Source organism: Pinus tabuliformis, chromosome 6 (assembly GCF_031772625.1).
Source record: "Pinus tabuliformis cultivar Carrire ecotype Pingquan chromosome 6, CPIR1, whole genome shotgun sequence".
Classification (NCBI taxonomy): Eukaryota; Viridiplantae; Streptophyta; class Pinopsida; order Pinales; family Pinaceae; genus Pinus; species Pinus tabuliformis.
Genome location: NC_142292.1, coordinates 500,794,389 through 500,938,567, shown reverse-complemented (window position 1 = coordinate 500,938,567; position 144,179 = coordinate 500,794,389).

The window sequence follows — 144,179 nt, the reverse complement described above, 5'->3', positions numbered from 1 at the left end:
TTCGTGCTCCAGAAACAAACTTGGTTCGAAACAATTCAACTGGTCTGCGGACCAAACGAGCTTGCATACGGCCGTGTACTCTGGCTTCTTACTCTAAGGCAGCCAACTGTGCTGGCTGATATGTGGTTTCTCCTTCACTTTTCTGAGGACGTGGCTAGGGTTGTTCAGGCAACTGCGGTTGTTTCTCTAGCTTCTTGGGCGCGTAGTGGTTTAGGCCCTCTGGAAAAACTTATTCGCGATAACTTATTGTTCACAGTGTGGCTTAGTAACCTGCAGTTGCAGGTTCCTATCTCCTTAGAGCATCTAAGCTTCCTATCTCCTTAGAGCACCTAGCTTATTTCCTTAGATCTTTTGGCTTGATCTTAGTTTTGATATTAAATTGTTGGAAAGACAGATAAGAATAAAACATTAAATTTGATACACAGGAACTGCTGTTCTTCTATTTATCAACTAAATTTTATTATTACAATAAACCTGATAAGACTTATTTAAACTTCTTTTCCTAGTTACTTACTCAAGATAGCTTTACATATAAATGTATATTAAAATCTATTTTACTCTAAAATATCTAAAATATGGGTTAACTCCACTTGACTTTGTTAACTGACTTTCTAAATTTAAGTCACTCTTACATGCTAAAATAATTACAATTTCCAACCAATAGGCCTTGACAAAGGTTCATTCATGAAATTTGTTGAAGATTTTTGTTGCCAAGAAAGACAATTATTCATTGAAAATTTTAGGGGCTAATATTAGAGGCGGACTAATTTTCTATGATTTTTCCAAAAAATATTCTCCAATTTCCATTTTTTCTAAAAATGATTCAGTCAAATTTTCTAATATAAAATTATTTTCTGTTAAAATTCACTAACATTTATATAGATACTACATATAAAATCATCCTAAATTTGAATAATTTTATAAATGTATCAATAAACATCTGATGTTTTGAAACTCAACATAATTTTCTATCCTTCAAATTTTCATGCAAATTGTTTTAAAGCTGAGGAAGATGCTCATGCACGGTGCCCAAGTAGAAAAACAAGCACGAGTCGTGTAAGGCATCGTGCGAAGGAAGCGTGCACATGGACGAGTCGCGTGGAGACATCGCGCGAAGGCATTGACGAGAGATGGGACATGGGCATGACGGGACTGCCCAAACGAAGAGGGCACTCAACTAGCTGAAGGCGTGGACACCCACCGAAAGACGAGGATGCCCGCCGATGAGCAAGCACGCCAAGCTGCCCCATTCGTAGAATGTGTTAATTACTCGTAGTTTCATATAGTTTATGATAAATTGGGTAGAATCTAATTTTTAAAAGTGTTACTCAGAAGGTCTTAGTCATGTATTTGTGAGTAAAATTATATGCGGTTATTATTAGCGTTCTAAAGATCTATGCAATTTAAGTAATTTGAATCCAAGAACCACAACTACTGAGTTATTGTGTGGTTTTATGGTTTTATTATGAGTTATTAATGTGTTTCACTGTTTTTTAAGTAGTTTGGTATTTTCCCGTCTTTCATAGTTGTATCACAGCCAGAAAAAAATATGTTTGGAAAGATCTCTCGTTTTATTATCTAATATTATGTTATTCTGTGGTTCTGTTGTTGGTTATTCAGTGTGTTTAATTGTTATAAAAATCTGGTTATAGAGTAGTCAGGGAAGTGAGTTACTGGGAAGATGGTGGGAGATAATTACTCCCAGTGATTTTTAGTCAGATTAGGGCAGTTTACATAGGGTATAAAATTTAAGAGTGTCCGAGTTAAAATTAGCAAATCTATTTTTAGCTGTTTTGAATCTATTTAATCATATATCTTCAAACAATTAAATTGATTAAAATTACTAAACAGTAGCTCATAATATATTCAAAATAATATCAGAGGGAAGGAGTATAGCGTAGCCAAAGGAACTATGCATACTTAGAGCGATATTCTTGAAGACTCAAGCCAAAGGATTTTGAAAAGCAAGTAGCTGGTTTTGGATTTGTAAACCCACGCCCATTAGAAAAAAAGATCTTGCCGCTGTTCACCGCAGTTTGAACTGCTGTATTAGCGGAAAAACCGAGATATAAGAGAGAGTAGAAAGAAAAGACTCTAGATCGAAGGTTTCAGAGTCACCGCTGCTGCCTTACTTTGTTCGCCACATCCGCCACTACAAGCCCAGCAATCGATTTTTTTAGTTTTTTTTCACAAGCCCCCAAAATTAGAGGAAAAGGACCACACCCCTAGAGAGTCCAGCGAAGTCTATTTAACGTAGCTACGAGCCATTGAACGAAGCAGCGAGTTGCTGTAATTGCACAATCCACGGGTTTGTAGGTCTTTCGAAATTCAAGAATACGATAAATTAGGTAAATATACAAAGAATCCACAAAGTCCATGTTCTAAAGGTTTTGAGAAGATATTCCATGAATAAGTTCACGTATAATTAAAGGCCCACTTCAAGTGGATGACTGTTGAAAAGATCATTTATGCATTATATTACTATGAATGATACGCATAAAATTTTGTTTGAGGCATTTTTTAAAGGACCTTTTTGACCATATATATATATATGTAAGTTAAGATATCAAAAAATATATTATTGTTTTTGGAAAGGTTTTCGATTTTATTATATTACTATGAATGATACGCATAAAATTTTGTTTGAGGCATTTTTTAAAGGACCTTTTTGACCATATATATATATAAGTCAAGATGTCAAAAAATATATTATTGATTTTGGAAAGGTTTTCGATTTTATCATATATGCAGGGTGGTTGATTTATGGAATGGGCGAAAGAAATTGTCATTTGAAAGAAAAAAATAATGTTTAATAATTGAGTTTTTTTTGGCATGGATTTATTTAGTAGTCTTTTTAATGGTAACCAAGTTATGAATGGATGAATTATGAGATATTGTTTTGCATGGGTTTGATGAGTTCTAGGATATTGTTCTATATCTATTTTAAGTTAGATAGTGTATGGGGTTATGATACAAAATCAAAGAGATCAACTTATAATCATCAGGAAGAATAATGAGTAATGCAACAACATTGTTTCTTATTCAACAAAGGTTGCATGATAGCATTATTCCTAAGATTGCAGCACTAACTATTTCATTACAAGCTTGAACATTCTAGAAATGACATATAGTGAAAAGGAAAGCAAAACTGATGATCACTAAGCTTAGTCATAGAGTGTTGCAATTGATGAAGAGAAGGATCTTGCAGAAGTAGAAGGTATACAACACATGGAGAATACAATTGTCCTAAACAATACATTTGAAGAAAATATGGAAGAAAATATTATTCTATACAAGATATAAAATATCAACATGATGTCCAAAGTGAAGGCTACTGTGAAGATACACCTGGTGATAATGAAATTGAAAGCACCTTTGCAGCAACAATGACAAGTGATACGAGCATAATGAAACTTAACATTTTTTGAAGAGTGGCTTGCACAACACAAGTATGATGAAGAATAAAGTGACCATGGAAATGTGTCATAATTGTAACAGAAGAAGAAACAAAAAAAAAATGAAGGCACCCATAGAGGTTTTGAAATTTCTGCAACAAATGAAAAGAACAGGAAAGAAAACAAAGATATTGTTTTTTATCTTATAAATGTTGAAAGAAAAGTTCAATTTGCAAAAACTAAGGTACAAGTGCATGTGAAAGAAGAACATGATAACATGTCAAAAAAAATGACAATGACAAATGAATAAATATTGAAGAAAGTAAAGGAAATAAAACTGAAGAACAAGGAACAATTATGCACAATACAATTTTCGAAAAGAAAAAAAAACTTGTACAGAGTAGTAATAATAACAAATAGTGATTGTAATTAGAGAAGTGTTGGAGATAATTATTTCCCATCAGTCTTAGTCAACTTATAATTTCAAACAGTTTACCTAAATTCTATTCTTAACACATTTATTCGTGTTATTCTTACTTGATTTGAGTTTATTCAATCATATCACTTATCACTTCTAGTAATTGTATCTATTAAATTTGATTTGAGTTTATTTAATCAGATGACTTCTACTAATTAAATCTCTTAAATTTGGAATTCATATCCGATTGTGTTTTTTACTCCTCTATGCATCTCTAAACCTAATCAAGTTTAGGTTTGCATGCAAATACTTCCATTTGCGCTTTCAATTAATCTGGGAGCCTCAAACAAATATTTTTTTGGACAAGTCTCATGCTAAAAAGAAAGAAACGCCCAATGACCATGCTATAGAAAATCCTACATGCCACTTGCTTGGGATTTTATCACAGCGACGGTTGCTTCTAAGCAAGTGTCAAATTGAAAAGAAGTTGGAACCTATCAATATTATGTTCTCTGCTTTGTCTAACTATTAGGGCTAGATCCGATAGAATAATGTTGAATATCTTGTTTGGTTGGACATTTCTCTTGAACGAGAATAAAACTTTTGAAATAATGTTGCTTGCTTGGGAGACAGAACCACCGCATATGAGAATCGTTTTAGAAACCATTAACCAAAGTTAAATTTTGGGAATCAAATTCAGTGTCGGTCCAACGTACAATTCCGTTAAATGCACCACTTAGATAGCTTGAAATTTCTCGGTTGAACAGGGCTGTAACCTTAAATCGGTTAGTTTGTCCATCTATAAATCTTCGAAAACGGTATCCACACCAATGTATCTATTTAAGTTACCATATCAGTCTCCTGGCCTCTGTCTTGTCAACACTTCTGGCAAACAGTGTACGGATAGCTTAGAATGTAATGCGATCTCTGTTCAATAAAACAAAACTCACTCCACTTCGAATGAATCTAGCCCACAAAGTAATCATGTAAAAAGCAAAATTCACTCACAAATCAGAATAGATTTCATTCAATCCCTCTGTTTAAAGCTTGAATAACACGATAAGGTAGTCTATAAGAGAAGCGATGTATCCAGATTTCTCACAGAGAAGCGTCTGTAAATTTCCATTGGTGGATTTGAGAATTCTTCTCTGTTTTTGTAGTCGTGACTATTTCTTCGAATTTCGTTTTCGTGAAGGATTCACTTACCGAAATGCAAATACAGATTTCCATCAAAGAATGCAGTATGTGTGGAGATTTGGGCATAGAGGAAGAACTTTTTCAGTGCCAACGATGTTTATATCGCCTTCAACACAGGTTCGATTTACTGAGTCATATCGCATTTTAATATCCTTCTATACCGGTAATATGCCTGTGTTTCTACATCTGTCAACAACCCTAACAATATAGATTAAAATGTTCTTTCAGAATAACAGTTGATTATTGACTGTCTATTTCCACAATAGACGAGACTAGTTTTTGTGCAAAATCAGAATCTGTGTTTGTGCTACTTCCAGATATTGCAGCAAATTGTATGGAGATGGAGACTTGAACGGGCTGATCTGCGACTGGTGCCTGCATGAACAAGAAAGCAGCAACAAGAAAGATCCAAACAGGAGGCAGATCAGGACTCTACAATATATTTCAAGAGAGCAACCAACCGATGTAAAACCCAGTCCAGACAATGTAAAAAGCAAAGGCGGAAGCTCAACTCACAACGTTGAAAATGTAAATGAAGCCCTAGCGGGAGCAATAAACAACAATAAAAATCCACCACAACATTCTACACAAACGAAGGAAATGGTCGGAGGGAAAGAAAAGATTGTGAAACAGCGGTATAGGTACAAGTCTCTTTCCAAGATCGCGTGAGTAGCTTTGCGTAGCTAATCTCTCAACTCAACATCAGATTATGCATTTTTGTTTTAGTTATACATAATCAGTAAAAGTCTTCAAGCAATCGAACAAAGATACGAATTATAGATACTGGTTCAGTACTAAATTATACCGGTTGTAATTGTGTATGGAGTATGTGATTTTGTCTAATGTAATAAAAAACTGTTATATTAAAGATGTTTTAGAATTTTACGAGAAATGAGTAATGTTGAATGTCGTAAATTGGAATGATAATTTTTAAAAATAAATAATTTTATTAGTTTCAACAAGATGGTTGCTAAAAGAGTGATTCTTCTCCTTACAATCCCTTAACTCATATACAATATTTGAATTATGTTTTTAATTAAAAAGAAGGAATTGGTACAAGGGCTTAAATTTTACTAGTTTTGGACAAGCCCCTAAGTTTAAATGGTTTTGGACACTTTTGGTGTTGATAATCTCACTACAAGTTTGATGAGTAAAAGAGTTTTTTTGGGCACCTTTGAATGACGGTAAAGGGCATCATGGACATATTTGCCATGCTCAAATTTGATGCACCATGGACCTTAGTAACCTGCACTAGTTAAATGCATTATTAAAAAGTTTGCAAGGGAGCTTGGTGAGGAAAGGAAAAAGAGGGTTGGTATAGATGATCATGTTTGTAGACATGCACTGTGCATGTTGGATAAGATTGGAAAAGAGAGTTTCCCTATCATAAGTGCTTAGATTACATGTGAGCCAAATGAATTGCGTAGCCCATATTTGGGAGTTATAACGGATGGTAGAGGTGTCTTTAGGCACAAGCATCCACGAAGCATAATTGTGGGATGCACTCACTAGCCACACATCTATTTGAGCCCACTTGGACACACTTGGGTGTATTTGGATGTACTTAGGCATTGTCGGACGAATTTGGGTAGATGGGTGCACTACCAAGCTCACTTGGGCACATTGTTCGATGGAATTGTTTAGGGTTATGAACAAAAGGATGAATTGCATTGGTTGAGTGAGAAGAAGAAGAATATGGGACTTGGAAGAAGTAGGCTAGGGATCACTTTAATGGTTTGATTGTGCAAGTCTGTTGGGTAGTAGATAGAAAGATATATTAAATTAGATTCATTGTAAATCTATAATAGAGTTCTAAGTAGGAGGCTACAAATCTCCCTTTTGTAATTTTGGGACATTATTCATATAATAAAGTTAATTCATTTACCTAAGGTGTTTCCCATACATTTACGTTGTGGACTCTCTGTGATTGTTGGATCTTATTATTCCTTGATTTGTTTGTGTTAACTAAGTGTTAAAGTATTGTTGTGGTGATTTAAAAGTTGCAATTGGATGTATTCTCACTATTGAATTATCTTGGTCAAGTAGGACTTAGTTGTATTTAACAGATTGTAGCTTATGGAAAAGTTATTAGAATACCTTATATCACGAGGAACAATGATTTAGATTGGATCATTATATTTTTTGTCACATATCTTGATTCCTTTAGAGTGGAAAATTTTGGATTAAGTAGCTTGCATGATCATTTTAATGGTGATTCCAAGTTTAGAAAATTTGGTTCTAAAACCTTCTTGAGCTATTTTGAGTCACCACACAATATTTGATCCAAATTGGATACTTAAACTCTCTTAAAGTTACCCATACTCTATAAAGAAACTCATGTCGAAGTTCAAAGTCTTGTAGATATCGAGCTTATCAGAAATAACCTCTGAATAATGGTAATTTGCAGCTAGCACGGAGCAACGAGGACCTTCAGTCAAAGCACTTGACCATTGGCCCATGGAGACTGTGCATGGCACAAAGATGGTAGTTGAGAGGCACAAACCTAGAAACGGAGGCTATTTCTGATTTGCAATAATCGTGCATCGCTAGGAAAAACCACAAAAGCCCCAAGCACATGGTCACAAGGAAGACCGGGAAACCGTGGGAAAAAGTGTTAAAACTACAGGCGGGTCCTGTGCTCCAAAACCGGTAGAATATCAGAGGCATTTTGGGCGGTAAGCGGGTTTGTCAGACGACCCAGCAATTCCATACATTGAATGACGCATGTTTGGCGGATGAGAGAGAAAACCGCTCTCATCGTGGGCTAACGTTCGAGCAAGTCAACCATGCGATAAGAGCGATAATCGTAGGATCTGGAGGCCTCAGATCTAGTGGCAGAGATTGAACCCAATGGGAGGCCGGATTTGGAGGGAGAAATAAGCTACGACACATAAAGATTTGAAGTCCGATGTGGACAATGAGTTGGCAGAGATTCGTATTTCATGAGTGTTCTTAGAGTAAATGGAAATAATGGCTGTTTCAGAAGATCGAGTGTTTCCAGTGAACCTAACACTTATCCTTTACGGAATAAGTGGCCACCTCCCTGTGAGGTGTGATGCAGTGATTGTAACAACCAAAAGAAGGGATTCAAATCAACAGAGGTAGAGAACGAGAGAGCTGAAAGTGGAAATGAATAGTCAGGAAGTAGATGGATTAAAGCCACAAACTGACAGAGATAGAGGAGACTGACAGAAGAAGAGAGGAGAGCGAACAATGAGAAAAAGTTTAATGCGCAGAGAGTCTTTGGAGTCACCCAGAGGTCGAGCGAAAATCCAGAGAGCTCAATTGACAACAACATATTGTTGTTGAAGTTGCTTGGAGGTCAAGCGACTCACAAAGGCATGCAAAGGCCGAGAGAAAGAGCTTAGAGAAAACAAAGCAGAGAGCCAAAGCCAAGAGCTAGAGTGAGTGCCAGAAGCGAGAGTTGAGAGCCGGAACCAGAGCCAAAGCCAAAGAGCCAGAGCAAGAGCCAGAGCCAGAGCTAGAGCAAGAGCCAGAGCCAGAGCCAGATCTAGAGCCAGAGCCAGATCCAGATCTAGAGCCAAGAGCCAGATCTAGAAATCCGAAGAGCTCAAAGAGCCAAGGGATAAGATGGTGTTCTGAGCCCAATGTTCCTATGTAAAACATTGGAGTTGAGTGTGGAACTTGTAAATAACTATTGCCATAATCCCAGAGAGCCTAATCGAGTTGATTAGAGCTCAAGGAGACGTAGCCCAAGATATCACGGTGAACTCCATATTATATTGTTGGCTTATGTGTTTGTTTTTACTACTGCTTTAACTACTGTTATATGAATTTATATATCAGTTTAACTACCTTCCCATATCAGCACAAACAACAGATTTTAAAGTAAATAAACAGCAGAAAATAAATACAAGCATACACCCATATTTTCAAGCATTTCTTATTTCTGCATTGGTTAATCATTAAGACTTGGGAAAATTCAAAGCTTTGGAAGTGGGAGAGGTTCTTGTAAGTTAGACAAGAAGCCTAAGAGCCCCATTTTTAGATCAGGTGGTATCAGAGCTTAAGATTGATTAACCCCACCTTCAAAGAAGGTTGTATCAGAATGCTTGATTGACAGGGCAAAGTTTGCTTGTCCAAAAGGTGTTTGGGCAATCATGGATTGATTGTCTGATTAATTGTATTCTTGTTTGCAGATTGACTATTGTTTGAGTTTACAGAGGCGAAGGGAAAGCTATTGATAGCTCAGTCCAAGAAGGACAAGAAGAAAGAAGGGCTGAAGGCATTGTTCCATCCCAAAGGACCTCAAAGCAACCCTTGAAGCACAAGAGGTTTGTTGCAAAAGGTTGCTTGAGTAAGCTCTTTATTAATCTTGTTTGAAGTTCTTTTGTTCATTTGCACAATGACAAATTCTACAAGTGAGTCCTCAAATTCTTCTTTCTTCACAAGTTCCTTTGATGGAGACATGAAGCAAGACTTGTCCACCATGATGGATATGGTGAGAGAAATGTATGAGGATGGAAGGAAGAGCAGCATACTTAGAGAGCAATTGAATTCCATGGAGGAAGAGAAGTGGTTGCTTTCTTGAAAATTGCAGGAAATGGAGAGGCAACTTCATATTGCAAGTATGAGCCTGAAAAGTATGCATGAGTTGGAGTCACAACACATTGTTGCAAAAGAAGCCTTGGCCAAGTATTAGCTTGAAGAAGAGGTAAAACATTCCTATTTGTCTTCAAATTCTTCTAAGAATTCTTATGTTGGTTCTTTTGAAAAACATACTAGAGGCATAGGTTCCAAGCTAATTTCTAAGATGGTCTATGAAGGAAAAGCATTGGGTAAACATGCACGAGGTATTGTTGAGAAAATAATGGTTAAGGAAAGGCCTAAGTATTTGGGTCTTGGCTATGGACAGTCTTATGGAGAGAGTTCCAAAGCTGCCATGAAGTCCATTGAAACAATTCCCAAAAGGAGTTTCATTGTAGGTCCTCTACCTCAGAAGTGCGAGGATTGTATTCAGGAGGAATGCAATAGCTCAAAACATCATTCGCGTGATGCAGGTGTTCAGAAGCACATACTTGAACCAGAGGGTTGTGGAAACTCTGATAGCCTTGAAGAACGTGATAGTGTTCCAAAGGGAGCTACTTCTTCATTTGTCTCACCTCCTCATGAAGGAAATAAAGGTGATAGATGAACTGCATGCATGAGCATGAGATGCATGTAATGTTGGCTTGGGAGAAGCTCACTTGGTCTCCAAAATGGAGATAATGATGAAGTATTTCATCTTTTGGAAAAGAGTCCTAAAGGTATTTTTCCTACATGCTTGACTTGAAGGGTCATTTGTTGTAAAGGCATGTTTTATTGTTAATCATTTGTATGCAAATGTAAGACATGGAAGGGTTAACAAGATGTGAAATCTGTTTCTTTGTTGAAGCAGGAATTAGCCCATGCAGCTGTTGTCTGTAAACCTGTTGTTGTTAATAGTTTTTGTTGGCATCTTTTCAAACAGGTACAAATGAAAGTTTTGTGGAGCAGATGTACTTCACATTTATTTGAGCCACCTTGGATCAAGGATCAAGGCAAAGAAGTTCAAACTACCTTCTGTAAACTTCACAGCAGGTGTTCTACATGAAGTCAAGGAGGAAAACAACTCTTCCCAAGATGACCAACCCATCTAAGAAGGGAAGTGGTTAAAGATTGTGGTTCAGAGGCATTATGCAAAGGCAAGTGTAGGGAGGCTGAAAGAAGAGGGTGTTGTTACTCTCATTACTGCTCAGATCAGTATATCAGTCTGTTGGTGGACCAAAAGTTCTTTCAGTGGGAAGGTGTGATCTGAATTGGATCTTTAAACTCTCTTAAAGTTACCCATACTCTAAAAAGAAACTCATGTTGAAGTTCAAAGTCTTGTAGATATCGAGCTTATCAGAAATAACCTCTGAATAATGGTAATTTGTAGCTAGCACAGAGAAACGAGGACCTTTAGTCAAAGCGCTTGACCGTTTCCCCATGGAGACTGTGCATGGTGCAAAGATGGCAGTTGGGAGGCTCAAACCCAAAAACGGAGGTTGTTTCTGATGCATGATTAGCGCAAAGCACTAAATGTGCATCGCTAGGCAAAACCCCTTGAGAAGGAAAAGCCCCAAGTGCACAGTCACAAGGGAGACTGGGAAACCATGGGAAAAAGCGCTAAAATGACAAGTGAGTCCCGCAATCCAAAACTGACAGAATATCGAAGGCGCTTCGGGCGGTAAGCGGGTTTGTTAGATGACCCAATGATTCCATACGTTGAATGATGCGTGCCCAGTGGATGAGAGAGAAAACCACTCTCATCGCAGGCTCATGTTCGAGCAAGTCAACCGCATGATAAGAGCGATAACCATAGGACCTTGAGGCCCCAGATCTAACGGCAGAGATTGCACCCAATGGGAGACCAGATTTGGAGGGAGAAATAAGCTACGACACATAAATATTTGAATTCTAACGTGGACGATAAGTTGGCATAGATTCGTATTTCGTAGGCATTCTTGGAGTAAATGGAAATAATGGCCGTTTCAAACGATCGAGTGTTTCCGGTGAACCTAACACTTATCCGTTATGGAATAGGTGGCCACTTCCTTGTGAGGTGTGATGCAGTGACTGTAACAACCAAAATAAGGGATTCAAATGGACAGAGGCAGGGAATGAGAGAATTGAAAGAGGAAATGAATAATCATGAAGCAGATGGCTTAAAGCCAAAAACTGAGAGAGATAGAGGAGACTGGCAGAAGAAGAGAGGAGAGCGAACAACGAGAAAAGGCTGAATACGTAGAGAGTCTTTGGAGCCACTCGGGGGTTGAGTGAAAATCCAGAGAGCTCAATTGGCAACAACGTATTTTTGTTCAAGTTGCTTGGAGGTCGAGCGACTCACAGAGGCATGCAAAGGACAAGAGAAAGAGCTTAGAGAAGCCAGTGCAAAGAGCCAAAGCCAAGAGCCATTGTGAGCACCAGAAGCAAGAGCTGAGAGCCGGAACCAAAGCCAGAGCCAGAGTCAGAGCCAAGAGCTAGAGCAAGAGCTAGAGCCAGAGCCAAGAGATAGAGCTAGAAAGCCGAAGAGCTCAAAGAGCCAAGTATGGTCTTCTGAGCCCAATGTTGTTGTGTAAAAGATTGGAGTTGAGTGTGGAACTTGTAAAAGAACTGTTTCCATAATCCCAAAGAGCCTAACCAAATTGATTAGAGCTCAAGGAGACGTAGCCCAAGATATCAGGGTGAACTCCATATTATATTGTTGGCTTATGTGTTTGTTTTTACTACTTCTTTAACTATTGTTATATGCATTTATATATCAGTTTAAGTACCTTCCCATATCAGCACAAATAGCAAATTTTAAAGTAAATAATCAGCTAAAAACAAATACAAGCATACACCCATATTTTCAAGCATTTCTTATTTCCGCATTGGTTAATCATTAAGACTTGGGAAAATTTAAAGCTTTGGAAGTGGGAGAGGTTCTTGTAAGTTAGACAAGAAACCTAAGAAAGTATAATTTGTACAACACCCTCTAGATTTATTCTACAATCATAGATATTTCCAATGGTGCAAGAATCCTGTCAATTAGAGTTTGTATGAAAAAAATATGCCTCAAACAATTTGACCTACCATGTTGATCAACATGGTATAAGTGGATGACATGTTAACCACCATTACTTATGCAAATGGGGCTAGTTACATGTGTATTTTAAAAAAGACTCTAGAAGGTCCAAACTCATAACTCTAGTTGAGTGTTGAGGTTGTCAAATCTTAACCGTAATTGGATATCAAACTACATTAAAAATCAAGCCACTAGGAGGAGAAGAGGTTCCATCCTATACTATTATATTTTCTTCCATAGTTTAGTAGAGTAACTAGGAGTGGAAAGTTTTGTGGCCACCTTATAGGCTACAAGACTCAAGTAACTCCATAGTGAGTATCTTTTCCTCTGTATTTAGATATTTCCGTACCAAAGAAAATTGAATAGGAAACCTTACTTGGTGTGTTTTGACCCGTAGAGTTTTCCCAATGCAAAATTTGTCTATTGTAGATGTTGTATGTATTTATTGCTATTCTATATTTCTAACATTTCATCTAATTTATTAATTTAAGCATAAAAAATAATGAATAAATAAATCATATTACAAGGGTAAACCTGTATTGGGTAAGAATGAAAATCGATGCTTCAATCCTTAAACCTAGGCCCATATTCAAGATATGTTAAGCCGAAATTTTTTGATTATAGTTTTGTTAAATTAATAGTAATCCAACATTTTTTTGACTATCACATATGCGAAAAAATATCGAATTTTGGATTATAATTATTCTTAACATTGTGCAAGACATGCTTTAGGCTTCTTTGATTCTTAGGTCTTCATCTCTATTTAGATTATCATTGCTTACCTCAATTCCTAGGGTCTTCCAATCCTATCTTTCCCATTGTGATCCATGTTGGTGATGATTTTGGTATCTTTGATGCATATGTGGTGTCCTTTCTCTAATGAATGTATGGCTAAATATGATCTCTTTATTCAATTGTGTCTAATGTATGCACAATGTTTTCAGAGTCTTATTCAAATTGATATTCTAGTTTCATCAATGTATTTCTAACCACAATAGTAGGGAAAGGAATATAATGCTTTCTAATTACTTGGTTCTATAACATCCTTTTCCTGAACCCATATGGTACTTGGAGGGGAGAATGATACCTTAATATTATCTTTCTTTAGAATTTTTGTAATTCTCTTGCCCTTAAATTATGGGAGGTTTATATTTCTACCTTACTCATTATCATTGTCCTTTATACTTGGTCCTTTCCTTGCCAATTTTATGACAACCCTATTGAATTAATTTCTATGATATCCATTCATTTTGAACACATCTTCTAGGAATTCTAGTTCTTGTTCAATGTGCTCATCATTTGATCTTGTGACTTGTTGTTGGGAAAAGTATCCATTTCGAAATGCCCCTATCCCACTCTAAGGTGTGATAGTGCCTTAGCAACAAACAAGGAAACTTATTTGAGTATTCTTCTTTATGAAATGTAAATGAGGAGAAAGGATCTAACTAACCTGTGTCTTTCGCTAGTTTGTTGATCCAATCGCTCCTCTCTTCATTAATTCCCAGCTCCCAGCTCTCTCACTGGCCCAGCTTCACCGAATCCCTGCAAAATCACAAGAGAGAGAAACTACACGAAGATATAGATATACATTCATAAAAAGCTCAGGATCAGATTAAGCTAAACATGCAAATATAACAAAACATCATTGATACACAACATGTAGGAGAAACTCAAATAGTTTATTGATATGATAATAAAGTCCAAGAGGAGATACAACCAAGTGAGTCCCGATCCAGCATCTACCTCCCAGCAAAGGAATCCCTTCCTCTCCTCCAACAAAGCATAAATCACCCAATGTACTAATCTCAATCTCAAACCAACAACAATTCTCTGCAAAATACAAAATTCCAGCCTTCAGAACCTCTGGGTGAGAGATCCATATATAGATGTAAGTAGAGAGGATGAGTCAGCTTATGTTTTGACCTGTGGCTTCTCTCTGTCAGTTCTTGCTTCCACTTGGAGGTTGAGAACCTCTTACTCATCACTAGTCGAATTCATTGAGGCAAGTGTCATTGAGGAAGATTCTGGAAGCTTCCAGGGTCTTTCCACCTCGTTGAATGAGCTTGCCATTTGTCACTTCCCACTCAGCGTACCCTGGTAGTGCTTCCACCTGCGTTGCAGTGCACCTAGCCAGTGTAACCTCTGCATTTCAGCGCAGACAGCTAGTGGAGCCTCTGAATTGATCCTAAATTGATTGTTTCTGAGTTGTTTTTGGTGGAGAACTTCTGGGAGAAGCTGTCATTGGTTGACCTTGTTCCTTTAGGGGTAGGAACAACTCATTTAGGGACTTTGGATCCCTTGGATTATGGACATTTCATGCTCAATGCTGTAAGGCACAAAAATGTCTATAACAGTTGCCCCCTAAAGTATGAGGCCGTTTGTCGGGTGAAATGCTTTATTAGGAGGATCCGAAGTTCTTCCAATGCTGGGAGGAGACCTGTAATAAGATACAATACAATACATTATTTTTCATACTGCTTTCATGATCTAGCTGAGGCGGGCATTCCCATGCTCAGCTTTATAAATTCATTTTTCTGTACATAGAATAGACAATCGTCTGATGGTAGACTAATGATTTTGATGAAATCATCATCCTTTTGGTAGGATGATTATCTGTTGCAATGTTGTACATGTCAATGTCTTTATTTTTCCTGAATATATATCGCAGCCCGGATGGATGAAACTAGATCCGAGGTCTTCAATCTCGTCCAATCTTCACTCTAAGTACAAGTCGATCCATGTGAGAAATGTTCTAAAGTCGAACATGGAAAGACATCGCTTGATTACCAGTCAATGATGTAAACTGTTAACATGCGCGAGAGGAATCACCGATAATGATAATGATCCTCAAGGTACTGTAGTACAATTCACGTGGTGTGAATAAAGGACTTGGCGTCGAACACCACGCAAAATATTTCAGTCAAAGGTCATGGATGTATACCTGTCGCCGGAAGTGAGAAACTTGCCATTGAGGCATGCAAGCTTCAAAGTACTGAAGGGGGTGTTCCTAGATCAACTTCTTGGATAATGAGCTGATGTCGACAAGAAGTGATCCGTCAAAGGAGGGCCTTAATGTATCCCACATCAGTGACACGGAACGGAGCAAATGATTTTGATGGAGGTGAAAACGATCTGATGATATATGGTTCAAGGTGGCGGTCATGAAAGAATGAAGGATAATGTATGGTAGTGGATGGGACACGGTTGACTTCTCTGGATGACTTCTCTTGAACATATCAGCGACACTTGTGTGATGGATCGGTAGCATTTACCCCAAAGGTGGATGGTATGGCGAGACCATGGCGATGTGACCGGTGAATGAAACAACCCAACCCGACTCAGGCACGGAGTGGAAGTGTCATGTTCAAGAGCGACTTGCTACCAATAAAGTTCTTTGAGTTTCTTCCCAATTTTTCCCCAGTCATTGCTGACCAGTACCTCTTTATTTTTGTCAAGCTTGAGGAGGATAACATATGCTTGTTCTATAATTTGCCCTTCGGGAAAACCCATCGCTATGTTTTAACGAGCCTAGCGATAGTGAAACTCGTTCTCGTCTAAAGACAAGTTTGTCGCTATTAATGTTTTTTAACGAGTTTAACGACAAAGATAACTCGGTCCCTTTTCATTTTTAGAGAGTCTAAAAAGGTACGTAAAGATAACTCCAAAGGTCCTTTTTCGTCATCTAATCCCTTAAGTCCGAAAAAGTATAAAACAATACAGAAGGGATGAATTTTCGATAGTTTTAACGAGCTGAACAAAACAAGCGCTCGATCTTTTTGTGCAATAATCCCTCAGGTCCAAAAAGATTAAAATCTAGAGGAGGGATAGCTCTTCCGGTCGCTTTAACGAGCTGGAAGGCCAAAACTCGGCAATCTTTTCATATTTTACGAGTTAGATGAAAAGAGCTTAAAGAAGACTCGTCTTTTGAGGAACGAGTGATAAAACGTGTAGCAGCTGATTCCAGGTAAGGGTTGCAATTTTCCAATCACGGCAGTGTCACAAGGATGGCTAGTGAAATCACTCTTCGCAGCTGTTCCTCAAAATGGGTAAACAATCAAATGGAGGTGAATGATCAGCCAATGGAAAAGTGGAGGTGACGGTGCAAACGCGACCAAGGCTTTAATGGCTGATAAATTTACATTCACGGTGGTTATTTACCGGAGGATAGTTCATTTTTTAACAAGCTTAAACGCGGATTGAAACACTTGCTTGGTCTTATGTTTATTTTTTAACGAGCATGAACTATGTGCTAAAACTGCTCGATTTTATGTTTATTTTTTAACGAGCATGAACTCTGCGCTAAAACTGCTCGATACGAGCTTGAACCCTGCAGTAACACTTCTCGTGGCAGGTTTGCATGCCCCCAGCATAATAATGCAAATCAAGGTGCATGCCCCCCAAGCTTCATTGCATTCAACTTGTTGGTTGGAATGAAGGTTTACCTTTGAGACTTGGAAAGAGGATTTGTTTCATTTTTTAATGAGGTTGACACAGTAAAATAACTATCCTCATGACTCCTTGTTTCATTTTTTAACGAGGTCGACACGAGATAAGAACCATCCTCGGAGTCCAAATCCATTAGATATAGAAGGTTTCATATTCCACGGTGGCCACTTCCGCCAGATTACTCGGAGGCGGTAGGGAAAAAGTACCCATTAAGGTAGGGTCTTTTAGGAGACCTACTCCAATATTTTGGAGCGAATGATTGCTTCCATGGATCATTGGAATGCTTCCCATAACTTGTGAACTGTTGGGGAGAAATGTTTGTTGGTCGACGATTGTAATTCCTCCTTGGAAGGGAAATGCAATCTTCCTGAAGTAGGTCGACACAACTGCCGCCATGGCATATATCCAGGGTCTTCCCAATAGGATGTTGTAATCAAGGTTTCCGTCGATTACTTCAACATCAATTTCTACTGTTTTCCCTCCTAGTTCAATTTGCAGGTTACTTAAAATCCCGTATGGAGTGTATGATTGTCCATCAAATGCTTTTAACGTCGTTGACGATCTCAAAAAGGGTGGTGAGCCTAAATTTTTCCAGCAACTCATCGACATAATACATGTAGATGCCCCCTCATCAATAATTGTTCGATGAACAGTTTTGTTGAGGGCTTTCACTTGAATAAGGAAAGCTAGTTGAGCTGGTGACTGAGGGTCATATCCTTTATGATCAAAGGCCACAAGATTGGAATCCATTGGGCCAATCCCACCTATTGCTGATAATAAAGCTTGCTCTTGGGAGGGGCAATTTTGCGATACCTCAAGTGTCGACATAGCGGACGGCGATTGGGCCAGCTCCTCTACTATATTATAATTCTGTGCTACTTTGGCACGAGGATTAAATGTCGATTTGTGTACTACTCCCTTTGGCGACTTTATCATTGGTTCAGGAATGATGGGTGGCACAACTTCAGTCAAAGTTGTCGTCGAACTACTAGGTTGTTCATTAGCCTTGTTATTAGACAGCTGTGGATTCCCGTAATCTTTATTCCTTGTCAAAGCATCATTTTGCTGCTTTGAGACAGACAACATAAGGACTTGGGATCGGGAAGTATTTTGATTAGCAACCAGTTTGGTTCCCGGGTTTGGAAACAGATCAGTCAATACTGCTGAGGGTTTTGAACTCTTAAAGAGTTTCTTAACTTCAGCTATATGTGGACAATCTCTCGTCCAATGATCCTCATCGCATATATGACACCCCGCAGGGGGTTTCCTTTTTCTCCCTTTCTTTTTCTTCTTGCCCCCCGGTTGCTTCAGTTGTTTGCCCTTGTCGGTCGACACGACATTTACTTCCGAGGCAAGAAGTTCCTCATTTTCATTTTGACTGGAAATCTTACGGGCTTTTTTAGATGTAGCCTTTGTCGATTTCGTGTCTGTCGCGCCAATCACGCCATCGCCGGCGTGAGAGTCATTGTTTGATTTAGGAGGAGGAGGAATTGAGAATTCTGGTCTAGGGGCGTCAGGTATTTTGTCGTAGAGCGTGCCAGACTGAGTATAGACCAAGTCCAGATATTGCGCATGAGCGATGACTTGCTCTTTCGTTACGACTCCCCCCTTTGCCACATATTCCGTGATTGTAGGAAGTAAGGATTTAATAAACCATTCAGCTAAAAGCTGATCGGGAACGTACGTTTTCACCATCCTACGACGACGTCGCCACTCATGTATATGATCAGATATGTGAATGGCCGTCGTCTGTTTGAAGTTGGTTAGGAGTTCCGTTCCCGTTTCATACCTTATCGGTAATTGAAAATGGGTTAAGAAAGTCGTGGCTAAGGTACTGAAGTTGTCGAACGAAGCTCTAGGCAATTCAATATACCATTTTTCCACTGGACCCATTAACGTCCTCTGAAAAAGGTGAAGCCTTATCGAATCATCGTTTAGGGTGTTTGATGAACACCATAGATGAAATGTCATCACGTGATTCGATGGATCTTCACCTGGATTTCCATTAAATTTAGGAATATCTGACAGAAGTTTATGCGGAATCGCTGGCCACCAAGGGGCATAAGCAATTGGATCATTCGTCAGCCGGTTTAGATCTGGTAATTCTAGAGTTGCTACAAAGGGCAACTGTTGATTCAGGTTAGGCGAAGCATACCCAGGATAAGATGGAATCGCCTGAGCAGTGGGTCTTTGCATACCAGCATAATGCTGGCAACTTTGACAAGGTTGATGGGCATAACCACTATAATATGGTTGCCCATTACTTACAAAGACTTGTTGCTCAGGTCCTTGATATGATTGCTGGAATGGCGGTTGTTGAGATTGAACCAGCCCTGGTTGTTGGACCATTTGCTGTTGTCCAATACTGGATGATTGACCAAGATGAGGAGTCATAGTACTTGTTTGAGCCTGAGTCGCTCCAGATAAGGAGTCACTAACCTGAGGTTGTGATTGAGTCGTTGAGACAAGAGGCTGTTGTATTGCAACCTGAGAAACTTGGGGTTGGCATACAACAGGTAGCGCTTGTACTTGTGACGCAGTCACCATAGCAGGTATAGTGGGAATATTCGACACAGGGTGGACTGGTTGCGTTGAATATACAACCCCTGGTTGCTGAGGCAGTATTGGTACCCAACCGCTGGATGTAATTCCAGTTTGACCTGAACTTTGTTGTAAACTCTCATATGGTTGTTCTCTGGGAGGGAACAATGAAAAGGCATACTGCCCTCCATATGGTGGCAATCCAGTACTTAAAGGGTAGGTTGGCCTTTGAAGACACATTGGATCAATTTTTTGAGTTTCAACATAAGAAATACCAGATGATAATCCGGATGAAGAAATAGGAACTAACCATTTCGTTGAAGTAGTCCCTGGTGGGACCCTAGCTTGTTGTTGATAACTTGCCGGGACAAATGGTATACCATTGAACATCGTTGGAGTAGCAGTAGGAGGCTGTGCCACTGCTGTGTCGGATGACACAGTCCTAGATGTCGACGGTTGTTCAGACATATCTAGTCTATCCAAAAGATTTCTTAGCGATTCTACAAGAACTTGTGATGAAGGGAGACTAACTTCGAAGATCAATGAGGAAAAGGTGATGATTATTCCGTTTAAAATAAATTTTAGACGCTTTGACACAACTTGTTTTTTCAATTTTAAAGAGTCGAGAAAAAACAAAAGATGACTCTAGTCGCCTTCGATTTTTAATGAGCCTGAAGTGATAAGTGCTTAGATGGACCTTTTCCGTTAAGGAGTCTGAAAAGGAACGAAAGGGACTGCCCTGGAGATCTAGGTAGAGGGTGTGCCAAACCAATCGCAAAACCGCAGAATACTTTTTAAGGTACGGGCGGTCAATCTTCCCGAATGCTGTGTTCAGTGCATTGGGATCAGTAGGGCGTCCGACACGGCTTCCTATGGATAAAGGTTTTATGCCTATAGGGGTCTCCCAATATATACTCGACGGTACGTGGGAGCACAATCCGTACTGGCACTTATCGTCTCTCAGGAGGAATCACCCAACCATCAGTGAGGCAACAGTTACCAAGTTTTACGACGCTGGAACACGTCTCTAGCCTAGACCTCTATGTTGTGCGTTAAGTTACAAAGCATTGTTAAGTTCATTCAATTTATTTTAGGTTGATCTTTCTTAGAAGTTTGCCTTTTTGGATCACCACGAGATGTAGATACAATTCCTAAATGCAGTCTAAAGATGATAAGCAAGCTTTTATCTCTTTTCAACAATGAAAATCCTAGCTACAAGGGGAAAAGAAAGACACAATCTTTTCTCAAAGAGCATAGAGCACACTGTAAATGCACTTTTCCTAAATCAACACATACAAACTGTCAAAATGCAAATGCACATATGCATGTATTTGTTTTCACTTTCTTAATATTGATGCCTAAAAAGAAAGCTGTTGTACAAATTTGAATTCGATTTCAAGTGAAAAACACAATCAAAAAGACGATTACGACACTTTATGATTTACTTGTTTCGACACTAGAAATGCATAAATTCAAACCAAAAGACAAAAGTAAAAGCGTAATCAGCTGTGAACAGCAAACAAACTCACTCCTAAGATCAAAACGACACTTACGACAGGTCTAGATCTAAGGGCGACAGTATGACTAGTTTACTTTTGTGATGGGAAACTGCCAATGATGTAACAAATACACAAAGAAAAAATACAGTTTCTTTATACAACCGAGGTGGAATTGAGGCAAAGAAAAGGGGTTTTAGATAGGTACACTGACTGATAACAGGCTGCAAAAAACAGAGATAAAACTGAGCAAAAGGAAGCAGGGAACCACAACTGCACAAGGCAAAGACTGATCAGCGCACCCTCAGCACAGAGAAACTGAACTTCAGCGTAGGTAGCCTTCACGGGACCTGCGTTGAAATGCAGAACCTCTTCACAGAGTCTGCGCTGAAGCAGAAACGAGAGTTGTTTCTGGGTTCTGGGTCACAGTTTGCAGTTTAATCTACAGTTTTTGGCCGGATAAAAGCTATCAATTAGGTACAATTAGGAGGATGATTTAAAGGAGGACTAAGATCTATCACAAAGGGCTGTTAGAGCACTTGTGGATCAGCTGTTCAGATCATAAACAGGCCCAGCGAATGCACTAGAGCAGCAGATCTCTACTTTGCATTTGAAAATGGCAAATGCAGTTCGATTCGGCACTCTTGAGTTTATGAGATGAACAACAATAGAAACACAAATAAACTAACAAGATACAGTCCCCAGTGGAGTCGCCAATTTGTTATTGGGAAAAGTATCCAATTCGGAATGCCCCTATCCCACTCTAAGGTGTGATAGTGCCTTAGCAACAAACAAGGAAACTTATTTGAGTATTCTTCTTTATGAAATGTAAATGAGGAGAAAGGATCTAACTAACCTGTGTCTTTCGCTAGTTTGTTGATCCAATCGCTCCTCTCTTCAGTAATTCCCAGCTCCCAGCTCTCTCACTGGCCCAGTTTCACCGAATCCTTGCAAAATCACAAGAGAGAGAAACTACACGAAGATATAGATATACATTCATAAAAAGCTCAGGATCAGATTAAGCTAAACATGCAAATATAACAAAACATCATTGATACACAGCATGTAGGAGAAACTCAAATAGTTTATTGATATGATAATAAAGTCCAAGAGGAGATACAACCAAGTGAGTCCCGATCCAACATCTACCTCCCAGCAAAGGAATCCCTTCCTCTCCTCCAACAAAGCATAAATCACCCAATGTACTAATCTCAATCTCAAACCAACAGCAATTCTCTGCAAAATACAAAATTCCAGCCTTCAGAACCTCTGGGTGAGAGATCCATATATAGATGTAAGCAGAGAGGATGAGTCAGCTTATGTTTTGACTTGTGGCTTCTCTCTGTCAGTTCTTGCTTCCACTTGGAGGTTGAGAACCTCTTACTCATCACTAGTCGAATTCATTGAGGCAAGTGTCATTGAGGAAGATTCTGGAAGCTTCCCGGGTCTTTCCACCTCGTTGAATGAGCTTTCCATTTGTCACTTCCCGCTCAGCGCACCCTGGTAGTGCTTCCACCTGTGTTGCAGTGCACCTAGCCAGTGTAACCTCTGCATTTCAACGTAGACAGCTAGTGGAGCCTTTGAATTGATCCTGAATTGACTGTTTCTGAGTTGTTTTTGGTGGAGAACTTCTGGGAGAAGCTGTCATTGGTTGACCTTGTTCCTTTAGGGGTAGGAACAACTCATTTAGGGACTTTGGATCCCTTGGATTATAGACATTTCATGCTCAATGCTGTAAGGCACAAAAATGTCTATAACATGACTACTTTTGTAACTACTATGTTCATAACCCAATATTTTTGCATCAGGTGGTGGTGAGGGTTTACATGAAGCTAATGGTTTCTATTAGTTATTTTCTAGTAAACTAAGTGCATTAATGATCCATTATTATTTTTTATTGTGAAGAATTCTAAAAATGGTTTATATATTATTAGATCCAATCTTGTGGTTTTGAACAATTCATGATTCCTACTGTTATGGATGCAATTCTTAATAGTATCAAAGCAAGGTATAAATTTTACATCTCTATACTTCTTAAGAAAAGATAAATCTATCAATTTTGAACCATTTTGATCCTTGTTATTTCAAAAAATGTATTTTAGCAAGTTCCTCTCTTCCATGGAGGGAAATAATATGGTTGTTCATTTTTCACAACAAAAAAAAATAGATAATAAAGGAAAACCTGCATTAAGTAAGAATGGAAATGAATGTCTTTTATCCCTAAATATGTGACCATATTTAGAAGATGATAAGCTCAACCTTTATGGATTATCCTTTTGTTAAATTAATAGTAATCCAATGTGGTGTTGACCATCAAATATGTTGTTAACCTATCAAAATTTGGTTGATTAGAATATCATTATGTTGACTAGATATAAGTTTGGTAAAAATAGGATTTGTAAACTAACATAGCTAATCGTAGTTGCATAAGTTAATTTCATAATAATGGATGTAGTCAAAAAACTTGGATTGGAGGTTTACGATCACCCTATCCCATATCCATTGGGATGGATAAATAAGGATACAAAGATCAAGGTAACAAAACATTGAAAGATTAAATTTTGTTGTAAGTGCTAATTATAATTATTAAGTTAAATTGGATGTAATACCACTTTATGTATGTGGAGTAATGGTGGGAATTACCTACATGCATGTGAGGTATGAAATAATCATGTAAATATGCAAATAGTACTATGTCATCAAGGATGGGAAGTCCTCTATCATTAAAGAACATGAAAGAAAATCAAATGTCTCACTAGTAAGTGCCAACCAAGCCAAGATATTGGTTAGATTTAGTGAGAAATATGTTTCACTTTTATTGAGAGAAAGTTAGTTTAGTGCTGAGTCAATAAGAGAAACTTTATTTATGGAGGGGTGTAGTAAAGAGAAGAAACATCAATTTGAAGATTTATTTTAGGCATATAGAGACGTCTTCCAAAACCCTAAAGGGATTCTACCCAATGTTAGGGTCCTATAATTTTTATAGGATTGCTTGATTATAGCTGATCATTATTATGTTTGATATTTGTAAATAATATTTCATCCTGCAAATTATTTCCAAAGCGACACCAAGTATTAGGATTTGAGGAGATTTTTTTGCACGATAATGTTCTAATCAAATCAGACTGTAGGTGTTATCGTCAAAAAGTTCTTAGAAGCAACTTTCCAACAGTATATCCTGCACCCAAATCCGACTCCTAGATTGAAAGATAGGCCATAATGAAGTTTGGACTTCAAAAGCAGATAAAGGCCTAGGAACTATTTCTGCTATAGTTTAGATTATATTTTCATCTATCCTTTGTAAAAATATTTTCCCCCTTATGAATATGCAATATGATATTTAACCCTAGCCGGGACCCACATAAGCATCACCCCATTTCCACATTTCCATTATCCGATTATGCCATTTTATGTCTATTTCCATAAGCTCTAGCCTTAATTCACTAATATTCCAACTCTAGCCTTAACCCATTAATATTCCAACTCTAGCCATATTCCATATTATTTCATTAGTTATACTCCATTTGATACATTTAACTCTAGCCATTTGCCCATATCATTAAATGTACCACAATGGCTTTTATAATACGTTGCATTGTAATGTATTTCAACATAATACATTATATCTAAACCCCTCTATATATTATAACATGAACCTAACCCTTAGGCCACGTGTGCCAATCCTCATAGGTAATCAAAATAACATTTAGAATCAGCCCTAAGCCACCAACTACGTGTTATCACATATCGCACCATCACACAGTTAGTGCGCCCATTCCCATGTATCATCTGCGATTGCGATAATACTCCCACTGCTAATTACGATAAGGTCTGGACATTGGATAAATCCCTCCGTTGATGAAGTCCCTACCAATTGCCCCTACCGATTGTGATATCGCAATCGGTGATCGCACCAATTTTAAGTCCCTCCCCCATAAGGTCCTCCTCCCAGTTGTGATTTCGATACAATACACGACCCCCTTTTTGGACATGATAGGATTATCAATTGGATTTTGAAAAGCTTTAGGACCGAGTTTGTGGTTAAGTCTCGCCGGGTGTAATATTTTATATGTTGCGACTTAATGGGCTATCGGGTCTGGTCCATTGGCAAAGCACTATGGAACAAGGTAAAAGTCTCGCTCCCCAATTGTGATAAGCCCTCCGAACATGATAAGTTATATGGTAAATTTAATGGGTTCTCAGCTCCACCCATGGTTAAATTATTCACACCTTACGTCTCCCCGATCATGACCCCGTTTTAATCTAATGACTCTTAATCCTTTTCAGGCCCCACCCATTATATTTTTGTTTAATGGCGAGGGGGGGTCTGAAAAGCAGTTTTCCCCATTGTTGCATGTCCCTCTTTCATGATTTCACACACCCCCCATCTCAAAACTGTTAACCACTTACACCCCCTCTGAAAACTACTCAACCCTCACTCCTTTCCGACCTAATCCCATTGTCGCTTACTGTTCCATTTCCCAACCTCCATTTGTGCAACTGTATAAATCACTGTCCCAATTGTATTATTTTCCCCAAATCCCCAGTTTCCACATGGCCCCTCCATGTGAATTCATTCATAATCCAAAAGAATCGCCCCCTTTGTGTCAGATATATTATGATTAAATGTTATTTCCCAAATTTCCCAATAGTCTATAAATGGATAAATTAATGTAAAAGGGGAAATTATTAAATTAAAATAAAAATAGAAGCAACAAAAGGACAAAGGACAACATCACATATTCATCACAATAGTCATCAAACAGAATGCAATGAAAAGTGGGAAAACATAGCACATCTTCCAGCAAGACAAACATTGTCACTCATTTAAAGGCCTACTCACTACCAGAATGCTCAGAAACAACATCAACACTCAGCCGACTGATATTTTTTAAATAGTCTAGTCTATTTTTATACTTTTGTTATAAAATATTGAATTCTATTTTAAGATATTTGAATAGATATCCGTAACAAATCTTGATATTTTAAATCAAGATATTTTGTAATAAATTTATATAAATACTTCATCATTTTAATTAATAGAGGTTGGTTTTTATATAGAAGAACACTATTGTACATTATTGAAGCATCATCAAATTTACTAGTAATACAGAATGCTCTTCTACGGGATTCTTGTGTCAAGTTGCTGGTGAAGTGTCTGTATCATTCTATGTGTTTATATTTCTCTGTTTATCACACATATTTGTTTCTTAATCTGAATTATTCAATAGATAATTGAAGGACATAATTTGTTTAAACCTACACTCTGCTCCTCGCTATGAATAATTTCCATGTTTTCTATTGAACTTTAAATATAGAATTCAGGTAATAATGCTCTATATGTAAAGTGAATCTTAACATGTTCTTCCCCATATCATAAAATAAAAGAATCCAATCAGTTTGGCTACCCTGCCCTATGAGATCTATCTGTAAACACTGAAATCAATTCGTACTTTATGAAACAGACTCCATAACCCAATAGTAATCTAATGATCAACCAACCTTTCAAATACAAATCTAACGTTAAACTTCATAACTAGACTAATATTCAATACAATAGAGTTAAATCTTACAAAGAGAGCCCTCTCTGAAGCTGGCAGGGCTGGATGCCAGCTTCCAAAGTAGGTTTGTGGTTACCTTTGTGATTTTCTTCTACAACCTCAGAAAATTATAGAGTGCTAACACCCAAGAAGGAATTGGAGCAGGAAATCCAATTATTGATAATATATCCATGTGAAATATTGGGATATATAGACAAATCATTTTGGAGGTAAATGAAGTGAAGAAGCAGTTGTTGCATCTTTCGGAGTGATGTGACCATGCATCTCACCTTGTTGGTGACCCATCATAATTGTACCAAATAAGGATTAAAGTTGGATAATGTGAGTTTAAGCAAGAGTAGGATTAAAAATCGATACCCTCTTCCAAGGATTGATGATCTATTAGATCAATTGTCGCATACAAAATACTTTACTAAGTTGGATTTGAAATCAATATTCCACTAGGTTTGTGTCAAGGAAGAAGATACTTGAAATACCACATTCAAAACTAATCTAGGTTTGTATCAATGGTTGTTCATTCCATTTTGATTATGTAATACATAGCTATGTTTATGACACTAAAAATGATGTATTATGCCCATATCTAGGTTAATTTGTTATATTCTTTTTAGATGATATACTAGTTTACATTGATACCTAGGAGAGGCATAAACCACACTTGATGTAGGTGCTAGATATTTTGAGGAAGCACCAACTATTGAAAAACCTAAAGAAATGTGAGTTTTACCAGTAATATTTGGTGTATTTTGGGTATGTGATTGGTGGAGAGGAGCATAGGCTAGATATTGGAAATATGGAGGGCATCATAAAGTGGTTGGATCCTACAAATGTCTATGAAGTTAAGTGATTTAGGGGAGCAACAGAACGCTTGCTGAAGTTCATAGCTTCAATTTTAACAATAGTTGCATAGCTTGACATAATAGTGATTGGAAAGAGTTCATAGTGGGAGAAGAATCAGGAAAAGGCTTTTGATCAACTCAAAATAAAAATTAGTCAAGCATCGATTCTCACATTACCAAACTTGTAGAAACCCTTCAAGTAAAGAGATGCAAGTGTATATGTTGTGGGAGTAGTCTTGATGTAAGGAGAAAGGTTTGCATCTTGTCATTATGAAGTATTACATGGGGAAATTCTAGACTACCCTACTTATGACAAGCAGTTCTATTTATTGGTACAGTTTATCAAAAAGTGGAAACGTTGTCTTATGGTGAAGGAGACCATCATCCACATAGATCACTAGATACCTATAGGACCAAAATAAGCCATAGTTTATGAGACACTACATGTGAATGGGGTTCTTGCAATAGTTTCATATAGTCATCAAGTACAAGAATGGTATCATAAAAAGGTTGGGAAACATGCTTGCAGGGCCACCCAAATAAAAAATTACAACTTTTAGAACTTTTATATAGATGGAGCCTTTGGCAAATGATTCATATAAAGAGGCATACAAACAATATGAGGACTTCAAGTAGGTGCTTCAATAGCTATAGTGCTAGAGTCATGTAGAAAATGATGATGAAAAGTTGACTATCATCTCCTTAATGGGTTACTCTACAACTCAGGAAAGCTTTGAGTTCCTAAATGTGAGAAAATGTAACTTATCAGAGAGGTTCACATCTCCTAATTTATAGGGAATTTGGTTTTATGAATATAGATGCCAATGTAGACAGGTGTATTTATTGGTCTAGAATGCAATTACATGTAGTATAATACATTACAAAATGTGTGCTCCATTGTACTAACAAGCCTAGTAATAGGTGGCATCATAGCTACAAATAAGATTATTTTGAAAGTAAAAGAGAGTGTTGGTATAAACAACGACGAGTTTAGAATAATGACACATTTGTTGTAATTCATCTCATTACAGCTATCATTCAAGCTATAGATATTCACTTTTGTCCTATAATTTTGTAAATAGGTTACAACATATGTGAGAGTGACTTTTTCAGTTTTGACCATATCATCAATAGAAGAGAGAATTACAGTATTAAGTAACTGTAATAAATTGTTAGTTTGATCCATTGTATCAATAATCTAACCTTAGAAAATGAAGGGTGTCAAGTTCTATTGAAAATGCACTCATTTTCAATGCAATTCAATAAGAAAATTTATAAAGTCACTATTTTCAAGTAATCATTGTGTTGGATTTAAATGTAATAAAATTCTACTCTATGCAATGCATGAACAAGAATAAAGAATCAAATTTTAGAAAATGTCAAGGTGAATTTGTTATTATACCAAACTGTCAGTAGGTTTTTGAAGAAGTGGCAACTAAAGAGGCACTTCAAAAATATGTAGCTAACAAACAATGCTTGATGAGAAAACGAGGATTTGTTATTGGTACCTCAAAAGCAAGTTGAAAATAAGTCAACATAATTCTAACTATAAGGTGAATCAAATGTGTGACAATATAGTAAAATTCAATGTATATGACACTCAATGGAGAAAAAATAAGTCATTGCCATATGAGGAATTGTCCCTTTTTACCATCGAAAAGGTAGAGAATAAAGTTTCAGAGATGGATATGGAGCATCTTATATCTATTAAAATGCAAATAACTAAGAAGGTAGATAATAATATAGTGGGTTTATTCAAGGTAGATAATCCAAAGTTTGCTACTAGCGGTTCTCCTCTTTCATGACAATTTTCATGGGCATCTATTTAATCACTGGCAATTATGTGGAGAAGAAAGGATGGTGTACTCATCTTAGAGATAAAGCATGTACATGTTGAAGGAAGCCACGAGTGTGAGTTCATGATTCATGAATAATTTGCATATACCTCATACCTCCTTTACCATTAAATCATTACTTTTATCATCACTCCAATTTTCAGAGCATTATCATTCTTCAGTTATGCATTGATTAGGTGAGCAATGCTTGAGTAACAAGTTGGTGAATAAATTGTGGAAACTTCCTACATTTTATTTCATTGATTTGTTTAAGCGACTCATGAAACAATGCATCCATTCATGTTCTAATCATAGTGTCAATTTGATAGTGTCAAAAATAGTGTATGCATTCGTATGTTGAATTCTAAATTCTAGAATAAGCTCAAGATATTATGCATCTCATATTGAATATGATGGAGTTATCTAAAAGGAAACCTTGCATTTAAAAAAGAGAAGATTTTGATCATTTATTTTTTATCAAGACCACCATGAACCAGTTTTACTCTCAATAGTAGAATTAGGTTGGTGAGGTTATCTTACTTGTTATCTCGTCATGCCCCAAATAAGTAGTGGATTTCAATGCATCACAAAATAAAAAGCATTCGCCTTAGGGAAGATGATAGAGAGTTACCTCTATTAATAGGTTTCATCAAGTAGTAGGGATCTTGGGAAGAAACTAGTCTTCTAGTCAAAAAAAATTTCTGAAAGAAGATGGTCAATCATGTCCTTTTTCTTATACATGCTCCCAAAACTAGAAAATATACTCTTGTTCTTGGTATCTTTCAAGAGCTTGTAAGTAAAGTTACTTTATTTCCACTAATATGGTTCACCATTCAACAAACTTTGGATGAGTTCAAACCCTATTAATTTCTCATCATACACACTAGGGATACACATGTAAATAAAAGGTCACAAATGGCTATGTTGGGCATGATTTCCCATGAAGATCACCTAGGATTCTAAAGGGGGACCAAAAAACTTGTGGCTCCTTTATGGCTCTAAATACTAGTAGGAAACATAAGATGAAGAGATAATCATGAGAAGAATTTATCAATAAAATTATATAGATAAACATATAATCCTTTGTTTCACATTCCACTCTTTGACTTCCAATGATTATTCAAGTTCACTTGTGACTTTTCATCTTCCCCCAAAGTGAATAATACAAACTAATGATAATCCCTAAAGATTAGGTTTACAACTGTGCAAATAGGAAATCAATTAATGTACTAGGGAAGTAGGAAATGTGCATAAAATCTTTGTGCAGATAGGACATCAATTAATGTTAATAATTTAATAGATTGTAGTGTGCATAATGATGGCTTACCATATTTTTAATAAGAACTGAAATATAGTTTATATTATGAAAAAATGTCGAGAATATTATCAATCAATATAAGTACAAAGGTTCATGAGTCCATATAACATATATCCAAATTATTGCAAAAAAAAAATTCGCTGGCTAGAAGTGGCAAAAGCTAGCCAATTGATAGACAATGTGATTTAAAAAGACTAATAATATCAATTTACAATAAGTTTATAAGATCCATAAAAATTTGAAAAACATTAACAATCTAGGAGGGAGATAAATGTCATTGCTTTTAGTTGTCCCTATAGGCTCAACAATGACAGGGTCCTACACTAGGTCATTTAAGTCCAATATGCCAGGCTTTACTTCTTCCTCATCTTGTCTTGTAGCCAAAAAACAATTAGTGACAAAGGGAACCTCTAGATTTCCTTGAATCAACTTCATGAAGTAGATGGTTTCACACTATACTTCTAGTTTTCTAATTTTCCTATTATGTCAAACCATGATGTCCAAAATGATGTCCCTATGCTCTATGTCACGCTTGATGATGCAGCTAATGAGAAAAGGAAATAATGGGGGGCCTTGTTTCATCATTTTCATTGTCCTAATAGCACATAGGGTTCCTAATATTCACTCTTGTTCCGATGGGCACACTTTGGGGTTGAAAACAAGTAGAGGAGAGTAAACCATACGAGAAGAAAATATAGAGATGGGAAGGAAGAAACCACACAAATATTCAAGAGGGAAGGCTAGAGGGTGCCCCCATACAAACCCTTGATCCCCAAGCCAAACTCGAGAACAAGTCACTTCTATGATAGGAGGCCTCCGGAGCATGGAAACCATCTAAGAGATCAAGGAGGCCTACCCTCATATTATTGATTGTGCTCAAAGAGGAAAACCATTGAAGACTAAATGAATAAATATACACATACATATGGAAAATTAAAAGAACAAAGGAATCACAATAAAACTAAAGTGGTGGAATACCTAAGTCTTAAGGGAGAACAAACAAAATAGTAGGGCTCCAACCATCTCCACATCTAGCACTTTTCACCTAAAATATTGATAACCCGAATGAAAATGAACCAAATATACCCCTGATTAATGAAATAAACACCACCATTAACTTCCACTTGCATCATATCCTTACCCTATCAATCGTGTGATGCAAGGTTGATTGATTCAAAATTACAACATGTGTTTGAGGTAGGTATGTGATAATGAATCTACCACATGAGGTTGAAATGTATAACTTTCAACTCATATTGTTCAATGTGAGTAAGTTGATACATAAATAAGAATTTGAAATAAGGAGGTGGACCATACATCATCAAGGGACTAGTTGTGGGCTAACCTTTCCATTGTGGTTAATAGATCCCTCCTTTTCCTTAATTTCATAACTACTGAAATAATAAAACTTCTTATTTTTCTCTCAAGAAACATGAAAATAAATTCCTCCTATATGAATTGCAACAAATGTTAGATTGTAGAAAAAATTATGCTTGTTCATTAATTTATAATGTTAGTGTCTAACACCATATGTTTGATAACCTTCAATAAATCCACATCTATTAATAGTTTAAGAATGTGTAGGGAGGTTGTAATCCAGACTACTTGGAGGAGAGTATATGCTTCTACAAGTTCATTTTATAAAATTCATAAACTCCATGGATAAGTACACTTGAAGGTCCCCTTCGGTATTTGAGAGCCCCATCCACACCTACTACACTTAAACATGGTTTAATTATTTTTGTCAAATACCAGAAAATAAATTACAATATGAATTGTGTTGCTGGAAATATTTGGTTAGCTAAAATATTTATAAGTAATAATAACTATGATTCCAATTTTGAGAAATGTTTTTGGGAGGTCCAACCATATAATTTTCTCATTGAAATTTCTAACGTTTTCAGATTTTTGTAATTACAATTTGCAGCGGAATAATAATAATTCCCAAAAGTGCCTATATTTACAAATTTCAATTTTCAATGCTTTGTAATTTGAAGAATTGCAAGTTCCAATCCAAGGTTAAGTGGCTAGATTATAATTGGCTCTGAAATTTTAAAAATGCCGAGGCACAATTAAGTGGAGCTACAAATTTTGCATGCTTTAAGTATCTATTCTTACTTTTTTTCTTAATTTATGCAAAAGTATTGGATGAGTTGACAATAGACTTCTTAGGTATATTTTCAATGGTTTAAAAATTCCAAGACTACAATTTGCAATAAAGTAATAATAATGCCTAAAGGTGTTTATGTTTTCGAGTTACAGTTTCCAACCATCAATGGTTTAAAAATTCCAAGACTACAATTTGCAATAAAGTAATAATAATGCCTAAAGGTGTTTATGTTTTCGAGTTACAGTTTCCAACCATCTGAAATGTGAAGGATGAGAATTCCGGGTTAGGTGATTACATTGCAATCCGGTTCTAAAATTTAAATTATAGTTTCCAATGCAAGGTTAAGTGTCTAAATTACGATTTATACTTAAATATATATATGTTTGCCTTTTAAATTGATTTTTGGCACACTAAACATATATGCTTACCTTTTAACTTGATTTATGGCACACAAAACATTATTTTCTTCATAATAACAAAAATTAAAACACTGAAGTATGAAAAGTGCATGAAATATTTGTGTAGTCAGAATATTGGGAACTATTAACATGTTAAGGCATTGAAACATGAATAAAGATGGTTTGCTTTTCCTTGTCAAATATGGTAAATGTGATTACATAAAAGAATTTCCTTAAAGGAAGGATTTAGTTGGATGATTTTTATTTATTAAAAAAAAAATTATTGGTTAATATTATTATTCTTATTATTATTTTTTATAAAAATAAATAATATTTGTTAGAAGTTTTAGGTATTTAGGATTTTTTTAAGACAAATATGGTTTAATGTGTTTTTACGTAAAAACATGTTTCTTAATATGCATTTTTAATCGTCAAGAGGTTTACTCAATGAACTTGTGTGAAATAAATTGATGTGACAATTTATATTTGTATAAGTACTAATGGCTATATTGATCCATATATTAACAATGAATTGGTCCATGATCTTTGTTTTAAATAGAATGGGGTAATTTCTTGAATATCAATTGTGATAAACTATTATGTAAAATACTTTTGTTTTGCATTTATATATGACATCAAGTGATCATGTTGGCTAGGGTTAATGACTAATTCCCACTTTGAGGGTTTTAACCATAAAAAATGTTGGTGTGTTCATCTCTAATCTATTTTTGTGAGAAGTCACATAATATGTTTGAGCTAGGTTGAAATGGCTGCTTTTATTCAACATGGTACCAAACCATATGAACACTCCTATTGTTGATTGAGATATTAAATTGTGTTAATACATTCATCAAATTGTTTATATATTCTTCTATTTATATGCATTTATGGGCTGAGTAGTCTATTCAATTACATCCAAAGCATTTCCTTCAATTCAAGACATATATACTTTCACCAAAAAATATTCTTTTTGTTAGAGTTAAAGGATAAATTATTTTTACATTTTATGTATGTTCTTTGGAATGCACTTTGTTTGATATTGACAAATCAAAATTGGAGTGGACAATTTTTCTTTCTTGCAAATGTTCTTGGCTATGTGATTTATGTTAGCTTGAACAATAAAATATAGAGAGAGTTTTCATTTTTAGGGAAGGAAAACCAATATCTAACCTTATCGTTACAAATGTTTGATTTTTTTTTTCATTTGTTATTTTGAGTATAGATACATTGAAGTTTATTGCAAGCAAAAACAAGGGTTTTGGGGATAATAATTTATTGCAAGGAAAAAGTAACAAGAAAAATAACCTCTTCCATAACATGTTCTCTATATTTTTCATTAGTTCACATAGTTGAAATCCACTTCATTAAATGAAAGGACTTGAGTTCAAATCATTCTCTTCGTTAACTTACATTTTGAAAAAGTTCATTCAACTTTGAACTATTACATAACTTTATCATAAAATGTTTGTCACTTTAATTATAAAAAACGAATCACTATAAATTAACATTATTATTATTATTTTTCCTTTTTTTTTTCAAATTTTGTTAGAACAATTTGATCTTGAGGATTCAATTCCATAAGGTGGACAAAGTTTGAAACTCCCATTAGTTAGGAGGAGAAACCAACGTAAACACAATCATGATAAAGGGTGGTGTGACCTAAGATAGGTGAAATCGCTTAGTGATTTGGGTGGCTTAAATGCCACTAATTCATGGTTTCTTAGACCATAAACTGGTCTTGCAGGTCATGGACATATTAGAAAATGAAAAAAAGAATGTTATTGTTCCTTTTTAAGTTACTTTTTGCATAAAACTTTAATTTGCAAAGAAACTTCACTATAAAAATGATTCTCACTTATTTCATAAAAAATTATCACTTCATATAATTTAACTTATTTATAGAAGTGAGCTTATAGGAAAATTTAAAGCAGGGAAAAAAATACTCACCAACCCTATTGTGCATTCACCACCACATGACCATCCTCTACCTACCCCATGGCCTTTTTCTTACCTTTTATGCCTTTTTTAAAAAGGGTATCACTTTGACATGCGCATTTTTTTAACGTTGATTTTATTTTAACCCTTATTTTTTTTAATTGTTTTCCATCTAAACAACCAATTTCTTCTTTTGAAACCATATTACTTACATATTTTAATATGATTAATCCAATTCATATTTTACTTATCAATACAAAATGCTCCACATGGAAATATTATATGAAGGATGTGCTACAAAGTAAAATACTATATTGGATTACCATGACATGTTTTTATTGATGTTATAAAGAAAGACAAATGGGCTAATAAAAATGATAAAACACATGGATTAATCAGGATTTTCATATCTAATTTTCACAATTTCAATTTCAAGGTATCGATAACCATGTAACCACTCCTCCCACATTTACACAAGTTCACAAGCTCGCCAAGGTAAACATGAGACGAGTGTCACTATGACTTGACCTGACCTCCTAGGTCTAGTTAAGGAAGAGGGGCCGACAAACTTACATCCTATAGGGACTACATATCACCCAAGAGCTAAAGAAACACTCCAAGTGGTCAATCCCTAAGCTAGAACCTTGTGTCACTGACCTAGACCCACAATCACACCCTTAACACTCCTTCCATGTGGTTATGAACCTCAATCCACCCTCACAAGCCTTGCTCCATGCGATTATGACTCAAGGTCTCCAGTTCTATGCCCGCGATCTTGAGATCTGAGCCACTTTTCTAGGCTAGTTTGTAGACCACTACTCGAAACTTCCTGTAACTTTCTAGAATCATATTTCTCATAAAGAAAATTCTAATCATTCAAACTTGAAGGAAGAACTTGACCTAAATTGCATAGAACACACTATAAATTTCGTCAAACACATGGAAAACATGTAAGCTACAGGTCGTGAATGCATATATGATCATAAGAGCTCGAGATTCATCTGAGAATTGCCAAGACGGCCTTATGTCCTCTCCGCATAGCTGTAACAACAATTATTAGTCCATATATTCATCAACCATTAGATAACTAAACAAATCATGAAGTAAACCATAGGTAACATACATCATGTAACCAACTAATAACTAGCAAAGATGTTGGACACCTAATCCTCAATGGGTTAGTGTGGAAGCCGAATGGACAAAAGGAGTCCAAGAGACCTTGGGATGTGAAACCCAATGGTCACAACAATGTACTATAAATGTATATTAACTGTTAATAAAAATTGTATTGTCATGTTTTATCCTTCACATTATTCTTGCTGCCCATGTGTGTTTAACATGGTATCAGAGCAGGTGATTGCTGGTCCTGCTCCAATTTGAGCCACTTGTTTTGTGGTCTCTATATATATGTCAGTTCTGCCTTTTTCCTAATCAGAATTGAGCAGAATTGTCACCTTATAAAGCGTTTTACTGTGTGCAGACCTGCCAGTTCTGCCCATTACCTGTAACGCTCCATTAATTCATTGTCTACCAAAAATCTACTGCCTCTCCTACCTGACCTCTGGTACTGTACACGCTACTGCACCTGACTCTGGCTATTTTAAGACTCTCTATACCTGCACTCTCTGTCTGACATCACCTGCGCTCTCATTGTCTGCTATACCTGCGCTCTCTGTACCTGCGCTCTCATTATCTGACATTACTTGCATACCTTGTGTTTCAATCACATCGCTTGGGTTTGGCTTTCCATTGACATCGCTTGGATTTTCATTTCCTTTTACCTGCAATATTGAATGCTGCCTCTCTGCGTGTCTTCTGTGCATAATTTTCTACACCCTGGGCTCTCTGCCATAATAATTTTCTGCATCCTCTCTGCGCCTTTCAGAAATTCCAACACTGACATTTCTATTACCCTTGCTAGACCTGCACTCTGTGCATTCTCCCATGCAATAACACTCATATTCTGCATTTTCTAAATGTTGTCCTCTCTATCTACTGCGCAGTCTTCCTGCCTAAATTCAAAAAGCGTTGAGAGAGGGATGACTTCAGCACTGGAATATTTTCTGAAGAAGTTTCAGTGGAATATTGTTTGAACAGTTGATTTGTGCACTGCTCCTGCTTTGTAAGAAACACAGCTCAGACTTTACTGTCTGCTGGACTAACCTCTGTGATACGCAGTTTGAGCCAGTGACATGCCGTCCATTGCCTAGGTTCTTCATCTTGTATATATACCCCCATGACTTGTCATGTAATAGTTCCCGTCTTACCACGTGATCTCATTTGTAACAGCGCTAGCCTTACCGTTGCAGCAAGTCTCAGGACTTCACCCTGAATATATACTCTTGGTATATACTAAGTCAACGCTGGAAACAAATGTAGTGATATAAACTTTCTGGAGGTAGTTTCATTTGAAGAGATAATGCGTGTTTTTTTGGTAGGTTGTTTCCTTCAAGCGGTTCATTTTGGTCATAGGAATCAAATATTTCATCTTTGATGCAAGCAGTGGTATATATTTGTTAGTAAGTCTATTGAACTTTTGAGGGCTGTATTGATAATGTGTTGTAGTGATTCTCGTTCCCTGGAGTGTTGCCTCTGATGTAAAATTTGCAGTGAAAAAGTGGCATATATGCAATAGTATGGTGAATACAGTGTTTTAACAATTTCTGCTGGATTGTGGTACTAGACAGTGTATGCTCTGCATTTGTTAGAAGACTTCTTGGTATTATATGGTATGTATGTTGTGCTATATTGATCGATGAATGTTTTCTTTGGGAGTTGAACTGTTTTGAAGGGCTGCGCTGTCATGAAAACCTATTCCTAAAAGTCCGATATATGCCACCTTTGTTGAAGCCGTGGAATAGTTTGCATTATATACACATCATTTGAAGCATTGAAAAGTATGAATTGTGCATTGGAATGTGCATATGCCTGAATGGTACGTTAAAATCAAGTTTTGTATGCCTTTGCGCAGAAAAATAATATACGTTGCAGGCCGATATATTATTAAAATCAAATGTTTTTAAGAAAAAAAATTGAAATCTTCATAGTCTTCATGTGAGAATCAATTATTTTTACAACGGAATCCCATGCATGTGCGGGGAGGTAGATATCATATGGAGAGATTCGAACTGTTGTACAACATATTCTTGGACCCACACATATGAATCAACAGGATCTTTAAATTGTAGGGATCACTGTTGACCAGGGAAAGAATCGAGAGCTTCAACTCGGTCAATTCTTCCTGAGGGTCCTCAAGTCCAGCCTTCGTGGGTGTTCTGCTGCTGAAGACATTAAACTGCCACAGTCATTTCCAGATTTGATGTTGGGCATACTGTAAACTCTTATTTGTAAGTTCAGAAATCAGTAGAGATGCATGGCTAGTATCTTCTGTGTTGTTTCCAGTGAGTAAATTACTCCCAGTGAGTGATGTAATGTGCTCAGCGGTGATCTAATTTAATGGTGAAATCATTGAATATATCATATTGTTGATTGAGAGGTTTCTGGAGGCATTATACTCTCACTGTGCATCTCAATTTGGAGTAAAACTCAATAAATATATTTACAGTTGTCTGTTATCTTTGTTTAACTAAACTCCTCACTAAAAAATCCCATCAAACTCAGAAAAACTTACAGCTATTTTGGAACTTTTCCAAGAGGAATTTCACAGTAAGCCAAGGAGCCATTGATCATATGTTCCAGAATTAATAGTAGACTTATCATTTCAAAGGGGTCGAGTAGCACTTGTTAGTGGTGCCAACTCTAGACAAAGAGGAGCCTATTTCAAGAGGTTGAGTTGGTTGTAGCTTATCCAAAGAGGAAAAGTTGGTTTGAAAGCATCTTCAAATCAAGTTCTATCAATTGGTGTTCTAGGTGTCAAGAGAAGACAGAATTCAGAAAATAGGGCCATTGTTATATGCATACTTTCGATTTTGACACTTCCTTGGGACCACGCCTATGGATACCTGTAGCAGCTTATCTTAAAGGAGCTGAGTTGGTTTTAGAGACATTTGCAGATCAGTCATAGTTGCTTGTTGTGTGTTGAGGATGAATTTCCGGGAACAAACTTATCCTTATTACTGTGCAAACTCGCGATTGTTCTAGGTTCCTTTATCAATACAACACTTCTTTGCTTTGCTTCCTTGATTCATTTGCTGCACATTTATAAAGGATATTGCTGTGTACTGTGAGTGGGTGTTACTTTTTTTGCATTGAGTTCATAGTTGTGATCAATGTAATTTTGACAATGAACAAAATAGCCAAAATTGGTGAAGTATTGGAGTTCTTAAAAAATATGATACATTCCTCGGTTCATGGTACAGTAAGAATAAGCAAAGCTTCTCTTGTTTACATTAGAACCTGTTTGCATAATGTACAAGAGAATATTGAGTTTTTACAGCTTGAGACAAAGCTACAGCAGGAAGAATTACAGCAGTGGAGTCATCATTCTGAACCTATTTCTATTCAGAAGATTGAAACAGACTCCCATAAACAGCAAGAGAATAATGTTACAGTTCATTCAGATTTAGTACCCCATAAAGCAGTAGTTGTACATGTAGATGCAGAAACTCAGTCTGCAATTCCCAAGCCCATCATCAGACCTTGGTAACAGCTTGTCCACAGCAAGGACAGAACCGTTCTTGGATATGACAAGGACTTGACCTTTCATATTCCAGACTACTCAAAACCCATTCAGTTTCAGAGTGCTGGATCCATTCATGACAGTTCGGCTTCAGCTGTTCTAGACTCTGCCCCTCTTCCATAACAACAACAACAATGGATTGTGAAATTTCAACACTGTGACCGAGTTGGCCATCTGAAAGATCATTGTTTTGATCTTCATCCATGTAAGAACTGTCATAAAACCAGTCATTCTTCAAACATATGCTTCAAAAACAAACGCCCTGCAAGAACGAAGATTCATCTTGGATGGATCGCTTCTTGGCAATGGGCATCAACAACCAAGAAGATATTCCAAACGCATGTTAGAACTTGTTCCAGAGTATTAAACAATCTTGCAGTTGAGTTTTCTCCATCATCTCACCTTGTATCTGACAGGGGGGGAAATGATGGTCATCTACAAGCTTCAAAGTCACATCAAGCGAGCCTGAGCCACAACCTGCCACACCAGTTTCAGAGTTGTAGCCAGAGACAAATATGCCCCTGAGCATGCCTTCAGTTGGTAATCTGGGACACTTCCTCTAGGAGAAGACTTCAGCTTCTTGCCAGTTTTGGAAGAATTCTAGGAAAAAAATTGAGAACACTTCCTGTAGTAGAAGACTTCATCTTCCCGCCAGTTTTGGAAGAGTTCCAGGAATTGCATTAAGCATTCCAGAGTTGTTGGTCATCCTTAAACCATCACAAGTTGAGACTTCCCTTTTCAGGTTGAAGTTTTCTCCTTTATGCGGGGTGAGACCTCCCTTTTATGGTTGAAGGTTTCCCTCTTCAAATCAATAGGAGCACTTCCTCTAGCAGAAGACTTCAGCTTCTTGCCAATTTTGGAAGAGTTCCGGGAACTGCACTAAGCGTTCCAGTGTTGGTGGTCATCCTTAAACCACCGCCCTTTATACCAACATTTCAGAGAGCACATTCAGCCTAGTGCTGCCATGCATTTTTGCACATTTTTTATTATAGCTCTCTTCTTGGACTCATACATAACCCTTCGGATTAAGGGGGGGAATGTTGGACACCTAATCCTCAATGGGTTAGTGTGGAAGCTGAATGGACAAAAGGAGTCCAAGAGACCTTTGGATGTGAAACCCAACGGTCACAACAATGTACTATAAATGTATATCAGTTGTTAATAAAAATTGTATTTTCATGTTTTATCCTTCACATTATTCTTGTTGCCCATGTGTGTTTAGCATATAAACCACGACAATTTATCCATAATATCACCAACATAACTAATACAAGTATACATGAATCATAGTAGAAGAATAAATCTTATAAATATATAAAAATACGAACCAAGTTAGGTACTTCCACATACCACTTGACCACAGATTGGGCTGAACGAAATATCTCTTTCAACCAATCACACCCACACCATATTCTAAGCGTGAGTGTGGGATATCATAGAATAAGCCAAGACAAAGTTGGACCATCACTTCTAGAGGCCAAACCACCTCAACTCTCATCCATAGGGATTCCACCTCTATGGTCAGACATCATTAACACCAACTAGATTGGTCTCTACCCAAGCTATCAAGGACTTAAAGAACTAGTAATGATGAACCACATTAGCTGGCTCGAAACGCGTCGAAAAATAACTCTCATGTGATGGATGCTAAAGACATTTCTCAAAATAATTCTTCTCACAAAAGCCTACATTCAGATAAATAGTAACTCAATTCATAGACTTCCAGGGCTAAAACGCGTTTGTCCAACCCAAGTCCAGGGTCTAGTAATTAACCCACCAAGGGCTCTAGAGCATTTTTCCCAACATAGGCACCATAACTAGGATCTCAACCCAAGTTGTTCCAGGGCTTCCATAGTGTATTTTCCAACCCACAACCATAAGGAACCTGAGAACCAATAAAAAATCATGTCGAAAAACCCACAAAACCATGGCTATCTAGGAAATAGCAAGGAATGACTAAAAGGACTTCCACTCTAGGAAAATCTCCATGCCAATGACAACACATAACTAGAAAATCGCATGCATATACCATGCATCCATAAATAGGCAAGGAAATCACACATGAAACTTGTTACTTGCCAAACAATCCATATGTAGTTGTTGATCCAATTGTTTCGTTGCATTTTCTTACATTCATCTTCCTTGTTTCTCTAATCCAAGTGAATGCCCAAGTGCTCCAAGAATTATCTAAGATTTCTCTAAGTGTGTAAGAGTGAGAAAATGAGAGAATAAAATGAGAGCTCTAAAAATGAACTGACAAAAGCCTTATAAACTGATCCTTAGAATCCTTTTCATCATTGAGGCCTTTGTTTTCTTCATTTTCCTTCGTTTTTCCTCTGATTTCCTTAGCATGCAAGTCTATGTCTCTTCAACTTCCTTTTCTCTGATTTCCTTTATTTCATAAATAAAATGCCAATTATTTCCACTTTTCCTTTACCAATGCCTTAGCCAATTTCCATATCAAGTAATTAATCACAAGTGATACCCATCGTTATGTTTTACCCAACATTCAACTTGGAATATGTGTCCCATGACCTTGGTCTTATATTTTTTTACATGGAAAATCAACCAAGGGTTGCTACAAACACCTCCCCTTTAGGGGAACATTGTCTTTGATGTTCTATAACACTTATGACGAGAAAACCACTGAAAAAAAAAAAACATAGTGCCTATGGAGCTTTATAACACACATAATTGCAGTATTTACAATAAGGAATTGTTGAAAACCATGACCAACATACTCTTTACTAGAGCTTTATAACACAACTCGTTACATTATTTATAATAAAAACTGCATATACTTATGCACATTTGCTTCAACCATCAAATAATTATACTATCTATGGAGCTTTATAAGCATAACTCGATACAATATTTACAATAATACACACATATATACATATGCACATTTTCTCTAACCAACAATTAAAAGGCTATGGTGCCCACATCCATAACAAGGGAAACCAAAGAATCATGCCTCCACCCTCAAATGCAATACCGTGATTCACCTACTTCCTAGTAATTCTAGAGTCCACTGCCAAAGTAAAACCTACATCCAATTTGCAGTGCTACGATCCTTGTGCTACTTGTTCCCCATGTGAACAATTATCGACTCATTATTCCAGGGCACACTCCCAATGTGTTTCTGATTCCATTTGGAAACATTAATGACCAAAACAAATTCATTCCCTAAACTTTCATTTTCTGCTACATAGTCCCTTGGGAAATCCAGTCACCCCCTTCCATGCAGTCACATAGCTTCCAAGTTCCATTGACATCCCCTTCTCTACTATACAGTCCCTTGGGTGATCCACCCCTTGGAAATGTTTCCTCAAATTAGAAGGTCTAAAAACCAAGGCATATCCTTGCCTCAAAACCATCATACTAGTCATAACATGTTCATGGAAATTAATGAACACTATTGGGTACCAGTGTCCCATAATGACCCTGGTCCTGAATGCTTTACCATCAAAATGTTTCATCTCCCAATTCCTTTCATTGTTGTTTCTAACACTCTTGTGGCCAATTCCAACCACCGAAATGGAGAATTTTCAAACACCCAAACCAGGGCCCTTTCCATGCTTTCTTGTACTAAGCAAATAATTGCCATTAGATTCCAAAGAAATTAAAATAAATTCAAATCATACCTCATTGGTAGCTCGTCAATAAGGAATACATGCATTTCTATTTACTTCCTATCACAACAATTCAAACTCGTGCCTTGATCAAATCATCATGTATAAACATATCACATTTGGTTAGCTCAAACATAACCTTCATAAATTAGAATTATAGGTCACATGTCACCATCATAAATCAGAGTCATAGATCACATGCATAAGTAAAATTGAAATAAAATATTGATATTTATCCTTCGAATAATTCTTTTCTTCTGCCTTTGTTCTTTATCCTTTCAATACACACTGAATTGGTTGCCAAACCTGGCAAGCACCGAGTGCTTTTTCTTGTCTCCAATCATATACACATACAAATAGTGTGCATCACACGTATACACTGACACATGGTGTACCACACCATACATACACGTGTATCCAATCAACAACACAACACATACACCTACACCCAATGTACAACAAAATACATATATGTACACAAAGTACAATACAAAAAATGCACATGTCACGATACAAAAACTACACCATACACATAAAACAATACCGCATGTACACAACACAACATGTATTGCATGTACACTATAGCACATGTACAACATGTACATAGCACCACATGTACAACATGCACACAAAACCACATGTACACAACACCACATGTATAACATGCACACAACACAACATGTACACAACACTGCATGTACAACGTGCACACAACACCTCATGTACACAACACCACATGTACAACATGTACACCACCTACACAACATGTACACAACACCACGTGTACGACATGTACACAACACCACTTGCATAACATTTATACAACACCACGTGTACGAAGCACCAAATGTACAACATGTACACAACACCTCATATACACATCACCACATGTACAACATGTACACAACACCATAGGTACAACATGTACACAACAACACATGTACAACATGTACACAACACCACATGTACAAAATGTACACAACATTTGTACTGAACATATGGAGACCACACCATCTCTACTAAGGAAAATTTATTCTAGTGTCTTTCCCATGACTTACTGCGTGCATCCACAATCCAAATTCTAAATATGTGGTTTTTCCACTTATCTGCGCTTGTCCCAGTATGTCGCAGATCACACTTCTTTCATTCCACTAATGTATCCTTCAGCGTAGTCTGTCCATAACATAAACATAGGCATAATTATGAGCACATAATATCGAATCATATCCACATGATACTAACCTCATAGGTTTGTCAGGGATACTCTTCCCACTTGATTCCTCATAAATCCATGAACCTCTTCATGTCATTCACCTGCATAAGCAATAATTCCTCCAAAAGCATAATCCCTGACAACCCTGTTAGACAACAACATACATATATACATGTATACATTGATAGACATTAGCATAATCATGATCAAAATATAATTACCATATATTATAAAGTCAAGTTTAGGATAAATCCCTTTATCCATGCACAACATTGAGAACAATAGTTCCCAACATACCTAAGGCATCTAATGCCTCAAATACATTTACTTTACATTTCCTACCACCTTTCTTGTGACTGTCCTGCCATCATCCATTTACCCCAATGGACCCAAACAACTCAACTGATTATCATATTCTTGCCTTTAACTTCCCTTATACATGCACCAGGCTGCATCAAGGTCTTACATTACCTATTGGGTTTCATTTAACAACCCCACCTCCCCTAAGCTCCATTAACTTTCCTTTTTCCCCAACCAATTCCCAGCACCCTCAAAACATAAAAGGAAATAACAAGAAACACACAGTAAGAAAACCATGGAAACCTAATAGAAATACACCACCACAAACATAGTGGAATGACCATGCACCAAACACAAACAAAACTGAAAATAAAATGCAAACAAATCACAAAATACCAAAAGCACAAGACTCTTAATGGACACCGTGACTCAATCCCCATAGGTTCCCAATGCTTCCAAGGGAAAGCTCAACGCGAGCCTTTTTCAAGATTTCACAGAAATCTCTTTTTCCATGTAATCTCCTGCATCATACTGGCATAAACACACAACTATTGATGCATAAATAAACATAAAAATATACCAGTTACTATGCCTTATTGTACCTAGCACACTACATTGTAACTAAACATATACATATATCATCTCTTAGGGGATTCCAATTCCTTAACAAATCTAGCCATAACTAGACTCTAGATATTATACCTATCAAATACCTGTTCATGAATATAGCACATATCCACATAATGTCTGACAAAATCAAGGTTAAGAAGATTTCTTGCATTCATGTAAAACACTCATTCATTTGGAATTGTCATTTCCAAACACATCCAAAGGAATTATCACCCAATTACTTTATTTTACCCTTTCTCATTGTTGTAATGGAGTCTTATTTGGTGCTATCACATTACCCAGCTGATAAGTATATCAAAAAATCAATTGTTACCTTATCATGCTAATACCAAGCCTGTTTCCCTGCAACTGTTCACACATATGAGTGACATGTTTCAAAGATCAATACATCGTGTCTATTAATTTGAAATCAACTTTACCAAGACTAACAACCATGTCATAATCATCTCACAGTCATTAGTCATAATAATACAAGTAGCACCCAATCGCACTCAAGTACATATCAGTTGTCTCAATAAATATTGTGTTAGCACAACCATCTTAAAACAAGATCGTCCCTTCATGCAATCTTGTAGACACATACATATATATGGAAATAACCAAACATTCAAACAACCTGTAGACATAACCCTTTACTATCCATGGTCTACACTAAGGTAGAAGGAGCAAATAATATAATGGACCAATATCCAAGGCTATACTAAACGTAACCATATGTGCCAAAACTTGATTTTCATTTCTCATGCATTTTGTACTTCAAAAAATAGCACAAAATCATGCCACTTTTCCATTCCATACATTTCACGTTAGGCCTGTAAGGGAAGTCATGTGGATTGTAGTCCACTACTCTACTCTTCATCCTTGATCTTCTATTTGCTACAAACATACCATGTTAAATAAAAAAATAGAAGACATAATCAAATTGATACCTCAAAGTATCTCAAGGCTAGCTATCACATCTGCACAAGTCAATCCATATTAGTATGACACAATATCACAAGTATATCAACTCATACCGAAATATGATAACCATAACCATCTGTACAGGACAATCCATATTAACACAATACATGTAACAACAAGGTCTTAGCTGTAATGACCATAATCATCATGTGTATGACCACAATGCATATAACAACATGTTAACTACCATGCCTGAATAATTGAAGCATGTCCATATGACCACATTGATTAACTAGCTTCTATCATGCATGTAACCACAACAAAAATAGAATGGAAAACATGCATATAAACAAAATCCATGTACAACCATTAACTATCATACCTGCATGCCCAACATACAAACTTGTATAACAATATTCTCTTACCTTGAGGTCTATTGTTGCAACCTCACACTGATAATCGACACCTCCTGCCCCATCTTAGCTAACATATCAACATTGTAACATAATGACAACATCATAATGACACAAACTGCATAATGACCACCATGATGCATGTCTTACAAACTATGCATGCATAACCATATACATGTATGCCATATAGTCCAAGTATTTGAACTTGGAAGCTTCGATGCCACCCTATGGTATCAGGTATCACTCAAAGATAATGGAAATCTGCTTTGATACCACCATGTGGTATCAAATATCACCTAAATAGAATGAAACCCACTTTGATACCACCATGCGGTATTAGATATCACCCAAAGAGAATGGAACCCACTCTAATACTACCATGTGGTATCAGATATCACCCAAAGAGAACACAATCCACTACGATACCACCTTGTAATCACCCCTCCCACATTTACCCAAATTCACAAGCTTACTAGGTAAACATGAGATGAGTGTCACTATGACTTGAACCGACCTCCTAGGTCTAGTTAAGGAAGTGTGGCCTACAAGCTAACCATAAACGAATATCATATAGGGACTAGAAATCACCCAAGAGTGGAAGAAACACCCAAAGAAGTCAATCCCTAAGCTAAAACTTTGTTTCATTGACCTAGACCCACAACCACACCCTTAACCCATACCCCAGATCTCCAGTTCTATGCTTGTGGTCCCCGGATCTGAACCACATTTCTAGACTAGTCTCCATAACACTGCCGAGAACTTCTTGTAACTTTCTAGAATCATATTTCTGATAACAATAATGCTAATCATTCAAACATGAAGGCATAACTTGACCTAGACTGCCTAGAACACACTAGACATTTCATTAAACACATGGCTAACATGTAAGCTACAGGTCATGAATGCATATCTAATCATAAGATCTTGAGATTCATAGGAGAATCTACAAGAAGGCCCTATAACCTATCCACATAGCTGCGAAAACACTTATTAGTCTGTATATTCATCAATGATTAGATAACTAAACAAATCATGGCATAAGCCCTAGATAATAAACATCATGTAACTAGCAAATAACCAATAAATATCCAACATAGAAACCGTGACAACTCATCCATAATATCACCAACATAACTAATACAAGTATACACGAATCACAGTAGAAGAATAAATCTTATTAATATGTGAAAATACCAACCAAGTCAGTGATGTCCACATACCACCCGATCATAGATTGGGATAAACCAAATCTATCTTTAAACCAATCACCTCCACACCATATTCCAAGCATGAATGTGGGATCTCATGGAATAAGCCGAGACAAAACCAAACTAGGGCTTGTAGAGGCCAAAGCACCTCAACCCTCAATCACAGTGATTCCACCTCTATGGTTTAACATCACTAACACCAATCAGATTGGTCTCTACCCAAGTTGTCCAGGAATCCATGAACTAGTAACTCAACCCACAACCTTCGAAGGCCCCATTGCATTTTTCCATCCCAGCTCCAAGGATTAGTAACTCAACCCACCAAGGGCTCTAGAGCATTTTTCCTAACCTAAGATCTAGAAGTAGTAACTCAACCCAAGTTGTTCCATGGATTCCTATAACCTCCCCTCCCAAATTCCGAAACCACCTTAAGGAAATGGATTTCACAAAAGAGACCATACTGACCTTCCTTTGGAGCTACAGAACCCCATGAGATAAATAACCACTTTAGGTGCCCAGGCCTTGAGCTAGACGGCTTTTGTGCTTTCTCACTAGCCTAGACTCCTAGATGTATGAATAACACTACACAAATTTGATTGTAGGCCTCCAGTCAGATGCGCAAGCCTAAAAGGTGGTGAATGAAATCTTATTTTCCTTGTTCTGTGCTTGCAACCACAGAATCTGAGGCACCTTTTCAAGGATAGACTCCAGATCACTACCCATAACTTGATGAAACTTTCCAAAATAATAAGTGACACAAGGACAAAGTCTCTAACATAAAACTTGATCAATAACTTGACCTAACTGGGCCTAACCATAACAATGGTTTCATAAAACATATGGTGAACATTTAATATACAAGTCATGAATGCATATCCAAACATAGGGGTTTGATACTTATCTAAGAATCACCAAGAAGATCTAACGACTTCTCATAATAGCTACAATAGCATCTGTTCGACCATGCATTCAGTAACCATTAATTTACCAATCAAAACATTTTAAGAGCCATAACTAGAATTTGTCATGAAACCATGTTTATAACCAACATATAACCATAATAATAGAAATGATTGAACAACTATCAAAGCCACATCATAACAAGTAAATTTACTCATAGAATACAAGAGAAAAAGAGCTCTCTTTAACATATGAAAATAAAACCAAGTTAAGGATTTCCATGTACCACTTAACCCCTTGCCATATTCCAATCATGAATGTGGGACTCACATAAAAAAAACTAGGGCTTCCTCAAGCTTTACTGCATATCCTGCCATTACCGATCAAGGGATTTCTAGGGATGAAACCCTCACCTATATAACCAAGCTTTACCACAATCCCGCCATTACGAGTCATGGGATTCTTAGGCTAAACAATAAACATACACTACCATGATTTACCAAAATATTGACAAAACTGGTAAAGGGATCACTAGGCCTTAAACAATATTGGATGCCTCCAGATTTCTTCACTAATAACTTGAGGAATATTTCCATCTAGACCCTCAATATTCACTACATATCCTGCCATTATCAGTCAAGGGATTTCTAATCCTTTGGGAATTTTCCTGAGACTACCTCACCCAGGTCCAAAACCATCTTGTAATCTAAAGCTCAACTACATGATAGAACCCCATCACACCATGGCTATCTGAAAATGGAGACATAATCTTCAAACCATTGTCACACCTGACAAATCCCATTGAAATTACAACAAGAGAACCATATAGACATGCATGTACCATGCATTCCAAAACTAATAAGGAAATCATACATGCAACTTGATACCCGCAAGTAATCGCATTGTAGCTTCTTTCCAATTATTCCTTTATTTACGCTTGGTTCTTTTTTTTTCTTTTCCTTCCTTTGCCTTCCTTTCTCTAATGCTAGAGTGCTCCAAGAATTCTCTAGGTGTGAAATAGTATGAGAGAATAGAGAGACCTCCAAGCTAAAACTAACAAAAGTATATGAACTAATCCTTATAAGCCTTTTTATCTTTGAGGCCTCTATTTTCTTCTTTTTCATCTTTTCTTCCTTCAATTTCCCTCTCATGTAAATCCACGATGTTCATCCCTCTTTTCTCCTATTTTCCTTTATTTCATAAATAAAATGACAATTACTACCACTTTTCCTTTGCCTGTGCCTTTTCCAATTTCCCCTTAGCCATAAAAAACTAAAATGAACACCCACTAGGATTATTTGTCCAAAATTCAGATTGGAATACATGTCCCGTGACCTTAGCCTTATTTTTCTTTTATTAACCTTATTAAATGAACTTTTAACTCGAGTCTGTTACACTTCTAGATTTTGTTCCAACCCACGGCCATAAGGAACCTGAGCACCAATCAGAAAAACAAGTGGAAAAACCCACAACACCATGGCTATCCAGGAAATGGAAATGCAAGGCTAAAACCATTATCACTCTAGGAAAATATCCATTCCAATGATAATACATAACTAGAAAATCACATGCATATGCCATGCATTCATAAATAAACAAGGAAATCACACATGTAACCTGTTTCCTGCCAAAAATTTAGTTGTAGCTAATAATCCAACTGTTTCCTTGCACTTTCCCGCTTTCCTTTGCCTTCTTTCTCCAATCCAAGTGAATGCCCAAGTGCTCCAAGAATTCTCCAAGATTTCTCTAAGATTGTAAGAGTGAGAGAATGAGAGAATGAAATGAGAGCTCCAAAACTAAACTAAAAAAAGCTAGCAACTGATCGTGAGAAGAATTTTTATCATTGAGGCCTCTATTTTCTTCATTTCCCTTCATTTTTCCTCTAATTTCCTTAGCATTAAAATATGTGTCCCTTCACATTCCTTTTCTCCTATTTTCCTTTATTTCATAAATAGAATTCCAATTATTACCACTTTTCCTTTGTTAATGCATTTGCCAATTTCCATAGCCATTAGTTAATCACAAGTGATACCCATAACTATGTTTTACTCAACATTCAACTTGGAATACGTATCCCATGACCTTGGTCTTATTTTATTTTTAACATGGAAAATCAACTAGGGGTTGTTATAGCCCCCTCAAAGTGGCTTATTATATAGTCATTCATCTATCTTTTTTTATATTTCTGTCTTATTTTGATCTAGATACATAACAAAAACATTAATTTCACTAGATAATAACTGAATTACCATAATATTGATTGAATCTAGATGTTATGTCACTAAGTCTCCATCATTCATCCTCATATTATACATCTTCTTTGGTAGGAAAAAATGTTCGCTATGGACTTAGACTAATGCAAAGCCTTCCCACAAAGCCTTCGTTGTATCTTCCCCTAAAAAAGTTAGGAATAATGAAACTAAGAGACATAATCTCATTGTTTATTTTCATTTTCTTCCAACTTGGTCCAATCTTCTATTGAAATACCTATTGGTGTAGTACCTAGATCCACAATGATTCACTAATCTTTTTCTACCAATAAATATTCCATTTTGAGCATCCACAACTCAAAAAAATTCCCATTGAATTTCTTGATCTCTATATTTGAACTTTTCTCCATTACCTTTTCACCACAAGGACCAATTTCAGAGATCTCCCATGGAACATGGTTTACCATAACCCCAACCCAAACCCTTTAGCTAGAAAGGTGTCCCTTGAAGCTAAAATTGTTCTTATACTAGACGTAGTTTTTAATCTTGTGAAATTAATTGTTGTAAATATATATTCTTAATTAATAAAACATGCAATGCTAAACACAAACATTAACAGAAATATGTTATCCTAGAAATCCGAAACCAAGAAATCCAACAAGAGTTTTTTTTCAATATATGTTCTTCTAGTTAGTATTACAATACATATATATCCTACAACATCCTCGATTTGACAATAGATTTACCCTATATTAGAATAGATACATAGTTCCTTAACAAAACAAAAAACAAAACCATGGGAAAAAAAACAATGCACCACAAAACCACTTTTACCTAAAAGTTGTGTGCTAAAACCTAACAAAACGAATGCAAAAATTGCCCTTTTTTTGTGGGGAGCGGGGGGTGTGTGTGTGAGCTACTACCACCGCTATGAATCCCCATAATACACATCACACATTTTTATATTGCATGGTAACAATCATACAAAGTGTATAACACATACCCAATATGGATAAAGTAAGAATACATGGGCAAAAAACATGTTTCTAAAACATTAAAAAATGTCTGCATGTCTTTAGTAGACCCTTTTTTTTTTCTAAGCTATTAAATCTTTGATTAATCAAAATAAAAGATACATCCATATTTTTCCTTGCCATGGTCTTCTAGTGGGGGCTCCATATTAGTGACAAAATAATATCTTTTTAGACCCAAAAAAATAATAATATACTCTAAAACTATCAATAACACTATTGATCCAACTATAGACATGATAATGAGTACTAAACCTAATATAAAAATGGGAAAAAAGGCCTATAGAGGAATATAACATCTTGTAGCTCACATGCTTCCGATAATAATCCAAAGGATGGAAATATTAATTGAAGCTCCAAGATGGCATGGACATCCTCTATTTGGGTCAACACATCAACATTAGTATTTATGTTGCAACCATGCATTATTTCACAAGCTGTTTGATTAATAGAATTTTAAAATAATTTTCTTGAGCCCTGGAATGGATGGGGACTCTACCAATGCCACTTCCATATGAGCTACAACTATAAGGGATGCAGTCACGGGGAATATTCAACTAAGTTGGAGGAGACAAAACACACCAATAATATGTGACCTATTGAGACCAAAGATGAGTCAAACACCCAGAACCGGTGCATGCTCCATAATTTGAGAATGGAAAGGGCTACGCAAAATCCAACACAAAGAAGGAGATCCTGGGAGGGAGACACCATAAATTCAAGGGCCAAATGATCCCCTCACAAGTAAATAAGTAGGAATACTTTGATAACTTTAGCGGACTTAGAACATATGCTAGAGAAAAATTATCCCAGATAAGATCACCCTGCACAATATTGAAATCACTAAGGAGTGCTTGAGACATGAACATTAACATAAACCAAGTGAAACAGTTACCGAAAAATAGATGAAAGAATATTGTTTGGGACATAATTACCATAGTAGTCTATATCTTGTAAGAAAACCACCTATGTCGAGCAATGACGGGTTGCTTACATTTTTCTTTATTGAAGGAAGTATAATAATTCTTTTATTTCTATGTTAAATTATCTATGAATGTAACACGGTTAAATATTGCTTTCATAAAGCCAATGAATCTATTTTAATTTAGAACTACTTCTGAATTACCTTCATAATCCAAACTTTTCATAACCCGAGGGAGGTTTTGGATACCACAAATTTCGTCAAAGATTCAAAGATCTAATATTTGAACAATTGATATTTTAATTAAAAAACCTCACCTTCTAGTTTCTTATTTATGTCTTTAAGGTTCTTAATTTCCTCAAAATATGATATGAGCTACCTTTGTAAATATATATTTTCATCCAGATCTTCTAACTCAAAAGAGAAGCTACTAGATTGACAATCAGTGTCTATTTTACTTACAAATTCTTCAATAACTTGTTCACTTGATGAGTCTATGGATTTGTTTGTAGACACATGAGATATTATATCTTCTTCTCTACCAAAGGTGCACCCATTATATTCTAGAGCAATGTCTAGATATAGACTACTTTCGAAGTAGTTCCTTATTCACTACTACTAGATGAACAACTCTCTCTTTCATCAAAAGTTGCAATTGAGTAGCAAGACGATAAATTGCCTATTGCTATACAATAACAACATAAAAAAAACTTGTGGATTTCATCTCCTTGATATTCTTTGAATGTTTATTAACAACTTGGTTGTATTCGAGATAAATGGGCTACAAATTATTCCATATCTCCTTTGCAGTCTTACAACATATAATTTTTTGAAGATATAACATAGAAAACACTTTCATGTTTGCCTATTTATCTATCTGATTATAGTCATTGTCAATTACTCCATTCTCTATAGATAACCATTTGTTGAAGTCAAGATCTTCTAGGTAGATTCTCATTCTTACCTTCCAAGTTGTATAATTTGACCCATTTATATCTCAAACTCCATTTGAGGTAATCCTATCTGAATTTTCCATGATCCCTGGTCTTTCTTTCGGCTATTAGACCAATCCCATAGAAACTGGCTCTGTATTAATTGTTAGAAACCATGACATTACTGAGAGGGGGGGTTAATCAATAGTGTAACCAAACTATACAACTATTTCCAAATTAAACTTTTCAAACTTTTTGACAACCATTCATGTAAGCAACATCATAAATTAGTCATGTGAAACAACATAATCATCAACACACACATATGAAAATGTAAAGAAATCAAACTTGTTCTTTATTCCTTTAGCAAACACAAGCTAAAACTTGTTATTTCATCAATTCCCTACAAGCTTCTACTTGTAGTTTTCTTAGGCTGCCACCTAAAGGAAGTTACCATTATTCAATTTATCAACTACCATTAAAAGGAGCTACTACCCCTAGTTTTATCATCTACCACTAAAAATAAGATCCCACTCCGTAATTTATCAGCTACTACTAAAAGGAGCTACTACCCTTGATTTATTAGTTTCTACTGAAAGTAACTACTACCCCTAAGTGTTTACCAATCACTACTGGAAGGAGCTACAAGCACTAAAACGCAAGTTATAACCTACTAGCCATGATGATCCATCTTTCATACAATTTTCAAACTCATATCAACAAGACTTTTCTTGCTTCAATCATAAGTTCCCTTACTGATATACCTCAACGCCTTCGTTTCCTGGATAAACTCTTTTATTTCTCTCCTAAAACACCTCAGCTACCTCAAATCAATAATATCACCATTAAAACACCTTCATTGCTTTCAACATTGGCCTCTGATTCACCACTAAATCCCCTCAGAAGTTGATCTAGGTGGATGTTGCTGACCACCTGCTTGTTCCACTTGGACCCCCACCACTGTCTCTTTCATTTTTCAGTTTCCTTAATTGTAGCACAATTTACTATTTTTGGCAGTTTTTGGGTCTTGAACTTCCGCAGCCGTTTTGAGGCCCTAACGACGTTATTTTGGGAAAACTAAGGCAAACATGAGCCTTTGTTTGATTTTTTCAATTCTAAAGTTGTATTCCTTGGATAAATCTTTCTATCGAGGTACTGTGTGCGTCAAACAAAGATCGTATGCGAAAGTTACAACCCTCACGAGTTGATGTACAAATTTATCCAGATATGTCCCATAGTTTTGGAACTCCATCTCCTAGGGTTAGGTTTTTGGAAGTTTAGGGTTTTTTGTTATTTCTCAATAATAAATAGGCCTTTGATCCTCATTGTAACACATGCCAGAGGGATGTAGCTGCCACATCTCTTCTCAGAGATAAGATACCATCGCCCGAGCTAGTTTATATCCATTCTATTTGTAAGCTTATTTCAGTATTTGATATTAATGAAATGAAGTGTTATTTCTGTTGCATCTCTGTATTTATGGTTATATCTGTAATTTGTTGCATTACCATTTAAGTATGGATCAGTGGTATCAGAGCAGTGTTCTCTTTCTCGGTTTTTCTTTGCATGTGCCCAACGAGGTCGGGATATAAGGAGTTAGGGCTCCAATTGGTTGAACCTTTGCAAGACCAACCTCGCAAACCTCGACTACCTCCCATGGAAAAAGTGAAGAAATATGAGGGGGTAGGAGATCCTTTCAAAATCTTGCTCAAAGAATTGCTCAAGTTACAAAGGAATGCGATGACAAACAACTTTTCCCAGATCCTTCAGCGGCTACCCAAATGTGACACATCTCGTTCCAATAGTCACTCTGGAAGAACCACACCCTTCAAGGTAAAAGTTAACTTTGAAATCCACATATTTGAAGGTCACATAGATGCAAATGTCGTAGATAAATGGTTAAAAATGCTAGAAGGATATTTTTATGTTCGTGATATTTTTCTAGCCAGGAAAATATTACTTTTGCACTTCTCAAAGTTGCCCCCCACGTTAAGGACTGGTGGGAAACCTATCGTGAGAAGGAGGAATAAAGTACACCGTCACTATTTTTAGTCGCATTCCACTTGGAATTTGTTCCCCGATGCCATCAAGGAGCAGTAAAAACCTGTCAGGAGCTATGAGGATAAATACATAAAGTGGACCATGATGTGACAGGGAAGGGACCAAGACATGTGAGAGTTTACCAATTTTTTCCATACCCTTGGCACGAAGTTGGGTATCAAGGATTCTGAGCGGAATTTGGTACGCAAGTACCGTGACTATTTACATAGATACATCGAAGATGAGATGGAGTTCATGGACATCTCCTCTCTTGACATAGCGTACTGATATGATACCATGATTGAGCAGAAGTTTAAAAATAAAAAGTCAAACTTTGGATTTGCAAATCCAAATCAAGGGAAAGGCACCCCCAAATAATAGGTAAAAGCAAAAAGTTAAGGCATGGTGACCCAGGACAACCCACCAAATCTCCAAGAAAAGAATAACACCACAAAGACAAAGAGGGACACGAGAAAGTGATGTGAGTTCCATAAGAACTCCACCCATAACACAAGTGAGGGTCAAGCCAAGCAGCCACTAGTGGCTGAGATGAAGGCTTACGAATCAAACACATGTTCTAATTATGAGTCTAAACCTGACAAAGGGAATGAGAAAGGGAAGTAGATCATTGACGCGAAGCCCAGTTTGGCTGTGGACACCAACAAAATCCAAAAGATTGAGCCTGAAGATCCAAAGGAGGGGGAACACTTATTCCATTCATAGATGTGGGTGAAGGGTTCTCTGTTGTAGTTCATTATCGATAGCAAGAGCCAAAAGAACCTAATTTTAGTAGAGGTCGTGAAGCGGTTGGGCCTATCGACTACAACACATACAAAACCGTACACAAGATCTCCACGTTAGCTAGTAGTGTTGCCTTACCTTCAACATCAAGCCTTAGGTACTGTGTGATGTTGCTCCGATTGAAGTTTGTGATGTATTATTAGGAAAACCATACTTGTGGAAGTGGCATGTTGTATATGAGTCTAGACCTTACTCTGTTATTATGTATTTGGGTAATAAGTCGTACTCGATACAACCCCACCTACCGCCATCTCTTTGATGTTTGCTAAGAAATGAAGTAAGATCATCTCCTAGAATACGGATTTTTTTCTTTCTTATTCACTCTCAAAGTAAGGGGAAGATTGTAGCCACATACATGGCCCCCGAGAAGGGTTCCTCCATGCAGCAGAAGTAGGTGGATACGATTGTGGAAGAATACAAAGACATCTTATCCTAACCCACAGGGGTACGCTTGCACTATCAGGTCAAGCATTCGATCGATATGACTCCCGAAGCACATCTACCAAACGAGATGGTATATTGTTGCTCCATTCTAGAAAATGAAGAGATCAAGTGGCATACCTAGGAGTTGCTGCAAAAAGGGCACATTCGACCAAGTTCATTGCCTGGTTGTACTTGTACAAAAGAAGGATGGGACCTGGAGGCTCTGCATTGGTTATCGGGCACTAAACAAAATCATTGTCTAGATTAGGTATCCAATCAAACAAATTGATGACCTTATAGACAAACTCAAGGTGGCCAAGTATTTTAGCAAGATCGATATGAAGTATGGCTATCAGAAAGTTCCAATTGAGCCCACAGATGTATGGAAGACCACCTTCAAATCCAAGGAAGGAATTTTTGAAAGGTTGGTTATGCCCTTCGGGTTGACAAATTCCCTTGCTACTTTTATGAGGCTAATAGATGAAATATTGTGTCCCTTCACCAACTCATTCATGGTTGTTTATCTAGATGACATCCTCATCTTCATCAAGCATTGGGAAGAACACTTTCAACACATTGGACATGTCCTTTAAACCCTTCGATAACAGAAACTGTGTGCCAACTTGGAGAAATGCACCTTTGGCATGAGCTAGGTCCAATATATGGGTTACATCATACATGAGCATGGTGTGCATGTGGATCTGACTAAGATCCATGTCATTCAAGATTAGCCAGCCTTGACCACTCTAACAAAGCTTCACAGCTTTTTGGACCTTGCAAATTTTTATCGGGGGTTCATGTTGGGATTATCCCATATCACTTGGGATTTGAGTTAGATTACTAAGGGTGGGGCGAAAGAAACCTTTTCCTGGTATGAGTCCAAAAATAAGGCATTCATTGCATTGATTCACTACCTTTGCTCTGCACCGATACTCACATTGCCAGATCTCCAACAACCATTTTAAATTGAGACAAATGCCTCCGACTATGCTATTGGTGCAGTCCTCACCTAGCACAAGCATCCAGTGGCCTATCATAGTGAGATAATTTTTGATACAATTCAGAAGTACCCCACCTCTGATAAAGAGATGTATTCCATCGCACAGGCTTAGCGAAAACAAAATAATTACATTCTGGGGAAGGAGATGGTCATTGACACTGAACATCGACCTCTTCAGTTTATATAGATACAAGGGAAGTTTCAAAACGATTGCCATTAGAAGTGGTCTACATATATGAAACAATTCCACTTTAACATTAAATGCAACAAATTTAGCAGTAATCATGTTGCACACTACCTCAGCTAGCTCCCAGTTGCAAAACTAATCACTGTTCTCATCCCTTGTGGCCGCAAGACCTCTCAATGGCTACAACTATACAAAATTAATCCAGATTTTGCCTCCACTTACCAGATGCCATTAGATGGAAAGAAACTTCCTAATTTCCGCCTTCAGGATGCATTATTATGCTACATGGGTCACCTTTGTGTTCCTTCAATTGAGAATGCCAAGCTAATTTGGGAGGCACACTATAGTCGGCTCGTACCACACTTTGGTGTGGAGAAAACTATGTTTGTACAACAAAAGTAATTTTATTGGCCAAAACTCTAACTGGATGTTGGGAAATATATCAGATCCTACACTCCCTACACCATTGCCAAGTGAACCATTAAGAAGCAAGGTGTATACACTCCTCTTCCTACTCTTAGCTAGCCATGGGAATCCATCTCCGTGGACTATATGTATGGTCTCCTATCAACCAAGCATGGTAATAGCTGTGTATTTGTGGTCGTGGACAGATTTTCCAAGATGGCTATATTGTCAGACTATAATAAGAGTATCATAGCAGAGAACATTGCCAAACTCTTCTTTGAATGAGTGTTGGTACATTTTGGGATCCCGCGGACCATTATATCAAATCAGGATAGCAAGTTCTTGAGAACATTCCAGTCAAGCCTCTAGACACTATTGGACACCAAGATCACTAATTCGACTACCTTCCATCCCCAGACCGATGGCCAAACAAACGTCATCAATAGGATGATAGTGCACGTAATCCTCATGTACAACTCCAAGCATCCATGAATTTGGGATGAGAGTCTTCCCTATGTGCAACACAGTTACAACAAATCTCTCCATAGCTTGATTGATCATATTTTCTTTCAAATGGGTCTAGGACTTCAGCCATTGTGTCTGATTGATTCTTCCATGCCTCATGTGACTACACAAACATAGTCCACACATTTATTGTCCAATGCTAATAAAGTGACCAGATTTATTGAATGCATCCAACACATCTGCCAGTAGGTTTACGAAATTTTGGAGAAGTAAAATTCCAAGTACAAACAATGACATGATCAACATCGAGTGCCACACAAGTTTTAGGTGGATAATAAAATTTGGTTTCTTTTGTAGAAGGAATGCTTTACTAGAGCCCATTAGAAGCTTAGACCACTCTGATATGGTCCTTACACCATTTTCAAGGCTGTGGGAGGCAATGATTTAGAGCTCAGAATTCCCCCATTCCTTGGCCTACACCAAGTGTTCAATGTGGACTGCCTTCAACCATACTTCCCACCATTACTGGACACATTAGACATTCCAAAACAACTCACACCAACACAGTTAAACCCAGATTGTATGGAACAGACCACAACTAATTAGATTATCATCACACAGATCAAGAACACTTACTACCAGAAGATCCAACTATATTGGCTTGTTAAAGCTGAACAACTCATGCACCAACGCAAGTTGCTCACCAGGGACCATGTTCTGCAGAAGTTTTCCCATCTCATTGAGGCACTCAATGCAATGGGGACCAATGCTTCCTAAGGGGGAAGGATCGATCTAGGTGGATGTTTGTGTCCAACCACCTATTCCACTTGGACACCCACCACTATCTCTTTCAATTTTTCAGTTTCCTTAATTGTAGCACAATTTACTATTTTTGATAGTTTTTTCGGTCCTGAACTTATGGAGACGTTTTGAGGCCCTAAATTGAATTTCTGGGAAAACCAGGGAAAACGTGAGACACGAACTCATGTTTTCTATTTTAAAGTTGTAGTCCTTGGATATATATTTCTAATGAGGTATTGTGTGTGTCAAATGGAGATCGTGTGCCAAAGTTATGACACCCGGAAGTTGATGTACCAATTTACCCAAACGGGGCCCATGGTTTTGGTGCTTCATCTCCTAGGGTTAGGTTTTTGGATGTTTAAGGTTTTCCATTATTTCTCAATAATAAATAGGCCTTTCAGCCTCATTAACAAAATTTAGAGGCATGTAGCCACCACATCTCTTCTCAGAGATAAGGTACCATCGCTCGACCTAGTTTATTTCCATTCTGTTTGCAAGCTTATTTCAGTATTTGATATTAATGAAATGAAGTGTTATTTCTGTGATATCTTTGTATTTATGGTTATATCTATAATTTTTTGTGTTCCTATTTAAGGTCGGATCATATGTTCACATAAAATATGATGCATTCATACTTTAATACATCTATGATGATTACGTTCTTCACTGATACAATCATGATTATAAAGGAATTGAGATAATATTTTTTATTTTTAAATTTAGTTATCCTTAGCTCATAAATTATACTTAACTGAGGTTTAATATTGATTTATTTTATTTTTCTACTTCTACTATGTCCTTTTGATGTGTACTAATCATCTTCAATCTCTGATCTATTATCTTGATCTCAATCTTTGAGTTATTTTGCTAATTTTAATCATTCTGGAATTGTACAGGATTTAGTAGTGACTTTAATTATTGTTCTAAATTTAGCTAAGTAATAAATTTTTTGAAGCATCCAAATAAACCACCAAATTTTCCCATTCCGCCAACTTTGTTTCTAACTCATTCACGCGCACTATCACCAACTTTAGTGAATTTCTAGGTACGACTAAATGGCCAAATATGGAACCATATGCTACAATGCCTCAAGTTTCCAACTCCTTCATATAAACAAACTTTGTAATAGGCCCATTTGTTAAAGCCCAAAGGACTTAAGTGAATCAAGACTATAAATCAACATGACCTGTAGCATGAAGTGCTATGTTATAAGCCCGAAGGCCTAACTCTACAACACATAAAACCTTCACATATAACCTCTTGCTGACCCTTTTTCACTATAACCCCTATGGATTAACTTACATGGACAAACCTTCTTTGTATATTGTCACTTATCACTCACAAAACCATGTCCTGTATTGTGCCTAAGCCCCTCGCTTTATTTCCCCAAAAATAAAAATTGGTACTGTAATAGAAATCATCGGGATGGCGTGACTTATAGGGATCAAGGTGACGTGCCAACACTGACCTGTCTGCCACATATGCAAGGATTCCACATGTCACTAACTAAGTGGTGTCATGTCTCATTTATTTCTGGCCCACTTAGCCACCCAAAAATGCAAAATCTGTATTCCATGTTTGATATCCCTATTGGTGCCATGTCATGCTGACGTCATATTGACATTGTATATCCTTTGTCCAATAAGATCACACCAAGTGTCCTTCTTTTATTGGTCCATGCTATCAAGGGTATGAAAGAAAGGGAGGGACTGGAACATATATTTTTCAATGAATTTCTTTATTAAATCTTCAGGTCAGACAAAAATTGTTCACTGCATTTGATGGGTAATTTTCTATCTCCCCAATGAAAAAAATTTGAGTATCTTCAAATCCTGCTCAGGAGAAACTGTCGGGGTTACATGTTAGGTAGGTCCTCCACTTTCTAATCATCATTGCTTCCACTATCCATGTCATCTTGTTGGTTCCTCCGACCATGTCTTCTTGTTGTATAATGGTTGTGCATTCCTTGAAAACTTTACGTGTTATTCCCATTAGGATTACATGTCACATGCAAGACTTGCACAATCCTTCTTGAGCTTTCATTTCTCCATGTGCATCCATGTTCTTGAACTTTCCACATCTACATGTAGACTTAGTTGCGGGACACATGGCTAGAGCACTAAAATTTGACTTTTAATGTAGAATTTCGATAGAAATTTCAACTGCTCAAGATTTCAAACTGAAATCAAGAGACACAATTCTACTCTACTAATCTACGGAATATAAATCACAATTTATAACAAAATGCAAACACATGCAACAAGAAAAGTTGCAAGTACACAATGATTTCTAGGGGAAACCAACTAGGAAAACACCCTCAAGCCATTTTGCATTAATCGGTTGAATAAAGAAACTATTACAATTGCTTTCTCTAGCTCTGAGCACCATCTACAAAGGTAAAAATATTCTCCCTAATAAATGAGAACCTCTCGCCAACACTTAGCCAATTTTTGTCTCCTCCAACCTCCTATTTCCTTATGCAAATATGAGCTAATTCCAACTCCTAAACAATAGGGAAGTTCCTATTTCGTTGCACAATACCCAAGGATTTGTCAACTTCTTGCATGATAAATTATGTAAACTCCATTAGTATAAAAATAATTTTACATTAGCCTTAATTCCTCCACTTGTCCTATATAATTCAAATTCTATGGATGCATGAGGTATTTTGGACTGATTGACCAGTTAATTGATAGATAACTAAGTTAGTCTATTGTCCCACTCCTCAACTAACCTTCAACTAGTTCTATTAATTGTTAGAGGTTAGTTAACTAATTACAGTTGAAAATAAGTAAACTAGATTGCTAAATTTTAGGAATCTATACTTGCATGACTCAACTCCAGGCCCACTAACTCGAATTTATTGAGATAACTAAGTGACAAGAGCCATGTCACACTTGTTAACTACCTCCAAGTTGTCTTGATGATGTCGAGATTCGATTGACTCAATTTTACTAAACCTGAAGTCAAATTGAGCCTTTCTTGCTACACTTTCTAACACTGCCTCTTAGAAATAAATTGATTTTCACCACTCGTATCCAACACCCGTGGAATGTACTATAGAACTACCCCTCACTATTGCTGCTGCTACTGCAATAATTGCAACTCAAAAGCATAAAAAAAACACTGAATCAACTGTGTCTCTGCAAATGTCTACTGGGAAGATTGTACTAATGTTGATTTTGCACTATGCCTCCTACACCACTATCAACACTCCTTTGTGCTCCTCAACATTTGACTGCACCAACTGAAATTGATCCTTCTACTACTAAATATTGTGGCCCCTATAGCATGGTAATGATCCATGAGGAGGACACCTCAATGGACCTTACCTAAATATTTGCAACTCTAGGACTAACGCTCTACGAGCCCCAGCTCACTCTTGGAGGTATGGATGCATGCATGGTGAAATATGATCTACTCATACCACTATTGCTACTACTCTACTGTTTCTTCCACACTAATACTGTAGCCACTACAATAATAAGTCAGATCTCCCTACATCCTAAAGTACTAGCTTCCATAGGGATGCTCCCTCTAAAACTAGACTCCCTTTAAGTCTTGATCTCCCTGTGGGAAATTTCTCTACTCCTCTATTTGCCAATATAAAGTAGGGGAATTTTGAGGTCTAAAATGGGCCTCCTAAGAAAAATGTGTACAACCAAAATAAACTATAGAAGAACCAATTAGATTCAAGATGATGATGTCAACCATGGAGGATGATTCACCATTTTTGGACTAAACAGATAAAAAGATTAAAAAATAACAAAATAATAAAAATACTTTTTCAACTCATATTTTCAATTGATCTCCCTAAGGTTTTGCTCAAATTTTGAGTGGGAGTACTCGTTGGATGCAAAATTTAATTCCTCATCCAAGGAGTACCCATTTGCATACTTTCAATGGACCCTGCTACACGAAACATGAGAAATACATGAAAAAACATGTTTGCAATCACATTTTTTCATTTATTTCTGATGTTTCGTGTAGCAAGGTCCATCTAAAGTATGCAACATGTGTAGGTTTTAAACCTGTACAAAAATTACATGAAAATTAATTATTTAAAGAAGAAAATAAACAATCGCGATAGCATAAAACATAAAACAGATATACAAAGAGATTTTCCCTTGGATACCAAAACTGAGACTACCAGATTGATTTTTCATTATGTTGCTTTCAATGTTACAATACATATATATACATGCCGAAGCATCCATAAACCCCAATCCATTAACCCTAGATTAGAACATAATCATAGTTCCCTTGACCGGATCTACAAAATACCATGGACAGAAAAACATCGTGCCCAAAAACATGTGCAAAATCCATGCAAAAAACCATAGGTAGGTTTGCCCACTTAATTTAGGGTCCAATTTTTTTTTCCTAGGGTGTTGCATTGAACCCCATGCTAGGGAGCTACTGGCACCCTACATACCCCCTGACAAGGGGGGCAATCGACCCCACTGTGACCCCCATGTAGCGCCCATCGCAACGTATAGGGGTGGGGGGCTTCCACCCCCCCTTCTAACTGCCCCTTGCATGCAATAGTCATGGAAATAATATAACACTACCCAACCATGGGGGATGATTCACCATTTTTGGAGTTAAAAAGTAAAAAGATTAAAAATTAATAAAATAATAAAACAACTTTTTTCAACTCATATTTTCGAATTATCTCCCGAAGGTTTTACCCAAATATTGAGCAGGAGTACTCGTTGGATGCAAAATTTAATTCCTCATCCATGGAGTACCCATGTTGTATACTTTTGATGGACCTTTCTACACAAAACATGAGAAATACATTAAAAAACATGATTGCAATCACATTTTTTCATGTATTTATCATGTTCTGTGTAGCAGGGTCCATCAAAAGTATGCAAGATGGGTACTCCCTGGATGAGGAATCAAATTTTTCATCCAACAAATGTTTCTGTTCGAAATTTGAGTAAACCCATAGGGAGATAAGTTGAAAATACAAGTTGAAAGAATAGTTTTTTTTCTTTTTTTCCCTCTAAAATGTGATTATTTAATCTAATATTATTTTATTATTTCCACTATTATTTTATAATTTCCTTACGAGGCTCATTTTAGACCTCAAAATTCCCCTCATGAATGATCACAACTCCTTTTTGTGTCACTAAACATTGGCTCACCTATCTTCCCACTAGCAGCCTTCTAGCATGGGGGTTTCACTGGGGAGTAATACCCTACCATGTGGGTTCATATTGGGGGATATATATTGAGGAAAAAATGACATAATATATTGAGCATATAATATTGGGTAAAGGGTTTTTATATTGGTAGCTATAAAAAATGGAACTAGAAGATAATGAGAAAATATAAAGGGGTACAAAAAATGTTAATGAAAAAATGGATACCTACAATATGTAGTGAAAGAGGGGTTTTTTTAATTAGGAAAGTGTATTGGGTTTGTATTCGTAGGGGGTTAAATAATGTGATTTTCACAGGTATTTTCTAATATGTAGTCAAATTAGGGGTATTTTTTAGTATTCCATAAATGCACATGATACGTCAGAGATTCATTGATTCAAGCCCCCGTGCTTGCTAGCTCCATTAAGAAGTCTGCAGATAGGTGTTTGGGTCTTAATATGGATTTATAAATTCAGTCCCTCTTACATCTATTGTCAATGTGGGGTCCGCTCATTATGTCAATATTCAGATCATAACCAATTGAAACTTTTGCGATGGTAGAAGAGAAGCTAATAGAAAACAAATATATTATTTTTAATCTTACAAATATTAACATAAAAGCTTAATTAGCAAAAACTAAGGTACAAGTAGAGGTGAAAGAAGAACTAGATGAAGATGACAATGAAGATGAAGAAATATTCAAAAAAATTATGAGAGTGAATTTGAATAACAAGAACAAGTATACACAATACAAAGTTTGGAGAAAAAGAAAGAAAAATATTGCACAACATGGTGCTGAGCACCAACATGTAGAACTAAAAAAAATATTTGACTTTATGTCAAGTATTGTAATCCTAGGTAAGACTTAGGCGAGCAAGAAATTAGTGGTGGTAACTGAGGGGGAGTGTTAGATATAAATTTTGTGAGTTAATCTCAGTCATTTTATAGTTTCTATTAATTTTGTAGATCAGTGAAAAATTCCAACCATGGGATGGGCTTCCTTCTTTTGAGAGGATGAATTTTGACTGTTGAAGCACTCAATTTGGAAAAGGGAAAGTGTATTTTTGAAGAAAATCCCACATGTGCACAAAAGGACAGGCCAACCCTAACATGAAATTGGACACCCTTATAATCCTGTAAATACAAGTGACATAAAGCTCATTTTGACATTACCAAGAATAATCTTCTTCTCTTCTTAATTGATTGGTTCACACAGGTCTAAGGCCCGGTCGAGGAAATTTGTTCGTATAAGTCCGAGATTTCTGGGTCCGAAGCTTTCATGTGTGTTAAGGTTTTGGTTTTCAACTGCAGGCTTGACAAGAAAATTTTTGGCTATAACCGTAGGCATGCAGGTTCATCCATGCAGTTGGAAGCTTTCAACCACACACAAAACTATCCTTCCATAGAGTTGGGCTCTAAGGTTGCATTCTGAAATATCAATTTTGCTTGATGATTTTGTATTGGCTCATTGTACTCTTTATTAAACATTTTATGAGAATCTAATGTTGGAAGCAATGTTAACACTAAGAGGGGGATGAATCAGTATTAAGGCTAATTTTTAACTCTAATTCCAATTTACTTGTCTTATTCAAACTTGGAAACCATCCATATAACCAACAACAACATATCGTGTGGCAACAATATGAAATCAACATACAAGAACACACCATGAGAATAAAACACATGAGACACAAGGTTTTACGTGGAAAACCTTTCAGGAAAAAACTGCCAAATCTTGTTGTTGTTATTGATGTAAAATAAGAGAACCTACTCTATTACATCAATTTGTTTGTGAGCCATCACTCACAAGAAGCACCAACTCCCTTTGCTTGTTTTGTAGCACCCACTAGCAGAAAGCACCAACTCCCTACTTTTGTAGATACCTGTCCATCTCACTAGAAGCACCATGTGAATCACCAACTTCATAGATTTGTTGCAAGCACCAACTTGCAACTCCTTGGATTTATGCAAGCACCGACTTGCAGGAGGAACCAACCCCCACACCTTCTCAAGCACCCACTAGAAATTGAAGCACCAACTTCCTATATGTAAGTTCCAAGCCACAGTCAATAGGGACTAAATGTTCTCTGTAATTAGCAGCAACTCTGCTTAATCTCATCTCTATTCTCTGCTCACTCTTCTCACACTGTAGCAACTTAGTAATATGCTCAACAACAGTCACTCATCACATCCCCTCGCTACACTTTGTCCTCTGCTCTTCAATAACATGTAGTTCAGCTGTCAACCTTCTATTCCATTGGCTCTCTTGGCTTATTACATTGTAGCACAAGTTCTCTCAACCTTCTTCATGCAACACATGCACTTTCGACCTTTCTCATAGCAGCACTGACTCTCTCAGGACTTTTCCTCGACATAGGCACTTTCCAGCCTTTCTCTGTAGAACTGGCCCACTCGACCTCACACAACAACACACCAACACACAAAGCTCTCCTCATAACTCACTCAACAATACTGCATTCCCCCATTTCTCAATGTCAATCACTGGTTTTGTTCTTCAGCTTGTGCATGCTCAATGCTACCTCTACTGTCTTGTATCCACACTACCCGAATGTACCTCGACAGATATTTTCCATTTTTTTGTTGCATCTGATTTGGTCTCTACCACTGAATTGAACATGAGAATGGGAACCTGACCGTTTATCCATGCTGAAAATTAACTCTCAGTCCACTTACACACTTCAACCAGACACTATCTGTAGAGCCTCTAACTTGCACCTAATTACCTATCATTACCTACAGCTTTTCCTCACTTATCCCTCTCTTTTGCCCTATTTTCCTCATAAACCTACCCAGATCATTACATTTGATGTCTTTAAGCATGATTGGTTAACTTTGCTAATGTTTGACTGTTTGTCTAGATTTTTGACATATGCACAGAGATTTCGCAGTTGTCTGGAAATTCCGCAGCCATTCAGCAATTCCGCAGCTATCTAGTCATTCCGCAGCCTTTTCATTGATCTCTATGTTCCACGTGTCATTTTGAAAAACGAATCACATGGGCACGTGGGAATGAAGGTGTTAAAGGTTCATATGCTATTGGTTCGGTCAGCAATGCCACGCACACCTCCGGTCAACGTGGATCAAACTTCAGTCAACAAAGCCAGCTCAAACAGTGTTGCGTGAGCTGAAAGGTCACGTCACTCCAGATGGCGATTCCTCCACGCTACGCAGGTTATGGGAGACAGGATCCAACCTTGGATTCAACCTCCATGATGACCGTACCCTCCAGATAAAACACGAACCTGTTTACGTGTTGCTGTACCTTTAATTAGCATGACTATTAGTTAATTTCTCGTTTCATGTTTTACGCAGTAGGCAGTTGTTCATACGCCTATAAATCCAGCATCTGCGTACGCTTAAGGATTAGTTTTTTTTAGTTGCTGCGTTTATGTAATTGCTGCAATTTTAGTGTATACAGAAACTCTATTTTAAAGCTGCTGTTTCAACACTTTTTACTGTAATTTCTGCATATGAGTTAATAGAAGACTGTGTTGTTTTGACTTCAAGTAGCTGATCTTTCCTTGGGTTTTGTGGATGGAGGGCGCCATTCATAACAGCCTTTGTACAATAAATTTACCTTTATGTTCTTGCCATTTCCTTCTTTTGAATTCAGCAATTTTCCTTTTCTTTAACACATGTACATTTTTTATTTACTTTCATTTCCAGCATTTACTTTAACTGATCAGGATTGTTTTCTGCAGGTGTTAGCCCGGCATTGTGTGTCTTTCTTGTATTTGCTTTATCTCTAATGGTATTTTCAGTTGTCATATTCATAGTTGCTGCCTTTACTCTGTTTTTCTAGTTTGATTTCTAGTTTAGTTTCTCAAGTTGTATGCTAACATATTGATGGTCTCCTTATCATAAGTTGTTCATCTTTAAGAGATCAGAATACTAATAAATTACAGCTTGCTTTGAGTAGTTTTTGACTTATATCACTAACTCTTTCTTCACTTGTTACACATTACAATGTATGTTGGAAGCAGAATGTTGAAGAGAGGCACAGTGGTGTTATAATTTGTCATCTTAGAGCTTGATTACTTTTTAGACTTATATCTAACTACTTCTTAATCGTGTTTCACATAGTACTATATGTTGGAAGCAGAGTGTTAGGAAGAGATGAACATTATAACTGGTCTTTAAAGTGGTTTTTCTTACCTTTTTTTTTGCAGCAGCATGAGTAGTGACTAGTGCCATTAGAAAGTGGTTCTTTGCTTTCAGTTTCATTTCAAGTTATTTCTTTCAAGCTCTTTCTTTGCAAGTTTAGAAGGTAGTTAGAAACCACCAGTAACACACACTCACTCATTTAGAAATCACCTTACACACACTATCACTCATCTGTTTATAAAACCTCCATTCCATCTTAGGAAGATAAATTGACCACAAACAACACCCCCAAACGACAAAAAGATCTAAGAGGTTGCTTAAGTACATATAGTACACCTTCACTTCATCAGCTTACGAGCCCCGGGTTGACAATTTATGATAGCAATTTAGACAACACTAAATTGACTAAACACTATCCTCGCTATGAAGAAACCTCCTATCACTCACACTCACCATGCTTATTCATGGTTTCACACAACCTTCCTATACTTCGACATGGCTTCTCTGATCTTCATTTAATTCATTGAGGCATGCATTGGAGCACATATTTGGCTTGTCTCACCTCGAGGCAAACCAAACACTCTTTTCTATAAATCGTGGTCCTTGCTGCCTTGACCCAACGATCTTTGATAATCTCAGTTACTCCTTAGACCAACTATCATGCATGAAGCTTCTCTTTAGCTACTGACTCATTCATCTGCCATATATCTTTGTGCTACCATTTCAAGGAATTTATTCCACAGTGCAATTTCAGAGCCCAAACATTTCATAACTCTTATTAAAAATATCCTACAAAATCGCAAAATCTCAACTGGCCTTTAGCTCCTTCTTTCTTAGCCTTCTATCGCACTCCTCCATGTGACCACTGCCTGTGACCACCAACTTCATTCTCCTCTATATTACAATATCCAAGCTCTTGCATATTGTAACTTTCATTATAATGACCTTCTGAAATCACGAGCTTCCGATTTTACCTTTAGCCCCTTTTCCTTAGATCCCTCTACTTAGCCCTGTATCCCATGCTATTTCATATGATTGTTGCTTGTGACCACTGGTATAGCCCTTGGGTGTTGCAATATTAGAGCCTCAACATTTCGTAACTTTTATTAGAAGAGCCGTTACAAAATCATGAAGTTTTGATTGGCCTTTAGCCCCTTTTAGCTTTACACACCATAGGACCATGTGATTTGAAAAACAACTTTCTTTTCCTTCTTACAGTAGTATTTGGGCTCCCCATATCATAACGTATATTATAAAGGTGTTACAAAGTCTCGAGGTTCTGAGCTCCTTTCACTTGGCATTTTCTTGTTTTTCCTCCATGGGACTGGGTGTTATAACCAGTGGCTTAGCTTTTAGGTGCTAAGGCATTTTGTTCCTACTGAGGGCCTATATTCCTTTATTAAGTCCTCTTCATCCTTGGCTGCTCAAATTCAACATGACCAAAAACCAACATGTACATCAAAGCTCCCTTGGCATCGTAACTTTTTCAAATATGCATTTACATAGGAGTTACAAGATCAAAGGAAATTTTAAGGATGAAAATTTATCTGGAAATTTAGAGACCTTGGAGAATCTTACTAATCCCTAATATGAAAATTGTAAAAGTTTTGGCAATATTTTTGTAAAAGTATTGAAAGTTCTAATGATTTTATATTTTCTCTATAAAATATTGGCGACTTCTAAGGTTAAATTATTTTATACTATAAAATTTGGGCAAATTATTTTTAGAAGAAAATAATGCAACTTGGCAAATTTTTTTTTTTGAAAACTGGCCCACCTGTGAATATTAGCCCCTAAATTTTTCCCTGTACGAGATCTCCATCCTCTGATATACTCCATAGCACTTAGGTGCTAGAGCTTACTCCACACCCTTGGTTTTATTAGTATCTCGTGCCCATGTGCTAGTCTCCTCGAACCCCCTTTCATCATAACCTTTCCTCATAGGGAATTTACATAGGAGTTACGAAACTCTGATGTCTAAAATCCTTCATAGGAACCAAGTGATTAAGTCTGCTTTGCGCCCTAGTTTTCATTAGACTCCCGAGGTCGCGCACCAATCCACTGGAGCTACTTCATTGAAACTTTTTAGAGAAACTTTTATAGTGGAGTTCCAAAATCCTTGACCTCCGAAATGCTGACCTTCGAGTGGCATCACACTGAAATCATCACTCCACATGACACCTCGTTAGTGGTGACATGTGTCACCTATATTTGGCCCATTGGGCCAGCCAAAATGCCTAAGTTCCCTTCCATGTTTCCACTTGGAAGAGAGAGGAAGGGTTCCATCGAACTTTGGTGTTTTGCTGAAATCTTTGTAAATATTTTCTCTGCATCCCTTGACACTTAACACTATTAGAGATTTTAAATAATTCATTCTTTAAGAAGTTCTGAGGTTCCAATGGCCCTATTCTCAAAGGTTATGTTGGCCTTCCCAGTCCTTCCAATATCGTGTACCAATGCTCTGAGCCTTCCAATATCAGGCCTTCCAAAATTTAGTTGTCGATGTTCTGTGGTCCGGAGGTTCTGATTTTCTAACCTCTAATATTTTTCCTTCCGAAATTACCTTACTTCCAATATTCCCTTTCCAATATCGGGTTCCGAAATTTGACCTCCTCCTAAGGACTTCAAGGTCTTGACTTTGACAATCCATATCTTTTGATCCAGGAGGCCATTTACAAACTTCCGCAAACTATTGGAAATCTATTTTAGTGAAATTTCTAGTGGAGAGGGTCCTATGTAGGCTTTGAGTCCATTTGCTACCTGAAAAATTGGTTGCAAACTCTCTACCATTATTTTCTCCTTGACTCTTCTTATTGTGTTAGAAATCCTCAACTCCCAACCACCATAGTCATCATTTTATGGCTTCTCCAATACGCCTGCTACTATGATGATTGTCTATAGGGCACCGAAAAAACCGTGGGACTCCCGCTGTGTTGGCATTATGATTCAGGTGTTGTCCTTGATGGCAAACCCATTCAGGTGATAAATCAAGAAGGACGCAGGAAATATGTTCAGCAAGTGCGTCCCCACAGGTATACCATACAGAACCCGCGTCCAGGGACGCCGGCCAGCCGTTCAGGAGGTGCGTCCGCCCAGTGCACACATTTCAAGGCAGAGAAAAGCACGTGGGGGTTTCTTGCGTGGTATCTAGCCGACGGTTTTGTGTTTCTATGGTGTCGGCTCGTGGTATTGTTCCATGTTTTGGGGAGAAGCTTGCCTATATAAAGCAAAGGAGTTCATTTGGATTAAGCATCATCTTGGTTGAATATCTTTTGGTGAGATCTAGTCCAGATCTATGAGGGCGAATCTTCTAATGGACTGTGATCTCTATGGCGCATGATCAGATCTGTGGATCTGAGTGTTTGGGTTGGTTCTGAAGTCCTCATATCTTTTATATCTGAAGGGACGCAGGTTCAGTGAAGGGCAAGTGCGCCGGGACGCAGTACAGTAAAGGCTCAGGTGCGTCTCTGAGGCAAAGGACGCGGCGCGACTGTGTTATTAGGTGCGTCTCTGAAGCAAAAGACGCGGCGCGATAGTGTTTCGGGGTGTGCCGGTCGCAGCAAAGCATAGAGGAACAGTGCGTCTGCACGCAGAACAGCGGAGGGTAGACTGCGTCCAGTCGCAGGCCACAGAAAGAAAATATGCGTCCCTGTCTTAAGATGATCTGTTGACTGTATATTTCTGTTCATAAGGTGTTCTGGGTTATTTCTGTAATTACTGATCTGATATCTGTAGTGGACTGTATCTGTTATATACTTGTTGATCATTTGATTCTTCATGAAAAGAAGTAGGGGGTTGTAGCTCCCTTCCAGGAGAAACTAGAAAACGAGAGAGAGTTGTAGCTCTCTGCAGGTTGCAGCCTGCGTGCTGGTAAAGGACTGCACCAGTACAAAATCATTGTAAAAGAATTTCTTGAAAGAAGATAGAGACATATTGCAGCAGGTGGTTTTCTCCCGCATGGGTTTCCACCTTACATCTTGTGTTCTTTGGTGTGACTGTCTATTTTCTTTATTCAAGCTCATTATTTTATGGTACTGATATGCAAGAATAATTCAAAAGATCAAATAAGGAAGATTTGGTAAATTGCTTAATAATACTGATTCACCCCCCCTCTCAGTATTATTTCCAACAATTGGTATCAGAGCAGGTCCTTCAGAAAAGCTTGATCGCTTGAAGGTAGATCGTTCATCATGAGCAACTACGAGAGAGAAGCATCAATCAGGCCACCAGTTTTTGATGGGACAAACTTCAATTATTGGAAGGTAAGAGTTACTGCATATCTTCAATCTCTTGGTACTGAAGTTTGGGACATTGTAGAAACAGGCTATGCTTTTCCTTCAGCTACTCCTACAGATCCAGCTGAGAAAAAGAAGTATGAAACAAATGCAAAAGCAGTCAGTACTCTATTAGGAAGTATATCCCAAACAGAATTCATGAAGGTAATGCACTTCAAATCAGCAAAAGAAATATGGGACAAAATGATCACAAGCTATGAAGGAGATGAACAGGTAAAACAAGCTAAACTTCAAACTCTCAGGATTCAATATGAGACTCTCAAGATGTATAATGATGAAAGTGTGGCTAATTATTTTCTTCGGGTAGATGAGATTGTTAATTGTATGAAAAATTTGGGTGAAGAAGTAAAGGAGTCCCTAGTAGTTCAAAAGATTCTAAGATCATTATCCCCCAAGTTTGAATCCAAAGTATCTGCAATAGAAGAAAAAGAAAATCTCCGTGTTCTTACTATGTCTCAGCTACATGGAATTCTAACTGCTTATGAAATGAGAAAGGGAGGACCATCAGACAGAAGGGAGGCTGCTTTTAAAGCATCAGGCAAAGAAGATTACTATGAAGCAAGCCATGATCCAGAAGAAGAGGAAGAAGAATCAAATTTTGTCAGAAATCTTCAAAGAGGTTCTGGAAGGTTCAGAGGTAAGCTACCTTTCAAATGCTTTGCTTGTGGAAGAGTAGGTCATTATGCTGCAAAATGCTCTTATAAGGATAAAGGAAAGGAACCAGTTAGATGGAACAAGAAACAAAGCGCAAATAAGAAAAGCTACTACACCCATGAAGATAGTGATGGCTTATCAAACAGTGATGAAGATGAACAAGGTAATAAATATAGGTTGTTAATGGCATTTGAAGATGATGATTATGAGGATGCTGTAGATGTGGATAACCTTTATGATGAAATTACTAGACTCAAGAGATGCATAGAAGAAAAGAACATGATTATTGATACTCTACAATTCCAAATTGATGAAAAGGAAAAACATCTTGAAAAATTAGAAGGTGAAATTGTTGGTCTTAGAAAAGAAATTGAGAAAACAAAAACTATTAATCTCAAGTTTGTCAAAGGATCTAAAACTTTGGATGAGATTATCAGTGTGCAGCGGTCTCCACTAAATAAGACAGGTTTGGGCTATAATGGAGAAACTTCTCAAGCATCCACTTCAAAAAGTTATCTTGATGCAGCAAGAAGAAATGAGCAAGAGCACAAGGAAGATCATCAGGTAAAGCAGGGACAAATGTCAAACAGAAACTATCAGGGGCAATCCAGCTTAAGGGTGAACAAAAGCCACAACCAGCCACAGGTAAAATCTTCTCAATTTGGTTCAAGAATAGATGAAAATAAAAATTACAATCAGTTGGCTGGTAGATCCAATAATCGTAGAAGCTTCTTCAATGGACAATGCTTTTCTTGCCATAACTTTGGTCACAAAGCAGCTCAATGTGTTGCATATAAAACAATCATGACTAGGGAAGCTCAAAAACAAAGAAGTATGACAGGGATTACAAAAAGGACCTATAACAACTTTTCAGCTCTTGAAAATGAAGTTGAATGTTCTATTTGCAATAATTTTGGACATAAAGACTTTGAATGCAGAAGCAGGTTTCCGGAAAGAAAGGTACAAGAGCAGAAAAAGGAACAAGCCTCAGGCACCAAAACATGGAGAATAAAGGAACCTCAAACAGAAAGATGTGGGATAGCATTTTATGCAGAAGGACAAGAAAATCTATGGTACATTGACAGTGGATGTTCGAAGCATATGACAGGTGATAAAGAAAAACTTGAGTCTTATTCTAATTTAGAAAAGGGAAAGAAAGTCTCTTTTGGAAATGATACTCCTGCAACTATAAAAGGAAAAGGTATTGCTCCTTTAAAAGAAGATGTTAAGGCTGGAAATGTTTTGTTTGTTGATGGATTGAAGCATAATCTACTAAGTGTCAGCTAGATGTGTGATCAAAGAACCGAGGTTATATTCAGATCAAATGGATGCCTTGTTCGTGATCTTGATACAGGTAAAACAGTTCTCAAAGGAAAAAGAACTCCAAATAATCTATACATATTTGATGAAGGACAACAACAATGCTATCTAAGCAAGGATGAAGAGCACTGGCTATGGCATCGAAGGTTGGGACATCTAAGCTTCTCACAAATAAGGAAAGCTTGCAAATATCAGGCAGTTCGCGATCTTCCAGAAATCAAAATTCCTGACAACACCATATGCAGATCATGTCAGTTTGGAAAACAAACCAGAACTAACTTTCCAGAGAAAGAAGGATCAGCCAGCATGCCTCTTGAGCTAGTACATACAGATGTATGTGGACCATTCAGAAAAAGAACACCTAGAGGAGAGGAATACTTGATATTATTTATTGACGATTTCTCCAGGTTTGTTTGGTTAGGACTTATGAAGCACAAAGATGAAGCATTCGAAAAATTCAAATCCTTCAAAGCCTTGGTTGAAAATGAATCAGGTCACAAAATTAAGTGCCTCAGATCTGACAGAGGTGGGGAATTTACTTCAAATGAATTTTTCGATTTCTGTGATGAACATGGGATAAGGAGAGAATTTTCTACAGCTAGAACTCCTCAGCAAAATGGAGTAGTTGAAAGAATGAACAGAACAATCCAGCAAATGGCTCGTGCTATGCTTGATGAATCAGGAACCCCTGCAACCTTCTGGGGTGAATCTGCACATGCGGCGGTTATTATTCTCAACAAGACAAATGTCCGAGTGAACAGCACTCAAACTCCTCATGAGCTCTGGAGTGGTAAAACTCCTTCGGTAAAGCACTTCAAAATCTTTGGGAGCAAATGCTATATCAAGAATACTGAGGAGCAGCTTGGTAAACTTGATCCTAGAGCAGATGAAGGTATTCTTCTTGGCTACTCTCCACATAGCAAAGCATACAAATGCTACAATAAAAGACTTGGCAAAATTGTTGACAGCATTGATGTAGTGGTTGATGAGAAGGGATACATTCCTAGGCAAATACATCGTGAAGACATCGAAGAAGATGAAAGCCACCCTCAAAGACAGAATGATGAAGAAGAAGAACCGCAAGAAGAATCTCAAGAAGAACCTCACGAAGAAGCAGAAGAACGAACAAGAATAGAAGAAAAGACTCCATCCAGATATGTTCAAAAGAACCATCCAGAATCTCAGATCATGGGACAAAAAGAAGCAGGTATACAAACTAGAAGAATAGTTGCAGAAGCTTCAAGTTATTTGGCATTACTCTCCTCTACTGAACCACAAAATGTGAAAGAGGCATGCAAAGATGAATGTTGGGTGAAAGCAATGGATGAAGAACTTGAGAAAATCGAAAAAAACAACACTTGGGAGCTGGTTCCTAGACCAAAGGATAAGAATGTTATCGGAACAAAATGGGTCTTCAAAAATAAATTGAATGAAAATGGAGAAGTAATTAGAAACAAAGCCAGACTTGTTTGTAAAGGATATGCACAGCAAGAAGGAATAGACTTTGAAGAAACTTTTGCTCCTGTTGCAAGACTTGAGGCCATCCGAATGTTCCTTGCTCTCTCAAGTTCTCAGAATTTCAAAGTATTTCAAATGGACGTAAAATCAGCCTTTCTGAATGGAGACTTGGAAGAAGAAGTGTACATTGAACAGCCAGATGGTTTCATTCTTGGAAATGATCCAAATCTTGTATGCCGATTGAAAAAGGCTCTCTATGGTCTCAAACAAGCCCCAAGGGCTTGGTACTACCGGTTGGACAAATATCTTCCTCAACAAGGTTTTTCAAAAGGTTCAGCAGATAGCAATCTATATATAAAAATTGAAAATGACAAATTGCTAATACTTGTTGTGTATGTAGATGACATTATTTTTGGCAGCAATGAAGAAGCTATGAGTCAAAGCTTTGCCTCAGTCATGCAGAAAGAATTTGAAATGTCCTTGCTAGGAGAACTGACATACTTTCTTGGTTTGCAAATCCAACAAAAGGAAGGAGGAATCCTTTTATCTCAAACCAAGTATCTCAAGCAGATTTTGAAGAAATATGGCATGGAAGATGCAAAACCAGTATGTACACCCATGGTCACAGGATGCAGTCTCAGTGCAAATGATGAATCTGCAGCAGTACATCAACCAACCTACAGATCTATGATTGGAAGTTTACTATATTTAACAGGTACCCGACCAGACATCATGCATGCAGTTGGAATAGTTGGAAGATTTCAGGCAAATCCGAAGGAGACTCATCTTCAAGCAGTGAAGAGAATTTTCAAATATCTTCAAGGGACTCAAAATTATGGCTTATGGTATCCTAGAGATACAGATCTTACTCTTCATGCCTATACAGATGCAGATTGGGCCGGAAGCGTGGATGACAGGAAAAGCACAAGTGGTGGTGCGTTCTTTATGGGTCCCAGACTGGTCTCTTGGTTCAGCAAGAAACAGAGTTCAATTGCCTTGTCTACAGCTGAAGCAGAATATGTTGCTGCTGCATCTTGTTGCACCCAACTCCTTTGGATGATGCAGACTTTGCAGGATTATCAAATCACTTGTACACCTCCAATCTCTATCTTATGTGACAACACAAGTGCAATCAGCATCTCAAAGAATCCGGTTATGCATTCAAAAACCAAGCACATACCAATCAAGTACCATTTTCTCCGGGAACAAGTACTTGAACAGAAGGTCAAGTTGGAGTATGTTCCTTCTAAGGAACAAGTTGCTGATATTTTCACCAAACCATTGCCCAGGGACACTTTTGAATACCTTAGGCAAAAGCTGGGGGTTGTTGATGCATCATCTTACTGTTGATCATCTTCCTATTGGTGGTATAGGCTCAGGGGGAGCACATAATGCATTGTTGGCATTATGGAGAAGGAGATCTTGGAAATAGCTGCAATATGTCTCTATCTCCTTCATGATGGATTTCTGGTTACAGATCTGGAGATGCATGAGCATAGGGGGAGCATACCCTTTGCTCTTGATGTCAAAGGGGGAGAATGAAGCTGAAGATTATGTGGTTGCCATCAAGTCCAAAGGGGGAGATTGTTGGCATTATGATTCAGGTGTTGTCCTTGATGGCAAACCCATTCAGGTGATAAATCAAGAAGGACGCAGGAAATATGTTCAGCAAGTGCGTCCCCGCAGGTATACCATACAGAACCCGCGTCCAGGGACGCCGGCCAGCCGTTCAGGAGGTGCGTCCGCCCAGTGCACACATTTCAAGGCAGAGAAAAGCACGTGGGGGTTTCTTGCGTGGTATCTAGCCGACGGTTTTGTGTTTCTATGGTGTCGGCTTGTGGTATTGTTCCATGTTTTGGGGAGAAGCTTGCCTATATAAAGCAAAGGAGTTCATTTGGATTAAGCATCATCTTGGTTGAATATCTTTTGGTGAGATCTAGTCCAGATCTATGAGGGCGAATCTTCTAATGGACTGTGATCTCTATGGCGCATGATCATATCTGTGGATCTGAGTGTTTGGGTTGGTTCTGAAGTCCTCATATCTTTTATATCTGAAGGGACGCAGGTTCAGTGAAGGGCAAGTGCGCCGGGACGCAGTACAGTAAAGGCTCAGGTGCGTCTCTGAGGTAAAGGACGCGGCGCGACTGTGTTATTAGGTGCGTCTCTGAAGCAAAAGACGCGGCGCGATAGTGTTTCGGGGTGCGCCGGTTGCAGCAAAGCATAGAGGAACAGTGCGTCTGCACGCAGAACAGCGGAGGGTAGACTGCGTCCAGTCACAGGCCACAGAAAGAAAATATGCGTCCCTGTCTTAAGATGATCTGTTGACTGTATATTTCTGTTCATAAGGTGTTCTGGGTTATTTCTGTAATTACTGATCTGATATCTGTAGTGGACTGTATCTGTTATATACTTGTTGATCATTTGATTCTTCATGAATAGAAGTAGGGGGTTGTAGCTCCCTTCCAGGAGAAACTGGAAAACGAGAGAGAGTTGTAGCTCTCTGCAGGTTGCAGCCTGCGTGCTGGTAAAGGACTGCACCAGTACAAAATCATTGTAAAAGAATTTCTTGAAAGAAGATAGAGACATATTGCAGCAGGTGGTTTTCTCCCGCATTGGGTTTCCACCTTACATCTTGTGTTCTTTGGTGTGACTGTCTATTTTCTTTATTCAAGCTCATTATTTTATGGTACTGATATGCAAGAATAATTCAAAAGATCAAATAAGGAAGATTTGGTAAATTGCTTAATAATACTGATTCACCCCCCCTCTCAGTATTATTTCCAACACGCTGAGCTTGAAACATCAAGCATATCAATTCTAGCCCAATTACCATCACAACTAGGCTAGGGAACGTACCAAAGCCAACATCTGCTGCAACAAGCATCCATGTTAGTCTAGTTGACATCTATGTCAACACTCCTTCCAACAGTTGGACAATGCCAACTTTCCAACACATCTCCCAACATAATTTTTGACATCAATGCCAACACACTTGTAGCCACTAGCCATCCAGACAATGCCAATTGTCCAACATCTAATAGAAGAATAATTACAAAGGGTTTTCTGTATAGTGGGTTTTTCCTTAGTCATTGACTAAAAATCTGGTGTCTCTTGTTGATGTGTTGATTGTCTCCTTTGTCATTACATTTACTATTCTATCTTCAACTACTTTTGATGATTGGAAATATTAATTATTGATGAAATATTGTTAATTGAAAAATTGATTTGGGCTAATGTAATTGAAACAACATAAAGTAGTCTGAAATTTAACATGGCATCAGATCTAAGGTGAAGGAAAAGTCCAAAAGGAGACAATATTTCAGGCAATAATCTTTGGAAAGTTGAATGAGCCTAGCTAATCAAGTCAAGATGTCTTCCTCTTTCCTCAAGGAACATGAGAAGTTGGATTGCTCATCTAACTTTGCTGCATGGAAAATCAAGTTGGAGATCATAACTAATGACAATGATCTTTCGGAATTCATCAAATAAAAATTACCTACACCTCTGGAGAATGCTTCCCCTATAGCCATGAAGAAGCGCAAGAAAAGCAAGTTAAAAACAAAGAAAAATATCGTTGATGGATTACAGGATAATTTTCTTGCATATGTTGGAAATTTGAAGAATTCTAAGGACATGTATGATAAGATAGTTGGCATGTATGAAGTGAACGATTTGAGTGAAATATTCTTGTTGAAGGATAAAATCAAAGATATGAAGATGAATAGAGGAGAGTTTGTGAATTCCTACATTATGAGGATATCTCGTCTTAGATATCAGTTACAAAGAGTTGGGGAAATTGTGCCTAATATGGAATTGGTGATTATAACCCTTAGGGATATCCTTTCTAGTTCGAAAACCTTTATTATTGTTATAAGAAACAAAAATACATTCCCATCATTTGATAGGATTGTTCGAAATCTCACTCAAGAAGAAGAATCAAGTATGATATCAAGAGGTATGATTCAAAAGCATCAAGAAGGAGAGCCCACCACATTCGTCACTCAAAAGAGAAGAAGAAAGGAAAGGGAGGTCCATCAAATTCATGGAAGCCTCCTCCTCGAAATTCAAAGAGAAGGAAGGATAGAGAAGAAACACACATTGAATGTTACATATATCACAAGAAAGGTAATTATACTTGAGATTTCCCCAAGAAGAACAACGGTCCATGATACAACACTAGAAGCAACAATAATAAGTTTAAGGATCGAAGAAGAAGAGATAAATAAAGGAATGATCGTAATGGAAGATATGAAAGAAGAAGAAGAGACGATCTAAGTGATCATGAAGAAGATCATCATCCTTAAAATAAGTCAAGATACTCCAGGTATAAAATGTTTCAAATCAATCTAGAATATATTCTTATTTATACTCTCACTAGTTCCTCTCTCCGAGATTCATGGGATAGTTGGTTGGTTGAAAGTGGGGCCACTTATCATTTCTCTTCATAAAAGCAATTTATCTCTAATTTGGTAGAGAGGGAGTCAAATTTGAAAATTATTCTTGGAGACAACTCCACTCATCCCGTTAAAGGCTTTGGGTTCGTCAAATTTCATTTAGATTCTAGGGAATGTGTTTTTCTCCATTATGTGATGTATGTGCCAGGATTAAAGAAGAATTTGGTATAAATATCTACTTCAGAAGACAAAGGGATGGTGGTTTCCTTCATCAAGGGAAAGGTTCCTACTTGGCCTGTTGGAACTTCTATGAGAGATGCATTCACATTGGGAAAGATATTCGAAGGACTCTATAGAGTCACTGGTAGAACTCTTATAGCATTGGTCCATGATACTAATCATCTAAGTGAGATATGGCACAAAACATTGACCATCTACATTATGATGCTCTTTCAAAGTCGAAGAAATTGGTCTCCAGTATTTCCAATGTTCAAGCCCAACATGATGGAGTATGTCAAGGTTGTGCTAGTCGAAAGAAGACAAGGGGGCCATTCCCCTCTAGTGAGAATAACACAAAAGACATCCTCCAACTCATTCATTCTGACATATGTCGTCTGATGACCATACATTCTATTGTATTCCATCTCTACTACATCACCTTAATTGATGACTTCTCAAGAAATATTTGGATATATTATTTGAAGCAAAGGATGAAGCCTTCAAAATGTTCAAGTAGTTCAAAGCTTTGGGAGTAATCAAATAGGGAAGAAAATTAAGATCTTCAAGTCTGACAATGGTGGCGAATACATTTTGAATGAGTTCATCTATTTTTTCATGAAGGAAGGTATCAAGAAAGATATGATTGTGTCCTATAATCCTGAACAAAATGGAGTAGCTAAAAGAAATAAAAATGTCTATTGTAGAAGTAACCTGTTCCATGCTCCATGATAAGAAGTTGTCGAAGTTCCTTTGGGGAGAAGCAACGAATGTTGTAGTATATGTTCAAAACAAGGTTCCTCGTCAAGAATTGGACAACAAGACCCCTAAAGAATTGTTCACATGTGTCAAGCACGATGTTGGCCATATCTGTATCTTTAGTTGCCTCGTATATTTCCATGTGCTGAAGGACAAAAGAAACAAGATGAAAGCCATGGGAAGAAAAGGTATGTTTATTAGATATTATGAAAATTATAAAGGATTTAGAACATATATTCCTAGTCAAAGGAAGGCTGAAATTAGCAAGGATGTAATTTTCAATGAATATGTTTCTCTTGAGAAAGCAAGGGACCTTCCTCCTCCTCCTCCTCCTTAGAAGAAGAAGAGGAAGAATGATAATATGGATATTTTAGATGATCATTCTATGCCTAAAACGGAAAGTGACATTGTTGATGATACCATGGATCCCATGTACTACTTACATCCTCCTCCATGTGATCCTCCTACTAGAAAGAGGCCACTTTGGCTTTGTGACGCATTATAGGATGATGAGAGATATGTTACCATTCGAAGATCATTTAGAGAAAGCAAGAAGCCATGTAGAAACCAACGATATGTTGTAGCTATGGCACTATGATTCAACTTGAACCTCCCACCTTTGAAGAAGCCATGAAATAACAAGCTTGCAAGGATGTTATGGGCAAATAATATGAATCAATTATGAAGAATGTCGTATGGGATGTTGTGCCAAGCCTGAGGGGAAATATGCAGTGACTTAAAAATGTGGATATATCAAACCTAGAGTCGATGGAAGCATTAAGAAATATAGGGCAAGGTTCATGGCTCAAGGATTCTCCTAGAAAGAGGGAGAAGATTATGATGATATATTTTCACCGTGACTCGATATTCAACCATTTGTGCAATAGCTTCTCTTTCTGCAAGTCAAGGATGGCCCTTCATCAGATGGATGTGAAGACATCATTCCTCCATGGCATGTTACAAGAAGAGGTGTACGTCGAGAAACCAAAGGGATTTGAAGTAAAGGATCAAAAGGCACATGTTTGGAGGTTGAAGAAGACATTTTATGGTTTGGACCAAGCCGCCAGAGCATGGTACACCCACATAGACAATTATTTAGTGAAGCTGGTATTCACAAAAAGTAATGTCGATCCCAACCTCTACTTCAAGGTAGTCCAAGGTATGTCGTTTATTTTGGTTTTATATGTTGATGATCTATTCTTGACAGGTAGTGAGACCCCGATGATCGAGTGTAAGAGGGAGTTAGCCTCTGAATTCGAGATGATGGACCTTGGAATCATGCAATACTTTCTAGTCCTTGAGGTGTGGAAAAGGCCTAGTGAGATTTTCCTTTCACAAGGAAAATATGTCGTGAAGTTATTAGATAAATTGGAAATGATAGAATGCAAGTCCCAACCCACCCTAATGGAAAAACAATTTAATAAGTTATGTGGAGAATCGCAGGATCCGATTTGGAAAATCCATACAAGTATAGATAATTGAATGGAAATTTGGTGTTCTTAGTGAACACTGATGCAGACATATTCTTTACAGTGGACATGTAGATTCAATTCATGGAAAAGCCTCTCAATGCACATTGGATTGCTACCAAACACATTTTGAGACGTTTTCATGGGATGATCACCCTTGGTATAAGATATTCTGCTGAAGATGTCCTACTTCATGAATATAATGATGTTGATTGGGTAATAAATGTTGTTGACAAGAAGAGTACATATGAATTTTTCTTTAGCCTTGAATCTGCCATGATATCTTGGATGAGAAGGAAACAAAAGTATGTAGCACTAAGTATTACCAAGGAAAAGTACATTGCCACTAGCATGGCTAGTTACAAAGAGGTATGGCTGAGGAAGCTCTTTGGAGAGTTGTTTGAGTAGGTACTAGACACTAAAGTGATATATTGTGATAACAAGAGTGGGATACATTTGGAATAGAATCCCATATTTCATGACAAGTCCAAGAACATAGAGATTTGATATCATTTCACTCTATATATAATGTAGAGAGGAACTGTTAGAATCCACCACATATCGATAGATGAGAAAATTGCAAATATTCTCATGAAGGATTTTCTGAAAGGAATTTTCTTGGTATTTAGATAGCAGCTTGGAATGATGGATGTGACCACTCCTGATAAGGGGCATCACTGATCGAGAACATTGAATCAACTCTTTCCCCTTGACTAAGCTCCCAGGGTGAGGAATTGAGATAGAGGGCTCCTGGGGTTGAGGGATATCTGGACAATAGGGTATCTCCCCTTTATGTTACACATAGGGTCAGATATGTTGCTCCCCTATCTTTGTCTATGTAGAGTATACCCCAGTTGGCATCATACCCACAAACTGGAGTTGTAGGGATTATCGCTGCCCATTTGACCAACGGGTTGAGAGAGTGCTTGGATGTGTGTTACCCAAGCTAATTATAACGCAAGTTTTCTACCACATGACACTTGAATTTCATTGTTGGGAAGATCAAGGAGAAATAGGACGAATGAGATATTGTATTTATCGACTTAGAGTGTAAGATGTTATCTCCCATATGCTGTGACTCCTATTGCTCAATATATGGTGGAATATGTTTTCTCCCCTATGAGATGAAATGAGGTGAGAGTATCCCATATGATCTTCCCCATTTTCCTGAGGGGGTGGTAGATAATGCTCCCTGATGATTCTTCTTCTTTATATTTGAGAATGTTTAAGCAGATATAGCTGATGAGAGATGAGACATTATATGACGAAAAGATAGATATGATTGTTACATGACATAGTTGGATTTTCTCCCTAGCTAGGAGGGAGTGTTAATTTTGGATCTCAGTGAAAAATTCCAACCATTGGACGAGATTCCTCTTTTCTAGATGACTAATTTTGACTATTGAAGCACTCATTTTTTACAAGGGAAAGTGTATTTTTGAAGAAAATCTCACATATGCACAATAGGATAGGTTGACCCTAACATGAAACTAGACATCCTTGGAAGCCTATAAATATAAAGCTCATTTTGATATTACCAAACATCCTCTTCTTCTCTTCTTCATTGATTAGCTCGCACAGGTCTGAGGTTGGGTCAACAAAATTGGTTTGTACAGGTCTCAAATTGAATGGTCCAAAGGTTACACATGTGTTAGGTTTTGGCTTCTCACAACAAGCTTGACACATGAAATTTTCAGCTATAACCATAGGCATGCAGGCTCATCCATGAGGTTGGAAGATTTCAACTACACACATAACTCTCCCTCCATGTAGTTGGACTCTAGGGTTTCAATTTGACATTTGACCATAATCGACCGCAGACAAGAAAAAATGTCTCTGTTCTATATTTTTTCTAGGTACATATTTCTCAATGTTGTTGGGTTAATTTTGCTAGATGATTTTATATTGGCTCATTGTACTCTCTATTGAAAATTTATGACAATATAATAGAAGAATAATTACAAAGGGTTTCCCCATAGTGGGATTTTTCCTGGTCATTGACCACAAATCTGGTGTCTCTTGTTGATGTGCTAATTGTCTCCCTTGTCATTACATTTAATGTTTTATCTTTAATTATTATTAATGATTGAAAATATTAATTATTGATGAAATATTATTTTGAAAAATTAATTTGGGATATAATAATTGAAACAAAATAGAGCATTTTAAAATTTAATAGTTTGAAATAATTTACATAAAAGTCTAAATTTAAGAAGTGAGAGTCATACATGAATGAGCTAAGATCAGCACATTTATTCCTACAAATTTTCCAAACAATTGAATCAATTCTATTTAATGAACAAAAACTCATTATATTATTTGATTGCGTGATTTACTATGTCAATTTATCGAACATAACGAATGAACCTAATCATGTTTAGGTTCTGAAGCAAAAAAATAAATTTGCGTTTTCAAATGATCTGGCATCCCCAAACAAATATCTTATGGAAAAGTCTCATGCTGTAAAGAAAGAAACACCTAACATCCATACTATAGAAAACGCTAGATGACACTTTATTGGGGTTTTATGACAATGACCGTTGCTTCTAAGCGAGTGTCATATTGAAAAGAAGCTAGAACTTATCAATATTTTGTTAATTAGGTCTAGATCTAATAGAATATTGTTGAATATGTTGTTTGGTTGAAAAAGAATAATTCGAGGGACCTATTTGAAATATTAATTCTTTCTTGGGTTATCAAAACCGTTTTAAAAACCATTAACCAAAGTTAGTTTTGGCAATCAAATACAGTGTCATCCCTACGTACAGTTAGCTTAAACCGACCTCTTAAATAGCTTAAATACCCACCTCTTAAATAGCTTAAATTTTTCTCTACTGAATAAGTTTGTAACCTTAAATCAATTTGTCTATATATAACTCTTAAAAAATGGTATACACACCATTTAATGTATTTAAGTTACTATTTCGGTCTCATGGCCTCTCGTGAACCAAACAGTCATGAACGACACCCACTAACTTAAGCCATTAAAAATTGTTTTAAAATGCAATATTGGATTCTTTGCCAACCAAAAAGACATGAACATCTCCCACTACCATTAGTGATTCAGAAAAAGTTATACTGCATTATTTTCCATCCAAATATTCGTAACGTATATATTCTTAGCTCTATCGTTTGTACTGTGTAAACAAACCTTGAAAATTTTAGCATTATACATGACAGAACGAATTAAAACTATAATTTTTCTTTTCTTTAATTAGTTTTATTGTTCAAAATATAGTTTCAAATTCAGAAAAATTATTAAAGGTATAGATAATAGTTATTTAGATTATAAAATTCAAATATAAACATGAGTTTTTAATAATGTTATATCTGTTTATGTATTAAAAAAAATTAATTTGAGTAAATGAAATTTATAATTTTGCTAACAATCACAAACTTATATTTTGATGATGGTTGTTAGGAAAAGTCCAAAGATAAAATTTAGACTTGTCCATGAGTTAATTTTTATTTTTACAGTTATGGCCGACTGAAACATCTCCCCAAAACTACTGCAATGGGTCTTTATGAATGCAAAAGTAGGTAGCCACCTACCATTTTTTATCTTAATAATACTAGCATAAACTCCTATTAAATCTAGATGCAAGAAAACAAGATACATGGATGATATTTTATCATCACACATAGAGACACACACACACACATAAATTTTATATGGACAACATGTGTGGAGATTCTCTTTGATTTTGATTCAAAAAATGTTTTAGACTTATTTAAGGACATTCATTGCTATAAACAATGAAGAGAAGTGAAAAACCTCATAAATTTATAACAAGACAAGACACTATTAGATCAAAGCATTTGTGAGATATTAATGATTAATGATTCAATAGTCATCATAAAATCAATAATACAAAGTAAACCCAATAAGGAACGAATTGCACCAAGAACCTCCAAATGTTTCTAGCTATGGCTCATAAGTTCCAATTGGTAGCCGACTTACAAGGAAAATGAGAATTCAACAAGGAAATAAAGGCATGGAAAACAATGAAGTTTCTTTAAGGGAAGGTGAAATGGTTTTGTATAATGAATAGGGATTTAGGACCATCACCCTCCCACTCCTTTGATTATAGCTTTACTAGTGGCTAATGCCTTGTTACCACAAAAACTAGCACCTTAGCACAAATCTCGATCAACCAACCTAGGTTGAATGCAATAATGGGGTTGTTACCATTGTCATCTCAATTAAAACTCCCCGCATTTTAGATATGGACACAATCCAACACAAGGGACACTTCCTTAACATATATAATGGATAAAATAACCCAATTTACCTCTTATTGGATGCCTCCTAACGCTTCTACAATAAACTCTCACATGGGAATAAGAATATACAAATAGATTTTAGGTGGATTAAGGTATAAATCCAAGAAGGTGAGTTCAAGGGTTCCTATGGCTCAATCTAGAGGCTTACGTCAACCAATAAAGGCTTAAATAACTTACCAAACATGTATAATCAAGATATAATACATGGTTGTCATAAACTAGGGTTATAAACTAGAAATCACATCAAATAAATAATCTATAACAACAATAAGAAAATCCCTAAAATATATGATATATATGTATATAGGGTTGAATAAAGTGTAAACGAGAGAATATATTACAATTTTTTTTATCGTACATAGTATAGAAATACACTAAACCCTAGATGCTAGCCCTAAATTATGGCTCAGAATGCATGTAAATTAGTACTTTTTCTTTTCCAATTAATTTCCAAAAAACCCTAACCATACAAAGATGAAATTCACGACAAGTAATGTTCAAAGTAAATAAATCTTCATTTACCCTAGAATACAAAAAATAATAAAATATTTATTGAATTTATAATATTGGCACAAGAGATAAGACTAGTTTCGTTCTCAATCTAGGGCTAATGGACTCTAGGAGTAAATTCCTTGAAGGAAAAGAGATGGATCTAGATTCAAAGAAATCGAGGAAGAAAAACTAGTGTCCCTACATTGTTCAATTCTAGTGTCCTTCTATCTTCTTGGAAAATTAAAATGAACTTGATGAAAAACCTTGCATAGAGAGATGTTAAAGACATAAATAATAAAAAAAAACTAGGTCAAAACTCTAATAAACCCTAATTCATTAACAAGAACAAGATTACAAGAAGATAACTCACATTTTCATGGAATCAAATATCACCAATAATAATCCATAAGAGAGAACCATACAAAAAAATCATAGAAGAGAACTATAGTTAGCTAGTGCTCCATAGCGCATAAGAGAGAAGAGACAAGTAGCTCATAAATGATATTAAATTTTTTGACAATCAATCCAAGAGAGAATTGACCTTCTAATTATATGAGGGCTAACATGTTTATTTCCAAAATTTTAGCCTAAAAACGCTAAATAATAATAATTCATGATACAAAGTGGATAGGTCACAACATAATCCCAAAATATAGTTAAATCGATAAAATAACATCAAATTATTCCTCCAGTAGCCCACACTTGTGAGTTAACTATCTTGAAAGGGTGGCATCATCCTGAAGAAAAGGTGTATCTCTCCATGAAATGTGTAATGAAAGGTTCCAAGGGGTGCAACTCTTACCAAAATTCATGTGTCACTATAAAAAGTATGCTCAATAATTAAGTAAAGCATCAAGTCTAGAATTATCCATTAGGGTACCCATGTCATCCTATAGAGCATAAAAAAGAGGATATCATCATGCTAGTGCATAATGTCATCATAGTAAAGTGTACGTCCCCCTCCAAAGGGGTCCCTTGTCATCATCATCCAACATCCACAAGAGTAGGGAAATTTCCATAAAGTAGGTGTAATGGCAACCTGGGGTTGTCCTACCATATTAATGGTACATATTCTTTCAAGGAAACATATTGTATTTAATAGATATCCAAGTTCTTAGAGGTGGGGAAGGGTATCATCAACTGTGCCAATTCATCCCATGGTAAATTATCCTCAAGTTCAACATCCACTGCCAAAGTGTCATGTGTCATCATAAAAGTGGTTAAGAATCCTCTCTAAAGTAATAGAGAAGCATTATACAAGCATTCAAGAGATGTTAGCTACACCTAGAAGTAATATCTACAACCTACTTAAATAATAATTTCAAATCAACTTCCTAGGAGTAAAAAACATAATAGTATCAATTAAGAATAATAAGAGTATCAAAGTAAGCCATATTTAATGTTCAAGCCCTAAAATTAGTTCACGCAAGCATCGTCTTCAAATATCCTACTATTTTATGATTGTACACTAATTACCATGCTTAAGTATGAGAGGGTTATTATATGGCCCTATTAGATGCTCCTGACATTGATGGAATGAAAAAATCTAAGGCCAATCATTTCAAAAGATATGTGTAGGTGATAGGTGTTATAGATTGAGGTTTACTTCATGAATGGTGTCATTTCCTAATGCTAGGTTATATCAAGATATTATCCATGACTTCCTTTGTAGAGGGAGTGCTTAGTCGCTTGAGTTACCTTCCCTAACCTTTGTTTTTTCAAGTCCCCATGAATAATTAGCATTTTAGAATAATTAGCTATCTATCAGTCATCATAGGGTTACTGATACATGTGGGTGGGTAACAAGTTCGTCATGTCCTTTAAGGTGCACCTCCATGCATTACGAAGGGAAAGTCCCCATGAACAATCACCATTGTAGAATCATATAAAAGATGAAAAGGAATAAGCGTCTCCACCCATTCTCATTGCGTTTTCCTTTTGATTATATAATTGTCGAGCTAAGGATGAGTTTTTTGCCAGATTCTTTTGTGTGTGAAATGTGACATCTTGTATTGCATTTATCGTTGATCTTGTGTAATGTATAAAATTATGTGGATAAATAGTAGTTCAACGATATTTGGGACCATTTTTTATACTTTTAGATAGAAAATATTATTTGAGAGCAAAGTCTTTGGTTGGAGTAAGGGGACAGACATGTAGAGTCCACCATATTCCTCTAGATTGTTCTATCACCAAGGTAAGCCTCTAACCATAGCCCATTGTTCATGTTGCTTTTGTCTTCTATGAAAACTACTAGGGTTGAAGAATGTACTCCACCAATGTGGGAAAATAGGCCAAGGATATTAAAAGCATGACAATGAGCTCAATTGAGGACACTTAAATCTAGAAGCATAACATTATTATGAAGAATAAATAATCCCCTTGACCAATGATAAGAATGTGCTACAACTAGGGAGGTATCTCCTTGGCCTCTAAGATTTGAAGGAATCATATTTTTTCCTCATTGTCATGGGAAGGAAGAAACTAAGGTTCGCAATGGCTATGAACATCCCCGTCACCCTCATCAAACACATTATGATTCATATTCATCTCCCTAGCGAAAAATAGTACACACACTAACTTAAATGTTAATATTTATTTATCCTCTATTACTAATATTTTATTAATCAAAACAAAACATGTATGCAATCTAGTATTTATATTTCTTATTAATTTTCTACAATTTACTTTAAATCAAATATTTGTTTTTTTTAACTTTCTTAATAAAAATCACCGCAATATAAAATCATCATTATTTAAAAAACACAAACACATATACATATATTTTAAATGCAAACATCCCACACATATATATTTTGAATACATAAGGAATACATTCTAAATATGTATTTTTCATATATATATATTTTGAATACATAATGAATACATTCTAAATATGTATTTTTCATATATATGTAATAATGTATTCTTAACATATACATGATTAGAGATTTATTATGTGATGAAATACTTTTTCATTATTTAAAAGCCCGCCGGCGCGCGCGTATATATATATATATATATATATTAAATGTATAATGAATACATGCTAAATATGTATTTTTAATATATATATATATATTATGCGCTGAAATAATCTTTCATTATTTAAAACTGAGCACCTACACATATACATATTTTAAATTCACACTATATATATATATACATAATGAATATATATTTTGAATACATAATGAATATATATTTTGAATACATGCTAAATATGTACTTTTAGAATATATATGTAGTAATGTATTCTTAACATATATACACTTTTAGAGTTTTATTATGTGATGAAATAGTCTTTGTTGAAGTGGATTGATGCATTGTATTCGCATTATCATGCCATGTAATACATACCGGACCGGTCATGGAGGATGTCATGCAGGTTTTGACCCATTTTGACTTATATGTATACCGAAGGTCACTTGCAACCTTTCGCCCGAGGTTGTTTAGTTGAACCGACTTTCCAAGTAAAACATTAGCTAGTTACATTGCGGTTTGCCCGATTGTTCGAGCATTCCGTTAACCTCTAGCTAGAAAGTAGTGTGCTTTCGACATCTTTCACTGATATTTCAAACGAACAATCATACGTAGAATCTAAGGGACAACCAAAAGATAACTATATTCAAACCTCACTGACAGCCAAAAGTAGACTGTATTTAAACTTTTGCACCAACGGAGTAGGTTATGTTTTCCAGAGAAATGTCAAGCAGATTGCCGACGTTTCCCTCTTTATACACATGTTATGTGTCTGCTTTCGTATTTATAGACAGAAAAATACCAATGATTGTCAATGCTGTTGTTTTTCCAGTAGCAGTCCAGACTTCAAATCCCCACATTAAAATGTGCGTGAAAGTCTGCAATGGATTACTGCTACATCTAAAAAAGCCTGTATTTGATTACTGCTGGGTCTAAAAGACCTGCATTTAATTACTGCTAGGTGTAAACATAGGCGAATAAGAGAGAAATAGAGTAAGTTGGAAAAGCTGACGGATAGTGATATGAATAGAACGATGTAAAACGTAATTCTTTACAGATACATTTTTCACATCAGGGTGTTAAATATATACTTCTATCCACACAGCGAATTTGAAATGTTTGGTTTGCAATAGTATGCTTCCCAATTTGTTTTCATGGTGAACCTTGTGATACTCGATATTATCGACATCATCCATAGCTACTCGACTTGTAGAATTTTTGTTGGATAGTGTTTAGTGCTCATAATTTTTTATAAATTAGTAAACTATAATTTGAAAAGTGATTATTATTATTATTTTAAAGATCTCTCCACGAGGTTTTGTATGTAATTCAAGTAATTTGAATTTAAGAACCACAACTCCAATGTGTGCTGTTGTTTTGTTTTATTATAAGTTGTTTAGTGTGTTTCGTTGTTGTAGTAGTTTGGGTTTCTCTTCTACTTTTCGTAATGGTACTATTGCTATAAAAACATGTTTTATTATAAGTTGGTTAGTGTGTTTTATTGTTGTAGTAGTTTGGCTTTCTCTTCTATTTTTCATAATAGTATTATTGCTATAAAACATATATGTAATAATGTATTCTTAACATATATACACTTTTAGAGTTTTATTATGTGATGAAATAGTCTTTGTTGAAGTGGATTGATGCATTGTATTCGCATTATGATGCCATGCTATACATATCGGACCGGTCATGGAGGATGTCATGCAGGTTTTGACCCATTTTCACTTATATCTACACCGACGGTCACTTGCAAACTTTCAGCCGAGGTTGTTTACTTGAACCGACTTTCCAAGTAAAACATTAGCTAGTTACATTGCGGTTTGCCTGATTATTCGAGCATTCCATTACCTGCAGCTAGAAAGTAGTGTGCTTTCGACATCTTTCACTGATATTTCAAACGAACAAACATATGTATAATCTAAGGGACACCCAAAAGATAACTATATTCAAACCTGGCTGACAGCCAAAAGTAGACTGTATTTAAGCTTTTGCACCATCGATACGGAGGTAAGTTATGTTTTCCAGAGAAATGTCAAGCAGATTGCTGATGTTTGTGTCTGCTTTCGTGTTTATAAACAGAAAAATCCCAATGATTGTCAATGCTGTTGTTTTTCCAAAACAGTCCTGAGTTCAAAGCCCCACATTAAAATGTGCATGAAAGCCTGCACTTGATTACTTCTAGATCTAAAAAAGCCTGTATTTGATTAGTGCGGGTTCTAAAAGACCTGCATTTTTTACTGCTAGGAGTAAACATAGGCGAATAAGAGAGAAATAGAGTAAGTTGGAATAGCTGACGGATAGTGATATGAATAGAACGATGTAAAACGTAATTCTTTAGAGATACAATTTTCACATGAGGGTGTTAAATATATACTTCTATCCACAGAGCGAATTTGAAATGATTGGTTTGCCATAGTATGCTTCACAATTTGTTTTCGTGGTGAACCTAGAGATACGCGATATTATCGACATCATCCATAGCTACTCGACTTGTAGAAATTTTGTTATATAGTGTTTATTGCTCATAGTTTTTGATAAATTAGTAAATTCTAAATTTGAAAAGTGATTATTATTAGTATTTTAAAGATCTCTCCATGAGATTGTCTATGTAATTCAAGTAATTTGAATTTAAGAACCACAACTCCAATGTGTGCTGTTGTTTTGTTTTATTATAAGTTGTTTAGCTGCTGTAGTAGTTTGGGTTTCTCTTTTACTTTTCATAATGGTATTATTTCTATAAAACATGTTTTATTATAAGTTGTTTAGTGTGATTTATTGTTGTAGTAGTTTGGCTTTCTCTTCTATTTTTTATAATAGTATTATTGCTATAAAAACTAAGCTTTCAAAGATCTATAGCTTTATTGTGTAGTTTTATTGTGAGTTATTTAGTGTGTTTAACTATTATATCGTTGTGGTTTATTTTTTTTTCTTTAATTATTTGTTGTTGTTTACAATTGGATCTAGCTATAAGGAAAGATAGTTATCTTAGTCACTTTATAGTTTTCAGCAGTTTAATAAAGTTTAAATTTAGGATGTGTTAATTATGCATCTATGGGCTAAGATTAGTATATTTATTTTTAACCATTTTAAACCTATTTAATCATGTAGCTTTAAACAACTAAATTATCTATCTGTTAATGACAAAGAATATAACATAGACAAATGAAATGAGCATATACCCACCACATATTCAAAAAATCATTCACTAGCCAAGTGAAAGGATTTTGAAAGCAAAGTACCTAGTCCTAGGTTTGTAAACCCACTACTATAAAAAAATAAGAACTTGCTTCTATTAACTGTAGTTTGTGACAAGGATTGCGGAATGAAAGATGAGAATAAACTCTCAAAATAGAAATGGAGTGAAGTTTATGTTTAAATTACTCAATAACAATTAAATAGATTACATAAGAGATAGGCAGTAACAAATGACTAGAGTAAAACTCAACTAGAGTTGGACTACTAAAATTGAACTACAACTAACTGTGACACCTAGCAGACAAACATGAGAAAAAGATATAGACTATCTTAACACCCTCTCGTAATATCAGTTGTTGCAATCATTGGCACTTATAATTTGAGAAAGAAAAAACCAAACTTAGCTACCTCCTAGTCTGAGTCTCAACTAGGCTCACAAATATAACTCAAATATTTCATTTTGGCTTTCTTTGCTTCAACACACTAATGAAATTTTTTCTTGACTTTGTTGCTCCAGGCTATAATTCTTTGAATCTGTTTCGTCTTCTTCCTACTCCAGATTATGAACTCTAGATATTGCTTCAAATAACAACTGGGATTATGCTAATCCATTTCAACTCCTTTTTCAACAAGTTGAATTTCATCATCAATATTTCCTTGTTCATTTGATAGCCCCCACATCACTCCACAACAATATTTGATCTCTTCAAGACTCGAAAACATAAAAACTTCGTTCACTTTTTTCACTTTCTACATCGTCCATGTTATCTTCCACATTCATTGCTACAATTTCTATGCAAACTTCATCAAGACATGGTGGTTCAACCATGCTTTAAGGAACCTTAATTCTTCTTCAACTTTTGTTGTGTGTTCCATGTTATATTATTCATGATCTCTTTTTACTAAGGCTGAATGACGATCGTCCGATTTATCTGTGTTGAGAAATTGATAAATGAAACAATTAGGGTGATTTCTCTTTACTTGAAAATTGCTTGTGAAGTTATGTTGGCTTATTAACTTTATTATGTTCTTTTCATCAAACAATTATCAAAACCATAAACTATGAATATCAGAGAAAGATAGTGAAAACAAGATGTAGGATTCAAGCTAGGGAAAAAACCCTACAAGGGGGAATCCCAGAACAATTCTTCTGTTCTTATAGAATCATATCAAATGTGAAATCCAAGACCCAAAAAGCAAGACCAAGACCTTCAACAAGACCCAAGTCAACCCTCCTAAGCTCCTCCAAGAAATAAAAGTCAACATCAGTCAACTCAGGAAAAAACCTTCCAAATTAGCTCCAAATTTAGATTTTTGTCCCCCAACAACCAAATTATAGACTGGAAATATATACAACTTAAACTGCTAGAACAACTTTAAAAAATTGACATGTGCAAGAGAAATAGGGCATATCTTAGTGCAGAAACTTCGATTTTCTTCCTGCTTAGAATTCACGTTCTCTCTCTTTATTTCTTACTCCTTCTATTTAATTTCACTCCTCTTTTCCCAAATATTAAAATTTCTTGTGGTGCTTCAAATGAGGTCAAACTATCTTTATTTATGCACATCCAAGAGCTCAAATTACCTCTTCAAGGACTGACATGATGAGGTAGGGTGACTTGGTCTTGTGGGTAGAAAAAATACATTTTTGACTCAAATAAACTTGTTTTTCCATTTTATTTTGAAAGTCTAAGTGGGACTTGAACCCAATACAATATTTTGAATTATGAAATATATTCTTTTGACTCAATAAACCTTAGAAGCATGAAGAAAATGCTTGACCTAGATGACCAATTTATTTGAGCATGAAACTCGTGTTTATAAAATAATCTTTATTTTTCTTCTTTTGATATTTACATGAAATATACAATAACATAAATACAATAGCAATTATGAAAATTGGACCTAGTTACATTTTTTAACAACCTGCACACTCAAAATCAATGTTAGGCTTAAAAAATTTGCAGAACCATATTGATTCTGTTCTTTCTACTCTGCAATGAGAGGTTTCTCCTCTTCCTCTTCCTTCTTTACTTCTGAAATTGCATTGAGGTTATCTTCCACTGTTATACTGTCGATGGATATTATTATCAAAAAGTCTTGAATCACTTTATCCTCTTCTTCATCGTCAGTCGTTTCTAGGTCACATAATACTTCATGAGCAATTTTTGTTTCCTAACTTGCTGCTACAATGGTAGCTTCAACATTCAATTCTTCATCAAACATGGCACTTTCCATATTGCCACAATCAGTCCATGTTTCAAAAAAGAGACCACAAATTTCATCAACATAATTTTCATCCACTCTATGGTGGGATATCTAAGCATGCATGTGCTCATTAACAATTTCAACTTCACCAAATTCATTAGTTGTTGTTGAATTCACAAGAGATGCACTCTTAGCTTTGCAAACCATTACTTCATATGAAAAACTCTCTTTTTCATTCTCAAACTTAAATGTCTCAACCTTTGATGCAAAGAGGTCATCATCAACTACAATCTTACCAACTCAATCACACATGTTATTCACTGACACTTCTTTATTGGAAGCTTCACGATTATCCACAAGGTCTATTGCTAGTTTCACCAATTCGAAATTCACTTTGCAGTCATCATCCACATATGTCTCACCAAAGTAAGATTCACTATCGCATTCACCATCCATGTTACAATGGAGTTCATGAGCATCTATATGCTCTTGCTATGCCTCACACATAAAGGCTTCAACTTCTATCTCTACAATCTTTTCCACGTCTTCTTCTTCCACATGCACTTTTGTATAATTGGTTTCACTTTTCTAGTTTTCATGAGCATCATCCACATTTGAGTGAGATTCTCTAAGCTATGTTGTCCTCCTTGAGTCTAGCTCATTTACTCCGAGACCTGTGATTGACTTCTCTATTGATTCTTCAACAGAATATGACACAACTTGCTACTACATGTCATTTTTCTTTGTACCAAAATTTTCTTCGAGGATCTTCCATGCTTCTTAGGAAAATGTAGCTTTTGCTACCTTGCACAAAAAACTTCTCATCTAAAAAGACTATCATGACAAATCTTAAAAAAATCCACTACTCAAATATAACACTCCGATAAAAACATATATTTCAATAATAATCTCCACCACTCAAATTTACTTTTTCCTTTAAAAATAAATAACACAAGTATCCCTTGAAAAAAAAATCACAACATGAATTTGACTTTATAATATTTTCGTGCTCATAAGGTCTAATTAAGCACATAAAGATATTTTAAGCAGATACGAAAATACCATTCATAAAGATCATCATTTGACATTTCGTGCTCTATTTTTAACTGAAGAGGATCACACCTTTCAGTATTGAGAGGCTGCGATAATTTGGAAATGTTTTGTGGGTAAGCCTCCTACGATAATATCACACTTTTTGTTCTTCTTGGCTTCTGTAATATCACACTTTCTTTGATATCACACTTTCTTTGGCTTCTTAGGTGCGATTTTCACAATGTGTTTTGCTTCTAGGTTACGATGGTTAGTCCTCACAATTTTAAAAAATAATGAGACTTCTCCTACATGACTTTTCCTCCCCCTCCCCCTCCCGGCTGCCTCTAGTTGTTTGGAAGTGTTGTGGTTGAGAGAATCGAGCAATTTGCCAAGGTAAAGTCACCACTATTTAGCCTAGCCACTGGACATTGAATGAAGAGGCGAGTTTCTGGAGCTGCACAATACGGGGGGTTTGAAGGACTTTTGAAATAAAAAATAGATTCGACAAAGTCGAAGTTTGAAAGGTTTTTAAAAGATATTTAATTTCTATGTTCATCAATAATTCCAAAAGCGCTTATGTACATGAGTGTTTAAAAGATTGTTTATGCATTACATGGGGGAGAAATTTGTTTTAGAGATTTTATATTGTATTAAATAAAAAAAAGTGTGATTTAGAATTTTATATATATATATATATATATATATATTGTTCGAGAATATATTTTTGAAGTGATTTAACACATTAAAAATATATAATATTATTTTTTTAGGTTGGTTGATTTATTGAGTATAGGAAGAAATTGGTTTTTGGAAAAAAAATAGAAGGAAAAAGTTTTTTTTTTAATAGTTTTTTTTTTTTTTTAAGCTAGGGAGAGACCTTTTTTTTCTATTAACTCGAATTGAAACCACTACATAATCGTGGTGACCTCAACCCGCCCCGAGGGGAAACCGGGTTTATTGTCCAGCTTAAGTTTTTAATGGCCATCCAAAAATAAGAAGTCCTGATTCTGTCTGTCCATGCTTTATAAACTAAACACTCATAGAGATTATCATAGTTTCTTGTCTGCATTCTGTATTACAAAAAGAAGCTACAATTAACTAACTATAATTCAAAAAGATTTTTAAAAACCTCTAATTAACATGTCTTCATCTGCTGGTTCGCTGTGCCTGCCTGCTGCTCCATCTCTTTCTTGATATCGAGACTGCTGGTTTTTAACTGCTGCTGTATTTCTTCCATCTTCTTATCCTGCATTAACAAGGTGTTTTGAATGTTCCGTAACTCCTTCTTTAGATTTGGAATTCCCTGAGATAATTCAGCCATTTCCATGGCTACTTGTTCCATTGCCTTAGCTAGCAGTCTCTTCATTATCCAGTAGACATGAAGGGTCTGCTTATATAATGTCATGCGTCCTCGCGTGTTGCCTAGATCTGGGAGGAGATATTCCTAGTCTTCCAATTCTGAGTCTGATTGACCCTGAATTGCCTCCTCTTCTAGCTGCTGAATAATCTTTCTGATATTTTGGTTAGTGTTTTCACAGTAGGCCCGTTCGGTGAACTGGACTTTCTTCCCTATGGATTTCCTTGTTTTCCTAACTGATCTTGTTGCACGTTCTTCCCTGTTTCCAGCCCCTCCTTTTCCCCCTCTTCTGCATTGCCTGCGTCTCCCTCCTGCGCCTCCCCTTCTCCTATAACTTCCTCTGCCTCTCCTTCTTTTCTCTCCTGATGGGCTTCCGAATACCCCTTCTCCTTCTTGTTCCTGGTTACCCCGGGCAGCTTCTTCCCTGCTACCCTGGACATTAAACCTCCCTGCCTCTGCCAACCGGCTTGTCCATACGTGCCTTGGTTCTCCTTCCTCTCCATCCGAGTCAAACATTTCAACATCCTCCTTTGAGTCGTCTTGAACCGTGAGGATTTCCTTAGCTGTGGCTTCTTCCATTATTCCTTTCCCTTTTTTTTCTTTGTCTCCTTGACCTCAGTTTCCTCCTTCTTCATCACTCCTCATCCATCTCCTCGTAGCCATTCTTTTCTCCTCTGCTGTGTTGGCTCTTCATTTTTTCGACCTCCTTTGCACTGTTGTTCTCCCTTCCAGGTCCCTGGCCTCCTTGTTTCTTCGCTCTGTCTTCGACACTTCAATACGAATTTGCCTCAACCGGCTGCATGAACCTTTCTTATGCCGCCGTCTCCTCCACCTACTTTCTATTTTATTTACCTTCTTCTTTTGCTGCTTATTGTCTACCTCCCTACTCGCCTCTCTTCGCCTTCTCTCCGTACTGTCATACTCTTGTCCAATCTCTGACATCCTGACAGTTCCATCCTCCTCCGTCGTAATTCTATCATCCGCTTGCCTTGAGATGATATCCCTTGCGGTGATCCACTTGTCCTTGATCATCATTACCTGAAACTCTCTTGCTCTGTCGTGCTCCCTTACCTGCTCTGCATTTATTATCCTATACGCCGCCATTAACATCCCGATCGGGAGAAGTTTTTTTTTAATAGTTGATTTTGAGAGGAAATTGAATTTTCTATGAATTCTTATATTTGGTGGTAAAAATTATGAGTTTTGGGCTATTAAAATAGGATCTAGATTATGAATGGATGAGTTATGAGATATTATTTTGTATGAGTTTGAAACATGATCAAGGGGATCATCTTATAGCTAACATGAAGAATGATGTAGAAACATTGTTTCTCATTCAAGAAGGTTTGGATGATAGAAATATTTTCAAGATTGTAGTAACAATCATGTCATGGGAAGCTTGGAACACTCTGGAAATGACATATAGTGAAAGGGTAAGCAATACCTATGAATACCAAGCTGAGCCACAAAATGTTGTTGTTGGTAAAGAAACTATTATAGGAAAAATTTTAATAATAAAAATTTATTTTAAAACTTACAAACCTTGGTGAATATTATTAATCCATAATATGCAAACTATAAAATTCTTGGCAATACTTTTGTAAAAATACTCAAATTTCTAATAATTTTATATAATCTATAAAATTTTGGTGATTTTTTAGATAAGATATTTTTATACTATAAAATTTAGGAGAATCATTTTTTGAAAAAATGGAAATTTATGAATCTTTTCTCCTTTTTGTAAAAGGATGGAAAACTAGATCACTTGCAAATATTAGCCCCTAAAATTTTCCCGAGGAAGCTATGGATGAGCCCGTTGAAGTAGAAGGATGTATACAACACATGGAGACTACAATTTTCCTAAGTACTACACTTGAAGAAGTTATGGAAGAAAAAAATGATTCTATACAAGATGAAAAGTATTCTCATGATGAAAAAAGTGAAGGATACTATGAAGATACACATGTAGATGATGAAATTGAAACCACCTTTGTAGCAACAATGACAAGTGAGAAGAGCATAGTAGTGGAAGTTCATTTTCTTTTTTAAACGAAAATGAGAATTTTGTATTTGTATGTAAGTTTGTGAATGGATTGCAACAAATACATCACGTAGTACTTTGCTATATCTTCAAAATATTTTCTTGAGCCTTCTTATCGAGCAAAACTAAATTTTTTTACGAGTAACTCCAAAATGGACAACAAAAAACATGGTTTTGTAGGTATATGGCTCACAAACTGACCCACCAAAAAATAAAAGTTATATGTCATACTATTACTGATTAATAATGCAATCCTCTATAACTGCATAATGTGAATACACTTATCTCTAAGTAATAGGAGAGGGCCTAATGCCTCCATTGTTTTTTAAATATCCCAATCTTAATTTAAATGTTTCATTACCACATAAGGATGCATCTTTATTGAGGTCATGAAGAACATGGAAATATGCTATCGAAGGTAATCTTTCCACTACTTCCCTAATTCTTTTTATAAGAATTTCTAATGTTTTGTCCCTTGAAGAGGATCCCTCATCAAATGTTGAATAAGAAGGAGGGAGTACCACAAAATAGTGAGAGAAACTACCTAATTTTCTTTGGCTATCTGAATCCTTTGGTAAAGGGCATAAGCTCCAACTTGGTTTTTTTCATCAATACAGAGCTCCATGGATACTATAAAACTTTAACTTCCTTGGGGTCATAGAGCATCCCTCCCACTCTTGTCATCCCTCAGATAGTTGAATTTGGTTATGGAGAAAATTTAGCACTTATTGGAGAGTGGCTTGCAATGCCAAAGTATCAAGAGGACGAACGTGAGTATGGAAAAGCTGCCATAGCTATAATCGAAGAAAGAACAAAAAAATAAAGGGAACCATCAAAGTTATTGGAACTTTTGCAACAATAGAAGAGAAGATGAAAGAAAACTAAGTTTTTTTTTTTTTTTTTTATCTTACATAGGTTCACATAAAAGCCTAATTAGCAAAATAGAGGTGAAAAAAAAACCACATGAAAATGAAGAAATATTGAAAAAAGAGACCAGAGTAAAATTGAAGAACAAAAACAAATATATACAATACAAAATTTAGATAAAAAAAAAACAAAAACAAAAAACAACCCAAAAAACAAAAAAAAAAAAACTTATACACCAACATGTAAAAGTAAAACAATTTTTTGACTTCCATTTTATAGTTTCAAATAATTTACATAGAGTCTATACTTAAAAAAAGGGAGTGAGTATCATACATATAGAGCGCACATTTATTCTTAATACTTTTTCAAGCAATTAAATCAATTCTATTTAATGATCAATAACTCATATTATATTATTTGATTGTGTGATTTATTCCTGTCAATTTGTCAAATATAAAGGCTGAACCTAATCAGGTTTAGGTTTGCAAGCAAAATCTTCGATTTGCGTTTTCAAATGATCTCGCAGCCCCGAACAAGTATTTTACGGAGAAGTCTCATGCTGTAAAGAAAGAAACGCTCATGACCATGCTCTAGAAAATACTACATGCTACTTGCTTAGGGTTTTACGACAGCGACGGTTTCATATGGAAAAGAAGTTAGAACTTATCGATATTCTGTTCTCTGAGCTTTGGAATTATTAGGGCTAGATCCAATAGAGTATAGTTGAGTATCTTGTTTGGTTAGGCATTTCTCTTGAACAAGAATAATTCTAATACCTATTTGAGATAATGTTGCTTGCTTGGGTTACAGGGCCTCCGTATATCAGAATCGTTTCAAAAACCATTAACCAAAGACAAGTGTTGGGAATCAAATTCAGTGTCGGCCCAACGTACAATCGGCTTAAATCCACCACTTAAATAGCTTGAAATTTTCTCAATTGAATAGGTTTATCACCTTAAATCGATTTGTCCATCTATAACTCTTCGAAAAGGGTATACACACCAATGTATGTATTTAAGTTACTAAATCGGTCTCCTGGCCTTTCGTGAACCAAAGAGTCATAACGTCACCCACTAACTTGATTACTAATTGTTTTAAAATGTATATTGGATTCTTTGCAAAACCAAAGACACGTGAACGTCTTACACTATCTTTAGTGATTAAGAAAACGTAATATTTCATTCTTTGCCAACAAAAGATTCGTGACGTAGATCTGCTTGACTCTATAGTTTATGTAGACAAACCTTGGAAATTTTAGCATTATGCGTGATGAAACGAGTTAAAACTGTAGTTTTGTTTTTCCAATTACATTTTTTTATTTCTTTATAAAAATTAGTTATTTCTATGGTAAAGTTCAAATTTAAACCAGAGCTTTTCATGATGTTAAATTTGTCTATATATTTAAAAGAATCATATATGTAGATTTTGATGATGGTTAGAAAAAGTCCAAATAGTAGAACTTTAGACTTGTCCACTAGTTAATCATTTTCTTTACACTTATGAGTTATGAGGGGTTGAAACATCTCTTCAAAACTACTACAAGAAGTCTTTATGAATACAAAAAAAGGTAACCATCTATCATCTTTTATCTTAATAATACGAGCATGAATTCATTAGATGCAAGGAAACAATATACATCGATGATAGGGGAGTCCCTTTGTTTTTTATTCAATAAAAGTTTTAGAGTTATTTAAGGACTTGCATAACGACAAACAATGATGCAAAGTGCAAGCCCTCGTAAATTTATAAGAAGTCACAACATTACGAGATCAAGGTATTTGTGAGCCAGGTCCTTAGTCATTCAATAATCATCATAGAATCACTAATACAAAGCAACCCTAGTCAGGAACAAATTACAACAAGAACCTCCAAATGACTCTAGCTATGGTTCACAAGTTCCATTTAATTCTTCACTTACAAGGAAGATGAGAATTACACAAGGACATAAAAACATGGGAAAACATTGAAGTTCCGTTAAGGGAAGGTGAAATGGTTTTGTATAATTAATAGGGGTTTAGGGCCATCACCATCCCTCTCTTGTGATTATGGCCTTACTGGTGGCTAATCCCTTGTTCCTAAAATATATAGCACCTTAGTACAAATTTTGATGAGTTAACCTAGGTTAAACGCAGTAGTGGTGTTGTTATGACTATCATCTCAATTAAAACTCCCCTCATTTTAGATATGGACACAATCCAACACAATGGACACTTCCCTAACATATCTTATAGAATGATTAACCCAATTTAACTCACTTTGAATGCCTCCTAAGGTTTCTACAATAAACTCAACTCAAAATATGAATATACAATTAGGTTTTAGGTGGATTAAGGTATAACTCCAAGAAGGAGAGTTCAAGGGATTTGGCTCACTCTAGAGGCTTATGTCAACCAATAAAGGCTTAGATAAGTTCCCAAACATGTCCAATCAAGAAATTATACATGGGTGTCATAAATTAGGGTTCTAAACTAGAAAGTGTAGGAAACAAATAGTCTATAACAACAATAAAGTGTTTCCTAAAATATGATATATATGTGTAAATTAGTGTTGAACAAAGAGTAAATACAAGAATATATTACAAGATTTTTTTTATTGTACAAATAAGTATAATGGTGGGCTGGTTGCAGGTGTTAAGGATAATCGTTCAAAACTAGAAACGATTTCTTCAAGTTCGGGTGGAACTTCTTCTTGGGTTTTCTTAGTAATATCAGTCATCAACCTCCAAATTTAGCTATTCTTCTCAAATAGCAGGACTATTTAATTTACCCGATATATGGCAAAACTTTAATTTTCCATGGAACCAAGAGGAATTAAAACCCCAATTCCTAACCTTGTCGCGTCTGCCACTCCACAAAACTTTAGCGCATCAAATCAATGTCATTGGTCTCATTCCTCAATATGATGGTTCTCGCATCACCCGCTCACTATGTAACTTGTCCAATCCCCACCACAGATCAATCCCTCTTGATCCAATGGCTATCACATAATCTCGCGTGGATTCTTGCACGACAAATATCAGGTCAAGGGCACGTGACAAAAGTAGTTTTCTCGTGCTATGTGTCACCTGCTAAGGGTAATCACGTGAATTTGTAGAATACCTTTTACCACCTTTTAACCACACGAGATACTTCTTACACCTACGAAGACCGCTCTACTATTCTGATTAACGTTGAAGCTTGTTGGCATGCAATGACCATTAGATCTATTGGATCTGTCTGATCGGACGATTAAGATCTTTCGCTGGGTTTCTCGCAAATTTATCAGGGTTCCTCGCCAGACTTAGCAACTCTGACAAGTTTAGTTTGTCTCTAAATTATTTATATACACAGTGAGTGAAAATTTAGATGCGACAACACAAGATTATACAAAACTCAAAAAAACTCAGAAATATTTCAAAGGAAATTAAAACCTCTGGGATTTGACCATTCATGCACAATATTCACAGAGATACAAAGAAATTCCAAATTTTACATTCCAATCCTCCTCAGCCAAAATCCAGCCAAAATCTGTCAAAATCCCATTCTACTAATTCAAAACTTACATAAATACCTACTCATACAATAATCAGATCCTAAATCAATGGATCGAATCTTCCTAATCCTAGATAATATCTAATCTGCATGGTATTCTCCTCAAGAATCTCAACTAAGCCTAAATACTTGAATTAATTACAAGATAAGTCAAATCCCTGAACTCTAGCTCAAATTCTATCTAGAAAGCTTTGTAAAGTGACATCTAAAGGATCCCACTCCTTTGCTTGTAAACTTTTTTTGTATTTTTGGAATAAAATTCGAAGTCTTTTGTCTTCAAGCCTCATGCTCCTGCATCAGTCTCCTGAGGACAAAATTCTTCATGGGCTCCTATCCATGAGCTCTTCTACAGAACTGCCCAACTTCTATAACATGGCATCTGTGGTCCAGGTAGCATCAGAAATTGGTTGATCCCTCCACTTGATCAAATACTAACAATATTCCGGTCCTCTTGTCTTTTTAAACAATCTCTTGTCTAAAATATTTTCTGGTTGTAATGCCTTGACTGTAGGTGACTGTTTTACCCAATCAACCTCTTGTTCTTCTTTATCTTCTGTTATATCATCTGCATTTCTATTCTCATACCCGTACAAATCAACAACATTGAAGATTGGAGATATTCCAATGTCAGGGGGTAATTCAATTTCATATGCATTTGCAGAAAATTTCCTCAAGACTCTGCATGGTCCAATTTTCTTAAATTTTAACTTGTTATACTCCATTTTTGGAAATATTTCCTTCTTCAGGTGTTCTAAAACCCAATCTCCAACCTCAAAATTAACTTCTCTCTTCTTCAAATCTTCTCTGCTCTTGTACTTTATGTTGCTATCCTGTAACTGTTATTTTACCTGATCTTGTATTGCTTGAATCTCTGAAACAAAATCTTCTCCTTTAGCACTTCTCACTTCATATTTTCCTATGTCTCTTAATTTAAACACTCCTCTTCGGTGCATTCCATAAAATATATGGAATGGACTCTGCACTATACTCTTGTTAGGAGAATCATTATAAGCATATTCAGCCTATACCAAAATTTGATCCCACTGTTTTGGATGTTCACCTGTAAGACATCTCAGAAGATTACGCAAGCTTATGTTTACAACTTCAGTCTGTCCATCAGTCTGAGGATGATAAGTTGAAATGAAACCCAATTTAGTACCAATTTTCTTCCGCAAGGTCCTCCAGAAACGACCAACAAATCTGGTGTCTCTATCTGAAACAATGCTCTTAGGTAACCCATGCAACCTTACAATCTCCTTAAAAAATAGATTAGCAACGTAAGTAGAATCACTGGTTTTATAACATGGAATAAAATGTACCATTTTAGAAAATCTACCAACCACAACATAAATTGAATCATTTCCTCTTTGAGTTTTTGGTAAACACAAAACAAAATCCATACTTACCATATCCCAAGGTCTATTTGGAATAGGTAATGGGACATACAAACCTGTGTTTTGGCTCCTTCCCTTTATACTGACAGAGTTTACAATTTTTTACATACTTTTCCACTTCAGGTCTCATCTTTCCCCAGAAATAAAACTAATTCAACTATTCATAAGTCTTGTCTGCTCCAAAATGTCCTCCAAGTCCACCACTATGTTTCTCCTTGATTAAATTTTCCCTCATAGAGCAAATTGGTATGCACAACTAATTTCTTTTAAACAACAATCCTTCTTGCAAGAAAAAACCCACCCACTTACTTCTATCTAACAAAACAGGATTGTTACAAGCTTCAAATGCCTCTTTAAAATCTAAATCTCCCATATAATTCTTTAAGAAAATCAAAACCCAACACTTGAATTTGACTTTCCTAAACTAGAATACTTTTTGTACTTAAGGCGTCTGCTACCTTGTTTGATTGACCATTTATATGTTTTAATACAAGATTAAAACTTTGAAGATATTATACCCATTTTGCATGTTTCTGACTAAGCTTTCGCTGTTGCATAATGTACTGTAATGCACGATTGTTTGAATACATTATAAACTCCTTAAACATTAAGTAATGTCTCCACTTCTTCAATGATTGTACAACTGCATAAAATTCTTTCTCATAAGAAGAATATTTCTTCTTCGATTCATTTAGTTTTTCATTGAAATAAGATACAGGTCTATCCTCCCGACTTAAAACAATGCCAATAGCTTCTCCACTAGCATCACATTTCACTTGAAAAGGTTTATTAAAATCAGGAAAATTAAAATAGGCTTTTCAGTGATCTTTCTTTTCAACAGATGGAAGTTCTTTTCTGCGTCAACACTCCATTTAAATGGTTGTTTATCCTTCTTTATAGTGTCAATAATAGAAGCATTGATCTTACTAAAATTCCTTATGAATTTTCTATAAAAATTAGCAAGACCATGAAAACTTCTTATCCCAAAAAAACGTTTCGGTGAAGGCCACTCTATGATTGCCTTTATCTTCTCTGGATTCATCTTTAATCCATCAGCAGAAACAACAAAGCCCAAATATACCAACTCTTCCTTCATGAATGAACATTTCTTTAAAGTTAGCAGTAACTTTTCTTGTTGCACCTTTTGTAAGACATAACTCATATTTCTCATATGTTCCTCTTTAGATCTGCTGCAAACTAATATATCATTCAGATATACTATTACAAATTTACTAATAATTTCTTTCAGCTATTTAGTCATAATCCTCATAAATGTACTAGGAGCATTTGATAACCTAAAAGGCATTACCATTCATTCATACAGTCATTCATTTGTTTTAAAAGTAGTTTTCCATTCATCACCTTCTCTAATCCTTATTTGATGGTACCCACTTTTTAAATCTAGCTTTGTAAAATACCTTGCTCCATTTAAACAATCCATCAAATCTTCAATTCTAGGTAAAGGATATCTGTACCTGATTGTTATTTTGTTGATTTCTCTTTAATCAGTGCACATTCTCCAGCTTCCATCTTTCCTTGGACTCAACACTATTGGCACTGCACAAGGACTCAAACTCTCTCTAACTAGTCCTTTATCTAACAATTCCTAAACCTGTTTTTTGATTTCTTCATTTTCTGTGGGAGTCATCCTATAAGCTGCTTTATTTGGTAGATTTTCCCCTGGAATCAAATCTGTATGATGACTATTTTTTCTAATGGGTGGTAACTCATTAGGAAAATCATCTACAAAGATGTCACAATAATTTTCCAGCATCTCTTGAATTTCAATTGACAAATTAGAAACTTGAGAGGAAGTAATTATTACCTTGGGTTTCAAAATCAATGCAAAATTTACCTCATTCTCTTCAATCTGCTACAAGTATTCTTTTCCACTCACCACTAGAGTCTTTGGATCAGATTTTCTTGATGTATCCTCTTCTTCCATAGGAAGCAATGTAAGATTAATACCATATTTACCAAATTTGTATGTGTTCTTTTTCCCATCATGCATATTTCCTCTATCATACTACCAAGGTCTTCCTAGAAATATGTGACACACATCCATAGGCATCACATCACATAGAATTTTGTCTTTGTATCTCCCCAACTGCAACTCCACTTCACATTGTTCATTCACTAACAACTGATGTCCTTTTCGAATCCATGACCCCTTGTAAGGTGTTGGATGTTTCTTTTTCTTTAATTTCAATATTTCCACCACTTCTGTAGAGACCAAATTATCAGTGTTGCCACTACCAATTACCATTTGACAACATTTTCCTTGAACCTTGCAAACATTCTTGAACAAAGTCTTTCTCTGTGCTAGTTCAACAGCTTCTTTTGTTGGATTTAAAAAAACTTTGTTAACTACCAAAGATTCCCCTTTCTCTGGCACATTTTCTTCTTCTTCCACCTTTTCTGCTTCCTCTTCAGTGTTAGAAACAATTACATTTCTCTGATTTGTCCCTACATTTTCTAGGGACTCATAGGCTCTGTGTCCTAGTTTGTTACATCTCTAACATCTGATTCCTCTTTCTCTGCCTCTGCCTCCTCTTCCTCTGAACAAACTCCTTCTGCCACTTGCATCACCTTCTGTGGGTGTATGCTAATTCAAGTTGCTGCTATCTCCATCTCTAGGTGCTCTAGATCTTCCTCTACCACCTTGACTTCCTCTTCTTTGGAAAGTACCTCTACTTCTAAAAGATTGCTTCCTCATGAGTTTTTCTTCTGCCTTCAGTACCATCTAATAAGCCTCTTCTACTGTTTTAGGAGACAACACACTTATCTCATCTTGGATCTTCATTATGAGACCATTTATATATCTTGCAACCTTCTCATTTGTATCTCTAATTTGTCCAGCTCTTATGGTCACTTTGTAAAATTCCTATGTGTATTCTTTCACTGTCAAAGACCTCTGTCTAAGATTATGCATCTTTTTAAATAATGAAAGTTGATAATCACTTGGAAAAAACTTACCTCTCAACTTTGCCACCATCCTATTCCACTTTTTAATTGGCTGCTTACCAAGTCTCCTTCTTTCTGCCTACACTCCATCCCACGAAAGTGTTGCATGTCCTTTCAATTTTGTGACAACAAATTTCACTCTCTTTCCTTCTTCCATTTCTTCATAATCAAAGAATTTATCCAGGTCATTAATCCAATCTATCAACTCCTCAGGGTTTAAACCTCCTGTATAAACTGGACCCTCAAGTCTGGGTTTATGTTAGAAACCAGCTCAAGAAAAGATAGAAAAGATAGATCAACGCCTTAGAATTCTGACTCTTGGAGAGGGAAACCTCCTTTACATTACATAAATGAACAATTCTTGCATGATACAAATGATGAAACCTCGTTTCTATATATAGGAGTCTAAGGAGTCACAATATAACCTAGCCGACCTAACAATAATACTATAAAGCCACAAAAATAACAATAGAGGGTTTCTATGGGACACAATAATAACAATATGGGGGCAATAGGGGCACAACAATATTAATAAGGGATACAACTACAATAGTAATGGGGTAATCACTAGTATTATAGGGATCTAACATGCCCCTCTCATTCAAAAAAGTGTTGTCCTCAACGCTTGAGTTGTTCTGGATGCTTCTGTATAAAATTCTCATCCTCCCATGTGGAATATTCAGGGAAAAGTTCTTCCACTTGATGAGATACTTTGAAATTGATCGATTTTGTAGCTGTCTAGTTCTTGTCTCTGTGACTGCTTCCGGTTCCAATATAATTTTTCCTTCCTCGTCAAGTTCTGGCAATATTGTTTGTTTGGGAGCTTGTCGCCTATAACCTTCTTTAAATATGAAACATGGAAAACTGGGTGCACTCGAGAAGCTGCAGGAAGCTCCAATTTGTATGCCATAGTACCAATCTTTTGCAACACCTTGTACGGACCATAATACTTTGGTGATAATTTATTATCCTTCTTAGCTTGCTTCAGGGACATTTGTTTATATGGCTGTAGCCGTAGGAATACCCAATCAGCTACATCAAAACTTCTTTCGCTGCAATGTTGATCTGCCTGTTGTTTCATTCTATTTTGTGCCAACACGAGGTTATCCTTTAAGAGTTGGAGGACTTGTTGTTGATGTTCGATGTGATGTTCCACTGCTTGAACCTTAGAATTTTCTCTTAAATATGGTGTGATGGATGGTGGCTGATATCCATAAAGTGTCATAAACGGGGTCATTGTTGTTGCTACATGGAAGGATGTGTTATACCACCATTCAACTAGAGGAAACCATTTGACCCATTGTGTCTTTTTATCAGAGACAAAGCAACGAAGATATCCGTCTAGACATTTGTTTACTATCTCAGTTTGCCCATCAGATTGAGGATGATAAGATGAGCTATGAGCTAACTGAGTACCAAGACAAGAAAATAATTTTGTCCAAAAATTTCCAGTAAATATGGGATCTCTGTCACTTACAATAATCTTTGGATTTCCATGTATCTTTTGAATTGTTTCCATAAATGCAGTAGAAACTTTACTGGCTTTAAATGGATGTGATAATGCACAAAAGTGTGCATACTTGGTAAGTCTATCAACTACCACCATGATGACATTCTTTCCTTTAGACTTGGGTAAACCTGTAATAAAATCCATTGAAACCTCCTCCCAATGTTGGCTTGGAATGGATAAAGGTTGTAATAGACTCGGGGTCTTAATTGTTTCAACTTTATTTTGTTGGCAAACCAAACATTCTGCCACAAACTTTTGAATATCGGATTTAAGGCCATCCCAAAAAAATTCCTTCTTAACCCTGTGGTAAGTTTTTAAAAATCCTGAGTGCCCTCCTAAGGGAGAAGTGTGCAATTCCATAAGAATCTTTTGTTTGAGTTGGGAATTCTTACAGAGGTATAAGTGATCTTTGTACCATAATGAATCATTTTGCCAGCTAAATGTATTAGATGTACTTGAATCTTGTTGTAACTTTCGAATAAGTGTCCACACTTCTTCATCATTCTTCCATTCCTCCCTTGCTTCATTTATCCAATCAGGTTGGATAATAGAAATGGCGCACAACAATGCTTCCACATCCTCATCCTTTCTTGAGAGTGCATCCGCCACCACATTTTGCTTCCTTTTTTTGTAGATGATTTCAAAGTCATAACCCAACATCTTTGTGATCCACTTTTGTTGCTCTTCCGAGGATAATCTTTGTTCTAAAAAGTATTTAAGGCTATCATGATCTTTTTCTACCTTGAAGTGTCTTCCCATTAGGTAGGGTCGCCATTTCTTAAGTGCATGTAGTATTGCCAACATTTCCTTCTCATAAATAGCTTTGTGTAAAAACATTACCTTGATTGGACGACTTTGAAAAGCAACGGGTCTTTCATCTTGCATTAAAACAGCACAAATTAAATTTCCTGAAGCATCACATTCCACAATAAAGGTTTTTGTGAAGTTCGGTGTAGCTAAGACCGGTGCTTGGCACATTGCCTCTTTAATATGTTCGAAGGCCTTTGTTGCTTCTAGAGTCCATGAAAATGCATCTTTCTTCAATAATGTTGTTAGAGGTGCTGCTATTCTCCCATAATTCTTAACAAACATGCGATAATACCCTATCAACGTGAGAAATCCTCGCAGATTCTTTATGGATGTGGGGATTTTCCATTCCTTAATGGCTTTAATTTTTCTAGGGTCTACCTTAACTCCTTCATGAGATACAATATGACCCAGATATTCCACCTCTTATACTCCAAGGAAACATTTGGATCGTTTTGCATATAATTGTTTCTCCTCCAATAGTTGTAGCACCCTGTCAACATGTTCAACATGATCCTTCCAAGACTTGTTGTAGATTAGTATATCATCAAAAAATACCAACACAAATTTTCTAAGGAAGGGTTTGAAAATGGAATTCATCAAGCCTTGAAATGTAGAAGGTGCATTGGTAAGGCCAAAAGGCATGACCAAAAATTCATAATGACCCTCATGAGTTCTAAATGTTGTTTTCGGAATGTCTTCAGTCTTCATCCTGATTTGATGATATCCTGAACGAAGATCCAACTTGGTGAAGTAAATTGATCCATGCAATTCATCCAATAATTCATCAATGATAGGAATGGGAAACTTATCTTTAATAGTGAGCTTGTTGAGCTCCCTATAATCCAGACACATGCACCATGATCCATCCTTCTTGTGCACCAATACTATTGGAGCAGAGAAAGAACTTTGACTAGGTTGAATTATACCAGCCTCTAGCATTTCTGCAACCATACATTCAATTTCACTCTTTTGGGCATAGGGATATCTGTACAGCCTGATGTTTGGACGAACATTTCCTAGAATCAGATGAATAGCATGATCATGATCACAGATAGGTGGGAGACCTTTGGGAGTCTCAAATACTTTGGAATGATTGTCCAAGACTTTTTGGAGATCTGGAGAAATATATGATTCCGATGTGGAAACATCTAGAGAACATAATTGTGCAATTACACCTCTTTGTTCCTTTTTTAGAAGCTTTGTCATACCGTTAGAGCTGATTATCTTTCCCGGTTTCCCTGCAATACCCCTTAATTCAACTTCCTTTCCTTCCGCATAAAATTTCATGAAAAGTTCTTGAAAATTAAAAGATATTGTACCCAAGGATTGTAGCCATTGGACTCCTAGTACAACCAATATGATCTTAATGAGGTGCGAAGCTTTGCATCTGACATTCGTCGGGCCTCTGCCTGCGGGAGCCAGCGTCCCCGAGCCTTATCTGACTGAGCAGAGCTCTTTGAGGGGAATAAATCAAGGTGCCGTAAGGCCTAAAGACCATAAGGAACGTAGTCGCTCGACCATAAGGTCCGGAGGCGGTCGACCATAGGACCTTTAGGTGCTCGACCATAAGGGAGAGGGAGAGGATGCGGAGGTAGGCTCGACTGATAAGGCTGCCATCACCGACAGGATGCGTAAGCATCAACACCTCCCATTGGAATGGAAAGCATTGGGCTAGTCAATACATATTCTCCCATGGATAGCTTGATATTATGGCACTTTCCAGAGCAATTTACTGTTCCTCCATTTGCAACCATCAGTTGACACTCTGGTGCTGGATATAAGAAGCAATTCCATTCTTTTGCTACCTTACAATGAATAAAATTGTGGGTACTTCCTGAATCAATCAACACTATTACCCTTTTCTTCTCGATTTGTCCTTCTATCTTGATGGTTTGAGCAGTGGTAATTCCCGGCAATGCATTACAGGATATGGTCGGATTCATTTCTTCTTTATCTAGGCTTTGTTCCTAGAGTATATCCTCCTCTTTTGACCTTTCTTGCTCCTTTTCTTCTTCCTCTTCACAATCTATGTAGAATAATTTCTTCTCAGCACAGTTATGACCTTTAGTGTATTTGCTATCACAACTGTAACAAAGCCCTTTTGCTCTTTTTTCTTCCAATTGTTGTGGTTTCAACCTTATAGGTTGTGGAAGACTAGGGGCAACGTCACTTCCATCTTTATAGTTGTGAGTGGTATGCTTCCTGGTTGCCATAATTTTGCTTTCCATTTTTCTTGCTAACCTGAATGCCTTCTCTAATGAATCAGGTTCCCAAAGGCGAACATCATGTTGGATATTATCCTTTAAAGTCCCTATGAACACATCAATCCTATGCTCCTCTGTAATATTTTTTACCCTTATGTTCAATTTTTGGAACTCCTAAATGTGCTCCATTATTGAACCTTTTTGCTTGAGACTTATCAATAGGCTAAAAAAAGTGTTGCTTTTTGTATCCTCATAATGTGCTGTCAATTCTTCCGTAAAATTGCCCAAGTGATAATTTGTTTACAAGAGCAAATCCATTGATACCATACAAACTGATTTGGTTCCAAATATAAAGTTGCAATGCGTACCTTTTCTATGTTTTGCACATTATTGAGATCCAAAAATTGCTCCATCTGTAATATCCATGTTGCGGGATCCTTGCCATCAAACTTCCTCATATCTATTTTTGGAATATGGTGGGTCTTTGATCCAACATTAGAGTCTATGAAATCATGATTAGCATTTCTTTTGTTCTCATCATGAGTTTCCTTTACTACCCTTTCATTATTAGTAAGCATTTCTTGTAGAAACTTTGTCAAATCTGTCTTCAAATCTTTCATGCTTGTCTTTAAACAATCCATCTTAGCTTCTACGTCTTTCTTTAAACCATCCATCTTAGCTTCTACATCTTTCTTTAAACCATCCATCTTAGATTCTGTTGCTTTTTGTGCAAGTGAGACTTGTTGCACTTGGTCTCGTAATTTTGATATATATCATGTTGCATTTCTTCCTCTTCCTCATGAGTCATGATAGAGATTTCAGGTTGCCTACTAGGTGTTTGCATTTTATTCCCTTGAGTCATCAATTACTGATAATAATGCTTTACTATGCGCTTTGAATTCCTTCAAATTAATTTTTCAAACCAAGCTTATGCAAAAATTTAAAAAACTACACACCTTTTTTCACTTTGTAGGAGCTTGATATTGAATCTGATGTATCTTTGTAATTTCGAATCATCTAGTTCTTAAATTACAACCTACGATAGCCCTGTGTGTCCTATTTCCAATGCCACCAGTGTGATCCAAATTGGATTCTCCACAGAAGAGTTATGCCAAATCTCCCACAATGAACTGATTATAGACTAGTTCAGTAGAGCGAAATTGTATGACGTGCCACGAGTCACTGTTTTGACCTTTGGCTTTGAAAAATATATACAAGAAAACTACAGTCTGTCCTCTTTCTGTACCTTCTTAAGAAATTTCAATCCGATGCTCAGAGAGAAAGTTATGACGATTTACCCCAGGTCACCTGTTTGGAATGTAATTCAGGAGTCTGCAAAAAGACCAACTTCCTCAGATCATATCTTCACAAATATAGAGAAAAAAGCTCTGAAATTCTGACCCGAGATTCAGAACGATGTCTTCTCAAATGGGTTTTTTTTAGCTTTTGAAACATCGCAGAAAAAAAGTTATAGCGAAAATTCCATGATGACCTATTTGGAGCAGCGACACCCTAGAATCCAAAGCTCTGATACCAAATGTTATGAAACCAGCTCAAGAAAAGATAGAAAAGATAGATCAATGCCTTAGAATTCAGCCTCTTCGAGGGGGCAACCTCCTTTACATTACATAAATGAACAATTCTTGCATGATACAAATGACAAAACCTTGTTTCTATATATAGGAGTCTAAGTAGTCACAATATAACCCAGCCGACCTAACAATAATACTATAAAGCCACAAAAATAACAATAGAGGGTTTCTATGGGGCACAATAATAACAATATGGGGGCAATAGGGGCACAATAATATTAATAAGGGATACAGCTACAATAGTAATGCGGTAATCACTAGTATTATAGGGATCTAACAGTTTAGATGTGGATCCCAACAATGATTCAAAGAATCTCATTTAACTTTTGCAGCTTCAACTTCAGGCTCACTGACATCTCAAGCACCTGCATCTCTTTGATTTCCCATTTCCAGTGCTTCTAACCTAGCTTGCATCTATTGCATAGCTTCCAACACTTCAACATTTGCAATTGGTCTTCCTCTTCTTCGACCACCACCACATCTTCCTCCAAATTGGAAAGCCATGTTGGATTTCATTCTCTGATCTTTGAGATCCTTCTCAGTGTCAGTAGGTTTCTCTGATACCACTAATGGTAGGTTGGTTGCAGGTGTTAAGGATAATCGTTCAAAACTAGAAATGACTTCTTCAAGTTTAGGTGGAACTTCTTCTTGAGTTTTCTTTGGAGTATTAGTCATCAACCTCCAAATTTAGTTATTCTGCTAAAATAGTAGAACTGTTTAATTTACCCGATATATGGCAAAACTTTAATTTTTCCACGGAACCAAAAGGAATTAAAACCCCAATTCCTAACCTTATCACGTCTGCCACTCGACAAACCTTTAGTGTATCAAATCTTTGTTGTCGGTCTCATTCCTCAATCCGATGGTTGTCGCGTCACCCACTCGCCAAGTAGCTTGGTGAATCCCCACCGTCGATCAATGTCGCTTCATCGAACGGCTATCGCGTAATCTCGTGTGGATTCTTGCATGACTGATATCAGGTTAAGAGCGCATGGGAAAAGTAGTTTTCTCATGCTACGTGTCACCTGCTAAGGGTAATCATGTGAATTTGTAGAATAGATCTTACCACATTTTAACTGCGCAAGATACTTCTTGCACCTATGAAGACCACTTTACTATTCTGATTAATGTTTGTGCTTGTTGGCACGCAACGACCATTAGATCTATTGGATCTATCCGATCGGACAATTCAGATCTTTTCCTAGGTTTCTCGCGAATTTATCAGGGTTCCTTGCTAGACTTAGCACCTCCGCCAAGTTTAGTCTATCTCTTAATTATTTAAATACACATAGAGTGAAGATTTAGATGCGACAACACAAGATTATACAAAACTCAACAAAACTCAAAAATATTTGAAGCAAATTAAAACCTCCGTGATTTGACCATTCATGCACAATATCCACAGAGATATAAAGAAATTCCAAATTTTACATTCCAATCCTCCTCAGCCAAAACTCATCAAAATCCCATTCTACTAATTCAAAACTTACATAAATACCTCCTCATACAACAATCAAATCCTAAATCAATGGATCGAATATGCCTAATCCTAGATAATATCTAATCTGCATGATATTCTCCTCAAGAATCTAAACTAAACTTAAATACTTGAATTAATTACAAGATAATTCAAATCCCTAAATTCTAGCTCAAATCCTATCTAGAAAGCTTTGTAAAGTGACAACTAAAGGATCCCACTCCTTTGTTTGTAAACCTTTTTTTTGTATTTTTGGAATAAAATTCAAAGTCTTTTATCTTCAAGCCTCATGCTCCCGCATCATATAACAATAAAATAAACCCTAGATTTTTGCCCTAAATTATGGTCGAGAATGCATGCAAATTAGTACTTTTTCTTTTTCAATTAATTTCCAACAAATCCTATCCATAGGGAAATGACACCAAGGAAAAGCAATTTTGAAAGTAAATAAATCCTAATTTACCCTAGAAATATATATATATATATATATATATATATATATATATATATATATATATATATATATATATATATATATATATATATATATAGATATATATATATATATTAAAATATTGGCACAATAGATAAGATTAGTGTCTTTCTCAATCTTGGGCCAATGGAGTCTAGGAATAAAAATTCTTTGAATAAAAAGAGATGTATTTGAATTCAAAGAGATCAAAGAAGACAAATTAGTGTCCCTCAATCCTTAAATGCTAGTGTCCTTCTATCTTCTTGGAAAATTAAAAAGGAGTGAGATAAACATAGGTCACCTCAAGAGAACTTGATGAAAAATCTTTCACAAAGAGATTTAAGAGTCATAAAACATCAAAAGGACCTAATGAAAATTTTAATAAACCCTAATTAATTAACAAGAACATAATTACAAGACGAAAAATCACATTTTTATAGCACAAATCATCGAAGATCACGATAATAATCCAAGTGAGGGAACAGTACACAAAATATCATAGAAGAGAATTATGGTTACCTAGTGCTACATAAAACATAGAGAGAAGACATGTAATTAATAACTGATATTAAAGTTTGTGATAATCAATCCAAGAGAGAACTAATCTTCTACTTATATGAGGGCTAATATGCTGATTTCATAACTTTTAGCCTAAAAACCCTAAAAGAATAATAATCCATGATACAAAGTGGATAGGTCATAATCCAATGCGCAAAAATATCTAAATCAGTAAAATAGCATGGAATTATTCCTTAATTAGCTGACACTTATGAGTTAGCTATCATCCAAGGGTAGCGTCATCATTTAAACAAAAAAACAAAACCACGTATCTCTCCATGAAATGTGTAATGAAAGGTTCCAACGGTGCAAATCATCCCAAAATTCATGTGTCACCATCAAAATAATGCTCAATGATTATGTAAAGCATCGTCCACTAGGGCACCCATGTCATCCTCTAGAGCATAGAAAAGAGGATATCATCATGCTAGCACATGATGTCATCATGGTAAATAGTGTACACCCCCCTCCAAAGGGGTCCCATGTCATCATCATAAAATATCTGCAAAAGTACGACAATGCCCATCAAGTAGGTGTAATAGAAACCTGGGGTTGTCGTACCTGTACATCTTCTTTTAAGAAAACATCCTATCTTTAGTAGAGTGTCTAAGGTTTTGGAGTTGGGGAATGGTATCATCAATTGTGCCAATTCATCCAAGGTAAATTCTCCTCAAGTTCAATGTCCTCTTCCAAGGTGCCATGTTCCATCATCAAAGTGGCTAAGAATCATTTCTAAAGTGATAGAGAAGCATTATATGAATGTTCAAGGGATGCTAGCTACACCTAGGATTAATATCTAACACCTACTTAAAGAATAAGTTTAGATCAACATGACAGAGGTAAGAAGCATAATAGTATGAAACTAAGAACCATAAGAATATCAAACTGATCCATATTCAATGTTCGAGCCATGAAATTAGTTCACACAAGCATCATCTTCAAATATCCTACTCATTTATGACTACACACTAGTTACCACGCATAAGTATGAGAGGGTTATCACGTGGCCCTATTAAATGCTTCTCACCGTAATGGAAGGAACAATTCCAAGGCCAGCCCTTTCATACACTTTGCAGAGTTTTATTTTGCCATAAACAACGTATTCGCATAATGATGCCACACTATACGTACAGGGCCGGTCATGGAGGCTATCATGCAGGTTTTGACCCGTTTTGACTTATATCTACGTCGAAGGTTGCTTACTTGGACAAACTTCCCAAGTAAAACCGTAACTAGTTACATTGCGATTTGCTCGATTGTTCGAGCATTCTGTTTCCTCTCGCTAGAAGCTAGCATGCTTTCGAGATCTTCTTGTACGTTGTTGGACCTTATGACAATGGAAAAATCCATAATTGGTGTTGGACATTGGTACATTTGACTCGATCTTAGTCTTGAGGCATTTGAATCGAACATAGTTTTGGATATCGCAATAGAGAGTTTAGGTTGTGTTTTTATTAGAAATGTCAAGTAAATCGTTGGTTTTTCTTTTTCTGTCTTTGTGTTTTGAGAATGTGGTGTAATTGTTAGGTAGGGAAGTGTGATAGTTACTAGTCATATGGACTAATTGCAAGCAAAACTATGTACAATCACGAGCCCACATTTTATGAAATCCTGCACTTCATTACTGCTGGATCTGAAAACCCAGCTAGTCTAAGAGACCTGCATTTTATTATTGCTAGGTGTAAACATAGGCGAATACGAGAGAAATAGAGCGCGCTAAAATAGCCAACGAGTAATGATATGAAAAGAACGATGTAAAGCGTAATTTTTTACGGAAACATTTTTCACATATGGGTGTTAAGTAATATAGTTCAATCCAGATAGCGAATCTGAAACGATTTGTTTGCATTATTCTGCTTTCCAAATTTCTTTTCATGGAGAGCCGGTTGGAAATACAGAGAAAATGCATAAAATTTGATACACACAAACAATATGACTTGTTGCTCTTGTATTGATCACACAAAAAAAATGATTCTTACAATGAACCTAGTGAGGGATATTTATGCTTTTTGGATTAACTACTCACCCCCAATAATTCAACATGCATAGACACTCTAAATTTGACTTTTCCCAAAATATAACCTAACTTGAACTCACTCGCCTTGACTTAGTTAAATTTAGCAACTCTGATATGTGGGAGTAATTACAATTTCTAACACTCGTCGTTAATTACGACCGTATGACTCAACGTGACTCAACTATGCTTGTTGGGCTTATAATATAAATTGAATCAATTATCACTCAAACATGCTTGCTTGTCTATGTCTTATCTAGGCTTATAATGACTCAAGACTTTCATAATTTTGCATTTTCTTTTTCTCTGCTTTCAGATTCTATATCCTTGAAATTGCTTTATTCTCTATTGTGTGTTCTTGCCATAGGCTCCATACTTCTTTACTTGTTGTTGTTGCAATGTTTTTTTGACTTGTCTTGGATTTGTTCTGAGTCAGTCTTCTACAACTTCCTCTTCAAGGATTGTTTCACTCATGAACTAATTCCATAGCTCTTCATCTTCAAATTGTGTTCTTCGCGTTGCTTCTTATGCTTCATATTCTGACTTTTTCTTTGCCATATTTCTTGATAGAAAAATCTCATCTCTTCTTGCGTCAATTGCTAAAAAATGGTTTCAATGCATTCATCTTTGTCTTCAGAAACATCCATGTATTTTCCTGCATCCTGTGAATCATATTCTCTTTTAGCTGGATTGTTATACTATTTACCTACACACTCAGAATCAATGTTAAAAATATCTTCTTTATGCTCTTTAGTGAGAGCTTCTTGCTCTACCTCTTCCTTCTTTACCTTATCTTCCACTCCTTTACAAATTTTTGGTGCTACAAATAGGTTGTCTTCCACTTGGCTTCTAGACACAAGTGGGCTTCTCTCACCAAATAATAACATATCAATAAGATCTTTCTGTTGCATCATGTGCAACCACTCATTATCTATTAATGGTTCTTCATCAAATTTAACATCAACATAATTTTCATCCACTCTATTGTGGGATATATGAGCATGCATGTGCTCATTAACAATTTCAACTTCACCAAATTCATTAGTTGTGGCTGGATTCACCAATGCACATCTCACTTTTCAATCATCATCCACATGTGTTTTGTCACAGTGGGATTCACCATCATCTACACCATCCACATTACTCTTGTATTAAAAAAAATGATTTAGAATTTAAAAAATGAAATAAATTGTAAATATATTTTTAAAGCGAGTTAAATTATTGAAAAATATAATATATTTTTAGAAAGTTTTAGATATTTATATGTACACTATGGTTGATTTATTGAATGGGGAAGAAATTGCTTTTTGGGAAAAAACGAAAAGAGGAAAATGATTTTAGGAATTATTCTCTCTACCCATCACATAAATCTTTTATTTGTGGTGTTTCTAACCAATCAATGTGATTCCATTGAAAATGTTTTATTTCTATGGTTAATTTTAAAATTTTAAAAGACTAATGAGTTCTTTTGAGCGAGTCGTCTTTTGAGTTTGAAATTTCAAAATGAAAACCATGTTACAAATGGATGAGTTATGAGATAATGTTTTCCATGGGTTTGATGAGTTAAAGGATATTGTTTTGCATGGGTTTTAGGCACCTCAAGTTAGACAGTGCATGAGGCTATGACCCAATATCAAAGGGATCGACTTATAGCCAACTTAGGAATGATGCAACAAAATTGTTTCTTATTCAACAAGGTTTGGGTCATATGATTTTTTGCTTGGAATGTTATGGAAATCACTTACAATGAAATAGAAAGCAATTTTGAACCACTATAATAGGAGCAGCTCTAGACGAGCTTGTTGATGTAGAATAATGTATACAATGCATGGTGACTAGAATTGTTTTGAAGAAATTGTGGAAGAAAAAAGTGATTCTAATGCAAAATATGAACACAGTAAGGATTGTCGTGAAGACAAGGAGAAGTGAAAAGAGCATAGTAGTGAAAGTTGAATTTGATTATGAAGAAGATTTAACATTTCTTGAAGAGTGGCTTGTAAATTATGAGGGGAAAGGGAATAAGAAAAAGGTGTTATAACTGTAATAGAAGAAAAAACATAAAAAATAAAGGCAACTATAATTTCTGAAACTTTTGGGATAGTAGATGAAAGAAAACAAAGATATTGTTTTTTATCTTACAAAGGTTGAAAAAAAACAATTAACAAGAAGTACGCTACAAGTAAATGTGAAAGAAGAACCAGATGAAGGTGGCATTGAAGACAAATAAATATTGAAAAAAAAGGCCATGACTAATGTTGAAGAACAAGAACAAGCATGTAGAATAGAATATTAGAGAAAAATGAAGAAAAAACTTATATAACATAGTGTTGCGAAATTAAAGAGTCCACGAAAAACAAAATTATTTTTATGTTGTCTACTTACAAACAAGATTCCTACAGGAGAAAATCTTTTCAGAGCCCTATTGGTGTCCTTTATGCAATTCATGTTGAATTTGTGGATCACATGATTTTGACATGTCATATAACTGGTCAGACTTGAAACATTATATATGAGGCCTTACACGTAAACCTCATATGGTAGGGTGAATCTCTAAATGAAGTATGGAAGACTTGGTGGCATGAGGCAAATCCTAGGAAGATTAGGAACATCCCTTTTCTCATTTTCTAGGGCATTTGGATTGGTAGGAACAGGGAAAAAAATTTCTAGGAGAAAGTTTTGTTACCTAATCCGATTGCAGCTAAATTCATTGCTATATATGAGTTTCTTCCTGATGAAGAAGAACATACAAATGTCTGGATTATCATGGCTGAAATCATCAATCAAGATATGCCATGGGGTTATTTTGATGGTTAGTCTCAAAATAGAAAATCTGGCGGCGGTGTTTTTCTTCACGTTAACATCTCTCATTATTTCAAATTAAAGTCATGTTAGGGCTCAAATAATTTTGTGGAACTTTATAGCCTTAAGTTACTTATCCTCTTTGCTTTGGAAAAAGGGGTCAACATTTGCAGATATTTAGGGATTCAAAAATAATCATAGATCGGTTCAATGAAGTCCATATGTCTCACGCACACTCCGAAATTTATCCGAGGAGATTATTATTTTAAAACCACAATTATTATTTTAAAACCACAATTTGATTGCATTTCTTGTCTACATATTTACAGGGAGAGAAACACACTTTCAGATTAGTTATCCAAACAAAGTGTACTCCAGGGAGAGAAACACGCTTTCAGATTAGTTATCCAAACAAAGTGTGCTCCAGGACTTTCTTGTTTACATATTTACAGGGAGAGAAACACACTTTCAGATTAGTTATCCAAACAAGGTGTGCTCCAGGACTGTCGTACTTGGTTGATTACAGAGCGTACATATTTACAGGGAGAGAAATGTTGGGTATTTTTAAATGGGAAAATACCAAAACCACACAAACAAACATCACAGAGCCAATGCTCTGTTTCCACTGTTCCAGGACCTTTTGCACAGGGAAGCCTTTTAATAAAAATTGACTGAACAGAGTATTACACAGCCATAAAATCATTTCCATTCATTAAAATATAAAGCCTGATACATATGTCTTCCTCTTTGCTGAGAGGGATTCACCAAAATTACTTTCACCCATCAAAACTCTGTTTTCACCTGAGAAATTACTGTGCTGGGTTTACTGCAGTAAAACCCATTTTTACATTTGCTGGTGTAAAACTATTTTTACACATACTGTTGTAAAAATATTTTACACATACAGTAAACTTTACATTACATTCACAATCTCAAAAATGCCTGTGCGCTCTTTTCTTTTGCATTTCAATGCAAATCCAATACATAAAAAAAACTTACTTAACACACATGCGCTCCTCTCTTTTTCTTCTCTTCATGCACTGCTGTGCATTTCCTTGGCTTTGGCTCCTGCTTCATTTTTACAATATATTCAACATAAAAAAAACACCAAAACATATGCGCTCCACATTTTTATTTACATGCACTGCTGTGCAATCATTCTTTGCTTTCCGTTGCTTCTCTGGTTTTTAATGGGCAACACATATAAAAAAAACGCACTCACATCGTGCACAACAACCATGCCCATAAAACTTCCTTTTGCTTGCAGGCACAACACCAATGAAGACTGCAGCACGCACTATCTAAAAACTCCACACCGTATACTTTTATGACAACGTATATATATAAAAATATATAAAACATATAAAAAAAACATAAATACGTATGTGCCCATACCCATTTAAGAGGGCCACCAAAAATTACGTGAAGCATTAAAAACATTAACTCCTCTATTCTCGGCGGTCAACCAATAGGACAAACACTCCACGCAATGCGATTAATTTGCTGCAGGCCCGTGCACCTTCAAAGATCGACGACTGAGGACGATGAGGCAGATCGGACGGCTGGAGTGGATATCGGAAGGCAGTTTAATGCTGAGCTTTACCTCCCGATATGTCAGAGATGCTGACGTCAGGTGAGAGCCACGCGTCTTCACCAAATCGCATCGGAGCCAAACATACGAAAACTGCTTGTTGCTGTAAAGCGGTCCGATATGCCATAGGCGGTTTATGGTTTCGTTCTGGCGGTTTTGGGTGAGTTAATCGCTGCTCCACGGGTCAACTCAGCCCGCTGTTGAAATTACGTTTTCAACACTCCCCTTTAATTTCAACTGCTGGGCGTTCAAACATACCCAAACACTTCCTCACATAGAGGGATTCACCAACTGCTTCTGATGCAGTTCATAAACAAACAAAGTTGTCTTCCTCTTAATAGAGGGATTAACCTGAAACTGTGCTTAAGAGCACCTTCCTCATGACAGAGGGATTCACCATAACAATGTGCTGAAGAGCACCTTCCTCTTGACAGAGGGATTCACTATAACAATGTGCTGAAGAGCACCTTCCTCTTAACAGAGGGATTCACCTGTGACTATGCTGAAAAGCATCATCCTCTTGACAGAGGGATTCACCAAATGACTGCTTCAAATGCAGTTCCAAAACAAACAATCATTGCACTGTTGTGTGTGCAAACTCATTACATTGTTCTTTTATGCTGCTGCATATTCTCTGCTGCACTGTTGTGCCATCTTCTTTACTGTGTCTATCCCACACTGCTGTGTCTACACTTGCACTGCTTGTGCACTTTTCAAAGACAAAATACTCTGTCTTTTCTGGAACAATTACACTGTCCCAACTTACAAATTTACACTGCTGTGTGTAAATATTTCTTACACTCACTGTTGTTGCATATATTGCATTTCAATTCAATGAACAACAAATTCATTACATTTACCTTTACTGCTGTAAGGAAAATTTCTTTTGCATGTGCTGCTGTTCAAAACTTCTTGCTGCTGCATTTTTCACATTTGCATTGCTGTGTGCTTCTCCTTCTTGCCATCATGCTGTTGTCCATAACTTCTTGCTGCTGCATTTTTCATATTCACTGCTGTCCATACCCATAACCATAGACTGTCATCCCTGGGTTTTTTATTTGCTGCTGCGTTGCCTCTGCAATTTGCACTGTGGCTGCCTTTTGTTTCATCATACTATTGTGTGTCCATACTCTTGGCACTTCATTCTCCACACAAAAAAAACACAGGCTGCTGCCTTTTCTTATGCACCCTTGCTTCACACAATCTTAGCCTTCATTTTTTTTACACAATGCACTACTGTGCAATTCCTTTGGCTTTCTGTTGCCACACACATTCTTATACATCCAGTGTGCTTTAAAAATCTGCTGTCCTTGTTTTTCTTTATGCATTTCTTTGCATGTTGCATTGCGTACAAAAAACATTACATTTTTCACTGCTGTGTGAAAAATTTCATTGCATTCTCAGCCACTGGGCATTTACGCTCTGCTGCGTTTTGCCTTCTTCTCATTTTCTTCTCACTGCTTTGCATTTTCATTCCCAATACAAAACATTTCCATCTGCTGTGTATTATACTCACTCTGCTGTGAGTATATTCTCTCACTTTACATAAAAGAAAACTACATTCCATTGCTATGCATTTCAATGCATGTACTCCATAAAAAAATTTCAAACTACTGTTTTATGTTTTGTCATCCCACTGCTGTGAGGGTCTCCATGCTCTGCATTTTTCTCTTATCTCACTGCTGCTCTTTACATTTCAACGCTGCCATCTTTTCTTCTTTATGCATTTCTGTGCATATTGCATAAAAACAAAGCAAAAACATTGTTGATTTCATCACTGCTGCATATTACCTTTCAGAGGGATTAACAAAGATTTCATTTGCAACTGCTGCGCTGCAATACATCCTCCATCAACAAATGACTGTTAATACAGTTCAGCAAACAAAAAATTACAAGCTCCCCTTTAATGTATGCTTGTCTTCTTTTGGCAGACTCTTCTCAAAATAAATTTAGATCCACTGGGGAGTTCAAGGTGTTTTCAGATTGCCTTTCCTTCCTTCTCCATACTTGTGTAACTTTCTTCTTTTGCATGGGTCTAGCTTGCGTAAGATCCCATGTTAAGTTACAATCTCGTGCCATATGCCCAATGCTATGACACTTAAAACATTCAACATTTTTCATGAATGACATTTCATGATTTCTTCTTGTGAAATTATTTCTTGGAGATTGTCGGGGACCACAACATCTATCTCCATGAAATGCTCTACAGTCTTTTGCCATATGACCAAAGTTTGAACAAGCATAACAATAACCATAAAATGAACTTTGGTACCTGGGAGATGGAGGTTTCCTTGATGTACTTCTGAAGCCTTGCTGCCTTGAGATTCTTTGATGATAATCATTGCATTTTGCCTCTTTGACATCAGCTACATTTCTTCTTGGAGCTAGTTTTCTTCTTGGAGTAGGATTTCTTCTATTGCAGCCTTCATTTTTCTCCTTGTCTCTGCTGGAACTAGGAGCATCACACCTTCTTCCTGGCTTCTTCACATCTCCTTTGCTTAAAGTATCCTCATGCTTGTTTGAGGGTTCACCTACATACCCAAGTCCTGATTTATCAGATGGAGATCTGTGATAGCTGAGCATGTCATCCAAAGCTTGAGAGCTCTTCATTATTTTGTTCGTCCCTTCAACCTTTTTCCTGAGGAGGACAATCTCTTCTTCCAACTTTTCACATTCATTATTTTTCTTTGCTAGTTGTCCCTCAGTTTCTTCCTTGCTACGAGTAGCTTCAGCTGCTACTATTTTGAAGGAGATAAACTCTGTCTTCATTTTGGAGATTTCTGCTTGACTGCTCTCCATTTTCTTTTCAGCTCCTTGTGCCTGCTTCTTGGCTTCTTGTAGTTCGGACTTAAGGGAGGAGACCTCTGCCTTGCACTGTCCAATCTCTTCTACAAGTTTGCTCACTCTCTTGTGTCTTTGTTCAAGTTGACTTGACAAAACATCTGCCTGCTTCTTTGCTTCATTCAGCTGATTTGTCATGGATATGACTTCTTCATGATGTTTCTTCTTGCATTCTTCAAGTTCCTTCTTAAGCTTGGCAAGCTCTTCATCCCTTTCTCTTACTTGAACCTTGATGAGGTCAAGCTTCTCATTCTCAGCTTCTATGATGGGTTCATGACTTTCTTCTTGACTCATTTTCAAGGTCAGTGCTCCCTTTGCATGAAGGTCATGCAGTCTATCCCATATATCCTTTACTGATGAGTATTTTCCTAGATTCTTCTTCACAGAATCAGGGAGTCCATCCAAGATTAGTTTTGCTGCTTGTGCATCATATTCCATGGATTCTTTATCCATCTTGCTATCATCAATCACTGACTCCCAGACTTCAATCCCCTCAGACATTAGGAAAGCCCTCATCATTATTTCCCATACATCAAAGTTTCCATCAAACTTTGGGGTTTCAAATAGAATGTATTCTAATGGATTGCCTTCTAGTTTAGTAGAGGAGGGAGACACATTTTTAACAGGCCTGGAGGCTTTCTTCTTTGACCTTGCCATTCTTATCTAGGCTTTAAATACTTGACTGTGTTTTCTTTTAAATCACTGACTGTTCTTTTAACAGTAACACAAAAACTTAAGAAATACCTGAATCCCTTTGGCTGAAACTTCACACTGTTGGAGAAGCTTTACTGCTGCTGCAACAAGAGTCTTTCCTTCAGCTTCCTTGACACTTTTAAAGAGCCTGAACCAGCTCTGTCACCATCAAAGAGCCTGGACTAGCTCTGATACCACTGTTGGGTATTTTTAAATGGGAAAATACCAAAACCACACAAACAAACATCACAGAGCCAATGCTCTGTTTCCACTGTTCCAGGACCTTTTGCACAGGGAAGCCTTTTAATAAAAATTGACTGAACAGAGTATTACACAGCCATAAAATCATTTCCATTCATTAAAATATAAATCCTGATACATATGTCTTCCTCTTTGCTGAGAGGGATTCACCAAAATTACTTTCACCCATCAAAACTCTGTTTTCACCTGAGAAATTACTGTGCTGGGTTTACTGCAGTAAAACCCATTTTTACATTTGCTGGTGTAAAACTATTTTTACACATACTGCTGTAAAAATATTTTACACATACAGTAAACTTTACATTACATTCACAATCTCAAAAATGCCTGTGCGCTCTTTTCTTTTGCATTTCAATGCAAATCCTATACATAAAAAAAACTTACTTAACACACATGCACTCCTCTCTTTTTCTTCTCTTCATGCACTGCTGTGCATTTCCTTGGCTTTGGCTCCTGCTTCATTTTTGCAATATATTCAACATAAAAAAAACACCAAAACATATGCGCTCCACATTTTTATTTACATGCACTGTTGTGCAATCATTCTTTGCTTTCCGTTGCTTCTCTGGTTTTTAATGGGCAATACATATAAAAAAAACGCACTCACATCGTGCGCAGCAACCATGCCCATAAAACTTCCTTTTGCTTGCAGGCACAACACCAATGAAGACTGCAGCACGCACTATCTAAAAACTCCACACCGTATACTTTTATGACAACGTATATATATAAAAATATATAAAACATATAAAAAAAACATAAATACGTATGTGCCCATACCCATTTAAGAGGGCCACCAAAAATTACGTGAAGCATTAAAAACATTAACTCCTCCATTCTCGGCGGTCAACCAATAGGACAAACACTCCACGCAATGTGATTAATTTGCTGCAGGCCCGTGCACCTTCAAAGATCGACGACTGAGGACGATGAGGCAGATCGGACGGCTGGAGTGGATATCGGAAGGCAGTTTAATGCTGAGCTTTACCTCCCGATATGTCAGAGATGCTGACGTCAGGTGAGAGCCACGCGTCTTCACCAAATCGCATCGGAGCCAAACATACGGAAACTGCTTGTTGCTGTAAAGCGGTCCGATATGCCATAGGCGGTTTATGGTTTCGTTCTGGCGGTTTTGGGTGAGTTAATCGCTGCTCCACGGGTCAACTCAGCCCGCTATTGAAATTACGTTTTCAACAAGAAACACACTTTCGGATTAGTTATCCAAACAGGGTGTGCTCCAGGACTGTCGTACTTGGTTGATTACAGAGCGTAATAGGTAGAATTTTATCAGTACTATCATCGTCAATTCACTGAAAACAATGATGCTGATATGGGATAAATTTTGAGCATATATACATGCCAATTCACTGAAAACAATAATGCTAATATGGGATAAATTTTGAGCATGTATACATATTTATTGCTGATATTATTATTACAATATCAGATTTTGGACACTTTACTTCTTTTTGTATATATATCAGAGTTGTATATTAGTTAGCTTTAGTGTGTTTTTTTGAAAGAGTATTTGGACAGCCAAATTTTCAGCAGATGATTGTTGGATTACAAAAATCAATTTTGATATGTTATTTAGCATCTACTACATGTGATTTTCAATATTTTATATAATGAAAATGAAGATTTTTTCTTGGAAAAAAAAACATGATGCTGAGAATGTGCATAAGAAAAACACATGATCTCAAGTATTGTAAGACTTTAGATGTACTTGATTAAAGTCCAGTGTTGGAGATAATTACTCCCAGCTATTTACCTAGAGTCTTAATTTAAAAAGTGTAAATCATGCATGTATAAGCTAAAATTAGCGCATTTATTCCTAGCAATTTTGAATCTATTTAATCATATAAATTCAAGCAATTGAATCAATTAATTATATTTATTGAGAAACCACTCATATTAGGATTAGGTTGTTTAGTGATTTTCCCTTCTGTCCATCCATCAATGATAATGACTCATCCTAGTCAGATTTAGGTTTGTAAGCAAAAAATTTGATCTTCGTTTTCAAATGATCTGGCAGCCCCAAACAAATATTTTAAGGAGAAATCTCATGCTTAAAACGCCCAATGACCATGCTCTAGAAAATACTACATGCCACTTGCTTGGGGGCTCTATGACAGGAACGATTGCTTCTGAGCGTCTTATCGAAAGGAAAAGAAGTTAGAACCTATCAATATTCTGTTCTCTTCGCCTTATCTAACTATTAGAGCTAGATCTGATAGGATATCGTTGAATAACTTGTTTGGTTGGACAATTTTCTTGAACGAGAATAATTCGAAGGACCTATTTGAAATAATGCTGGTTGCTTGGGTGACAGCACCACCGCATATCATAATCGTTTCAGAAACCATACACCAAATTTAAATTTTGGTAATCATATTCAATGTCGGTCCAACGTACAATTGGCTCAAATCCACTTCTTAAATCGCTTAAAGTTCTCTCAGTTGAACAGGTCTGTAACCTTAAATCGATTTGTACATCCACAACTCTTCGAAACGGGAATAGGCACGAATGAATGTATTTATGTTACTATATCGGTCTCCTGGCCTCCCTAAGTCTGGTCAATACCTCTAGCAAATAGTGTACGGATAGCTTAGAATGTAATGCGATCTCTGTTCAATCGGACAAAACTGAATCCAATTCGAATGAGTCTATCCCACAAAATCATCATGGAAAAGAAAAATATCACTCACAAATCAGAATAGATTTCATTCAATCCCTCGGTTAAAAGCCTCAAAAACACAATAAGGTACTCTCTAGGAGAAGCGATGCATCCAGATTTTTCACATAGAAGTGTCTATACAATTTTCCATTGGTGGATTAGAGAATTCTTCCGAGGTTCTGTAGTGGTGACTATCTCTTCGAATTTCATTTTCGTGAAGGATTCACTTACTGAAATGCAAATACAGATTTCCATCAAAGAATGCAGTGTGTGTGGAGATTTGGGAATAGAAGAAGAACTTTTTCAGTGCCAAAGATGTTTATATCGCCTTCAACACAGGTTCAATTTACATGATTCATTTCTCATTTTCGTATCCTTCTATAGCAGTAATATGTGTGTATTTCTACATCTTCCAGCAACCCTAACAATATAGATTAGAACGTTCTTTCAAAATAACAGTTGATATATTGAGTGTCTATTTCCATAATAGAGTAGACAAGTTTTTGTGCAAAGTCAAAATCTGTGCCTGTGCTACATTCAGAGATTGCAGCAAATTGTATGGAGATGGTGACTTGAATGAGCTGATCACCGACTGGTGCCTACATGAACAAGATAGCAGCAACAGGAAACATTGAAGCACGAGGCATATCAGGACTGTACAATATATTTCAAGAGAGGAACCAACTAATGTAAAGCCAAGTCAAGAAAAGGTTAAAAGCGAAGGTGAAACTTCAACTCACAACCTTGAATGCGTAAATGGATGCTCCGCAGTAGCACTAAGCAACAATAATGAAAATCCATCACAAGATTCTATGCAAAGTAAGGAAATTGTAAGGACCTGCAGTCCGTGCGACCGGCGGGACAACTCCACCATGCGAAGGACTTGTGCGAAATGCATGTGAAATGAACCAAGAGCGAGTTTATACGATGTTGGGCGAGTTGTGAGGGTGGTCCCACGAGTTGGGCCGGCTGACCCTCCACTTGGGCGAAGGCAACATGCTGAATGAGTCAGCTTGGGCGTTGGACATGGGTCGACCAGGTGACATAACCCGCCACCCACCTGTATATATTGGTGGAGCGTTTGAGGAGACGAGTCATCATCATTCGGCCAACACGAGTTTGGTTGAGAAGTTTTCCGATGTGTGGATGAGCCCACACGACGGGCAGAAATTGGGTGAAAAACTCGTGCAGGAAAGTCGGTGAGAAACTCGGGCGAAAAACTCATGCAGAAAACTCGGGCAAGGTCGTTGGGCAGAATTCGGGTGAGGTCGTTCGCGCAGAACTCGGGTGAGGTCGTCGGGCAGGAAACTCGGGCGAGGTCGTTCGGGCGAACCGGGTGAGGTCGTTCGGGCGAGCCGGGTGAGGTTGTTGGGCGACCCGGATGAAGTCATTCGGGCGAGTCGGGTGAAGTCGTGTGGCGACCCGGGTGAGGTCGTTCGGGCGAACCGGGCGAAGTCATGTGGTGACCCGGGTGAAGTCGTGTGGCAACCTGGGTGAAGTCATGTGGCGACTCGGGTGAAGATGTTCGGGTGAACGAGATTGGGTGAACGGGTGGACGTGCGGACGAGTGGTCGGGTGAAAGCGGGCTGTGCATGCCGAAACGAAGGTTGGAACTGGAGGTCGTGAACAAAGAGTTGGGTAGGCGGGACTGCGTGTGATCCACCGAACGGAGGTCGGGAAAGATAACACGATTTGGGCGCTTGTTGGACAAATGGAGAGCGAGTCGGGTGAAGACGTGCAACGAGATATATGGAGGGTTGGCGAGTCGTGTGGCGATTGTGCAGAGGCATCGACGAGCTGGGCAACCAAGTTTGCGGAAGTTGGAAATTTGGCTAAGCTTAAATTTGGGGTTTCCCAAGATTTAACTTGTATTTATAAAATAAGATTATATATATTGATTCAGGCAGACTCATATTGCAGGGAGTTGCCCCTCCCTTTATACTGTTGTGCATTTCTATTGTATAATGTTGTTTAAGTGAATGTTATGGGCTTTCACTGTATAAAGGACAAAGACAATACTTGGTAACGAAAAATAAACTAAGTATAGAATGATAGGCATAGTCTACAATCGTAAGTATTGGTGAAAAGAAAATGGTTGGTAGTGCTGCACCTCGCTATAGTGCGGTTGGAAGAGTACCGCCAATGTAGGGGCATGACAGGTGGTATCAGAGCTGGTCCAAGTTTTGCAGGAAACTTGGTGAATTGAATCAAGGAGTTGATTCTACGAATACTGAAGACTTGGCAGGAAGTTTAAGTGTTGCAGGTGACAGGTGGAATATCAGGGTGATTCAGGTGAAGGGTGAAACAGGTTTAGCAGAGGTGAAGCCTTGTGCTTGGGCCAAGCTGAACGATAAGACATGACAGGTTTGAAAGAATGTGAAGGGAAGCTCTTGCTTACCTCATACAGGGTGAAGCAGTTGAAAGAGGAGAACCCAAGGATTTGAAAGGAACTTGAAGTATTGGAAAAGAATGTTGAAGACGAACTTCTTCAACTTGGTTGGACAATAAAGCAGGATTAAGTTGCAAATTGTGCTGACAAGGAAGAGGAAGCCATGATGATTGAAGATGTTGCAGATATGACCATGATGGACGATGAACTTGAGATTTATCAAATTGGACTAGGATCGTGCGGTTTGCAGACATGGATGGATGAGGATACGTACATGGAGTATCCTCATGATAATGATGTAAGTATTATTGATACTTGTGTTACATTTGAGCTTTTGGGAGATGAACCATATGCATGGAAGAGCAAAATCAGTTTGTCGATGCAAGGGAGCGTCTTACCATGGATGTCTATGATGAGATCTTGTATGGGGAAATAAGGATTGTTGACTATTGCAGGACTTGTTGGGGTTGTTTGTGACATTATGGTAGAATGTGCAAAGGCCCGTGACAAGGGAGGAACATAATGATTGTTGTGGAGGAATGGGTCATGCTTTAGCCACATGGAGAATTGGCTAAGTGCTCGGCATGACTCATGGACAGATTGGAGGAGGGCACACACTTGAGGTATGATGATGCTTGGGAGGACTTCTCATGGCCGAGACTAAGAGATAGTCTTGGTGGAACCTTTAGTGGGGTAGCTATGATGGAGAGACTCATGTGATGATGATATGGTTGAGTGACCAAGTTCACTAGACCGAAGATTGCAGACTTGGATGAGGATGACCGATTGTTGTGATGGGTCTACGTGGTTGGACTATATGGGCAACTTAGTCATGGACATCAGGTTGGAGACATGGAGCATGGTAGTGTTATGTAGGGGCATTATGCAAGAGCACTTGTGGAGGTGTCACTTATGGGCATCCAATGGGGAGTGCTAAGGCAGGGATGTTGTGCAGGTCGATTTGTTGGTATGACATGGAGATGTTTTATTTGTGAGCCGATGGAGAGGTTGTGCACTCTTGTACAACAAGGCCATGGACTTGGATGGAGTTGTGAGTAGACTGTGGAGCATTCCTACTACATGGAGAGCTAAGGCATCTTGCAGAGACCTTTGGGTCGGGACTTGTATGCTTGTTGGATGTTGATTGGAGATGGCTCATGGAGCTCATGATTACATGAGAATGTTGTGACTTTTGGAGACTTCATATATGGTGGATTTGGAGTGATGGAGTTACAACGATGATGATGCCTTGGTGACAACACTTGGGTATGGGTTGAGCCGATACTTAACCACTTTTGACACATGGGAGCTGATTGATCTATGATCATGAGCAACACATGGATAGATGAGACAGGTGTATACTTGTTTCTATGATAGACTTGAGGGATGACACATACAAATATGATGGAGATTGCTTCATGGACCTCGATGTGGCACATCGAGAGTTAGAGTTTGATGGGATGATCTCTTCATTTTGAGTAGATGGATGTTTTGCAGATGGATGATGATGTTGGGATAGATGCGGCTGATTTCATGCAGCACATTGACACCAAGCATCATGGACAGCATGTTGCAAATGAGATGAGGACTACTTCATGGACCTAAGCATCGCTTACACTTATAGGGGGATGGGTTCTTGATCGAGTTGATGATGTGACAGGGTGTTCAGAGAAACAACTGATGGTGGCATGAGGATGTACATTCTCATGGTTTGAGCGTGACAGTTGGATTAACTACCCAACTAGTTCGAGTCACGAGGGCATGCAGTGTGCAGAGATTTGTTAGCATTATGTTGGAGTATCATGGCAGTAGTTCACATGAGGACGATACATGATGAGGTCCACACAATATGTCACAGTGGACATGTAGCTTGAGATGGAGGGGACAGCCTTCCACGATGGGGAGCAACAAGTGGAGATTGTGACAGAGTGGTTGATGATCATGGATTGAGATAATTTCCGATATATGACATACCGATGGGGTGTATGCCTTGGTATGATGATCTTGGTGACAGATGGTTGCTGGGATGAGATATTGTTGAAGACAACAATGACTTCAAGTGGGGGAGGATGTAAGGACCTACAGTCCATGCGATGGGCAGGACAACTCCACCATGTGAAGGACTTGTGTGAAATGCATGCGAAATGAACTAAGGGGTGAGTTTATATGATGTTGGGCGGGTTGTGAGGTTGGTCCCATGAGTTTGGCAGGCCAACCCTCCACTCGAACGAAGGCAACATGCTGAACGAGTCAGCTTGGGCTTTGGGCGTGGGTCGGTCGGGTGACATAACCCGCCGCCCGCCCGTATATATTGGTGGAGCATTTGAGGAGACGAGCCATCATCACTCAGCCAACACAAGTTCGGTTGAGGAGTTTTGTAGTGCGTGGATGAGCCTGCACGATGGGCAGAACTGAGGTGAGAAACTCGTGCAGGAAAGTTGGGTGAGAAAATCGAGTGAGAAACTTGGACGAAAAACTTGTGCAGGAAACTCGTGCCGAAAACTCAGGCGAGATCGTCGGGTAGAACTCGGGCAAGGTCGTTCGAGCAGAACTCGGGCAAGGTTGTTCAGGCAAAACTCGGGTGAGGTCGTCGGGCAAGAAACTCGGGCGAGGTCGTTCGGGTGATCCAGGTGAGGTCGTTCGGGTGAGCCGGGTGAGGTCGTTCAGGCGACTCGGGTTAAGTTGTTCGGGCGAGCCGGGTGAGGTCATCGGGTGACCTGGGTGAAGTCGTTCGGGCGAGCCGGGTGAAGTCGTGTGGCCACCCGGGTGAGGTCGTTCGGGCAAGCTGGGCGAAGTTGTGTGGTGACCCAAGTGAAGTCGTGTGGCGACTCGAGTGAAGTTGTTTGGGTGAACGGGTGGACGTGCAGATGAGCGACCGGGTGAGGGCACACCGTGCACGCTGAAATGAAGGCTGGAACCGAAGGCCATGAATGAAGAGTTGGGCGAGCGGGACTGCGTGTGGTCCCCCGAACGGAGGTCGGGCAGGATAGCACGATTTGGACGCTTGTTGGACAAACGAAGAGCGAGTTGGTTGAAGACGTGCGACAAGGAGAATGAAGGGTTGGTGAGTTGTGCGACGACCGTGCAAAGGCGTTGACGAGCTGGGCAACCGAGTTTGCCAAAGTTGGAAATTTGGCTAAGTGTAAATTTGGGGTTTCCCAAGATTTAACTTGTACTTATAAAAAAAGATTATATATATTAATTCGGGCAGACTCATATTGCAGGGAGTTGCCACTCCCTTTATACTGTTATGCATTTCTATTGTATAATGTTGTTTATGTCAATGTTATGGGCTTTCACTGTATAAAGGACAAAGATAATACTTGGTAACGAAAAATAAACTAAGTATAGGATGTTAGGCGTAGTCTACAATCATAAGTATTGGTGAAAAGAAAACAGTTGGTAGTGTCGCTCCTTGCTATAGTGAAGTTGGAAGAGTACCGCCAGTGTAGAGGCATGATAGAAATGGTCGGAGGGAAAGAAAAGAATGTAAAACAAGTCAAGAAGATGGAACATAATGTAATATTAAATATTACCACCCATATATTTCTCATTCCCTTGAATGGCAAGGTTCACATTATCTACTTAAATTCCAGTTAAGAGAGATAACTCTAGTACAATGGTGAAAAAATTATTTGAATTACATGCATTTTAATTTATATTTTTGATTGAATATAAAATTAAATTAATTTATATTAACGTAAAAATGTTCGGTGGATGCTGTATATTTTTATGTTTTTTTTTTAAGCTACACAAAACTATATATTTAAGATGTGTAATATATTAAACTGGCGGGGAATTGAATCAGTGAATTCACCTCAAGGTGTGCCTTACAAAAACACCTGATCAAAGTTTATCCAAAATGAGGTGAATTATAAATTTTAACTTTATTTAGTTACTCGTTTTGTTATTTTATACATTGTTATATATATATATATATATATATATATATATATATATATATATATATCTTATATATATATATATATATATATATATTATAAGTTAATATATTTGATAATACTAATTAATGTAAAAATAAGGTGCGCAATCACCATTATTGATGTCTGTTCTTCCATGTGAAAACTATTAATTTTTTTTTTCCCACCAATAAAGATATACTAGATTCATCAACACTTATCTAATGAGATCACATGGTACTAATTTTTCCATAAGTAGAAAGACTCAAACATTGTAACAAAACCATGGATTAATCCTTCATTACAAAATGTACCTCTTTTGACTTTACAATGATTTTGTTTTCTTTTGTGGTGCATATTATTCACAACATAAGTCAAGAATGGGTGGAAATGAAAGCAAAAAGATGATTCCCTAATCCAAATATTTGAAAAAAGATCATAGGTTATGAATGACACAACTCCTTTATATAAGCATTTGATGGATGAAATTCCTCTATTCACACGAGAACTGGAAAACACTCGGGAAATCCTACAATTATGTGTGTAAAGGATTATTGCTCCTCCCTTGTAATAATGTAATATCTATGAATATCCATATTGATGGGGTTTCGCTTTGGATGCACCATCAAAATTAAACTTTACAAAACCTATTGGAGGAGGAGTAAACGTTAAAGGAGAGTTGTTTCTTCTATTCAGGGGTGTGGCATTTCACTGTGTGACCATAGATAGTGAAAGTTCCAACTTGTTTAGAATCCCTCTCTTGTCATGATTAGGTTCCAAATCTTCTTGAGTCCATTCCATGGTGGCTTTACTGGGGGAACAATACCATATCACATGGGTTCATATTGGGGGATATATATTGAAGAAAAAATGACATAATATATTGAGCATATAATAGGGGGTTGAGGTATTTTATATTGGCAGGTATAAAAAATGGATCTCAAAGTTAGTGAAAAAATATAAAGAGGTATAAAAAATGTTAATGAAAAATTGGATACCTACAATATCTAGTGAAAGTAGGGGTTTTTTAAATTCGGAAGGTGTATTGGGTTCATATTGGTAGGGGGTTAAGTAATGTGATTTTTAGAGGTATATTCCAACACTTAGTCAAATTGAGGGTATTCTTTAGTATGCCATGAACACATGTGCTATGTCAGAGGTTCATTGAGTGAAGCCCCCATGGTCCATTCTTTAGCTAGGATAGTTTATTTGACATTTTTATTGATATGTTGTCCTACCTTCCCTTCTTGGGTTGTCATTTGTTTTTATATCCTCTTATTTATTTATTTCTAGTTCAACCATATTAGGACGCTGAAAATCAAGATCCATGCCGAATTTACGACTAGATTTTTTACAATTCCTTTCTTCCATTGCTCCATTATTTCTATAAGGTTTTTGTAATTCCAGTCTGAGTGCCAAATAAAAGTAAGAGATGGGCATTTTATCGCTCTAAAAAAATGGAATATATTAAGCAGATGCTCCATATTTTGATCTTGGTTCCTACATAAAGGGAAGATTGAAGGGTCTTTGAACCCTTTCTTCCAAATTTGATCCCATGAGAGTATTTTCCTTCTTTTGATCAACCACAAGAAATGTGTAACTTTGGGTTAGTGTCCTCGCCTCCAAATTTTATGCTAAAGATGCTCATTTGGAATTCTTTAAAGAAGGTAATAGGCTTACTTTAAGGTGGTTGTTCCTTTATTTTGATATCCCCAACAAATGTTGTCCTGATCTTGTTTGATTGAAATTTTATGAATGTTCAAATCCTGAGCTAGTTTTGTCTATGCTGTTGTAGCTGGATGATTTGGATGTTCCTCAATAGTCTTCCATCCCATATAGTATATCTAGGGGATGGTTTCAACAATTTGGCAATTATGCTATTAAGTTGTGCTACTGTAAAAATTTTCTAACTCTCAAAATTCCTCTTGGTCTCTTAGATGAGGTAACTTTTTTGATGTGCCATTCCAGAATAATTATGTGTGGTCGTCTTTGATTTTCCAAAATACATGGTTTTGGATGATACGTTTGTTCATGCATGCCAACTTCCATATTGAGGATTCATGCGGTTGTTCCACTATTATTAACATAATCTATTTAAATGAGTGTTGTTTATAATTCATATTCCAAATTTGTTTCCATAGCTCATTCCCTCCTTGAATCCATCTCCACCAGAGTTTAGCTCACATTACTTTGTTGACCATGTATGATTTTCTGATCTGTAGGTCCCCTGCCATGTTTGTAATGTTTCCCAGGAAACCAATATCAATTTTCTTTCTCTCTTTTTCCCCTCTCTAAAAGAAGTTTCTATATAGTTTTCTCATGTATTTAAAAATTGGTTTACGATATGCCATTACAGATAATTGGTATATAGGGAGCACTTAAAGAGAATATTTGAGGAGGAATAAGAATCCTTCCATGTTGAGTGATCAGAACACCGAATTATCTAACTTTCGAGAAATCTTTTGCAATATACCCTACTAATGAGCTACACGTAGGGACTTATCAACTAGGGGATCTCCTAGGTACTTAGAAAGAAGATTTCATATTTAAAAATCCATCAAATGAGTTGGATTTTTTTGTACTGCAACATTATTATTGTAAAAATATATATTCATTTTCTTGGTATTAATCACAATACCAAAGGTGCCCATGAATTCTTTCAGGATTGTTCTCAAAATATTAATCTTGCCCACCATAGGTATTCCAAATAACATGATATCATATTCAAAATAATGGTGATTTATGAGGAGATCAATGCCATATATATGAAGTCCCTTGACCTTACTTTGGACTCCAACTTCTTTAATATATCAGCCCATCCCCTCCCCTAATATAATGAAAATAAATAGAGAGATTATATCCCCCCCATTGTAGCCTTCTAGATGGTTTGAAGGTTGAGGTTGGAGAGCCATTCAAAAGGATAAATAAAAATGGAGTTGAAATGAAAGATTCAATCCAAGTGATCCATTGATGAGAGTATCAAAAGGAACAAGGGGTTTGGATAAGTTAAACTCAGCTCATCTAATGAGAGATATTTGAGAAATAAAGTTTTATCGTCATCCCTTCTCACTTAGATTTTCTTAGTGAGTGAATAACCTCATGGGCGACAAATATCCCATCCAAAATATGATGTTGTTCCACAAAGATGGTATATTTCATAGATATGATTGAAATAAGCACAGGTATAGGGAAATTTGGAAATTACAAATAATATAATATTATATGTGACATGGTAGAGGGATATTGGCCTAAATTGACTAGTCAAATAAACTCTAGAAAATTTAGGGATTAAGGCGATAAGGGTGGAATTACTCCTAGACATATTGATTGTAAGAGTCGATATTATTCTCCTAGTTCATGTATTCTGGACCTAGGAAAGTCCAATAGGATTGGAACAAGTCCTTTCTGAATCCATCTAGTCTTGGGGATTTATTATTTGGCATTATTGTCAATGCATATTCCTCCTCCATGAAGGAAACCTCCTACACCAGGGCTTCATTTTGGGATGGGTGGACTAAGGTTGGAATGTGAGATGTAATCCTTTGGATTTATTCTACTCTATGAGGTGTGGGTTCTGTTAAGAGAGAGTGGTAATAAGAGGCTAATTCTTGTTCCAAATTTCCATGTTGCACCAAACATTTCCCCACTTGAGAAGTGACATACAATATTCTATTTTTGGGTTTGTACTTCAGAATTTCCTTATGGATGAAATTTTAGTTCCTTTTTTCGTCCTTTAGTCACCACACCCTTGATTTTTGCTTCCACAAGATCTCCTACTGCTTTCTCCTTTTCCCAATTTGATTGATTAGCTGCCCTTGCTCAAACACCAAGGTGGATTTGCAACCTCATATAATGAGCCATTGTTTCATATACTTCAAGTAAGATTCCAAAACTTGGTTCTCCATGAAGATGTGCTCAAATCATTTCCTATTCCATTCTCTCTATTTGGATATAAGTTATTTTAGCTTCAATTGAAATGTATGCATACTATTTCTTCCTTGTACATTGGTTTCTTCCCACCATCCTTTGGATTTTGAAAGAACATATGGGTCTTGTAGCAAGAAGCTTTCAAATCTAAGAGACAAGTTATGGGGAGCTAATTTAAGTTCTAGTTCCATACAAATGGGACAATGGTTAGAGACTATATTTGGAAGAGTTGAGACTTAGACAAAATTATCCCATTCCATAAGGGCCTTTGAAATTACAAATCTATCTAGTTTGTTTGAAACTTGATGTTTTATTCGTCTACAATTGTTCCAAGTGTATATCCTATTCGTAATTTCAATATATATGACTTGTGGTTCATGAAGGAGGTTGTTGAATTTTTGTGCCTCTAGTTATAATATTTTGATACCTGCCTTCTTCTCCTTAAGGGCTTTTATAAGGTTAAGGTCATCACCTGGGATTGAAAAATCATATTCGTTAATTGACCTTATTGTCTTAAGATTTTCCAGAAATCTTGGCTTCTGTATATCTATATGTGGGTCATAGATTGTTGTTAAACATCTCATATCCCTCACTCCTACATAATGGGATTGACCTGAGAGGACTCGGGGAAGTGTTTTTTTTTTTTCACATGGAAAAAAGTCGTAATTTATATTCATATTGAAATAAATTACATTTTGTAGATGCTTAGAGCATATGCAGATAGCTGTCCATGAATTGGACAAGTATACACGAAAAAAGAATAAAAAATTACAGTTATCATCAAAGCCTATACTTTTCTGCCTTTCTTCTTCTCCACCCTACGCCAACCCTGTGAGTCCGAAGGGGGAACAATGATGGCCTGTGAGTATTCCTGCGTGTTCGCTGGTGGTTCTTTGTCGGATTCTGATCCTTCTGATCCATGGGTTCTTTTGTTGCCACAAGCATCCGGCCGTGGCGTTTCCTGCTGCCGAACATGGTCCTCCATTTGCGGGTCTGGTGCTTTTTCTTCATGTGTACCATTCTGTTCCATATTTATATCCGGTTCCTCTTGATTCACATTATGCTCTGGCTGATTGTCCTCTTCTTCCAGCGGTTCTGTGTTCTGCCACCCATTTGGTTTTCTTTGCTGTTTTTTGTTTCCTTTTGTATTCTTTCTGGTCAGTGGGCAAGAATTTTGAAGGTGCCCTGTTTGCCGGCAGCTACGGCATCTGAATGCTGTGTTTTCATAGTCTAGGGGCTGTATCCTCTCAGTGTTATTATAGATTAATGATATTTTATCAGGCAGCCCCTGACTCAAGTCCACTTCAACGCAAATTCTGGCAAAAGTGTATATCCCTCTGCTATTTCTGTCTTCATCAACTTTTAGGAGTTTCCCCAAGGAATTCCCAATAGCATATAATACTGTGGGGTGCCAGAGATGTAATGGGAGGTTGTGAAGCCTCACCCAAACAGGTGTTGTTGTGATTTTCATAGTATTTGGATCAAAATCAGCAAACCATGGGGTAATAAAGAGACCTGCACTACCCCAAAACCAAGGCCCCTCATTGATGATGCTATCCCTTTCTTCCTCTGTGTGGAATTGAACAATAAAAAAACCTTTTGAACATAGGTATATATTACATTCTGGAGTCCAGCGGGAATGTATCCATTGATGTAAAGCGTCTGATTTTGGCCAGAAACCATTGAATCTACATATTACAGCATGTTTTGTGAAATCAGAGTGTATTTCAGTTACCTCCGGTATAGTAACTTGGAGCATTGCATGTTCCAGTTTTTGTTCTACTATATGTGGCCCAGGTTGTTCTGGTGGTAACATTGGTTTGTCCTGCATCTTTCCCTTCCCCTTTACTGCATCACGAAAGGAGCCTGAGGTTTTTGAGCCAGAACCATTGCAGCCTCCACGCAGTCGTAGATTAAGGTATATGGTTGTATCCTGACAGATCCCATATTCCTGTAGAGTAAGATGGTCCTGTAAGCTACGCCCTGCACATATCAGGTTCTGGAGTCTTATGGGAATTCCCAGTTGGATTTGTATTTTGTTTTTTAGCTCTTGTATGTTTGAATTTTTGCTGAGTCGCATGCAGCAGTGGCTGCCTCCTGTTTGTTTGATGAAGATCTG